General features: G+C 44.0%; 2 protein-coding genes and 1 long non-coding RNA gene across 5 annotated transcripts; all 3 read left to right on the forward strand.

The window, feature by feature from the left end:
- Positions 1-7,597: 7,597 nt before the first annotated feature.
- LOC140723203 (uncharacterized) lies at positions 7,598-15,936 on the forward strand. The gene is made up of 3 exons (XR_012097830.1): positions 7,598-7,695; positions 12,075-12,392; positions 15,776-15,936. It is a non-coding gene; the product is annotated as an uncharacterized lncRNA (long non-coding RNA).
- A 12,967-nt stretch (positions 15,937-28,903) lies between these two features.
- Positions 28,904-36,720, forward strand: LOC140723195 (NACHT, LRR and PYD domains-containing protein 3-like). Its single transcript, XM_073037803.1, has 6 exons — positions 28,904-28,982; positions 29,077-29,142; positions 30,781-32,518; positions 34,938-35,024; positions 35,155-35,322; positions 35,487-36,720. The coding sequence occupies exons 1-6, from the start codon at positions 28,904-28,906 to the stop codon at positions 35,572-35,574; spliced, it is 2,226 nt and encodes a 741-aa protein (XP_072893904.1). The 3' UTR covers positions 35,575-36,720.
- Positions 36,721-75,854: 39,134 nt separating this feature from the next.
- Positions 75,855-103,452, forward strand: LOC140723206 (uncharacterized). Of its 3 annotated transcripts, none has more exons than XM_073037814.1 (4): positions 75,855-75,899; positions 79,508-79,611; positions 87,698-87,779; positions 91,616-93,681. In XM_073037814.1, the coding sequence occupies exon 4, from the start codon at positions 92,022-92,024 to the stop codon at positions 93,327-93,329; it is 1,308 nt and encodes a 435-aa protein (XP_072893915.1). In that variant the 5' UTR covers positions 75,855-75,899; positions 79,508-79,611; positions 87,698-87,779; positions 91,616-92,021; the 3' UTR covers positions 93,330-93,681. The 3 variants fall into 3 exon arrangements, 2 of the variants coding, with proteins under 2 accessions (XP_072893915.1, XP_072893914.1); XM_073037813.1 differs by having other exon boundaries at positions 87,709-87,779; XR_012097832.1 differs by lacking the exons at positions 75,855-75,899; positions 87,698-87,779; positions 91,616-93,681 and adding an exon at positions 103,231-103,452 and having other exon boundaries at positions 79,537-79,611.
- The last annotated feature ends 33,657 nt before the right edge of the window (positions 103,453-137,109 follow it).

Genomic DNA, 137,109 nt, shown 5'->3' on the forward strand with positions numbered 1-137,109 from the left:
GCTCCACTTGTATGAGTTTTTGTCCTCTTGGCTCGTTCAGACACAGATCCGACACTGTCTCTCTTTATGTACAGCCTGTGATTCCTGATTCTTCCTCTTTTGACCATTACCGCCGCCCACTGCAATGGGAAGATAACAGGAGCCAGATCCCGCCTCCCAAGCTTACTGTAATTTAAAAAGTTCACCAGGGGCCCATCACTTAACCGTCCCTGAATATCCTGCAAACAAGCTACCCCAGACCTACCCTATAAGATAGAGGAGCAGAATTAGGCTGTTTGGCCCATTGAGACTGCTCCGCCATCACATCATAGCTGATCTAATTTTCCTTCCCCCCATATCTCTTCATGCCCAGACTGATCAAGAATCTATCAAACTCTGCCTTAAATACACATTCAGCCTTGGCCTCCACAGCTGCCTGTGGCAAAGCATTCCACTGATGCATCACTCTCTGGTTAAAGAAATTCAGCCTATCTCTGCACTGAAAGGACGCCCCTCTATTCTGAGGCTGTGTCCTCTGGTCCTAGACCCTCTCAAAAAACGGTATCGAGGACTAAATCAGTGCTCAATGTCACTGGCATATGTTGTGAAACTTGTTGTGTTGTGTTAAAATCGCTAACATTTTCTAAAGCCTGGTAACATCCAGGATTGCATAAAACTCCTGATGAAATATGGCAGCTGTCATGCTGTTTGTAGTTGTATCCATGTGTTAGGCAAACCGAAACTTGAAGCTGCTCGCACACCCATCCACTGCTCTTCCCTCTACTCCCCCTTCTTGAAATCCACAGTCAATTCCTTGGTCTTACCGATTTGAGTGCAAGCTTGTTGTTTTGGTACCGTTCAACCAGCTGACCTATCTCATGGCTGTACCCCACCTTATCACCATCTGACATTCTGCCGACAATAGCTGTGTCATTGGCAAACCTCTAGTTGTCCTTTGAGCTGTGCCTAGCCACACAGTCATGGGTGGAGAGAGAGTCGAGCAGTGGGCCAAGCACGAATCCTTGAGGTGCACGCTTGTTGACTGTCCGGAAGGAGCAGAAGCTATTTCTGATCCACACAGACCGTGGTCTACCGGTGAGGAAGTTAACAATCCAGTTTCAGAGAGAGGAACAGGGGCTCGGGTTTCCAGAGCTTGTCGATTAGTACTGAGTGTATGTTTGTGTTGGATGTGAAGTGCAATCATTAGAAAGCAGTCTGATGTAAGGTTGACTCTGGTAGTCCCTTCAGGCCAACATCTCCCTCAACTTGATCCAAGGATGTGAATCTAAGGATCATTATCCTCCACTCATTCTGTTGACTACACATGGACACCCAGCAGCTGTGCTATGATCACATTATATACAGATAGAGGTAAAATGTACTTCAGAGGACACTGTTTCCAGCCCTTGGAAGACTCGAGCCTGCTGTTCATATGTAATGTGACATATGGCAAGAAAGACTTGATTAAACACAGGCAGAATAGACAACAATTCTCATTGGTACGGAACCCACAAGTGTTTTCATGACACTTGACAACAATGTGAATCCTTTTCAAAGGGCAGGTTACATTATTCCCATTGCTGAATGTGGAATTCCGCAGCAACATGAAACCTCCTTTTACCATCACCATCTGTACCCATTGCACTGTTGGTTAGTGTAAGACTTGTAGTGTGACATAAGGGTACCTTGTCTTCAAGCCATTCTTTTATCTGCCCTCCTGATACCTAGTTTGGTGCTTGAAGTGGATCAAATTGTAATAAATTTGAGCCAATCATGGCTATTAACCAAGTAGACTATGTGGCACAATTCTCAGTCTTATGTGTTTCCTTCGTAGTTGAGTCTGGTTTGTTCTATCTTGAAGGGGCTTCACTGCATCCAGAGTTAGCTGGGATACATCACAAACAATCTGATTAGTCTGGTACTGATCGCGATAACCTTCTACAGTAATATCCTGTATTTTCTACCGAAGGGACTGTATCTAGCTTTCTAATTGTGTTATATTTAAGGTATTGACATTGAGAACCCCTGAGGCAGAACCTGCTCCCACTAATTCTAATAGTCCCCCTTTCCTTCTATCTTTGACAGGTTTAAACTCTCTCCTGCTTTGTTGCCTTCCAAGAAGGTGAATAAATAGCTGTCTCATTGTAGGCGAGCACCAACTTTTTAGGTTTGATTTAAAAACTAACTGCAGGTGCTGGTATCCTGATACCAAAGTGACAAATTTGCTCGCATCTTCGAACACTAATCCCAATCCCTTGGTGTTACCCTGGACTTTGGTATCATTTCAGTTCCCTCAGGGTGTGGAATGGCCAGTTTTCTGGTACTTTTGAAAAATCTGAATTGTCCTGGGCCCTGAAAGAATCATTTATCCATGCCCTTTAATGTCCTTTCCATCTACTAACTTGGTGTGCGATGTCCTCCTGTGAATATTTTATAACCACTGAAACAACATTCAAAAACTGCTTGGTGTGACTGATGTGCCTCTTGTGCAAGTCACTGTCCGGCTCAATGTTCACATGAGCCTGGTCCCACTATACTGTACCCTTACCATGACCATCGTTACCTGAAAGCTGTTCAATAATTTGGCCTAAAAGCTGATAATTATTATTCACTCTGTGATACTTCATCTCCAGAACTTTATTTCAGAACTGTACATTTGCAGCTTCTGGAAAATGGAAGGTTTTTGTCCACGCCCGTCACACCATTCTTCCCAGCATAGTGCAGATATGAATCATCTTTCTCCTTTGGCCGCTGGATAAGTGTGTATGTTAAGATGGTGAGAGAATTAATGTCAAACTGTTTTGTAAACCAGCCTAATACTTAAATTGGTAATTTGCATGACAAATACTACGATTGCATCATAACTATTTTTAGAGGAAATTCAAATGCAAAAATCATTATGTCTAAAGTCTTGAGCAACATATTTTATGTTCTGTAAAAAGAAGGCAGTCTTGTGATTAAAAACAACTTCCAGGATTGCTCCCCAAATATTCCAATCTTCCAAAATGTTAACTTAAAATTCCTAATTTAACTGTCTACCCATGAGCAATTTCCCTCTGATAGTATATATGGATCTTTAAGGACAGTGTAGCCCAGACCATCTCCGCACACTAGTGTTTCCAGTGGCAGGAGGTTGGTTCACCCCTCTGCACCGACAGTTTCCCGGTCACTGAGACCGGAGCCCAGGAGGGTGGCAGCAGCTGGGAATTCATTTCATTTACACGCTTGTGTGATATGGCATTACATGAAATACACAGCTGCCAGTGTATTATTTAATTACTTTTTATTTCATTATCACCAATATAGGGAGGGTACATTACAATGCAATTTATTGTTACCTGCACTGTGGTCAAGAGCAGATCTGGCAAACTCCATAGTTACTGTTCCATCATCATCCTCATACAGTGAGCATAATATATGTAAGCACAATGATGTGACCATTTCATGCTCCATTGGTGTATGGTGGGTCGACTTGACTGGCAAACTACAGTTTGTGCAGCTTGAGCACTCTGTGTTAGACATGGCTATGAGCAGCCCTGTTCCCCACAGGGGACTACATTGGATCCCTTTCTGTTTACCCTGTACCTAGCTCGGACTTTAGATACAACACTGAGCCATGTCATCTGCAGAAGTTCTCTGATACCTCAGCAATGGTGGATAAAGGGAGGATGGGAGGATGAGTACAGTGACTTTGTCAAATGTTGCAAGCTGAATCATCTGCAGCTCACATCAGTAAAACAAAGGAGATGGTGATGGACTTTAGGAAGACTAAGCCTGCACTGCTCCCTGTTACTGTTGATGGTGAGGATGTGGATGTGGTGAGGATCTACCAGTACTTGGGGGTGCACCTGGTGACTGGCTTGTGTGTGGCACCAACACAGAGGCTGTGTACGAGGAGGGCAAGAGACACCTCTGCTTCCTCTGGAGGCTGAGGTCCTTTGTGGTAGGCAGGTCCCTCCTTCTACCAGTCTGTTGTTGCCAGCACAGTTTTCTATGTGGTGATGTGCTGAGGCAATGGCATCAAACAGGCTCCATAAACGGATTAGAAAGTCTGGCTCTGTTATATGAGTCAGAGTGGACAAACTGGAGGCTGAGTTAGAATAAAGGGTGCTACGGAAAATCCTGACAATTCTGGACAATGTTTCTCATTCCCTCATGCTACCTTAGCTGAACAGAGGAGCAGTTTTAGTCATATACTAAGGAAGGCAACTGCACTGCTCTGAAGGGCGTGTTATGAAGTCATTCTACCCCTCAGCCATTACGTTCTCTATAGCTCGGGAAGTGATACCCCCTTCAGTTAGATAGTTTGAGGTGACATTTTTTGTTCTTTCTTACTTCTCTTCTAATATTTATATATTTGTGCATTTATAATGCTTCAGTGACACTGTAAATTTCCTTTGGGATCAATAAGTATTGATCTATCTGTCTTAGTGTCAGGTCCACATTTCTTGTTGTTTACAATAACAATGGACTTGCAAAAGAACTAAACCAGGAAAGTCAAATGTATTCCATCACACACCTGAAATGTTTGATTTGTGATTTGTAAGACCAGCAGGATTGGATGTCTGATGTAACAGGGTTTATTTGACTCAAAGTCAAGTCAAGTCAAGTCAACTTCTATTGTCATTTCGACCATAACTGCTGGTACAGTGCATAGTAAAAATGAGACAACATTTTTCAGGACCATGGTTTACATGACACAAAAAACTAGACTGAACTACATAATAATAAAAAAACACAGAGAAAGCTACACTAGACTACAGACCAACACTGGACTGCATAAAGTGCACAAAAACAGTGCAGGCATTACAATAAATAATAAACAGGACAGTAGGGCAAGGCTTCGGGTATTGTGGAGTCTGATAGCTTGGGGGAAGAAACTGTTATATTGTCCGGTCGTGAGAGCGCGACTTGACTGGCAAACTACAGGAGGGAGAAGAGATTGTATGAGGGGTGCATTGGGTTCTTCATAATGCTGTTTGCTTTGCGGATGCAGCGTGTAGTGTAAATGTCCGTGATGGCGGGAAGAGAGACCCCGATGATCTTCTCAGCTGACCTCACTATCCGCTGCAGGGTCTTGTGATCGGAGATGGTGCAATTTCCAAACCAGGCAGCGATGCATCTGCTCAGGATGCTCTCAATACAACCCCTGTAGAAAGTGATGAGGATGGGGGTGGGAGATGGACTTTCCTCAGCCTTCGCAAAAAGTAGAGACACTGCTGGGCTTTCTTTGATATGGATCTGGTGTTGAGGGACCAGGTGAGATTCTCCATCAGGTGAACACCAAGAAATTTGGTGCTCTTTATGATCTCTACCGAGGAGCTGTCGATTTTCAGCCGGGAGTGGTCACTCCGTGCCCTCCTGAAGTCAACGACCATTTCTTTTGTTTTGTTCACATTAAGAGACAGGTTGTTGGCTCTGCACCAGTCTGTTAGCCACTGCACCTCCTCTCTGTAAGCTGACTCGTCGTTCTTGCTGATGAGACCCACCACGGTTGTGTCATCGGCGAACTCGATGATATGGTTTGAACTGTGTGTTGCAGCACAGTCGTGGGTCAGCAGAGTTTCTGAGGGATGATTGTGTTGAATGCTGAACTAAAGACTATGAACAGCATCCGAACATATGTGTCTTTTTTGTCCAGGTGGGTTAGGGCTAGGTGGAGGGTGGTGGCAATGGCGTCATCTGTTGAGTGGTTGGGATGGTACGCAAACTGCAGGGGGTCCAGTGAGGGGGGCAGCAGGGTCTTGATATGCCTCATGATGAGCCTCTCGAAACACTTCATGATGATGGATGTAAGTGCAACGGGTTGGTAATCATTTAGGCAGGACACTGAAAACTTCTTCAGCACGGGGACGATGGTAGCGGCCTTGAGGCAGGTTGGAAGGGTGGCGCTGCTCAGGGAGATGTCAGTGAGAACATCTGCTAGCTGGTCTGCACATCCTCTGAGTACACTACCAGGGATGTTGTCTGGTCCAGCAGCCTTCCGTGGGTTGAACCTGCACAAGGTCAGCACCTGATCATTTGTAGGAGGGGTGGCCTTCCTCGCCGCCACATCATTTTCCACCTGAAACCGGGCGTAGAAGTTATTCAGCGCATTTGGGAGGGAGGTATCACCTGCACAGTCAGGTGATATTGTCTTGTAATTGGTGATGTCCTGGATGGCCTTCCATATGCGCCACGTGTCGCCCCTGTCCTGGAAGTAACTGTGGATTAGCTGGGCATGTGCACGCTTTGCCCCTCTGATGGCTCGGGACAGTTTGGCCCTTGCTGTTGTTATAGCTGCTTTGTCGCCTGTTCTGAAGCTGGAATCGCGGGACCTCAGCAGCACACGCACCTCTGCCGTCATCCATGGCTTCTGGTTGGCACGTATAGTGATGGTCTTGGACAGAATAACATCATCAATGCACTTGCTGATGTAGCTGGTCACAGATACCATGTACTCCTCTAAGTTGGTAGAGCCGCCATCGGTTGCAGCCTCCCTGAACATGTGCCAGTCAGTGTGCTCAAAGCAGTCTTGAAGAACAGAGATGGCTCCTGCTGGCCAGGTTTTCACCTGCTTCTGAACTGGTCTGGAGCGCCTGACCAGCGGTCTGTATGCTGGGATTAGCATAACAGAGATGTGGTCTGAGTATCTGAGGTGGGGGCGGGGCTCTGCCCGGTACGCGTCGGGGATGTTTGTGTAAACCAGGTCCAATGCGTTCTCCCCCCTCGTTGCAAAGTCCACATATTGATGGAATTTGGGGAGCACTGACATATAGAAGGAGGTGAAAGGAGAATTGGTAATCCACAGCTGCAGAAATAAAGGACATCGGGAGAGGCAGGTGGCACCTAGTGCGGGTGAAAATCAGAAAAGGAAAAGAGTAATCACTTGGTGTATTTTATAGTCCCAACTGCCTACTCACCACCAAAATAGCCCACTGGAACAATGAATTGCAGATAAGTTGACAGGTTTTGGAAAGATGCAAGTATCACAGAGTCGTTGTCATTGTCGACTTCAACTTCCCTAATATTGGTTCTCACCTCCTGATTCAAAAACGTTAAATGCTCGACATCCGGGAAGGATTCCTGACATACAATTTGGATGCGCCAACTAGACGATGTACCATACTGTATCTAATATAAGGTAATGAACCTGGTTTGGTGACAAACCTCTTCGCAGGTTTCCTTTTCGGAGATGCAGAACAAAACTAGGGAGTTAGATTTAGGGGAAGAGGGAAAGATTTAAAATGAATATGAACAGCAACGTTCTTCATGCAGAGGCTTCTGATTATGTGGAGTGAGAAGCCACAGGAAGTGGCAGAAACAGATTATACGAGTACATGGGGGGATGTGGGCCCATCACAAGAAATTGTGACCACCATGGTGGGCATCATCGTCAGCATGGTCTCATTGGGCCAAAGGGTTTGATTCTGTCTGGTATTGCCATGTGACTCTATCATTGGGATTCACTAGATATCACTGGACAGACACACAGACATGATGTGGGAATTGATAGTAACAGGGAACGCTTGGTCCGTAAGCCAACTGCTGCTCTGATACAGGGGATAGAGATACCATCATACTTTGCACAGTAATCATGCTCTCTCTGACTGACTGTCTGCTTGTTGTGTGTATTTCAGAGAATCACCAGCAGGTGGAGGTTCCCTGAACCGGGACAAAAGTGTCAGCCAGAAGACAACAGTCAATAATCATCAGTCAGAATCATAATGGACACAGGTATGTTCACTTGGATCAGCATAATTAAACATGTCCTGAAGGTGCAAACATAGCCAAAAAGACCAATGAAAGAGTCATACACAGGCACTAATGGGAACAGAGAGAAAGAGAGAAATGCCATGTAATGGGTTCATCAGTCCTGTAAAGCGGCCTTGAGTACTGGGACAATCAAACTTGTACAGCACAGGAACATAGGACAGAAAATGGTCAAATTACTCTTCTCCCCATTGAAAGCTTTATGAGGAGAGGGATCAGGAGGTCCTGTATCAGGTGGATATAGAGGAAACCAGCATTACAACAAGGGTTCTTGTGGGCGACGTAACTGTCCAGAAAATAGACAGGATCTGTTTCACCAATAGACTGTTTCTAAAGTGATAGATTCCTCCACTTTGAAATTATAAAGGCAACATTGGATGATTGCAGTTCACAAATGCGAGAGTCTAGTTTGCGCTCTGGATGGGCGTCAGTCAATTTCTCATCAATTTCCCCTGTTGTTGCCCAGAGGAGATGAGGGAATTCTCTGCATTGTGTTTTCCCTGCTCAGATGAAGGGGTTAGTGAGAAGTGGTGTCGGAACAGGAGACAGCTCATTGTAGATAAGTTGCATTTGTTGACTTTATGGGCTGTTCTGATGTGTTGCTGCACTAATGAATGAGGACCAAAGGTGAATTGGATTTGTCAAAAACATGTTTCATGTTCCTCAGTGAAATGGGACAGGACTCTGAAGGATATAAATAAAGGGTGACTTTCACAAGGAATTGGGGGGGGGGGGCTATCGGGGCAATAAAATGTACTTAACAAGTAGGATTAAATTGAAGCCCAGTGCATGCTATATATTTAAACGGGAAAAAGCACACATTGCACATAACAAGATATCAACCTTATGAAGATGGCAGTATGATACAGTCACGAGTGCCACAAAAAAAACATAGTCGAGCAGCAAATACGTAATTTCACAGGATCATTACCCTCCAGCTATGGAAATTGCTCCTCACCCCTGTTAAAAAACAGACACCCCTTTATTCCAAGTTGTGCCCACTGGTCCTGAAATCCCTCATTATAAAAAATATACTCTCCCCATCCAGTCAATTTCGGACTTTCAATATTCGATAGGTTTCAATGAATCCAAACTCAGGTTGGAGGAACAACACCTTATATACCGGCTGGGTAACCTCCAACCTGATGGCATGAACATTGACCTATAACTTCCCTTAATGCCGTTCTCCCCTTCTTACCCCACCCCTGACATATTTAGTTGTTTGCCTATTCTCCATCTTTCTCTGGTGCTCCCCCGCCCCTTTCTTTCTCCCGAGACCTCCCGTCCCATGATCCTTTCCCTTCTCCAACTCTGTATCACGTTCGCCAATCACCTTTCCAGCTCTTAGTTTCATCCCACCCCCTCCGGTCTTCTCCTATCATTTTGCATTTCCCCCTCCCCCCACTACTTTCAAATCTTTTACTATCTTTCCTTTTGGTTAGTCCTGATGAAGGGTCTCAGCCCGAAACATCGACAGCGCTTCTCCCTATAGATGCTGCCTGGCCTGCTGTGTTCCACCAGCATTTTGTGTGTGTTGTTGTTTGAATTTCCAGCATCTGCAGATTTCCTCGTGTCATGCAACAACAATCACAGTTTCCACAAATACACAAAGCAAAATCTACTTTGCAGAAATAATGGTGAAGAAGTGTTTGTTTTTGTTCATGCTGGTAGGAGGATTTAGGTGAGTAAAAATGGAGAATACCGTTAATTTGACATGAACCTATCACATGCTCTGAAGACATATATATGGTGATGTTAAAAAAATGATTTTGGAAAATCAAGGTCCAAAATATCAATTAAACTGCACAGGGCTTGGTGGAAATTACACATGAAATCCAGTGTGTAGTACATCAATGTTAGGCCAGACATATGTTGAGATATTGCGCCAACCGGATAGTCATTGATCATGTATAAGAATCTGATCAGAGAGATTGATATGGTAGATAGTGAAAATTCTGGCTTACACTCCCTTTACCTAAGATCAAAACCCAGACTCTGGAAAATGCCATTACTAAGATCTGTAAACATGAGAATGTGGAGCACAGTGTGTGGCTCCCCCGTTTCGCTCCTCCCACGAGACGCTGAAGGCTAATCTGACCCTAGTCTCATAATCATGTTCTGATACGTATAGCATCCAAGAAGTCCAAACACTCTTCAGACTCGGCTGGAAGCACTGAATCACGGCCCCTAGGCATACCCCCTCCCCAGCCCCAACCAGCACCATATTCAGAGTTCTCTAAGATGGAGAATGCCAAATGTTCACCACCCGCTTTGAGTAAAAATACGTCCATGATAACATTTCAATTTTATGACGACTCACTCAGAACCTTTCCTCAGGTTCTGAATATCCTCCCCCATCAAATAACACTGATACAAGATCTTACATGAAACTAATAAATCCTAAGCAATGACAAATGAGTAGCAGATTTCCCGACACATGCCATTGATAATAAACCTGATTCTGATCCTGAGATGGGAAGGTGCTCAAACACCAGAGGCGCAGATGAGTGGTATGATAATAGGGTAGGATGAATTGTATTCCATAATGTACTGGTCAGGCACAGGAGTACATTCAGCCAGAGACTCATTCCACCGAGATGTAACACTGAGCGTCATAGGAAGTCATTCCTGCCTGTGGACATCAAACTTTACAACTCCTCCCTTGGAGTGTCAGACACTCTGAGCCAATAGGCTGGTCCTGGACTTATTTCCACTTGGCATGATTAACATTATTATTTAATTATTTATGGTTTTATATTGCTATATTTCTATACTATTCTTCGTTGGTGAGGCTGTAACGAAGCCCAATTTCCCTTGGGATCAATAAAGTACGTCTGTCTGTAAGCAGACTCAGCTAACAACATCACCAGGAAAAACAGGGTCTTACATGATGTGTGTGTGTGTGTGTGTGTGTGTGTGTGTGTGTGTGTGTGTGTGTGTGTGTGTGTGTGTGTGTGTGTGTGTGTGTGTGTGTGTGTGTGTGTGTGTGTGTGTGTGTGTGTGTGAGCAAATTTGATTCTCTGGACGGGGCTCGGTCCAATGAGCACTGCGGCTTCTGATGACTGAATCAAAAGATGTAGCCCAGAAACCAGGAGGTGCAGTTCTGTCTCTGAGTGTAATAGAAGGTACATTCTGTTCTGTCGATATGGCGCTTCTGACGTACCCAGTGCTTGTTCTTTGTTTCTTCATAACTGCTGGTGAGGGTTCCCAGATTGCTAGTAATCAGAGAATCAACAGAGCTGTGGGTAGATGTAGGACAGAAGATTTGTTTACAAGAGACAAACTGCATTTTGTTCTTCGTAACTTCCGCCACCTCCAACGGGATCCCACTACCAAACACATTTTTCCCTCCCCCCCCACTTTCTGCTTTTCACAGGGATCGCTCCCTACGCGACTCCCTTGTCCACTCGTTCCCCCCCCCCCCCATCCCTTCCCACCGATCTCCCTCCTGGCACTTATCCTTGTAAATGGAAGAAGTGCTACACCTGCCCTTACACTTCCTCCCTCACCACCATTCAGGGCCCCAGACAGTCCTTCCAGGTGAGGCGACACTTCACCTGCGAGTCGGCTGGTGTGGTATACTGCGTCCGGTGCTCCCGGTGTGGCCTTTTATATATTGGTGAGACCCGACGCAGACTGGGAGACCGCTTCACGGAACACCTACGCTCGGTCCACCAGAAAAAGCAGGATCTCCCAGTCACCACACATTTTAATTCCACATCCCATTCCCATTCTGATATGTCTATCCATGGTCTCCTCTATTGTCAAAATGAATCCAAACTCAGCTTGGAGGAGCAACACCTTATATACCGTCTGGGTAGCCTCCAACCTGATGGCATGAACATAGACTTCTCTAACTTCCGTTAATGCCCCTCCTCCCCTTCTTACCCCATCCCTGACATATTTAGTTGTTTGCCTGTTCTCCATCTCCCTCTGGTGCTCCCCCCCTTTCTTTCTCCTGAGGCCTCCCATCCCATGATCCTTTCCCTTCTCCAGCTCTGTATCACTTTCGCTAATCACCTTTCCAGCTCTTAGCTTCATTCCACCCCATTCGGTCTTCTCCTATCATTTCGCATTTCCCCCTCCCCCACTACTTTCAAATCTCTTACTATCTTTTCTTTTGGTTAGTCCTGACGAAGGGTCTCGGCCCGAAACATCGACAACGCTTCTCCCTATAGGTGCTCTAGCCTGCTGTGTTCTACCAGCATTTTGTGTGTGTTGTTATCTGCATTTTGAGCTGTGTATAGATTTTAAATATCTGTAATTATTGAGCTGCAGTACATATATTTCTCCAGTCTCTGCACCTTTGTCACTTTACCGTCTTACGATTTCCTCTTCCTCAGGTGAGTCTCAGCATTTTACCATCAACGTAGAGCATAGTAAAGTATATACAACCATCGGTGGAGATGCATTCTTTTCAGTGTGGCCGTCAGGGAAGATCTCAAGTGGAAGCTGGTCTTTTAACGGGAAAACTGTCTGTCAGTGGATCGATCAACTCGTGTCTATTGATAATGCTTATACATCGCGAGCTGAACTATTCACCTCCAACGGATCGCTACTGCTGAAGTTGGTGAACAAGTCAGACAGTGGGGTGTACCGTGTGAGCATAGTTCCAATCCGTGGCCCAAAAACCTTAGCGACCGTCACTCTCGAAGTCACTGGTAAGTGAGACGTTGGTCTTGTTCACTCATTTATTGAAGGATTGCTATTTTTTATTTGTTTTATCTTTACTTTTGAACTTACTTTGTTACAGTGAAATTCACTAACGTCTTGAAAGTTTATCTTTTGTTAATCGGGAAATGTTAACCAATGCATAGGAGAACTCTGCCCTACTTTTGCTATGGGATCTTGCTGGTTAGATGTCGGCTGGATGGACAAAATAAGATCATGTTGGCCTGTGCGTGTGGAACCCAAGGCCGTGTGACCCTAGCTCAACCTAACTTTCACATCTGGCATGATTACGCTAGTTTACTTTAAAAAAGAACTACTCTTCGATACAGCTCTTATTACAATTTTTCACTCTTTACCGTTTACTATTCAAACTGGATTATCTCATTCCACGTTTTGAATCACATTAATTCTTTAGCGTGTGTTTGTGGTATTGTGTTGATATTGCCTTGTGGCCAGTTTAACCCCTGCACGTCAGCTGAAGTGTCCTGTGACGCCCCGGAACACACTGCCCACAATGTCACCACTCTGGAACACTGACAGGTTCTTTCAAACTAGATATATAATGCAGAAGTTCAGAATCAGAAGATAATCCCACATTGAAATATAAAACGATTAATAGGAAAACAGAGGTTGTGAAAGAATGCGTTCCTTGGAGGTGAAAAGAATGTGTTTTGGCCACCTGATGAAATGATAAACCTGATCAAATGTCACGTGTGTAATGGCTCAGTTGTTTCTGTTGTTGCTGGCAAGGATGGAGTTCAGGTGAAGGATGCCCATTAGCTTTTAGTACGAAGCAACTTCCAGAAAATCTATTCAACCACGCTATTTGTCCTGAAAATAAATCTCATGATGCAGCCAGTGCTGTGTAACCTGAGCATTCAGATTCTGCTCAGCCATCTCAAATAACCACAGAGCAAATTGCGATATATTTCTCTGGTGACGAAAAGACAAAATAATGTGGATGGCATAACTCTGAATTTAAAAAGACAAATTACCAGAAACATCAGCCAACTATGCAGAAACTATGGAGAGAAAAATGTAACACAATAGGCATTCAGATGGATGACGTTTCCTCAGATGCTTTTCTGCGAGATCAGTAATGTTTCAGCAAACCATGGGCTCCTGTTCTGCCCTGGATCAGTGCTCCCAGATTCTCTGGAATGGGAAAATGTACGCCCTGTCGCAACTTGATCACAGCCCTGCCTCATCAACAGGCAAGGTGTTTTTGGTCTAAAGTCTCCTATGTGAGCCTAGAAACTATTAGATTATCAGTGTATGTTAAGGATTGAATACAGACAACACTATACTTTGACAAATCTACAAGACAGCTTTTGGGTTGTTAATATAAATATTTGCATCCTGTTAATACCCATTTAGGGTCACAGTTTTTACAAATGTGGAAACACAACAATACCAGCATTAGTTACCAACATACACTCGTGTTCAAAAGCTGTACACGGATTTCATTGTTGCTTTGCATTGTTTCATTGAATTTTGTTATTGTGTGAGGAAATTTGCAAAGTTCAATATTATGGGTTATGCTTGTAGAAACGAAGTCAGACATTTACACCAGTTTCTCTCTTTATCAGCAGAGAAGTATACTATATATTGATAGAGTCATACAACACGGAAACTCGCAATATCTATTCCATCTAGGACTTTTGGACTTTTGATTTATGTGTGTTCAATGAGATGTCCTCTCAGTTTTCTAAACTGTTGTGACTACATACCCAGAGGCATCAGACATTCTCCACCCTCTTCAGTCCTGGAATATTTATTGTGAAGAACAATCCCTATGTTTTTTTTCAGCTGTGCAGCCCAACAATTACTCTGAGCTGAAAAAGGCTGAAAATATGTGCAGTGTTTTAAATTAACATTATTCAGTATGAAAAAAAATTCTAACTGTGTGGTAACAAAGGCTGTGTGTGCGGGAACATTTCAGCTACTGCCTGGATGCCCATCTGCACAGCTCAGAGGGAACCATACTTGTTAACCTCCTCTGGATCCTCTCCAAACACGAGACAAAATTTCTCACGTGGAGCACAAAACTGCTCACAGTACCTGTACTCCAAGTACTGTCTGACCAATACTAAAGCCTCTGCATTACTTAATGGGCTATTACAAGACTCTTTGTTATAATAAAGAGGCAGAATTAGGTGACTTTGCCCACAGAGTCTGCTCCGTCCTTTCATCATCTAATTTGATCCAGTTTGCCAAATTATCCAGTTTAGTATTATGAATAAAGCGGATGAGCTTAGAGCGTGAATCAGCACTTGGAGCTGTGATGTTGTGGTCATTACAGAGGCTTGGATGGTGCAGGGGCAGGAATGGCTACTTCAAGTGCCAGCTTTAGATGTTTCAGAAAGGACAGGGAGGGAGGCAACAAAGATGGTGGCGTGTCACTGTTGATCATAGATTGTGTCACTGCTGCAGAAAAGGAGGAAGTCTTGGAGGGGTTGTCTGTGGGTGGAAGTTAGGAATAGGAAGGGGTCAATAACTCTACTGGATTTTTTTAATAGACCACCCAATAGTAACAGGGTATCAAGGAGCAGATAGGGAGACAGATTCTGGAAAGGAATAATAATGACAGGGTTGGCATCTCCCTAGAGTGAGCAATTTAGATGGCACAGAGTTTGTTAGGTGTGTTCAGGAAGGTTTCTTGACACAATATGTAAATAAGCCTACAAAAGGAGAGACTGTACTTGACCTAGCATTGGGAAATGAACCTGATCAGGTGTCAGGTCTCTCAGTGGGAGAGCATTTTGGAGATAGTGATCACGATTCTATCTCCTTTACCATAGCATTGGAGAGGGATAGGAACAGACAAGTTAGGGAAACGCTTAACTGGAGTAAGGGGAAGTATGAGTCTATCAGACAGGAATATGGAAGCATAAATGGGAAACAGATGTTCTCAGGGAAAAGTATGGAAGAAATGTGGCAAATATTCAGGGGATATTTGCGTGGGGTTCTGCGTACGTTCCAATGAGACATCAAAAGGATGGTAAGGTACTGGAACCATGGTGTACAAAGGCTGTCGTAAATCCAGTCAAGAAGAATTCCAAATGAAGCCCAAATGAAGAGAGTATCTCGGAGAAGTGAGATTCATTGACAGACCCAGTATTTATTGGCCATAATTGAACTGGATGTGAGGGTGGTTTGGGAGTAGGACTCTGGGGATCTGCTCCTTCTGGTAAACTAATATCCAGAGCATTGTTCTGTCAGTTTTAAAAGATCGGGAGAAAATCCATGTTTTGCAGCTAAAGGTAGTTGAACACCAAGATTCGAGACAAGATTGGTTTGCTGCGTAAGGTGACAGCAGAGGAGATGAGAAATATTCAAGTTAGTATCTACATTATCCTTTTTATATTCACAGCTACAGAATCTGCAATCCCTGATTTCCTAGCACGGTGGGATGAACATCTACTGTACCAACTAACAAAGTTCTACAGGGACAGACTGAAGCAAGCAATTGAAGAAAGAGTTGAAAGACTGGGTTGGATGTTGACAAAGGAGGGATGTTTCAGTGCACGAGAAAATGAGGCGAATATTTAATGTATTGTGACATAACATATTAGAGGGAACAGTGATAATCACCTGCATGTTCTACAATTTCAACGTGACTCTGGAAATTATATCTCTGGCTTGTCTGCAGCAGACCTGTTTTCAGCTGTAAAAGCCTGTTAAGGTGGGGAGCCCTGGGAACTGGAGGTTCAGTGTACCCTTTCCCTCTCACACCTGCTGTATTTATCGGTGTGGTATAAGAGCAGGGACTCCGTATCTGGATTGTTGATCAGGTATTCAGTCTAAAATTAACTTCACATCTTATCAGGGTCATTGGTCAAATTCTACTGAGCTCATTAACCCAAGATAAAAATTCAACTGGGCCCGCTGGCTTCACTGCACATACTGAAGGTGGGAAAGCATCCAGCTACCATGTCCCTGTCTCCATTTGAATTTCAAACAACGGGTGGCTGTCCTTTCATTGAGTTATAGAAACTGCCTGCTCCCAACGACCATAAACTTCTGCACCCCTACCATTCACGTATCTATTCAAAATTCTCATAGCCATTGAAATTGAACATGCTTGCATCACGCGCCGGTAGTTCATTCCACTCTCTCGACCCTCTGATTGGTTTCCCTCAGGTTCCCCTTAAAGTTTTCACTTTACACCCTTAATCGATTACCGCTTGTTGTAGCAAAACCCAGTCTCAGCGGAAAAATCCTGCTTGCAGTTTCCCAAACTATACACCTCATAATTTTACATACCCCTATCAAATTTCCATGCAACGAATAAAGTCGTAACCAATTCAATCTTTTCTTATAACTCAGGTCCTCCAGTCCCATCAACAACTTTGTTAAATTTTCTCAGTACTTATTCAACCTAATATTCTTCTTTTCCCGAGGTTGGTGAGCATGACTGCGCACAAAATTCTCAATTCAGTCTCACCAATGTCTTATGCAGGTTCGACATAACATTTCTTCTCCTGCACTCAGTATTTTCATTTCTCAACGCTACTGTGACAAAACCAGTCTTTAGGATCCTATCATAATCTGCTGCCCCATTCACTGAATTATGAAAATGTGCTTCTGATTACCTTTGTTCTACTGCATTCTTTCATTTCCCAAACATTCACTATGCAAGATCTACCCTGTATGGTTCTACCTTGCTGCAACACTTGGCACGTGTCTGTATTGAATTCCATCTGCTATTTTTCAGCCCATTTTCCAGCTGGTCAAGCTGTAAGCCACGATAGCCTTCCTCTTTGTTTACTACACTTCGAGTTTTGGTGTCATCCGTAAATTTGCTGATCCAATTAACCTTCTTTTTATCCAGATTATTGATATAGATGATAAAGGTCCAGCACCGATCCCTGCAGCACTCCAGTAATTACAGGCCTACAGTCAGAGTCTCAATTAGCTACTACAGTTCTTTAGCTTTTTCTACGAAGGCAATACTGATTCCAATTGTCTACCTTATTCTGAATGCTGAGCAACTGAACTTATTGTGTCATAACCAAGGATTGGCATGCAGCGGATTTTGCCATTGCGTTCATGGGAATGCAAGTGTCAGGTCATTATTACTTCATTGTGACGGCATTTAACTCCATTATTTTCATCATAGTACTTGCTGAGACCTGAGCAAAGCACACCAACGTTTCGATGCCTGCTTGCATTCAGCCTTGCGTCAGCGGTTGGACTGTCTAGTAAACTGACCCTGCAGATTAGCGGTATTCGTTTTATTTTCAATTATTCATTTTATCCAGGTTGTTGGTTTCGTTTTCCATTTGAGAGATTTAGTTAACAGCCCTGTTTGGCCTAGCATTTATTGATTTCCTTTCCCTCTAACTCTGTTCACATTAAAGTCTGAGAACTATTGACCAGTTTTAGTGTCTCTCTCTCCGCTCCTGTGTCATATCCGAAGATACTGACAGCAAGTCTGAATACACAGAGATGGACCCAGCAGAGAGACACACCCGCTGACCTTGCCCCTGATATTGCTTGATCAGGTAGGGGACGAGCTAATGGCAATTGAATCTGTTCTGATTGAAGTTACAGAAGCAATGAGGGAGATATTCTCCTGCCGACAAGTAAGACTCATATGTAGGGACAGGTATCATCCCTCACCGCAACTGCACATGAGCTTACCACAGACAATCAGAGTCAGTTGCCTGCGATTTCCAGTTTCATGGACTACGTCCACAAACACACTGCGGACAGCCAGCATCATCTGCCAGCCATTAGCGTTCTCGGCAATTCAGCACCTCAGTCTGCGTCAGTCTCACTCTCAGCATCTCACAGGTCTTTTTTTTCTGCTGCCCCTATAATATCTGCTACTAATATTCCCGCCGTTGGACCTGAACCATGTCTGAACAGGAGCTGTATTCCTCCACCAGGAAGATCCTGATGGTTGTAGGTATTTTATTACCCAGTGTCAGCTGACATTCAAGCCCAGATTGCTAGTTTTGTTGATAAGCACGAAAACCTGCGTACATGGGTCAAACTCCCAGATGGACCTCAACTCACCCTGTAGTACACTTTACGGTAGCAAGGATACACCGCAGCCCAGTCGTTCCGACATTTCATTGCAGAGTGAAGGATGGTTTTGCAGCATGGGCTAAGGAGGCTGCCCACTGACTCTTGGACCTGCGTCAAGGTAAAGGGACGGTGAGAGCCTGTGCAGTCAAATTCTGCATTCTTACAGGTGAGACGGGTTAGAATGAGTGATCTCACATCACTGTTTTCCAGCGTGGACAGAACACAGGGGTTCCGAACGGACACGGAGGACGCTCTCTGATCACCGTCCTTCACCGCACACCCACTTCCGGAATTTCGGGTCTATCGTGGCTCACAAAAATGCACTCACCAGGCACATCACAGGGATTCATAGCCATTGTGGGCATTGGAGCTGTCCTCTTTCAGTGCTCTCTTGCGTATAGCCAGCTCCACCCTTGTGTATTTCTTTTTTGTCGCTTGACTCTGGCTCAGAGAAACTCCGATGTTGAAACCAGGAACCTCTTGGCTGTCAGGGAGTAATGGTGACACTGCCTGGAGGGGGCAGAACGTCCTTTCCTGGTCTGCACAGATCGCAAGGATCTCTCCTAAATTTAGGATGCAAAGTAACTCATCTATCTTCAAGGCCAGTGGACTCTCTTCTTCCCACAGTCAATTCCATCCTCACCTAGACTCCCGGTGTTGCGGAAAAGTCTCAGGAGCAGCACACAATAAATCAGGCCGACTCGGTGAATTGTTTCAGACGAAAGGACTTTCTTACATGATATCGTGGAGAGCCTCTGTACCTAAAAGCGGTGCTTTGGGGGTAACATAGACACAATGTACGTAAATAAAAGCACTTAACAATAACATTGCTTGACTGTGAACGTAGGACTAGATTTCGACAAACAATGTGACTTTGAACGTAGGACTAGATTTTCAACAAACAAGAATATTAAGTAAATGCAGCGCCACAACATTCTTCTTTAGACTTTAGCAAGGACTTTAGCTAAATTTTAAGAGCATTCTCAAGCAATTTGGTTAACCCCTACATATCTAAACGGTCTTAAATTCTTCCACACCCGGCAGTTCCACGGATCTGAGGACAATTCCGATACAGAGCCCATACTTTGTCGCTCATGTAATGCTCCAATGGTGATCTGAGGGATGGAAGTGGAGATGAGGGCCGCCCAACTGTCGGACCCAGACCGGGGTGACTGAACGTTCTCACGGCTTTTGTCCCTGATGCAGAGCGCCTACCGTGTTTAAAGCAGGGCACACAACTCATCCGGCTGGGGATCCAGCAATGCACCGGACCCAGGAGTTTATAAAGAGAGAATTGCAGTGGCCATCTATGTCCCAGGACAGGCAGTACTGTTGTCATCAAGGGAGCCACAAATTAGCAACAAGCTACATGGGACTGCTTGAATCAGAAAAGGCAGGCAGCAATGTTTCGTATAGGGTATGTCTACCAGCATCACCGAAGATTCATCGAGTATTCCATGGCTCCCAGCTTAAACCGTTTACTACGTCTTCCATGGGCACAGTCACCTCACTTCTCCCTTCTTGCTGGTTGGTAGATGGTTCTCTGATCTATGCTGTACCTCCTGGTATCTCGCCCGGTACGTGGTAAAATTCAGTACATTGTGGACTGGGAAGGGTATGGTCCAGAAGAACGCACTTGGATCCCAGCAAAGAACATCATGGACAAGTCACTCATCCACGACTTCCAGCGCACACAAGTCTGCTGTGCCTCAGGAGCCAAGTGAAGTGGTTCCTGTTACAATCGCAGATTCGGCAGCTGAGCAAACACAGCAATTGTGCTCGTGAATATGCATGTGTCAGCTAAGTATTATTTCATTGTGATGGTATTTAACTCTATTCTTTTCATGGAAGCACAACATCGGTTCACTGGTTTTGTGGTTTCCCTTCTGCCGTCATTAATGATGTCCTCACCCGCATCTCCTCCATTTCCCGCACTTCAGCCCTCACCATCCTCCCGTCACCACAAAAGGGACCCTGTTCTCCTTGTCCTCACCTATTACCCCACCAGCCTCCAGATCCAGCATATTATCCTCCACAACTTCCGCCACATTCAATAGGAACCCACCTTCCCTCTTTTGTTCCAAAAACATTTTTTGATAAAATAGATTCTTTGATTTTATCTTATGTTTGGAATAATAAAAGCTCTAGAGTGAATAGACATTTATTGCAAAAATCAAAAAAAGATGGAGATTTTATTATCGGGCAATTAATATTCGTTATATTACTTTTTGGATTTATGATATAGACGACCAAGATCGCCTTGTCATTAGCTTCTTTATTAGGAGCTCCTCTTCCGTTTTCGCTCTCCAGAATAGGTAGACAAGCTCTCAACCCTATTGTTAAACATATTTTAAAATTTGGTTTCAATTTCATAGATTTTTTGAATTAAATGATTTTTTACTTTCTAGTAATATTTATTCTAATTTCTTTTTTAAAGCATCAACTTTGGATAAGGCTTTTTTAACATGGAAAATTAAGGGAATAAAAACTTTTTTAGTTTTGTTTTTACAAGACTGTCTAATGTCTTTTTCACAGTTAATGGATAAATATGATATCTCTAATATACATTTTTTCAGGTATTTACAGGTTAGGAATTTCTTACATGATTTTTTACCGAATTGCCCCTTGGCCTGCTTTTCAAATTGGCTTATGTTATTTTTCAGGTTAAACCTTTTCAAACAGTTAATGAAAGCTCGCATGTTGCCTAATGATTGGATTCAATTGTACCTGGGAAGTAGAACTTCAACATTCACTTTCAGATAATTAATGGAGTAAAATGTATTATTTAGTCAGTAATTCATCTATCTGCGCATGCCATATCTTAATTCAGTTTAAGATAGTACACAAGGCCCAAACGTCCAAAGATAAATTGGCGCATATTTTTGCGAATATAAGCCTTATTTGTGACAGATGTAACACAGAAGTGGCTACTCTAACTCATATGTTTTGGTCATGTGTGAGTTTAAGTAATTTTTAGAGGGATCTGTTTGGAATATTATCTAAAGTTATAGATATGGATGTTCAACCTAATCCACTTACAGCAATTTTTGGGATTATCCCAGAGGAAGCAAGCAAAGTATCTGCTTCCGCCCAACATGCAATAGCTTCTTTTAACTTTACTGGCTGGGAGAACCATTCTGCTACACTGGAAAGAATCGAAACCGCCTACTGTTTTCTATTGGTTTTCCTCCATTATGTCATGTCTAAGCTTGGAAAAAATTACAAGCTGGACATTTAATATATCCTTTAATTTTGAACAAGTCTGGTGACTCTTTATTCAATATTTTCACATGATTTACCGTAGATTCCGGATTTTAAGCCGCTACTTTTTTCCCACATTTTGAACAGCTTTGAACTTTGCGGCCTTTAAAACGGAGCGGCTAATACATGATTTTTTTCATGCCGCCTCGTAAACATTTTGCCTCATAACAGTAGACCAATAAAATTGATGAGTAGTTCACAGAGGTCCAATGAAATTGTACGATAAATCAAGCGCACTTTCACAATTAAATTATTGTAAATCAGTCATTTGTACTCACCCTCATCAACATGGAAAACACTCGAAGAAAAGCATTGTGCTGCCTTTATGGCAGTTATTTAGTTTATAATATTTTCGCTTAGTAATTCATTTTCTAGTTAAAGTTAGAAGAGTTTTACTATATTTGTTTTCTGTACTACATCGCGGGATGCTATGACGTCACACCCGGTTTCGCCGCGTCTTGTGGGAAAAATGCCGTTTGCGATAAACGGAAAGGGGGGGAGCGCATTACGCGAGCGGCTTTGGATCTGAGCGAACGCTGCTTTTAAATGCCGTTTGTGATAAACGGAAAGGAGGGGGGGAGCACATTATGCGAGCGGCTTTGGATCTGAGCGAACGCTGCTTTTAAATGCCGTTTGCGATAAACGGAAAGGAGGGGGGGAGCACATTACGCGAGCGGCTTTGGATCTGAGCGAACGCTGCTTTTAAGTTAAAGGCGATCAATAACTTTTCCTGGTAGGCTGCAGTATAGATATTTTTTACCAGTCGTTAGGAGATATTGGAATGTTGTTCAGTAAAGAAGTATACGCAACCTATATTTAAAAGTAGCCGCGTTACGGGCACAGTTCGAAAAAAAGCATTTGCAATATGTATTTGTTTTTGTTACCATATGGATTTAATTAAAAGTTAAAAAATCCTCACGTGTAATATCGTTCTGTGTAAATATCTCATATTACAACGTGGGACACCTGCGGCCGAAAATCCGGTGCGGCCTAAAATCCGGTGCGGCCTTTACAGGTAAAAAATTGATTTTATTTCTAAAATTAGAGCCAGCGGCTTTCAATCAGGTGCGCTCTGTAGTCCGGAATCTACGGTAATTTATTTTTATTTATTTATTTTTATTTATTCTCTTTGGGGAAAATCCTTATCAATGAAGGTTTGGAGACGACTGGAAGGATGTGTTTTTTTTTCTCTCTTTTTTTCTAATTTTATCCTCAATTGGACTGCCCAATCTTTCTGTTTCTTTCCTTTTTTTCTCTTCTTTTTTTTTCTTTTTTGTTTCAGTTTAGTTAGTGTTTTTTTTCCTTATTAATAAAATTTCCAATCTTTTTTTATGATTGTTATGAATTGTTTTTTTTTACCATTGTATATATAACAACATAATATTTTACTTATTTGATTTTGATATTATATACTTGTTTTAACTGTTGCTGTTTATATGTGTTTTGTATTATCTACTTGTTAAACTCCTCTTCCAATTTGTATATTCTTTATTTGGAAATCAATAAAGTGATTGAAAACTGAAATGAATAGGACCCCACCACTAAGGACATCTTTCCCTCTCTACCCCTCTCTGCTTTTCGCAGGGATTGTTCCCTCTGTGACTGTCTGGTCCACACATCCCTCCCCACAGATCTCCCACCTGGCACTTATCTCTGCAAGCGTAAGTGTGACACCTGTCCCTACACCTCCTCTCTTACCACCATTCATAGCCCCAAACAGTGCTTCCAGGTGAGGCAACACTTCACTTGTGAGTCTGTTGGGGTAATTTATTGCATCCGGTGCTCCCGCTGCGGCCCCCTCTATATCAGCGAGACCCGACGCAGATTGGGGGATCACTTCATCTAGCACCTACGCTCCGTCCGCCACAACTGACAGGATATGCCGGTTGCCACTCACTTCAACTCCCCTTCACATTCCCATTTGGATATGTCCATACATGGCCTCCTCTACTGCCATGATGAGGCCAAACTTTGGTTGGAGGAACAACTCCTCATCTACCATCTGGGTAGTCTCCAACCCCTTCGTATAAACATCGAATTCTCTAACTTCCGGTAATTTCTTCCCCCATCCAACCTTCACTCTGTCTCCTCTTCTAGCTGCCTATCGCCTCTCTCATGATTCTGTCTTCTTCTACTACCCATAGTGCTTTCCCCTTAGATTCCTTATTCAGCTATCCTGCCTATCCCCTCCCCCACCCCTTAATCTTCCCTGATTGTTTTTTCACCTGGCACATTCCACCCTGCCCCCACCTTCTTTATAGGGCCTGACGAAGGGTCTCGGCCCGAAACCTTGACTGCTCCTTTCAACAGATGGTGCCCGACCTGCTGAGTTTATCCAGCTTGTTTGTGCGTCTTGATTTGACCACAGCATCTGCAGTGCACTTTGTGTTTACCATCACTTCACTGCCTGCTTGCATTTGGTCTTGCATGAGAAATTGGACAGTCGAGTCAACTGTCTCTGAAGACTACCAGTTTTCATTGTTTTTTTTTATATATATATTTAGTTATTCCTTTCAGCTGCAGTGTTGGCTTCTTTTCCCATTTGAAAATAATAATTAACGGCCTGTTTGCTGTAGCATTTATTGTTTTCCTTTAACTTTGTTAACATTAAAGCTTGGGAACTATTGACCCACTTCAATGTCTCTCTCTTCATACATGGGCGATATCCGAATGAAGTGACATCTTGTCCGAATGTGCGCTTAAGTCCACGTGGATCACATCCACTTCCGAACCATCATCAACATCTCCTGGTAACATCTTCGAAAAACTCTGTACAACACAAACTACCATGCAGGAATCTGACAACTCATAGACAGATAGATAGATAGATAGATAGATAGATAGATAGATAGATACTTTATTCATCCCCATGGGGAAATTCCACTTTTTTTTTCCAATGTCCCATACACTTGTTGTAGCAAAACTAATTACATACAATACTTAACTCAGTAAAAAATATGATATGCATCTAAATCACTATCTCAAAAAGCATTAATAATAGCTTTTAAAAAGTTCTTAAGTCCTGGCGGTTGAATTGTAAAGCCTAATGGCATTGGGGAGTATTGACCTCTACATCCTGTCTGAGGAGCATTGCATCGATAGTAACCTGTCGCTGAAACTGCTTCTCTGTCTCTGGATGGTGCTATGTAGAGGATGTTCAGAGTTTTCCATAATTGACCGTAGTCTACTCAGCGCCCTTCGCTCAGCTACCGATGTTAAACTCTCCAGCACTTTGCCCACAACAGAGCCCGCCTTCCTTACCAGCTTATTAAGACGTGAGGCATCCCTCTTCTTAATGCTTCCTCCCCAACACGCCACCACAAAGAAGAGGGCGCTCTCCACAACTGACCTATAGAACATCTTCAGCATCTCACTACAGACATTGAATGACGCCAACCTTCTAAGGAAGTACCTTAGACACAAGAAATCACTAGGTTGCCCTAAAAAGGGCAGATAAAAGACAAACCAATAAAAAAGAAAACTGTTGACTTGCTGAATATCTACCTAAAGATAGACATGAACATGGTATTTCAGGCCGCTCTCCATGGACCTCACAAACACTGACGGTCATATCCAAATTCTGACCTGTCCAGCCATGTGTGGTTTTAGAAAATTAAAATGATTTGCACCTGTGAGTGACTCTGTTCTCTTTGGTACTCAGTGCAGCTGCCTATAATAGATAGGTGTTATCCAAAGCACGCCGTTCAGTAAAGAGAGTTGTCTGTAAATATGTATGTTCATCTATAAATTCATCATCTTAGGTCTTCAAATTTAGTGGTATGGAAATTACATCTTTGAATCCCTTTCACAATGTAACTCCTCAGACCTAGTTGTAGTGAAACTGGGATTATTTTCCAATGCAGTGGAACCTCAGGAAATTTTGCTGATTGTCTGTTGTTCCTATTATGGAATATCTTTCCATTTCTCTTCTGATAACCTATCTTGGAGATCAATCATTCTAACTCCAGAATATCACAGCAGTGTTTTTGTTCTCAGAACAGTTTCTAAGATCCATCCATTTTAGTTGCATTATCGATGATCTTCAATCCATCGTAAGATAATATAGTTGAAGATATTTAATTTAGAATTCCTCAGCTGATGAGGAAGCCAATTCCTGCATTGCGGATGTGACACAATTCTAGAGGATTAGTGACAGGCAGTAAACATCTGAATCCCAAGACAGTTGCATGGACATTGTGTTGTTTTCACACATCAGTCATAAGACCAGAACGCATAGAAGCATACGTGGGTTGCTCGGCCTATCCTCCATTCCATCACTGCTGATTTATTATCTCTCTCAACCCCATTATCCTGCTTTCTCCCAGTAAATGTTGCCAACGTGCTAACATCTGCTTTAAATATACCCAATTACTCAATGCCCACAGCTGTCTGCACCAATTAATGCTACAGATTCGCTACCTCCGGCCAAGGAAGTCCCTCCTCATCTGTTCTAAATGGGCCTTGCTGGCTGTGTCTTCTGTTTCGAGACTCCCCTTTGCAGTAAACATCCTCATTATAATCAATGTCCTCTCCACATCTATCTACGTCTTTCAACATTCTGTTGGTTTCCGTGACAGTCGCCCTTGTCCTTCTAAACTCTACCGAGTACAGGCACAGAGTCACCTGCCGCTCCTCCTATATTAACCCTTTTATTCCAGGGATCATTCTCTTGATTCTCCATATCTTTTACCAACACTGATCACAATACGAAAGTGAGGTTCGGCCAATGCCAAAATATTATAACATTTATCTTATATTCTAATCCTCTCAAAATAATTGCTAACTCTGTATTTGCCATTCTCAACACCGACTCAATCAATAGCGACCCCTTAGGGACCCCTGCACTAATTCTCCCAAGACACTTTGCAACTCTGAATTCTGAATTTTCTTCCAGATTAGAAAATAGTCTACGTCATCATTACTACCAAATTACATGCCCATATACTTCTCTATACCGTCTTCTAACTGGCACTGCTATGTCCATTTTTTCACTCTGTCCTTTTGCTTTTATGAACTCCCAACTGTCTCAATGCTTCCTGATTTCCTATTTACCTTCACATTTTCCACAAACTGGGCCATAAAGCCATCGTTCTGTGGACAAAGTCATTGACGTACAATGCGAAAAGAAGAGGTCCCAGAACCTACCCCTGCAGAACACAACTAATCAATGGCATCCAAGAAAATAAGACCCTCTTTATTCCCACTCTTTGCTTCCTTTCAGTCAGCCAAATGTCTAACTCCAAATAAACAGGAACCCATTTTCCATGCTCGTATTTTTCCTGTTACGCAATTGGTTTTTAATCTTGTTAAGTAGCCTCATGTGCGGCACCTATACGAAGGTCCCATGAAAATCTAAGTAAACAATCTACACTGACTTTCCTGCATCGATCCTGCTGTCTATTCCCTCAAATATTTCCAATATATTTGTCAGTCAAGATTCCCCCGATAGATTTTGTCCTATTTTGTCACATGCCTCCAAATGCCCCAAATCCTTATCGTCAATAATTGACTCCTAGCATCTTCCTAATCATTGATTAGGTTAATTGCCTATTGTTTCCTTTCTTCTATCTCCGTCCTTTTTTAAGGTGTGAAGTGATATTTAAAATTTCCAGCCATCCAGAACGATTCCAAAAACTAGTGATTCTTGAACGATCATTACGAATACCTCAACAATGGTTCTTCATCTACCTCTTTCAGAGCCGATATGGTGTCATCCATCTGGACCACGTGACACATCATTCTGTAGTACCTTCTGCTTCCCAAAGACCTTCTCCTTAATAATTGAAATTACATTACTTGATGTACTAATATCTTCTGCCAATTCCTTATCCCCCATTACCATCTACATTTCCCAGCAGTTCGATACCTACAATAGTCTCGGTTTCACTCTTTACATTACTTAAGAGCATTTTGAAAAAACTCCTTTATATTATTTGCAAGCTTACCTTGGTATTTCATGTTTCCTCGCGTTGCAGCTTTTTTATTGTCTTCAGTTGATTTAAAAAAAGCTTCGAATGCTTTCCACTGCTTTTTCTATATTCAAAGCCCTTTCCTGTGTTTTTTGCTGGCTTACTCGCCAGCCATGGATGCTCATCCACCCATTCGACAAATCTTCATCTTTGGAATGATCTATCCTAAGACTCCAGAAGTGCTCCAAGAAACTCCAACCATTCCTGCCCTTCTGTCAGCCCTATCGTCTTCCAAATTATCTTTGACCAGCTCCTCTCCCATGCCTTTTAATTCCATTTATCCACGATACATCTAACCCTGAAACCGCAGGGTGTGCTCTATGATATTATGAGCACCTTAAGCTCCCGAATCAAATACAGTATAACTAACAACTCAGAATATAGATCCACCTTTCCCATAGTAGCCTCAATCACCAGCTACTCTAAGATGCATGTCGTAGGCATATTAAAAATACCTCTCTTGGAATTCCGCACCAATCTAATTTTCCAAAGCTACCTATTGATTGAAATCCACCATGACAATGACATTTTTGCATACATTTCCTACCTCCTGTTGTAATTTCTAACCCATGCCCTAGCTACAGCTCAGAGGCCTGTATATAATTTTTATCCTGGTCATTTTACCTTTGTACTTTCTTAACTCTACCCACCCACAAGGTTTCTAAATTGTCAGGTCTGATATCACCTCTTTCTAAATTTTTATTTCCCAGCAAAGGCAACCTAAACCCACCACCTATCTGCCTAACATTTCGATACAATATGTACCTTGGATGTAAGCACACAACTATCATCTCCTTTCAGCCACGATTCAGTGATGCCCGCCATCCATTCTTCACTCTTTCGCTCTCCCCTGCCTTGCGTTCTTCTTGTCACATGTTGTAGCTGTAATGTTGCACGTTGAAGGATCGAGGAAATTAATCACACTGCATCTACTGCAGAATGTCAGTAAAGCCCGAATCTTACACTGTATTGATTTAGACTTCCCTTCAGTCATTGACAGAATCCAGAGATTTACTGTATGAGACAGCTGCCCAGTGACTACTCCTGGTATGAAGCTTCCGGGACAATGAACATGTACTTTCCTCCACATGCTTCATCTTTTCTGCCTGCTCCATAATAAATTCATTGTTTGTCTTACATAGAAAGTCACTGAGCTGACAGAGAAGGGTAACCGGAGAGAGAGTTCTGCACTCTTCCTCAGTTTGGTGATGGGAAAAGGCTCGCAGACCCGGAGGATGATGTGGGAATCCTTTGTGCAAATGAGGACTGAATTGCCGAAGTTGGACAAAATACTGACGGAAATACAGGAGCTCGGTATGTCAAAGCCATATAATGAATACAAAGTCACATTGAAATAAGGTTTTAATTATATTAGGTCTGTTTTCATGAAAGCTTTTGATTTAAATAGGCCCTGATCCACAGGAATACATGAACATCGCCCAAGGATTAACTCAGTTACCCACTCGACTGAAAGGTGAGTGATGGAATGCGCAGTTCAAACCACATCTCAAAGGTTAGACTGTGGCTTAGCAGAACCTGCGAATCAAAATTAATCAGAATCAGGTTTAATATCAATAATTTCATCAGGGAATTTTGGATTCCGCACTTCATACAAACATATGAAATTCGGTATGAACACAACATATATAGCAGATAGAAATTAATCAATAAAAAAATATCAGAAATATGCTGAACGAAAAGAGAAAATCAAAATGCTCTAGAACAACAACTGGGTATACATTGTACCAATAGTAATATCAACCGTTGGCAGCATCCCCAAGTCACTGCATTACACCATCGAACAGTTAGGCCTACAAAGCAATATTTATGCACGCTAGAGAAAAAATAATCCACTAGTTCCAATCAATTGAGAATTGAGTGTTCTTGCTACCTGAGGGTGTAGCAGCTAGAGCTGAAAATAAATTATATTAATATTATCTTATTTCAAAAGCACTTTTCACACAGACAATGTTGTTCAAATTACATCTCAGGTGGATAGATTGCAAACTAGAATATAAAAGACAAAATGATGTTAGCTTTAAGCAAGGTTGAATTAAAAAGGTTTTGAGCTTTCGTTTTAGAGTGACAACTGAGTTTTTATCACTTACACAGCACTTAGAAACATCTAGGTCACCCTGTATATAACTATGCGTGTCATTGCATAAGACTTGTGTACTGCACTGCAGCTTTAGGTTTTGAATCTTACCGTTTCTGGACGTTCTTCAAAAAAAAAAAGCTGACCTGCTATTTATATTTTGGATTTCTACCTTATTTTGAATGCTGTTTCCCTGAACTATTCTGCTCTGTGTTTCCTTGTACAATCTCAGTGTACTGATGTGATGGACTGATAAATATGGATAGCAGGCAAAAATATTTTTTTTATTTTACCTCAGTACATGAGAAAATGATAAACCAATTTACCAAATTTATTGTCAATAAATCACAGCCCCACTCTCCCATTGCCAGACTAGCCAGTAGCAGTGGCCAACACTTCACCACTCTCCCCCAAAAACACAACTTACATACGCGTGTGGACTCTCCCATTTACAATGATACCTTTCCATCTTTCCATCCTTCTTCCATCCCTGCAATTAAATTCTACCAATTATCTGACTTGTCCTTCCTATAGTTATTGATCCGAAACCTTTGTGATGCTCTCCACAGATGCTGACTGACTTGAGTACTCAGACATATTCTGCTCCATTTTGCATGCACCGAGCGGTGGACATCTGAGAATCTCAAGTGTGCAGCTTTTGCCAAACTACACGGTGTCTTGCTCTGTTTCCACACAGGATCAAAAATAACAATCTGCAAACAATGCTTAAAAAATCGTGACATGTTGCAAATGAAAAAGTCCACAGTAGTGCAGGTGGGACTGCAATAGGCTATCAGGGGAATGTTTACCTTCACAAGTAATTAGTACAGGAATATGAGGATTCAATATTTTCTGGGTCATCCATCACTGTTAGTTGAACAGAATATTATTTTTTGACCTAATATACATGGAATTATTTCAAGCAATCTCAAATACTGAATGTTGAAATGCAGTTATAAAGTTATTTGTCAGTTGAGCTATTTAACATTTTAACAATATTCTCTGTTCCCATGGAAGATGTTCAACAGAAACACAGAGAGACTCTGCGGGCACAAACTGAAACACTGAGAGTGAACACGATCCTGACAAGGGAGACGGTGAAGATTTTCCAGCTGGTTGATCGACACGCTGAGCTCACGATCATTTCTACTGTTCGACATCGGAGACTGGTGGACATTGAGTTGTTGGCAAGAGGCAGAGACCATGAGGAGTGGAGAGGGAAACACCTCCGCAGAGATTTAGAGAAAATACGGGCTGATCACTTATTCCAGAGCAGCTTTTCCCAGAGTAAATCACAATCTGGGATTTCAACAGCAGTGGCCGGAGTCGCAGGAATCGGGAAAACAACAATGGTACAAAAGATTGTTTATGACTGGGCCACAGGGAAAATATACCAGCAATTCCAATTTGTCTTCAGTTTCAAATTCTGGGATTTAAACTCCATTAACTGTGGAATAAACCTGAGGGAACTGATTCTGGATCAGTATCCTTACTTCTGGAACATCCTGAGAAAGGTCTGGAAAAATCCAGAAGGACTGCTGTTTATATTCGATGGTTTGGATGAATTCAAGCACAGGACCCATTTTGCTGACAGTCAAAGATACACAGAACGTCAGCACCAGTGCCCAGATCCCGAGTGGAGGTGTGAAGTGTCTGACATTGTGTACAGTTTAATCCAGGGCAAGCTGCTCCCAGGGTGTTCAGTGCTGGTGACCACCCGCCCCACTGCGTTACATTTATTGGAAAAGGCAGAGATCAGTGTCTGGGCTGAAATCATGGGATTTGTTGGTAAGGAAAGGAACAGATATTTCATGCGGCATTTTGAAGATCAGGCGGTGGCATCAGCTGTTTTCAAACACGTGGAGGAGAATGAGAACCTGTACACCATGAGCTACAACCCCTCCTGCTACGGTATCCTAGCTCTGGCACTAGGACCCTTCTTCACACAAGTAGACATAGACAAGCATCGAATTCCCAAGACCTTGACCCAGCTGTATTCCTACTATATGTATAACATCCTGAAAAAGTATAGTGGTGAGATTGTGAACCCCCGTGATGTGTTACTCAGGGTTGGTCAGTTGGCCTTCACAGGAGTGTCCAAGAGGAAGACTGTGTTTACAGATGGAGATTTGATAACTAACAATCTGCTGCCTTCCCAGTTCCTCTCAGGATTCCTAATGGAGCTTCTTGAGAGAGAAGATTCTGCCGGGAGCGTGGTGTACAAATTCCCACATATCGGCATCCAAGAGTTTATGGCTGCACTCGCACAATTCCTGAATCCATATCCCGGAGATATTCTGAAATTCCTCACGAAAGCCCACAACACTACAGATAGGCGATTTGAGGTATTTCTCCATTTTGTGGCTGGTCTCTCCTCCTCAATGACAACTCGTGGCCTGGTGGAGTTTCTGGGTCGATTTACTCATCAAACAACTTGTCAGGTGATTGCCTGGGTGAAGGAGGAGGTTAAACGCCAGAGTGGAAGCACTGGGAGTGAAGCTGCTGAAAGGGGCCTGCTGAATGCATTGTACTACCTATATGAGTGTCAGCGCCCTGGACTGGCTCAGATTACACTGGGATCTGAGCAAAAGATTTCATTCAGTAGAATGCGGCTGACCCCAGTTGACTGTACGGTCTTGTCACATCTTATTGGTATGTGTGATACAATAAAACACCTCGACCTCACTCGCTGTCAAATTCAGTGTGAAGGAATCCATCGTCTGGGTCCCGGGCTGCACAAGTGCGAAATGTTGAGGTAACTTGATTTATGTCTGACTCTGAACAGTAAAGCTGTCCCATTGTTTTGTTTCCATGTGAAGGAATTTGGATAAAACTGTAGTAAGTCAGATCGTGCAGAATTGTGACAAATGACCAGGGTATCCGTCTGTAATTCCCCAAAAGATGGGAGGGTTCTGTGTTTCCTTGTGAAGAGTGTTGGAGAATTCATCTGATCAGTGAACAACGGTTATTGGTTTAATGGTAGTAAATCGCTGGAATGACCATGTTTCTCGCTGCCTGTGACATGGCCATTGACAATGTTCCTTCTCACTTTCCGACACTGACTGTAGCAGCTAATTCAGAACTTCTTGCCTTCATTGCGATGATGGGCAAGAGAGTGCCAACGGACTTCCGCAGTGAGAGGGAGAGATTACCTTTGTGAGATTGTCGTCCCCCTTCCCTTCTCCGTGATGAAGATATCCATCGCTCCATCTGTGTGAATTTGCTTGATACCCAGTCCCCATGTGCACATCCCCTCTCTGGAATGTACGCCTGAATTCAGGCTGTAGCAGACATCTGATCTAATTCCGTATCCCTTCCTCTGGTGCGGTCATATTTCCTCATCTCTATCCTCCTTGACAAAATCTATTCCTCCATCCTACTTTCTCCTGTGGGATCTGTCTTTCCCATCCCCAGCTGCCTGTAGGAAACACTATTCCTCATCCGCCTTCCCTCTGTGGGATCCTTATTCAGCATCCCGCCTTCTATCGGGTCCCTCTTCCCCATCCCCTTTCCTAGTGTGGGCTCTTTCTTGTCCATTCCACTTACACCTGTGAGATCCCTTCTCCCCATAGATCTCTTCCTGTTGGGCCGCTCTTCCATATCTCGTGTTGGATCTCCCTTCCCATCCCTATTCCTCCTGTAGTGATCACTATTCACCATCCACCTGCTACTGTGCGGATCTCTTCCCAGTCCTGCTTCCCCCTGTGAGCTGTCTCTTCCCCATATCCTTCCTCATGTGCGAAGTCTGTTCCAAAACCCCCTTCCTCTTGTTACTCTTTTCATAGTCCTGCTTCCTCCCCTTAGATCTCTCTTCCTCACCTGCCTCCTCCCGTTAGATCTCTCTTCCCCAGCCCCTTCCTTCCGTGGGGTATCTCTTCCCCATGCCTCTATGCATCGTCCTCCGCCACGCTGCCTTCATCTGGTGGGTCTGTCTTACCCATCAACATCCCCTTGTCGAATCTCACTTGCACATCGCCATTGATCATGTCGGATCCCTCTTTCCCATTCCCTGCTTTTTCTATGGGATCTCCCCACTAGACTTCATCTTGTAAGACCTCTTTTTCCCTTCTACATTTCTCCTTTGGGAAAGTTCATCCCCAGCCCCATTCCTCATTTAGGATCTCTCTTCCCCATCCACATTCCTCCTGTAGAAACTCTCACCCCCATCCCCCTTTGTCCTGTGGGAACACTCTTCCCTCTCACACTCCCTTGTATAACATTGTTCATCCCCAGGCCTCTATCCTCTTGTAGGGTCTCTCATCCCCATCCTCCTTCCAGCTGCGGGATATCTTTCCCCATACTATTTCTTTGTGTCTGATCTCTGCCCCAATTCCTCCTTCCTCCTGTATGGAACTTCCATTGCCATCCGCTCTATCCTGCGGTTTTTCTGTACCAAAAGCCTCTTTCTGCTGTCAGATTTCACTTACACATCGTCATTGCTCATCTGCGATCTCCCTTTTCCACTCCCCTTTTCCTGTGGAATATTCCCATCATATTCTCTCATGCAGAAGCTGTCTCCCCATCTTCAGTTTCCTCCTGCAGAATCATTCTTCCCCACCACTACCTTCCTTCCGTAATATGTCTCTTCTTAATTGGCTTTTCTACCGAATCCCGAATCCCTATCAGCCTTCCTTCTGTGGATCGCTCTTTCCCATTCCCCTTCCTTAAGTTGCATCTTCCTTCCCCGTCCACCTTTCTTTTGTTGGATGTCTCTTCCCCAGCATCTATCTTCCTGCGGAATGTCTCTTTCAGGCAGCCAACATCTAGTAGAAACTCTGTTCCCCATTTCCCTTCCAGCTGTAGGAACGTTTTCCCCATACTCATTCCTTGTGTGAGACTATTCCTTCCTCAGTCTTCTGTTGGGGTTCTCTTTCACCATTACCCATGGATATTGTCTCATCCTTCACCTCTGACCCTCTCAATTCAGAGGCATGGGGAAGAGAGACCCCACGGGGTGAAGGAGATGCGGTAGAGAGATCTGGTATTAGCAACTGGGGAATTTAAAGGTTTATACTCATTAATGCTCTAGAGCTGGTCAGTGAGGGACATTGACAGTAAGTGAACTGGTCAGTGATTTTCTGAGTGGTTTTGCTTTGGAAGTACCTGAATGATGAAATCCTCTGATGCCCACTGTTTCAATCACTTAGTTCATCAATTTCTCTGATTACGTTTAGACTTGGGGAGAATAGACTGGGAGATCCAGGAGTGAAACTGTTGTCTATGGCTCTGAAGAACCCAGAATGTAAAATTCAGAAATTATGGTAAGTACCAGACTGTGTTTCAGACACTGAACGCGACTGTAATCATTACTTATGTTGGGTATAAACACTGGGGGATTTTGCTGTGTACTTTCACTTTGTGTCCTTCACCCTCACTCTCTCTCATCTCCAGGCTGTTCAATATTGGTCTCAGAGATTCCAGTGCCGAAGAACTCGTCTCCGCTCTCAGTACAATCCGATCACTGAATGGGCTGAACTTGAGTTTCAACTGGCTCACGGACCGATCTGTCCCCGCTCTTCGTCATCTCATACTGACGCTCCCGAGTCTGCAGTGGATCGGGTGAGTGTTTATGTTAATGTTCAATGTGATCAAGTATCAGCGGATCCGCGGGGTTTCTGCTGAGATTTGACTGTGAGTGAATGCTGAAGCATTAACCCAGTTCCTCGTGAAAGACCCTGTTGTGTAATCTGTTTATTTCCTCTTGATTCTTCCATCTCTTTCAGGCTTTGGAGAAATCAGTTCAGTGAGACTGGGAAGAAGGAACTGATGTCTCTGCAGGATCCCAGACCCAGACTGAGCGTGACCACGTGAACAACTAAATGTGCCAAAGTCACCTCACGTGGAATTGAGGCCATTTTGGCCGAACTCATACTCCCCCAGACTTTTAAAGGCTATCTATTTGTTTAATGATGACTGTCCAGTTTTAATTTCCTTGATCACATCTGTTGGTTTTAACCGGAGGGGGGTGGGGATGTGCTGGACAATTACACAAACAGGAAGAGCCCGGGTCAATGCACCAGGGCCCCAGGCTGGATGTATCCTGGAGGGAATTACTTTGCCCACTTTGGTGAGGACAGTATATTCTTTACTCTTGTACAGCCATTTACAATAATGATAAATCAACAAATACCTCGGGTGCAACCCTGGATCTGCAGTGTCCTCGGAGACTGCACCTAAACCTAAGCTGAACATTCCTGTCATGATGTTGAACCTGAGGAGATACAGTGACCTAAAGTTACTGCTGATCCGTTGACCCTGCATCATGCAGCAGCGGTCTAGACATCTTTACATTGGCGTAGCAGCTTCTCTTCCAGACTGAGAGAGATTACTCGGATCTCATCCCCCTCAAAACCCATGTGCTCTCGTGCCGCTTTTCCGCTCGACCAACACATCTTCCCCGTTCTGTCCTTGCTCGAAACCCCACGTTCCACTCATTAGCATCCTCACCTCTACCTCCTTCCACAACTCACCCCCCTACCTCACTCATGCTCTCCTCATTCCAGCACCAATGCGCAATTCTCGCTCACCGCTCTGGGTCTGCCCAGTTCTAGCATACGAATGGACCTTTGCCCTCCTTGACTTCCCTGCAGCTCTCTCCTCGCACCCCCGAGTGCCATATTGACCCCGCTCCCCTCTCACTATCCTTGCACCTGTCACTGCCATCTAAACTCCACCAACATTCTCCGACTTCTCTCCTCCCCCACTACTCACTTCCAGCCCTGAACCTTTCCGATCTTTCATTACCCTGATCCACTAAACTCAGTGTGGTTTCCGATCTTTTCCCAGTCTCTCACCTCCACTACCCGACTCACTTCTCTTCTCCTTGTAACTATAGTCACTTCATCCCATGACACTATAATTTCTGCCATTGTGCTGTATTTGTCCGCAGTGGAAACTGACAGAAAATGCAATTAATATAATCCAATATTTCATTGACTCCCTACCGAACCCCCAACCACCGACAATCTGCACACCAGCGTCAGTGTGATAGTCGCTCCCACCTTCCTTTGGCCTTTATATGTCAGAAAATAGTTTTGGTAGCAGCTTTTATATTACTGGCTAGCTTATATTTCATCATTTCTCACCTAATAACGTTTTCTTAAATTGTCTTCCGTTGGGGTTTTAAAAAGATTAGATTTGTCGTGGCCCCCATGAAGTATTGCCCTTCCTTCTGTTTTTATACTGTCCGGGACCTCCCTTGTCATTCCTAGTTCCTAGTGCTCCCTTTTGAATAAGACTACATCTTTAAGATATATCGAAGCTGCACCCTCTGATCTTCTCCGGGGAACTCTAACTATTGCTGTTCCACCGTTATTACGACTTGCATCTCTTCCCAATTAATATCGGCAGTTCATCTATCATGCCTCTTTAATTACCCTTGTTCTGCAGCACCAAAACATTGGAATTTATTATGTCCCTCTCAAAATAAAGGCTGTATTTTTTCATAGTTTGATCACTTCCTGCTCTTCATTATCATTGTGCGTCATGTCGTATCACGTGGGCCATCATGTTCTTTCACCGTTATTATTCTTTTGGCACTTTTTTTCTGCCAAGGTGCTTTGCCATTGCATTCTTTTGTGCAGTATCTTTACAGAATTGGTGACCCTACCCATCATCAATACTCTTCAGAGAATATCAGCCTGTTGTCAATAGTTGCATATCCAGGACCAGCTGCTCACATGACAATCCACGTCCTGTTCCAATAGCTATAGGGCGATCTTCCTTTCCACTATCTCAAGCACAGATTATCACTCTCCAGCTTAAAACCATCCATGTGCCCATCTAAGAGTTCCTGAAATATTCCTAATGCATCTGTCTAAGCTAATACATTCGGCACTCATTACTCACTGTAATCATTAAACCTGCCTCTGATATTTCCACTAAACTTTCCTCCAATCACCGTACAAGTGTGCCTATCTTAACATCTCTAACAGTCCATAATTCATTTCCCTCTACCACCGTCCTAGGCAGAGCATTCCAGGCACCCACTACTCTGGAAAAGATGTCCCTCACATCTCACACACCTTAAGTGTATATGAAATTGTAGCGGTGTGCTACACCCAGCACTGGAATAACGACACGCTGACGTTGAGGTGCAGTTGCTTTAAAGCTTTATTCAAACTTTGCGGCCTCGCTTTTAAGCCCTCCCCGGGTGGGAATGCATATTCACAGTCCCTTCCTGCGCGTGGGCTTTTCTCCTTGCTGGTGAAGAAGGCCTGGCGCACCGTTTTGTGAGCCGGTTCGTGCGCGCTGGAAAGTGAGTTACCACACAATGCTAATTGATTTTTTTCTACCCTGTGTCTCTTATAATCGTATAAACATCTATCACGTCTCCCATCAGCCTTCACCGCAGCGGAGAAAGTAACACACGTTTCTCCAACCATTTGCTATAGCACATGCCCTCCGATATAGACAAATTTCTGGTAAACCTCATCTGCACTCTCTCCAAAGCATCGGCGTCCATTCTGTGATGAGGCAAACCCATCCTGCTTGTATACCAACTGCCCCATTCGCAGTCCTATCACTCATTTTCCCTCACCACTGCCAAAAGTGTATATACACTCCCTTACTGTTCTGGCAAACCTGCCCACAAGGATATTGGTCATATTCTCACATATGACTTTTTTTTTTTAAATTGTCTGCCATTGGTGTTTAAAACTTTCCATTCTTCTAACTTCCTGTTAAGTTTTACCCTGTCTTTCATTTTTATACAGTCCTGGATCTTCCTTGTCTTCCCTACTTGCCTAGTGCTCCCTTTTGAATAGGACTACATCTTTGGGATATATACCTAAGCTGCGCCCTCTGAATTGCTTCGGGGAACTCCAGCTATTGCTGTTCCACCGTTATTACAACTCATGTCTATTCCTACTTAAGTTTGGCAGTTCATCTTTTTTTGAGGATGTGACTAAACACATTGATGAAGGAAGAACAGTAGATGTAGTGTATATGGATTTCAGCAAGGCATTTGATAAGGTATCCCATGCCAGCCTGATTGAGAAAGTAAAGAGGCATGGGATCCAAGGGGCCATTGCTTTGTGGATGTGACTAAACACATTGATGAAGGAAGAACAGTAGATGTAGTGTATATGGATTTCAGCAAGGCATTTGATAAGGCATCCCATACCAGCCTGATTGAGAAAGTAAAGAGGCATGGGATCCAAGGGGCCATTGCTTTGTGGCTTGCACACAGAACTCAAAGAGTGGTTGTAGACGGGTCATATTCTGTGTGGTGGTCGGTCACCAGTGGGGTGTCTCAGGGATAAGTTCTTGGACCCTTACTCTTCCTGATTTTTATAAGTAACATGGATAAGGAAGATGAGGGATGGGTTAGTAAGTTTGCTAATGACACAAAGGTTGGAGGTGTTGTGGATAGTGTGGAGGGCAGTCAAAGGCTACAGAGAGACATTGATAGGATGCATAACTGAGCTGAGAAGTGGCAGATGGAGTTCAACCCAGATCAGTGTGAAATGGTTCATTTTGGTAGGTCAAATAAGATGGCAGAATATAGTATTAATGGCAAGACTCTTGGCAGTGTGAAGGATCAGGGGGATCGTAGGGTCTGAGTCCAGAGGACGCTCAAAGCAGCTATGCAGGTTGACTCTGTGGTTAAGAAGGCGTACGGTGTATTGGCCTGCATCAATCGTGGAATTGAATATAGGAGCCGAGAAGTAATGTTTCAGCTATATAGGACCCTGGTCAGACCCCACTTGGAGTACTGTGCTCAGTTCTGGTCGCCTCACTACAGGAAGGATGCGGAAGGCATAGAAAGGGTGCAGAGCAGATTTACAAGGATGTTGCCTGGATTGGGGAGCATGCTTTATGAGAATAGGTTGAGTGAATTTGGCCCTCTCTCCTTGGAGCGATGGAGGATGAGTTGACCTGATAGAGGTGTATAAGATGAGGAGACGTATTGATCGTGTGGACACTCAAAGGCTTTTCCCCAAGGCTGAAATGGTTGCCACAAGAGGACACAGGTTTAAGGTGCTGATGAGTAGGTACAGAGGAGATGTCAGGGGTAGGTTCTTTACCCAGAATGTGGTGAGTGCGTGGAATGGGCTATCGGCAACGGTGGTGGAGGCGGATACGGTAGGGTCTTTTAAGAGACTTTTAGATCGGTACATGGAACTTAGAAATATAGAGGGCTACATGTAAGCCTCGTTCTTTCTCAGGTAGGGACATGTTTGTCACAACTTTGTGGGCCGAAGAGACTGCATTGTTCAGTAGGTTTTCTATATTTCTGTTTCTATCTATCATGTCTCTGTTATTTCCTTTGTTCTACAGCATCGATACATTTGAGTTTATTATGTGCCTCTCAAAATAAAGGTTGTTTTCTCCCATAGTTTGATCTTTTCCTCCTTTTCATAGTCTTTCTGTGCCGTGTCGCACAACGTGGGCTATCATGGTCTATGACCATTATTCTTTGTTTTCTACAGAACTGCTTTGCCATTGCATTCTTCTGGGCAATATCTTTACAGGACTGGTGACCCTGCCCATCATCAATACTCTTCAGAGATTACTTTTACATATCCGGTATTTGCATATCCGGAACACCGGCTGCTCACAAGTCAATCCACGTCCTCTTCTAACGACTTCATGTAACACTGGATAGGGGCGGGGGGATGAACAGGCGCCACAACTTGCTCAACGATGATCTGCAGGTTAACGGAAGAAAGGTGGAATTTTAAGAGTTGTAAGGCGCTCCTTCTTTCCACTATCCCAAATTCGCTTATAACTCTCCATATTCCCTTTAAGAGTTCCTTAAATATCCCTAAAGCGTCTGTCTAATCTACCACCCTCAGCACCCATTATATAATCCTATATCCTGCCTCGGACAGTTCCCCTAAACCTTCCTCTAATGACCATAAAAGTATGCCTATCTTAGCATCTCTCAACAGTCCATAGTGCATTTTTCTCTTCCAGCAGCCTATGCACAGCATTCCAGGGAACCACTACTCTGGAAAAGAAAACTGCCCCTCGCTTCTCACTCACCTTAAATATATACGCAATGCTAATTTAAAATTTTTACCAGGAGAAAAAGATACTCTCAGTCTACTCTATGTCGCTTATTATCGTATAAACATCTATCATGTCTCCTATCAGCTTCCACCGCTGCGGAAAAAGTGACACAAATTTCTCCAACCATTCCGTATAGCACATGCCCTCGAATGCAGACAAATTTCTGGTAAACCTCATCTCTACCCTCTCCAAAGCCTCGGCGTCCATCCTGTGATGATACAACCAACATCCTGCTTGTATACCAACTGCCCCATTCGCAGTCCTATCACATTTTTCATTATACCTGACAAATGAGTTCTAAACGCTCCCCGACTGTTCTAGCAAACCTGTCCACAAGGGTATTGTTCCATCTCCAGTTCCGGTTGAGCTGATCCTATTGCACAGTTGAAAACGGGCGGAAGCTATCCCAATGAGCAAGAAAGATGAACCCTTACCCTTTGCACCAGTTTTGCTTGATCATCCTATCCTTGGCCTAATCAGCACCCGTCACTTGCAGGAATAAAAAAAATGACTAGCCTGGTCCTTTTTTGGTCTATCTACATGCCTCGCAAAACTCTCTCTTTAGGACCTCCTGTCCTGCAACTATGTCAGTGTTGCCAAGATGTATCAAGATCTTCCTCCTTTTGAGTGCAGTGTAACCGACCGTGATATCCCTGATCCTAGGAACTGGCAGGTAACACATCATCCTAGTATATTTATCGCGCACACATAACCTCGTGTCTACACCTCTAACTATGGAGTCCCAGTCCAATACTTCAGTCCTCTTCTCTCCATGCCTTCGCTACCTGCTGGTCCACAAGACCTGACACAGTTGTTGAGACTCGCTCGCTGTGCCTCCCCCCTTGTAGTTCTGCCCAAACATCAACAGAATATAAAGTGGCTTAGAGAGGAAAGACCAATGGGTACTATGAACTGGCTTTCATAGTATCCCAGAATTGCTTTCCAGTTCCTTGCATTCACTCAGCCACCTCACTCTTGCAACCTCGGGAATTCTACCAGACTTACCAGATATTGAACTCGCCCAAGCCAATTGTCGCTGACACACAAGGCGTGAAAATGTTCCCACACTCTCCACTCACGGAATGGCCGCTCCGCTTGTCCCCACTTCATTTTTATTTGACCTTTCTAATGAATCGCGATTCAATTGAGCCGGTGGACAATACCGAAAGTCCGAGAATGCTTCTTTTTGAATCTCACTTACGGACCGGTTAGCTGCTTGTCTGACACTGCAGGTTCGATTGTGTCAATGGAATCCAACAACTGCTTACAATATTCCATGCGTGGTTAGCATAAAGTCTTATAAATCCTCGGCATTATATCATTGCTTCAATATTCTGGTCCTCTTGAAATGAATGTTAATATTGCATTTGCATTCTTTGCAGTTAAACGTTAGGGAATCCTATACAAGGATTCCCTAGTCCTTTTTGACCTCTGATTAATGAATTTTCTCCCCGTTTAGAAATCAGCCTATGCCGTTATTCATTCTACCAAACTTCGTTGCCATATATTACAGGATGCAGTATTCCATCTGCTACAGTTTTTCCCATCTTTCCCGTCTACTAAGTCCTTCTGCAGTCGTCCTGCTCTGTCGACACCACCTGCTCCTCCAGATATCTTTGTATCTCATGGAAACTTCACCACAAAACAATCAATGCCGTCTGACAGATTACATGAAAAAAGAAGTGGTTACGATACCGACACCCTTGCGGAACACCACTAGTTCCCGGCGGCCAACCAGAAAGATCCAATTTCATCCGCAAGTTGCCCATCCTGATATTCAGCCATTCTTCTATTTATGTCTCCAACCTGGGCATGAACGACACCTCAGTTTCTCGCCTCCTGTACATCTGGGGTGAGGCCACACTCAGAGTGGAGAATCAACATGATATTCCATCGGCGTGACCTCCAACCTGATGGCATGAAATTCTGGTAATCGTACCCATCTCCTTTATCATTGCCCCTTCCTATTTCCTTCTTTCAGCTTATCTCCTTAACTGGCCAACAGCTGCCCTCGATTGTGCTTCGTCTTTCTCTTTCGCCTATGGATTTTTGTTCTCTTTGATCAAAGTTCCTCCTTATCGAACCCTGAACACTTTCATCAATCGACTTCCAGGCTCTTTACTTCACCTCTCCCGATCTCTTGGTATCACCTCTCACTCACTACCTTGAACATTTCCCCTCCCCCACCTGATTACGTTGAATTTCTACTTCTTTTGTTCCAGTCCCAGTGAAGGGCCTTGGCATAGGATGTGTACTTTTATTTCCAGCATCTGCGGAATTTGTCTTGTTTGCGACTCTATCCTTGCTCTCATTTTTCCAGTGATGCCATTACTTCTTATCAGACCGTCCATAGTCTATACTGCCTTCTATTTCCTCAAAGAATTGCAACAGATCTGCCAGACAAGATTTCCACTTAAGGGCACTATGTATCTGTATATTTCATCATGTGCCTCAAGTATCGTTAAACTCCATCCAGAAGAATGTACTCCAACATTTTCCGAACCTCTGAAGTCTGACTAACTGGCCTATAATATTTTGTTTTTTCTTTTCTCCCTGACTTCCTGAGGATTGAAGTGCCCTTTGCAATTTTCAAGTCCTCAGTAAACATTCCAGAATCTACTGATTAATAACGAATCACTACCAATGCTTCTGTCAGAAACTAGCCACGCTCCCGAATAATGGCTTCAAGACAAATTCAAGGAAACAACGTTTATTAACAGTTCTGCAGAGCTGGGCCCCTTCAGAGAAGGGAACCCTGAGCCTTACAGGGCAGCAGGTTTTATCCTTCTTCCTTACCACCCCCCCCCCCTCCCTGACTCGGGAGGTACACAGTGTTTTCCCATTTCATATTTGGAGTTGTTTTTTTACACGTTTCTGTAAAACAATAGTCCATATCTCAGGACTTCAATGATTCCACAAACAGTTAATCTTGTCAGGGCTTCTGCATTCATAATTAAATCACATTTGTTTACAGACTTTAACCCAGACATAATTAAATCACATTTGTCCCCAGACATAATTAAATCACATTTGTCCTTTGACTTTAACCCAGACCTCTTTCAGAAACGCACATCTTAATTTTGAATCTTACAATTCCACCCTTTTTCTTTTTAAGATGTGCGTTTCAGCTAGCATTTCTCTCACTCCCAGGGGGCCCACCACCCTTCCTCCGCCCCCCGTGGAGGGTTAACTTTCTTCTTTAATAGCGTAAGTTTTAGCTCGTTTGTCCCATGTTGGGATACCGCTACTGCCTGGAGCTGGAATATACTGCGCCTGATCAGTGTTCGTATACAAGGAATCAAACACGGCAAAAGTAAGAGAATCATTAGACCCCCGCCTGCTACTAGGAGAGCGGTGCGCCACCAACTACCTCCCAGTAGCCCGTCTAGCCAACTCATGTTCCCCAGGGATCTCCAGGTTTGTACTGGCACATTGGGCCAGTTTCCGAATTTTGTCGGATATTTTTAACACGGCCTTTCCACTGTCGTCTATCTTAAGGCAACAGTTTGTAAGATTGAACTTCCCACATACTCCGCCTTCAGAGGCTAATAGGTAATCCACAGCCAGCCTGTTCTGGTATATTGCTGTTCGCATCTGGCTCTGCTGTTTTGCCAACAGCTCCAATGCCAGTGCCGTGCTGAGGTATTGCTATTGCCTGAAGTTGTGACACACTTCGTCTTATTAGTGCTTGTACACAGAGAATGAGGCAGGGTAAAAGCATCAAACTCATTAATCCACCTCCCACCATCCAGAGTACTGTTCGCCACCAACCGCCTTTATTATAGACCTGATAGTACGGCTTACCATTTTCCCAACACTCTTCTGCTTTTACTTAGATTATAGCATTGATCATTCACATGCGAGTGGGACACAAATGATCCTGGGAACACCCTCTGCCCCACTCGTACCACGGTTCTGCACTTGTCACATTTCCCTTCAATTTCCCCGACATATAGAATCAAATATATTACAGTCAATAATGTTACAGTCCACATAGAGTTCATTTTTGCTGCCTTTTTAGCTTCACCACCAACGGTTCTTCACCGGGAACACAGGTCCACTCAGTGCGGCTTTCGGGCTTCACCGGTCCTTTTACCCTGGATGCATGTGTCCACCCTTTTTCTTTTGTCCGTACAGCCGCCTCTGTTGTTAGCAGGACCTGGAAAGGGCCTTCCCACTGTGGCTGTAACTTCTCCGGCTTCCAGGTCCTTACCAGAACCCAATCTCCAGGCACGATCTGATGTAAAGCAAAGTCGAGCAGCGGAGTCTGGGCCAAGAGACCCTTTTTCCGCAGTTCTGCAAAGGAACGGGACAAGGCCAGTAAATTGTTCTTTACAAATAAATCACCCCCCTGTAGTGTGGGATACCCCTCTATTTTATTCCAATATGGCAGTCCAAAGAGCATCTCATAAGGAGATATTCCTATATCCTTGCGGGGTGCAGTTCGTATTCTCAGGAGAACGATCGGCAAACACTTGGTCCATGGTAGCTTGGTTTCCAACATCAACTTGGTTAGCTGTGCCTTCAGGGTGCTGTTCATTCGTTCTACTCTTCCCGAACTCTGGGGATGCCACGGGGCATGGTACTTCCATTCGATATCAAGTGCATCACAAATTAACTGGTGCGTATCTCCTTCTTGGTACGTGGTAGTGACATTCCCGTTATTCCAGCTATCCTTTCTGGGGTAATGCATCGCTGTCCTTTACTGACCCGGTGTCCCAGATACCTTAATTCCTTTTCTACAAATTGTAACTTTTTCTTTGAGACCCGTAGCCCCTGCTTCCCCAGGAAGTTCAGTAGTCTGATGGTGTCTTCCTGCACCCCTTCCTGTGTTGGCCCGGATAGTAATAGATCGTCCACATACTGTAGCAGTTGGCTCTCTGGAGCACATTGGAATTCTGCTAGTACTTGCTCCAAGACCTGCCCAAATAGGTTAGGTGATTCGGTGAACTCCTGTGGCAGGACCGTCCACCGGAGTTGTCTTTTCCGCCCCGTCGTAGGATTTTCCCATTCGAACGCAAACATGTCACGACTGCTCTCTTCTAGCTGGCAACTCCAGAAGGCATCTTTTAGATCTATTACACTGAACCATTCATGGTCAGGGGAGATCTTACTCATCAGCGTGTAAGGGTTGGGCACGACCGGGTATCGGGTTTGGACTACTGCATTTAGGCCCCGCAGGTCTTGTACCATCCGATATGTCCCATCTGGCTTTCGCACCGGGAGTATTGGGGTATTATATGGTGACATACATTCCTCCAGTAGTCCGTCAGCGATCAATCCCTCAATCACCGGCTGCAGCCCTTTTCTTCCTTCCATTGAAATAGGGTACTGTTTTCTCCGTACTGGCGAACTGTTAGGTAATAGTGAGATTTGCAAGGGGGGACGTTCAAACCCCTCCGGTTCCCTTCCTGGTACCATACCTCCGGGCTTATTTTCCTATCGTCTTCTTCCCTGAGGGCAAACAGCTGTACCATTATCTTCCCATTCCTGGGCACAGTCCCGATGCCTAGCCTGACTTGCAGATCCCGCCCAAGCAGGTTGAATCTCGCAGAGGGTAACAAAAGTAGGTCCTGTCCCGTTACCCTATCCTCATGTTCAATTTTCACGTTTTCTGTAACAGGTACTTGTATTATTTTGCCTCCAATACCGGATACTCCCATTACCTTTGTTCCAGTTCGGGCGCTGGGAGTTATCTGGATTACGCTAGATCTTTCGGCACCCGATTCTACCATAAAGTTTGTATCTGACCCTTGGGGACCTACTTTTACATTTACCAGGGGTTCCTGCCGATAATTCATCCCCAAGGGATGGAACCCCCGACCTCCCTAGTCTTCATCTTCCATCATGGCATACGAGCGCACTTCCCGTCGGTATCTGGGGCACTCGCGCCTGAAGTGTCCCTCTTCGTTGCAGTGAAAACATCTTAAAGCCTTCCTTAGCCCTCCTCCTTGCTCCTGGCTACTACCTCGATCCAACCATGGTCCCTGTCTCTCTCTACTATCTGCGGTTACTTGTCGCACTGTCTGGACCATTATCCTTGCCGTCTTCTTTTGTTTCTCTTCGTCCCTTCTTACAAACACTTTCTGTGCCTCCCTAAGTAGTTCACTTAAGGGTTTAGTATTCCAATCTTCTAGTTTTTCCAGTTTTTTTTTCTTATATCTGGCCATGCCTTTGATACAAATTCAACACGAATCAGCTGTTGGCCAACCTCCGTCTCAGGGTCTTCGATTTGCGGAGCGGTAGGGGGCACATATGGGGGCGGCAGGTGCTCGAGCACCTCCCATGTATTCTTTTTCTGTCCCCCTTCATTTATCGTTTTCAATTTATAACTATTTGTCGTTGGTAACCAGCATAGGGCATAATCACTTTCTTCGGGTTTAACGTTAGGTTTTGAATTCACGTACAGATTAAGGGCTTGCTGTACCCAATCCTCGCTAGACCCGAACTTAACCATCACACAGCCGACCCTTGGATCGGCTGGCGGGACCAGAATTCACAGTACTGTATCATCTTTCTCTTTGACTTCCCTTTTCGCCTCCCGTAATCCCAATTTTCTAGCATCCGTCCCAACGGACTATCAGGGGGTACCCCGGGGTATTTTTCATCATTGGCGCCTGGATTTCCTTTACCCTTTTTTCCCTTAGACCCCTTATTTCCCATCTCGAGGACTTGCCCGGTTCCAATCCACCCGCAGGCTACCCCGTGGTTCCGCACTTCTTGCGCACCACGTCACTGCAGGAATTTAATTTGAATGTGACCCACCTAGCTCGATCACTCCTGTCCAATTCCGGAACCTGTATTACCGCGATCGCCCAGGAATCCACACGCAGGCTACCCCGTGGTTCCACAATTCTCGTGCACTACGTCTCTGCAGGATTCACCTGCAGGGTAACACCGTAGTTCCACAATTCTTGTGTACTACGTCTCTGCAGGATCCACCTGCAGGGTAACCCCGTAGTTCCACAATTCTCGTGTACCACGTCACTGCAGGATCTCTTACCTGGGTCCTGTGCACAGAAATTACTCGATCGCTCACTGTCTCGACTGCCTCGACAACCCCTCTTTGTTTCCTTGAGTCCGCCGGATATCACTCGCTCAAGCCGCGCGGGGCGACGAGCAAGGAATCAGGGACTGCCGAACTCGGCAGGGTGCCCCTTCTCCGATGTCCTTCCTTGCCCCCCTCACGGCTGGAGTGTGGATCTCGGACGAGCACCCCAAGTTGTCAGAAACGAGCCACGCTCCCGAATAATGGCTTCAAGACAAATTCAAGGAAACAAAGTTTATTAACAGTTCTGCAGAGCTGGGCCCCCTCAGAGAAGGGGACCCTGAGCCTTACAGGGCAGCAGGTTTTATCCTTCTTCCTTACCACACCCCCCCCCTCCCTGACTCGGGAGGTACACAGAGTTTTCCCATTCCATATTTGGAGTTGTTTTTTTACACGTTTCTGTAAAACAATAGTCCATATCTCAGGACTTCAATGATTCCACAAACAGTTAATCTTGTCAGGGCTTCTGCATTCATAATTAAATCACATTTGTTTACAGACATAATTAAATCACATTTGTCCTTTGACTTTAACCCAGACCTCTTTCAGAAACGCACATCTTAATTTTGAATTTTACACTTCCATAATCTCTACAGCTATTTCTTTCAGAGCCCTGGTGTGTAGTCCATCTGCTCCCTTCAGTCATTTCAGCTTCCGAAGTACATTCTAAAATGAACCACTGAACTATTATTAATAGCAATTAATTCAATTCTGCCCTCTGACAGTCTTTAATATCTCGCGCTCTGATGGTGTCTTCCACAGTTAAGAATCTCAGAATACGTACTTATTAAATTCATCCGCCATTTCTTACTTCGCCATGTTGCCTCTCAATCGTCATATCCACAATCGTCACCCCTTTGCTCTTTCTAAAGCTGAAAAACAATAGTTTGGTATCCTCAGACACTTGACAAAAGGAGAGGCGCTAAGTATAGAGCGGAGCGTTCAGTAAGCAGGGGAGGAGAAGGTGGCTTCCAGGAGGCAGATGTATGGATGAGAGAGAGTGGTAAGGAGGATTGGCCATGTAAGAGAGGACATTGGAGAGGAAGGGAGCTCCGGAAAGGCCAGAATATTTCCCATCTCCGTCAGGTCTGGGACACGGGGGCGGGGGGGGGGGGGCGCGGTGTAACAGAGAAATCAAGTCAGATCACGGAAATGAGGAGGAAGTGATAGGGACACAGAAACGTGCACAGGTGCACAGCTGGATCGCAGAATCATAGCGGTTAACAATCTCATTTGAATTTGAGCGTCGAGTATTATCAATGGATGGAATCAAAGATAATTGTTTTGATAGAACGGGGTCACATACATTCCCAGCCTCTCAGACCGCACTCCGAACGGGACGCCATCCATTTGCTTTCACTTGCACTTGACTTCTTCGCAGCGAACCCCGCGCCCCCCTTTACCATCCATTCCCACCATCCGCATTCACAGCGGCACCACACCCCTTCCACGCACTCTCCCTATCCGCACTCTCATTAACTCTCACCGGCCGCATACACAGCGGCACCACACCCCTTCCATGCACTCCCCCTATCCGCACTCTCATTAACTCTCACCGGCCGCATACACAGCGGCACCACACCCCTTCCACGCACTCCCCCTATCCGCACTCTCATTAACTCTCACCGGCCGCATACACAGCGGCACCACACCCCTTCCACGCACTCCCCCTATCCGCACTCTCATTAACTCTCACCGGCCGCATACACAGCGGCACCACACCCCTTCCACGCACTCTCCCTATCCGCACTCTCATTAACTCTCACCGGCCGCATACACAGCGGCACCACACCCCTTCCACGCACTCCCCCTATCCGCACTCTCACCGGCCGCATACACAAAGTGATCCCACACCATCCTATTTACTCCCACTGTCTAGATACGCAATTCGAATCCACTCCTTCCCATTCACTCTCACCATCTGCACTCACATGGGACACCAACCGCTTCCCATTCACTCCAACGGTTCAGATTCCCTATGGCCCCAACACCTTCCTATTCACTCCCACCCTTCGCAGTCCCAATGGGACCGGAAATCGGAAGAAATCGTTCACTCCAATCGCCTGCACTTTCAGTCTACTAAATATAACTCGATCTGCAGTCAATCGAAAACTACAGACCATAACCGAGCACTTGTCTATCTCAGACAGGCTCTCCCACCCACATCCCCAACCCCTCAACCACTACAAAACGTGAGCGGAACCAGACACTCGCTTTCGGATGTTACGGTCTCTCGCGTCGTTTCTCCAAGCCTCCCGTCTAGAGGACCGCCAGGCTGTCACTCTCGATCAGCTGAGACAGAGAAAGAGAGAGAGAGAGAGAGAGAGAGAGAGAGAGAGAGAGAGAGAGAGAGAGAGAGAGAGAGAGAGAGAGAGAGAGAGAGAGAGAGAGAGAGAGAGAGAGAGAGAGAGAGAGAGAGAGAATGATTGAGGGGATCGTTCCAGTGCACGAGCTTTCCTCTGACAGCAGCACGTCAAGGCCGTTCCTAGAGATAGAGAAACGCCAGACCGCAGGCTGACTTCGTCTGGAATCAAAATAACTCTCAGAGTAGCGAAAAGGCACAGACTGTCAGGCACAACTTCAATAAACGGTAGCACTTTTCTGATAATTGTATGTAGCTGGGCATCGGAAGCATTATTGTCGACCTGCGTCTCCTGCTGGCTCCACATCCCCTTTGTAAATTAGGGGCAATGCTGCACTGATCGGCTGAAAGTATATACATGGAGTTTCCTCCAATTAGGGTCCAACAAATGCTATAAGTCGTGAATGGGCTAGAAGAGGAAACTTCAGAACCCACGTTGTATTGTTGTCAACTGGATAGCAATCTGTATGCTTGGCAAGTTCAGAGTCTGGATGACGCATTGATAGGACGAGCCAACATCTACATGCGAATTCTCCAATACCTGATTAGTAGCAGCCGAGAAAGGAAGCAGCTGCATTTCACGGTCTATTACACTTTACCAACGGACAAGCCGTTCACCCTTATGTGAACGGTAAGGAAATACTGAATGCAACACCGTATGTGTAACTTGGTCCCGAGGGATTAGGGCTCTTGGTAGACTTAGCGGAAGATCAGGAAGAAAGTTTCCGTCTAGAGGGCTCCTTAAAGCTTCATTTGACAGTGGCTGTAAAACCGCCGGCAAAATCCAAAGACATCGGGACGATGACAGAACGGTTAGTGAAATAAATAAAGACGGTTTCTATTATAATCCTGCCAGCACTGCAAAAAGAAGCGCAAACAGAATTCTAATCGAAAAGGAGGAGAGGAATATGTTAAAGTCCGAGAGCTGATAAACAAACTTTGAAAAGCAACAGCCACCAGCAGAAGACAATCTACTTCTCCCTGGATCCTGACCGCAGGAACCAGGGAACCTATGAGACCAACATAACAATCATGTTGGAAAGGCCCAAACAGCTCCGGAGTATGATGTTACTCTAAAAAAAGAAAGTGCTACTGCCCTGCATTAAACAGTATCGATTAGCTTCTGAAACCGAAGAAGGTATCGCTCCGGTAATTGACTCATTATTGCAGCAAGGGGTTCTGGCTGTGTAAAGTCCGTGTAACACCCCTCTTTTACCTATCCCAAAAGCGGCCCGGAGAAATGTGTGGTGTTGTGTTCAGGACCTAAGAACTATTACTAATATAGTTACTCCCACCGCTCCGCTGGTGCCAGACACCAACATTGTACTTTACAGGCGATCTCCGGCTATTAATCCAGCTGCTGTTGTTCCATTACCATCTGCACAGCAGGATAAGGATGACCATATTGTCTGCTTACCGTGAAAGCCAGTACGACTCCCCGACCAGATTTAAGAAGCGAACGTGGGAGTCTCAAGATGGCGCTCATGGAGTAAACCGCTTCTAGGCTTTGCTCCAAACCTTTTACGTCTTTTGAACCTACAAACACCCCTTAAAGGATCTTTTTATACTTATTCTAAAGGGGTCTAAACATACAGAATTTTTCTTTTTAACTATTTGAATTATTCTCAACTTGCTGAAATGTCTAGAGCAAAAGAATCGAAACAGACGAAAGAACCGATAACTTTAGAAACAATTGTGAAGCTTATAGAAGACAAACTTGAAGAACTGGAGAGAAAAATAACCGTAAAGTTTTTTCGGTTTGATGAACGTTTGAAACTAGTTGAAGAAAAGCTCCAGACACTTTCACTGGAATCACAAAAACAACAAGCAAGTATTTTGGCTCTTGAAGAAGCCGCTCGCAAGAAAGATCGTATAATTGAAAAAATACAAGAAGAGCAAACTTCGACTTCTCAACAGATGGATCGCTATAAAGTTAAAATTACTGATTTGGAAAATCGCTCTCGAAGACAAAATCTTCGGTTAATTGGGATCCCGGAAAAATTTGAAAGCGGTGATCTTACCGTTTTCTTCTCTAAATTCCTAGTGGATGTCCTGGGCTCAGAGGTACTGGATATTCCCCCGGTAATCGATCGGGCACATCGGGTTTCCAGATTTCAGGCGGATTCAAGCTTGAAACCACGACACGTAATTCTCCGGATCCATTATCCCCATATCAAAGAACGTTTGATTCGGGCAGCTCGTAAAAAAGGCATGATAACCCATCAAAATTTCAATTTTCGTATATTGGAGGATTATAGCCCGGAGGTTTTACGGGCTAGGCTGGCTTTTAGATCGGTTATGTCGAATTTTCACCAGAAAGGCTACAAGCAAGCGCTGTTATTTCCAGCACACTTGAGAGTCACTCTTCAGGATGGAACTTTCCGGCTGTTTAAATCGCCAGCGGATGCTCAAGGTTTCCTGGAACAATGACATTCTATCAGGCTGACCAATGTAATTTAGCCTATAGATTTGGATCTGTTATAGATTGACGTTTGTTTGTTTTTTTTTATACGGTTTACATGTATTTCTTACATACGGTTAAAGCTTTTTTTTCGCTGGGTTTATTCTGACTTTATATTTTTTTCATATTATTAATCTATTAGCGTTGAAAATAACTTATTAGGGTTTTTTCTTCCTTTTTGCTTTTCTTTTTTTAAATCGATATACGCTCTCTTTTACACTTTTAACATTTGAATATTAAGATTGGGAAAAAAAATAAAATGGCGTTTCTCCTTCCCGACAGACTCCAGTGTTTGGAGCGTCATAACTGTTTTGATGTGTTTGAAAGTTTTAAACTTTCATTTAATTTTTTAATTCTTTTTTTAACCCTTTTGTTTATATACATTTATAACATTAATTTTATATTTTAACTTTTGTTATATCAACCCTTTTTTATAACGTGGGTTATTTGTATTTTTTTTAACTTTGTTACGTTCGAGTTGCCGTCTTGAGACAAGGGGGTAATTTTAGTATTAGATTGCTCGCTTGCCTCTTTTTGGCTTTTTTCTTGGGGTTTTGAGGGTGGTGGGAGGGGGATTTTTCTTTTTTCTCTTTTTTTCGCTTGCTTTTTGCTTAGTTTTATTTCATGGGCTTATATGAAACTACAAAAATGGCTGCAGTGCTGTGCCTTCTGGTTTCCCCTTGAACTTACTTCCTTCTTCCGGGTTCATGAGTTCACTTTTCTTTCAAACTTATGTGTTAACTGTAATATATATTGTCAATATGGATAAGACTATTAACTTTGTTTCTTGGAATACTAATGGTTTAAATCATCCGATCAAACGGAAAAAAATATTCAATGTATTCCATAGAATTAATGCTAATGTTATTTTTGTACAAGAGACTCATGTAAGGAAGGTGGATAGTCAGCGGTTGTTTAGGTTTTGGAAGGACCAACAGTATCACTCAAATTCGCAAGCCAAAGTGAGAGGTGTTTCTATTTTTATAGACTCATCAACTGCTTTTATACATCATGAAACAATTTAAGATCCGCAAGGTAGATTTTTGCTTATTACTGGTTTACATTTTAATCAAAAAGTTGTTTTAGTTAATGGTTATGCTCGAAATACTGACTGTCCTGAATTTATTAAATGCTTATTTACATCCTTTCCCAATCTGAATCAATATAGATTGATAATGGGCGGGGATTTTAATTGTTGTCTAAACCCTTTGATGGGTAGATCCAAGCCCACTCAAACTTTTCCGAATAAATCGGCTTCTCTTATTAATTCTTTTATGATTGATTCAGCTATTTGTGAAATTTGGCGTTTTTTACACCCTAATGACAAAGAGTTCTCATACTTTTCCCATGTGTATCATAATTACTCAAGAATTGATTACTTTTTCATTGATCAGCATTTACTTACAGATGTTATGGATTGTAAATATGGCTCTATTACTATATCTGATCATGCACCTTTGAAGTTATCTATTAAGGTGACGGATTCATATATTAGTACTAAAGGTTGGAGGTTTAATCCTGTTTTACTGCAGGACTCGGACTTTGTCAACTTTATTAAGCAGCAAATTCTTCTCAATAAATTCTACAGCAGAGATCTCTAGTGGAATTTTGTGGGATACTTTTAAGGCATATATTCGTGGACAGATTATTTCATATTCTGCTGGTGTTAGGAAACGAACTAATTCTAAAATATTAACATTAGTTGATAAAATTAAGGCAATTGATAAGATCTACGCATTGACCCCTAGTAAAGAACTTTATAAAGAAAGAGTGGAACTTCAAATGGAGCATAGTTTATTATTAACCTCCTCGATTGAAAGTCAGTTAATTAAATCGAAAGCTCAATTCTATACATATGGAGATAAGTCTGGTAAACTACTAGCTAACCAATTGAAAATTGCTTCGGATAAGCGACAGATTACTAGGATTCGCAAACAAAATGGTACTTAGACAATTGATCATAAAGAGATAAATAAAGCCTTTCAAGATTTTTATAATTCCTTATATCATTCAGAATGTACTAAGGACTCTTCTAAAATGAATGAATTCTTAAGGAAATTGAATATTCCAAAAGTAACTGTCGAGGATAGTGTATTTTTGGATACACCTATTACGGAGTCTGAAATAGAAAAGGCTATTTTTTCAATGAACTCGGGTAAAGCTTCGGGTCCAGATGGTTTTTCTGCAGAATTTTTTAAATCCTTTTCTTCCATACTTTCTCCTTGGCTTTGTAAAATTTTTAAAGATGCATTAAGTATAGGTAAACTACCACAATCTTTTTATGAAGCTTCTATTTCTTTAATTCTTAAAAAAGATAAAGACCCTACTGAATGTGCATCCTATCGGCCTATATCTTTGCTGAATACCGATTTTAAGATTTTTAGTAAAATTTTGGCTATTAGATTAGAAAATGTGTTGCCTCGGATTATTTCTGAGGATCAGACTGGATTTATTAAAAATCGCTATTCATCTTTTAACATTAGAAAATTAATTAATATTGTTTATACCTCTTCATCTAAAATCCCAGAATGTGTCATTTCTTTAGATGCTGAAAAAGCATTTGATAGAGTCGAATGGTCATATTTATTTAATACATTGCAACATTTTAATTTTAGTTCAAAATTTATATCATGGATTAAATTAATATATCATAAACCTTTAGCTTCGGTCTTTACCAATAATCAAAGATCCCCTTTTTTCAGTTATTTCGGGGTAGAAGGCAAGGTTGTCCTTTAAGCCCTTTATTATTTGACATTGCTTTAGAATCCTTGGCTATAGCCATTCGTGAATCACCCAATATTTTAGGTATTACCCGTGGGGAGACGATGTACAAGGTATCATTATATGCGGATGATTTGTTATTATATATATCTGACCCTGAAAGATCTATTCCTGCTATTTCTTCTTTGCTTGCTCAATTTAGTAATTTTTCTGGATATAAATTGAATTTTAATAACAGTGATCTTTTTCCATTAAATATGCATATTTCAATTTATAATCATGTACCATATAGAATTGTTACAGATTATTTTACTTATTTAGGTATTAAAATTACTAAAAAACATAAAGATTTATTTAAAACTAATTTTTTACCTTTAATAGATCAAATTAAGCAACTTGCTAATAGGTGGTCCCCACTATCTTTGTCTTTGGTAGGCAGAGTTAATGCCATTAAGATGATGATACTACCTAAATTTCTATATCTATTTCAAGCATTACCAATTTTTATTCCTAAATCTTTTTTTGATATGGTTGACTCTAAAATATCTTCGTATTTGTGGCAGAACAAAAATCCTAGGCTAGGTAAAAAATATTTACAGAAACCTAAGAAGGAGGGCGGCTTGGCTCTACCAAATTTAAGATTTTACTATTGGGCAGTTAATATACGGTATTTGATATTTTGGCCACAAGAATCGACTATAGTTGCTGGCCCACAATGGGCAAATTTGGAATGTAAATCTGTGCAAGATTTTTCATTGATCTCAATCTTAGGATCTTCACTTCCATTTTCGTTACTTAAAATGAATAAACAGATAACTAATCCCATAGTCAAGTATACATTACGAATCTGGTTTCAATTTCGTAAATTTTTTGGTTTGAATAAGTTTATGCTGTTAAGTCCTATAATATCTAACTACTTCTTCTGACCATCATCTATAGATCAAGCTTTTCTTTTATGGAAAACAAAAGGTATAACATGTTTTCGTGATCCGTTTTTGGATGATAACATTATGTCCTTTGAACAGTTATCTAATAAATATAATTTATCTAAAACACATTTTTTTTGGATATTTACAAGTTAGAAATTTTCTATATAATGAACTAAAGTCTTTTTCGAAAGAATGTCCATTGGACATTACAGAAAGAATTTTGACTCTCAATCCTTGTCAAAAGGGTTTAGTAGCTATCATTTAGAATATGATTATGAATGTACAGCCAGATATATCAGAAAAAATTAAGAAGGAATGGCAGGAAGAATTGCATTGCCCTATATCTACTGAGCAATGGGAAAATTTTTTATCATTGGTAAACTCATCCTCTATCTGTGCTAAACATGCTCTAATACAATTTAAGGTTGTACATAGAGCTCACATGTCTAAAGATAAACTTGCTCGATTTTATTCTTATGTAAACCCAACCTGTGATAGATGTCATTCTGATGTTGCTTCATTGACCCATATGTTTTGTTCTTGTCCTTGTTTACAAAACTATTGGAAAGATATTTTTAATATTATTTCAAGAGTTTTAAATATTAATCTTCAACCACATCCTTTTACCGCAATTTTTGGTCTACCAATGATAGATAATAAGCGTTTATCCGCTTCATCCCAACGAATGATTGCATTTGTTACACTAATGGCTAGAAGATCTATTTTACTGAATTGGAAAGAAATTAACCCTCCAACTGTATTTCAGTGGTTTTCTCAAACTATTTCCTGTTTGAGTTTAGAAAAAAATAGAAGTGTGGTTTTTGATTCTTCAGTTAAATTTGAGGAAACTTGGAGACCATTTATTCAACATTTTCATATGAATTAAATGGTCTGATCCTGAACCTTATTGTTACTATCCTGAATTGTGTGGATGGAGGTTCGGAGTCATCGGCACTACTGTATGTATTTAACATTATGCAATTGCCCATGTTGGTTAATTTTTTTTTATTAGTTGTTTTTTTTAATTCTTTTAGTTTTTTTGGGGGGTGGGTTTCTTTTTCTCCTTTTTTTTCTTAATTCCTTTACATTAATACTATGAGTTTGGGAGACTTTATATATTGATTAATACATATCTGATTGTTAATTAATCTATTAACAGTGTATTCTCAAATGTTTTGTACTTATATTTTACTTATGTTTTTCTTAAAAATTAATAAAAAGATTTGAAAAGGGAGGTTTGGGACAGTTTGTTTTCTGGCAAAGGAGTACTTGCTAAGTGGGAGGCATTCAAAAGTGAAATTTTGAGGGTGTTGAGTTTGTATGTGACTGCCAAAATAAAGGTTGAAAGGTAACTGGTGCAGGGAACCTGGGTTTTTAATAGATATTGAGGCCCTGGATATTTTGTTCTTCTAAATGCTCAGACTGTTGGGTGCTGCCAAGACTCGCTAATGACTGACTCATTAACCATCATTCTATGTCCTCAACTCATTTGACTTGTTTTTCGGTCTTCTATTGGTTTCTCAAAGCTTCCCAATAGCTTTTGCTCTTTTGTTTGCCCTCTCTTCGGCTTTTATGTTGGCTTTGGCTTCTCATTTCAGCCACGGTTGTGTCCTCCTGCCTTTCCAGTGCTTTCACTTCTTTGGGGTGTATCGATCACTCAGCTCCCGAATTGCTCCCAGAAACTCCAGCCATTGCTGCTCCGTTGTCACTCCTACCTTTTCCCTTCCAAACAAGTTCGGCCAACTTCTCTGTCATAGAAACATGGAGAAGTTCAGTTTGGAAACAGGCTATTTGGCCCATCCAGTCAATGCCGAAAATACATTCAAGCTGTCTAATGCAACTACCTGCACCGGGACCATCGCCCTCCATACCCCTACCATCCAGGCTCCCATCCAAACTTCTTTGAAATGGTGAATCCGAGCTAGCGTGCACCACTTGTGCTGGCATTTCACTCTGCACTCTCATAGCCAATTCATTGAAGAGATTTTCCAGATGTTCCCCATAAATTTTCACCTCCCCACTTACCCATAAGCTCTGGTTGTTGTCACACTTAACATCATTTGAAAAGCCTGCTTGAATTTACCCGTTCTATACCCTTATATTTTGTCTACACTGAAACATAGAAAACCTACAGCACGATACATGCCTTTTGGCCCTCAAAGCTGTGCCAAACATATCCTTACCTTAGAATTACCTAGGCTTGCCCGTAGCCCTCTAATTTTCGAAGCTCCATGTATCCATCCAGGACTCTCTTAAAGGACCCTTTCGTTTCCGCCTCCACCACCGCCGCTGGCAGTCAATTCCACACACTCACCACTCTCTGTGTAAATGAAAACACTAACTTCTATACTTCTAACAAATCCTCAAAGCAATGTATAATTTCCTTGTTTATGTTTGGAGCCTTTTTTAGGTGGATAAGATGATGAGGGGCATTGATCGTGTGGACAGCCAGAGGTTTTTTTTTTCCCCAGGGCTGAAATGGTTACACAAGGGGGCATAGTTTTAAGGTGCTTGGAAATAGGTTATCAGGGGTAAGTTTTTCACACCGAGAGTGGTGGATTCATGGAATGCACTGCTGGCAACGGTGGTAAAGACGGATAAAATAGGGTTTTTTTTTTAACAGCCTCTTAGTTAGGAACATGGAGCTTAGAGAAATAGAGGGCTATGCACTAGAGAAATTCTACGCAGTACATGGTTGGCACAACACTGTGGGCTGAATGGCCTGGAACATGCTGTAGATATCTATGTTCTATGTTGAACAGCGAAATAACTTTTCTTCTTTAATTGGTGCAGGGTCCATGATTTTAATGCCGCTTTTTCACACTCCCTTAGACCCTTTGTCCATCTCCTGAGTAAATAGAGATGAAAACATATTTAACATCTCCCCCATCTGCTTTGTTCCACACGTGGATTGCCATTCTGGTCTTCCAGAGGACCAACTTTGTGCCTTGCAATCCTTTTGCTCTTAATCTATCTCTAGAATCCCTGAGGATTATCCTTCATCTTTTCTGCGAGGGCAACCACATGCTTTTTTTTGCCATCTTGATTTATTTCTTATGTGTTCTCTTGAATTTCTTATCCTCCATAAGAACCTGCCTGCCTATCCCTGTTAGCAACTCCATTTTGTGCTTCACCAGGGTATCAATATCTCTTGCAAACCAAGGTTCCCTACAGTTTCTATCTTCACCTTTTATTCTGACAAGCATATACCCGCTTTGTACTTTCAAAATTTCACTTTAAAGGCCTCCCACTGACCAAACACACCTTTGCCCTAAAGCAGCCTGTCTCAATCCACAGTTCCCAGATCCTAGTGTCTTAATTCCAGGTGTTGATCCATTCCCTGAACACATCCACCTTTCCTACGCAGCTCCTTGTATTGAAATATACAGGGCTCAGCATATTCACTGCACCATGCTGACGTTGTCTGAGGGCTGAACAACATCTGTCTCCACAACCCCTCCACTATCTGTTCTGTTATTCAGGTTCCCATTCCCCTGCAACTTAGTTTCACAGACCCCACCAACCGTGCTACTAGCAAGCCTTACCACTGGGATAACCGACACATTCTTGTTTTGTTCCCCAAACTCATGAATCTTCTATCACCCCTTTGGCTTTCCTCTCCCAGGTCAATAATAAGGAGGTGCATACCAGGTACAGTCAAATAGGAACAAATGGGGTACTTGTGAAGTACAGGAAATTCAAGTGAACACTTATGAAAGAAATAAAAGAAGGCATGAGGTTGCCCCAGCAGACAAGGTGAAGGAGAATCTTCAGGGATTCTGCAGATATGTTAAGAACAAAAAGATTGCAAGGGAGAAAAATGAATACTGCTGAAGATCAGAATGGTAATCCATATGAGGAGACAAAATATAAGTATTTGTATAAGTATTTGGATAGATGTGGACTGATTAAGGAAAGGTAGCATGGCTTTGTGCATGGTAGGTCATGTCTAACCAATCTTATAGAGTCTCTCGAGGAAGTTATCAGGAAAGTGGATGAAGGCAAGACAGTGGATGTTGTCTACATGGACTTCGGCAAGGCACTTGACAAAGTCTCATATGGGAGGTTGGTCAAGAAGGTTCAGTCATTCAGCATTCAAGATGAGTTAGTAAACTGGACGAGACACTGTCTTTGGGAGAAGCCAGAGAGTGGTAGCAGATGGTTGCCTCTCTGACTAGAGGCCTGTGACTAGTTGTGTGCCATAGGGATCAGTGCTGGATCTGTTGTTGTTTGTCATCTATATCAGTAATCTGGATGATAGTGTGGTTAACTGGATCAGTAAATTTGTGGATGACACCAAGATTGGGGTGTAGTGGACAGTGAGCAAAACTATCATGGCTTACAGTGCGATCTGGACCAGCTGGAAAAATGGTTTGAGAAATGGGAAATGGAATTTAATGCAGACAAGTGTGAGCTGTTGCACTTTGGTAGGACCTGCCAGTGTAGGTCTTATACAGTGACTGGTTGGGCACTGAGGAGTCTTGTAGAGGAAAGGAATCTGGGAATACAGGTCTATATTTCACTGAAAGCGGTGTCACAGTTCGATAGGGACGGGAAGAAAGATTTTGTCACATTGGCCTTCATAAACCGAAGTACTGAGTACAGGAGATGGATGTTATGTTGACTTTGTACAAGACATTGTTGAGGCCTGATTTGGAGTATTGTGTGCAGTTTTACATCTGCATGAAAGATGTAAAAGAGGTTGGAACAGTTCAGAGAAAATTCAGAAGGATGGTGCCAGCTCTGGAGGACTTGGGTTGTATGGAGAGACTGAACAGGTCAGGACTTTATTTCTTGGAATGTAGAAGATTGAGTGGAGATTTGATTGTGATAGAGGGGCATAGATAGGGTAAATGCAAGTTTGCTTTTTTCCATTCAGATGGGGTGAGACTACAACCAACGACCATGGGTTAAGTGTGAAAGGTGAAACGTTAAGGGAAACATGAGGGGAAACATCTTGACACTGTTGGTCATCCGGGTGTGGAATGAACAGCCAGCACATGTGCATGCGTGCTCGATTTCAACATTTAAGAGGTTCGTATAGGTACCTGGATAGTAGGGGTACGGGAGTAGACAGTTTGAATGATTCAACATAAGCTAGATGGGCCAAAGGGCCTGTGTCTGTGTTGTACTTTTCCATGACTGTGACAAGTACCTTAAATAATACTAACATTCACTCGAATTCTGTGCAGACCAACAATACAGTACAGCTGAGTAGGAGATATTTACATGGCATTAAAACTGTGGCACTTTAAATTAACAGTACATAAAAGAAATTCCATCTGCGTGGCAAGAAAGATTATTTGTGTGGGAGTGTTCAGTTACTGTGGGGTCAGGCACCCATGCAGCTCAGTGGGAACGGGGAATAATACCAATGGAGAGAGTCAAACTGAGCCAGGTCACAGATTGGAGACGGCAGAAATGTCCCATTCTTATAGAGACAGGAAGAGCATCAGAGAACTTGATGGTCATTCCTGATACCAGCTCTGTGCTCAGTTAGAACCTCACTGTAACAGTGTGATGCCAGATTACACCTTGACAATTCGAGTGATCTCGTCTGAAATTTTGACCCACACCCATTGATAGATTTTGTAAATCTTTTTACAGGTTAAATACAACAAAGAATTTGTCTATGGGAATTCAAACACAACACACCAGTTTTGCTGTCTCTGTCCATATATTTAAGAAGTGGAGCAAGGGGTCCAATCGACCATCCTTCCTACTCAGACTGTGGAGAGGGTTTCACTCGATCATCTGACCGACTGGCATGCCCATCATTTTACACTGGGGAGAGGCCGTTCACCTGCTCGGACAGTGGGAACGGATTCACTTGGTCATCACAACTGAAGGTACATCAGCGAGTTCACACTGGGACAATGCCATTCACCTGTTCTGTGTGTGAGAAGGGATTCAGTGGGTCATCCCACCTGAGGACACACACTGGGCAGAGGCTGGTCATCTGCTGAATTTGTGGGGAAGGATTCATTCAGTCATCTGACCCAATGGCTCACCAGCAAGTTCAGACCAGGGAGCGGCTGTTCACCTGTTTGGACTGTGGGAAGGGATTCACTTCTTCATCTCAACTGAAGCTACATCAGCGAATTCACACTGGGGAGAAGCCGTTCACCTGCTCCGACTGTGGGATGAGATTCACTCAGTCATCCCACCTAAAGAGACACCACCGAGTTCACACCGGGGAGAAGCCTTTCACCTGCTCAGTCTGTGGGAAGGGATTCTCTCGATCATCCAACCTACAGAATCATCAGCGATTTCACACTGGAGAGAGGCCATTCAGCTGCCCACACTGTGGGAAGGGATTCTCTCTGGCATGTCACCTACTGAGACACCAGTCAGTTCACACTGGGGAGAGGCCGTTCACCTGCTCAGTCTGTGGGAAGGGATTCAGTCAGTCATCTGCCCTAATGGCTCACCAACGAATTCACACTGGGGAGAGGCCATTCACCTGCTCTGACTGTGGGAAGGGATTTACTTGCTCAGCCCAACTGAAGATACACCAGTCAATTCACACTGGGGAGAGGCCATTCACCTGCTCAGACTGTGGGAAAGGATTCACTTGCTCTTCTCACCGACTGAGACATCAGTCAGTTCACACTTGGGAGAGGCAGTTCACCTGCTCAGAATGTGGGAAGGGATTCACTCGGTCATCTTCCCTATTGGCACATCAGCGAGTTCACACTGGGGAGAGACCATTCACCTGCTGTAAATGTGGGATGGGATTCCGCCGATCATCTCATCTACAGAGACACCAGCGAGATCACATTGGGTAGAGGCCGATCACCTGCTCAGACATTGGGAAGAGTTTCTGTCAGACATCTCCACCAAATGTGCATCATTGAGTTTACACTGTGGAGAGGCCGTTCACCTGCTGTGAATGTGAGAAGGGATTCACTCAGTAATCTAACCTTGTGACACACTACCGGGTTAACACTGGGGAGAAAGTTTCAATGAGCTGCATGCTGGATATTTGTCCATCACCGTTGCTGAATGCAATTTTGAGAGTGACTGTCGGTGCTGAAATCTGCAATTATTGCTGCTGCTCACCACACCCAGTTCTGCACCCTGGTCACTGGGCATGGGAGGAGTTTCTTCTTTCACCTTTAATGGGACTGGAGTTTAATATTCTGGGTCTGAGACAAATAATCAGTTCTATTTTAAACTCTGTCTCCAGTACTTAGTGAATTTGTAACACACCTAGTGTACAGTAGAGTCAACTCAGGCTGGATGAACACTGCCAGTGATTCAGTTCCATGACAGACCTTTGAAATCCTCCCCTGTTGTTCCCCTCTCACTCTCCCTGTGGTGATGGATTCCAAACAGTCACCACTCTGTGGGTGAAGAGGTTTCCATTGAATTTCCTGCAGAATGAAGAAGTCAAGTTGACTGCAGTTCTGTCTGACATGTTCTTTGCCTCTCAAATTTCTGGGCTGAGGAAGAATGACTTTGGCAGTTAGCCTCCTTATTCATGGCTGATTTCCACATTATGGGTCATTTTCCCTGCTACTAAAGGGTTGTTAGAAAACACCACTGTCCTGTAAAGGCTGAAAGCAGAATGGGAAACTATTAGTTCAACCAAGTGGGGTTAGAAACCAGAGACGGGTCCGCACAGGGCAGACTTTGGGGCTCTGGACGATGGTCGAGGTAAGAACGTACGATGAGGAGAAGGGAATCAGCAGCGGGGCGGACAACGAATGACAGAGTAGCAACATTTGGAAGCTGATTGACAGAGATAATAATTCAGTTGTCTGACTGATGACACAAATAATGCCAGTGGTGAGGTGCTCCACTGGTCGAGGAATGTGTATGTTCAGAATAGTTTTATCTATTGAGGGGGTTGTTCCTGCTTGTTTATCCTGTAATATTATATCCAAATGGTTATTATGGATTGTCCTATCTGCATTAATGTATTGATTATCCTATAGTTTGTAAGATTTTGACTCTAAAACTGGATCAGGCCTAAATTCATGGTGCCTTAATGAAGTTATGGTGGTCATGAATGGGTTTGTATTTAAAAGCAAGATTTTGGTGAATGATATTTGCCACTTGATTGTACCTTTGTAAGTAATCAGATTGAGTTAAACTGCTGCAGGATCCTGGAATGTGTTGGATTGTGTCTGGTTTCTCTTGGCATTTTCTGCATTTATTGCCTTGTTTGTTTGTCTTTTATGTATTTCTGTTTATTTTAAAATGTTAACCACCTTGTCCTGTAATTCCCCAAGGCACCCCTATTTCTGGGAAGAGGTCTCCAACTCAGAGTCGGGCGCTCGACGCTTCCTTGTCACCATCTGGTCTGCTCAGATTGTTGAGATGTCTCCCATGGAGGGTCAGACTCATTCCACTGGTTAATGCTTTCTTCCATAGTGATGATTCATTTTTCTGAGTTGGCCTTTCATTTAAGTTTTCTGGTCTGTATTTCAAATCAGATTTGCATATACCTGTCTGGTGTGCTGAATCCTGTATATTTTGTATGAAAATATATACTTTAGAAATCTTATCAGACTGTTGGTTTATTTTTAATGACTATTATAGCTCTTCCTAGTTCTGTCCTCGGTAGTTTTCATCTAAGTGGTAAATAGGGTTTTCTGAATTTGTCATTTCAGTTCTTGTTTTTCTTTGTGAAGTTTCCAGATTGGAATGGGACTAAGGTATTTTGAAAAAAGAATACACTAATATGGATATAACAAAAGTGAGAATGGATATCAGACCACTGGAAAACGAGGCTGGAGGGGTAGTAATGTGGAGCATGAAGCTGGCAGATGAACTGAATAAGTATTTTACATCAGTCTTCACTCCAGAAGACACGAGCAGGATGGTGGATGTCCAGATGTCAGTGGTCAGAATTATGTAAAGTTACATTACTCATGAGAAGGTTCTTGGGAAGCAGAAAGGTCTGAAGGTAAATAGGTCACCTGGAGTAGATGGTGCACATCTGAGAGTTCTGAAAGAGGTGGCTGAAAAGATTCTGGAGGGATTAGTAACAATGCTTCAAGAATCAGTGGCCTCTGGTATGGTTCTGGAAGACTGGAAATTTGGAAATATCACTCAACTCTTCAAGAAGGTAGAGAGGTAGAAGATACAAGATTATGGACCAGTTAGTCTGACCTCACTGGGAAGATATTGGATTCGGATGTTGAGGATGTGTTTTCAGGTTATTTGGGGCACATAAAATCAGCCATTTTCAGCATGTTTCAGATTTGGAAATAATTATTACTCCGGGTCTGGTGCAGCAAAAAACAAACCTTAATAAAAATATATATCCACAGCTTATACACTGCACATATGTCCATAAAGTGTCGCAAGGCACAGGATGTCTGTCCATAAGGCGACTGACAGAAAATGATAAACGAGCGTTGTTTAGCAGTGTGGAAGTGTGCGTTTGTGGGTAGAGTTGTTGATCAGACTTATTGCTTGGGAAAATTAGCTGTTTTAGGTTTGGTAGACCTGGTGTGAAGGCTATGTAGTCTCCTACCTGATGGTTGTGGGACAAGCTGTCCGTGAGTTGGGAAGGTGGAGGGAGAGTGTGAAAATCAGGCTGGTGCTTGTTCTCAAGAGAGGGAAATTGGAGAATACCAATCAGATGGTTTTTTAGAACAGCTTGAGTTTGTGCCACTATGGAAAATGTAGTTCTGGATTGGGTGTTGTGCAATGAATCAAATTTGGTTTGGAAGCTCAAGGTAAGGAAATGCTGAGGAGTCAATAATCATAATATGATAGAATTCACCCTGCAGTTTGAGAGGTAAAGCTATAAAAAAGATTCATCATGATTAGTGGTGTGAGATGAACTGCAGATTCATGAGAGAATAGTTCACCAAAGTTGATTGGAAGGAGACACCAGCAGGGATGATGGTAGAATAGCAACGGCATCCTTATGCCAACACTTCCCTCTTCCCACCCCACCCTCGCCTTTCACCTTTAAGTTTATGTAAATGTGATGTTAGCATTCATTACGAGAGGACTAGAAGGCAGGATATAATACTAAGGCTTTAAACGGCATTGGTTAGACCACACTTGGCAATTATGAGTTTGGTGATATGGTCTCCTTATCTCTGAAAAGATGTGCTGGAATTGAAGACATTCCAGAGGACGTTCATGAAAATGATTCCGGCACTGATGGGGTTAAAGCACGAGGAGCATTTGATGTCTCTGGGCCTGTTCCCGCTGGAGTTTAGATTAATGAAGCGGTGTGGGCGTCATTCTCGAATGTTGAAAAGCCATGATAAACTGGATGTGGAGAGGATGGTTCCTATGTTTGGGGAGTCTAGAACCAGAGGACACAGGTAGAGTGAATGTGGAGAGGATGTCTCCTATAGTGGGGGAGTCGAGGACCAGAGGACATAGATAGAGTGGATGTGGTCTATCAATGCTGATCCAGGATCAGGGGGACCACCTTCAGAATAGAGGGACCTCAATTTAGAACAGAAATGAGGAGTAATTCTCCTGTGTGTCTTATGATTGTGGCTGATCTATTCTCCTGTGCCGATTCCCCTTGCTACATTAAATGATTACCTATGTACCCCTCAAATATACCCAACCAACCGGTCGGGGAGCAACAAACCCCAAAGATTGTGTACTCATCTAGATAGATAGACACATTATTGATCTCAAAGAAAATTATATGGAAGATGTAGAATTCCTGAGATTTTCATCCATCTCCAGTTAAAATGAGCGACCTATTTCAATTCCTGTCTTGCTTCTCTCACCAACAGGGATATCAGACCTCTTTCCCTCATTTATCTCCCCCTTCTCCCTCCCTACTTCTATCGCCATTTAGCTTCCCCATTTTTCTCCCTCCACTATTCCTTCCCCCTCTCTCTTCCGTCACTTCTTTCTCCGAAGCCTCTTTTTTCCCTTCTCTCACTCCATGTTCATTTCTCACTCACGTCCACCTCATTTCCCGCTGTTCTCTTCCCTCCCTGTCGCCCCGCCTCTTTCCTACCCCTGTTTCTCGCCTCCGCTTCTCCACTCCCATCTCTCCTCAGACTGTGCCGTTGGCCTTGTTGCTCTCTTCCTCCTTTTTTCTGTTTCCCCAAGTCTCTCCCTCCCTCCCAATCTATCTCTACCACCACTCATCCTGTCTCTCCGTAGTTCCACTATCATCTCTCTATACTCCTCTTTCCGTACCCCCTTCCCTGTCTCCCCCCTCTCCCACTCTCTTTTCCCCTCCCTAAGGATAAACTTTCATCAATGAAAACGGGAACAACACTCTGTATGGCCACGTGCTATCCTGTTAAGAAATACACACCACTGAACGGACATGAAAGTTCAGTCCAGAAATAGGGTGGGAAAATCACCATTAGGCAGTGATTCCCATCGTGGGAGGTTACATGTTCCAAGGGGGCTTTAGGGGCAAATAACAGTGGTCAGGGACGTTCAAGATTCTTGGTGTGGCGGTGTGGCAATATAAACTATATAGGACCTTGGTCAGACCCCACTTGGAATACTGTGTTCAGTTCTGGTCACCACATTACAAGAAGCATGTGGATACGTGCCTAATGAAAATAGTCTTAGTGTAATTGGCCTTTTCTCCTTGGAGTGACGGATGATGAGAGGTGACCTGATAGAGGTGTATCAGATGATGAGGAGCATTGATCGTGTGGATAGTCAGAGGCATTTTCTCGGGGCTGAAATGGCTAACATGAGGGCGCATAGTTTTAAGGCGCTGGAAATCGTTCCTGAGTTAATGTCAGGGGTAAGTTTGTCATGCATAGAGTGGTGGGTGCGTGGAATGCTCTGCCGGCGGTGGTGGTGGAAGCGGATACAACAGGGTCTTTTAAGAGCCTCTTAGATAGGTACATAGAGCTTGGAAAAATAGAGGGCTGTGCGCTAGGAAAATTCCAGGCAATTTCTAGAGTAAGCCAAATGGGCGGCACAACATTGTGGGCCGAAGGGCCTGTAATGTGCTGTAAATTTCTATGTACTATAACTAGGTACCAGGGCCTGGGACACAGAAGAAGCCATAGCTCCGCAGGCAGCGAGCGCTTGTCGTCACAACCGTCTGAAAATTGGCAACCTCTTCCCACCTTACCAGCCTAACAGACGTTATTGGGGAAACATAAATGAGCAACCAGAGTGCTCAACAGTTGCCCTTGACTCACGGCACGGAACAAGCTCATGCAATTTAACAGTCTAGCCCAAATAATGATGGATTAGTACGTACGGCAGGATTTCTATGAGTCTGAATTCTAATTCTGCTAAGAACCAGAAACTTCAAAAAATTCGTCTTTCGGAGTATGGTTTTATTCTATTTCCGTCAGATCTGCGAATCCCATGTATCTTATTCGTAATACTGTACTGTCTAATGAAACACTGAAGACATCGAGATTGCAGGAACACTTCCGTAAAAGACACCCTGAAAAAGCGACCTATGGTATTACTCAGTTCCAGAAGATGAAAGAAGCATTTGAATAGCGTTGCACACTCGAGTTATTTGTTAGGAAAGCTAAAAATGACATTGATCGTGGTCTCATTGCTTCTCAAAACATTTCCAAAATAACAGCAATGTGTGAAAAATCTCATACAATTAGTGAAAGATTATTAATGGCTGTAGTGTCGGAAGTGCTCACTACTGTTCTCAAAATGGATACCAGTATTTTAAAATCAATTCCCCTGAGTAATAACTCTGTATCTTATATTGATGACATGAGTAAGGAGATTAAATATCACTATGCGCAGAACTATAAAAAAAACAGAATTTGGGAGACAACTGTGTGAGAAAACGAGGCACTGCAAATGGCGTCTGTACGGTTTATCAAAGACAGAGAAGTAGATGAAGATTTTATCTATTGTAAAAAGTTGAAAACAGATATCAACGGGGAGTCTGTCTACGAGACCTCAAAATGTATATTGATGACAACATTATTCTGAACAGGAACATGATTTCTTGTGCAACGGGTGGAGCACCAGGTCGCCAGGCCTGGAATTAGTGGAATTTATGAAAATTAAATTGCAAGTCTGTGGTATCATTCATTGTCAACATCCCACAGCTGCTGTGCAGTGCACAGGTACTGTGAAAACTAGGTTTAAAGATAAATTAAAAGTTAAAGCAGAGTATTTTGTCTATGCTGGCATATGGTAGCCACGTTTTTACACTATGGGAACGCTGTACATTCGGTCAAAGAAGGGCGAACGCGGCAAGTATGAAGGGCTTCAGGAGGTAATTGTGGGCTTTAAAAAAAGGTTGGCAAACACTGCTCTGGAAGAGCATAACCGTCCATGGATGAGATCCCCATATCAACGGAAACACGTCCGACGACAGGCTCAAAGTTGGAGACTTCTTCCCAGAAACTGGATGTTTCTTTGTGGCAATACTGGTCCAGGTGGTTAAGACAAAAACATCAAAAATGCACAATAAAAGGCTAACAAATGCAAGACAATAAAAACAGAATATGCCATGCGAAACTAGAAAGTATCCCACACATTGTAGTATTCTGCAACAGTTTAATTCAATCTGATTACTTACACAGGCACCATCAAGTGACAAACATCTTTCACCAAATTCTTACTTTACGATACACAATAGTGAAACATGCCTACATTATTATAAATACAATCCTAATCCAGTTTTAGAGGCAGGACCCTACAACCGATCCATTATTAGAGATGGGATACCTGGTACCCGCCCAAAAATAATAATACAGGATACATATGCAATAACTATTTATTTAATAGGTACGGCCATTACGAACACACACTACGCACGGAAATCAGTAAGTATAAAACACAGGAAATATGCTGATGGAAGAGGAAAATTAACGACTATTGTACAGGAAGAGGGTATACATTGTCCTAGTTGTAATATATATGTCTGGTATCATCCGAAAATCACTACACAACAACACTAAACATTTCGACCCGCACAACAATATTTATAAAATCGCCAGAAAGGCACAGCACTATACAGCACTAAAATAGTCCAAACGTTGAGAAAAAAGTGGGCTTGTCTGTGTCCATAATGTAATTTTTACCAGTTTTAGCTGAGATAAAAAATAATAATAATAATAATAACGACGACGACGACGACGACGACGACGACGACGACGACGACGACGACAACAACAACAACAACAACAACAACAACAACAACAACAACCATACGATTCCAGGGAATGCATAGATTTAAAAAAAAATATTGATAAGCATGCAAGTCAATGCAGAGGCGAGTCAACATGGAATTTGATCGGAAGGACTTTTGTTAGAAATCAGGAACTGAGATGTCATTATTTTCCTTGAATCAGAGTAGGCACCAGAGGTTTCCGTAACAATTTGCGCGATTAGGAATGAGTGCTGTGGTGTTAAACATTTCTCTGTAACATCTTTGTCTAATGTGACGGACAAGTGCATGCTTTACTGTAAGTTGTGTTAATTTCCTTTTTTTTCCACTTCATTCTTATGCAAAAGTCTAAAGTAACAAATGAGTTGCATTTTTTGCTGATTTGGTCTTGAATGTCTCCAGAACCTATCCCGCTTTCTCATGACCGAAAGGCGTCTGGCGGTGACGAAAGCGGGAATATGGAAAATTGAAAATAAAAGGTAGGATGAGCTTAATGATTGATAGGAATGGAGGTCACGGAGTGCGAGTGACGAAGGGTCTCTTCCTGTGCTGTCTCTCTCTCTCGAGCTTGAAACCAGTTTTACTCTCGCCGTTGCCACGTTTTCCGATGACCGCAGGTTCTGGAGTGTCAAGATGGAAAACATTACGACCGCCTCCGAGAAGAGCTTAGATATGTTGTTTGTTAATTAGTTGAATAATTGACGTGAGAGGATATTTCGCTGCGTTGATAAACTGCTCTCTGAACTTGGACTGAGTTACCCCGTGAATAAACGTGTTTGTGCAGCAACTTAATATCAACAACATGTATCCCGACTGTTGAAATATTAATTCAGAATCGCTGTAATTATTTGGATCCAATCTGGCAATTGTGTAATAAAGGATTTCAGCAAAACTCAACGACCACAGGATGATGAAGCTTGCGGAGATGATGAGAAGTAAGATTACAGACCTCCTCCTGCTCTCCATCTCGGGGTCCCTGTGGTTCTCCGCCTTGCTCTGACCCCTCAGCGTGTCTGTCTGTCAGAGCGTTGAACAGTAGTATTAACATGAACTGGAGGAATGGTGTTTGAACGGTAGTAAGACACTTATATTCCACCCAGCCGGCACCGGTATAGTAGCTCTGCTTTGTAGGACAGTCCCAGGGTATATGGTCAATCACTATCAGAGGACAATATCTAAAGCATTCAGGCACAGTTTTAAAACAGAGCAGAACGCCGGTTGTTGTCAGAAACACAGCCGCAGTTTTCCCGGTGCAATACTTTGCTTTCAGCTTCTGGCAAGAGATGGCAACAAACCGATCAAACGTAAAAGTGACGGTGAAGCAGACAGAACAGTCTGTGGCTGCAAATCCCAGTGTGGAGATCGCACTGCATACGGGGGAGATGTCCAGGAAAGTCCCGGGGAAGTAATAATAACTGACCCGCCACATTATGACATCAAAGATGATGGTTAGAAGATCTGCTTTCTGCTGACCAGCCAATGCACCACCCAGGCTAGTAACTTCCCTGTAATTCCATGGCTTATTATCCTTGTCAAAGGCCTTCTGAAGATCCAAGTACACTATATCTACTGCATCTCCGTTGTGTACCCTGCTGATAATTTCCTCAAAGATTTGCAGTGTGTTTCTCAGGCAGGATTTTCCTTTCAGGAATCCATGCTGGCTTTGGCATATCTTGTCATGTATCTCAGGTACTCCGTAATCTCATCCCTAACAATCGATTCCAACAACTTCCCAAACCACTGATATCAGGCTAACACGTCTATAGTTTCCTTTCTGCTGCCACCTTAAATAGCGGGGTAACATTTCCAATTTTCCAGTCATCTGGTACAATGCCACAAATCTATCAATTCTTGAAAGATCATCGTTAATGCCTCTGCAATCTCTCCGGCTACTCCCTTCAGAACACAAGGATGCATTCCATAAGGTCCATGAGATTTATCCAACCTCAGATCATTGAGCTTCCTGAGCACCTTCTCAGTCATAATTTTCACTGCACAAACTTCACTTCCGTGACACTCTTGAATGTCTGATATACTGCAGACGCCTTCCACTCATTCAGTTCCACTGTCCTCTCTGCATCTCTCATTACAATATCTCCAGCATTATTTGGTATTGGTTCTATATCTACACTTGACTCTATTTTACCCTTTATATTCTTAAAAAAAGCTTTTAATATCTTCTTTGATATTAGTTGCCAGCTTCCTCCCATAATTCCTCTTTTCCTTTTCATCTGTGTCCGCGAGGATATTGGACCCCTTTGGGTTCAGGTGTAACCTGTCCTTTTCATACTGGTCGTATCTCCCCCGGAAGAGGCCCCAGTGATCCAGGAATCTGAAGCCCTGCCCCCTACACAAGTCTCCCAGCTACACATTAATACGCCTGATCATGATATTCTTTCATCGCTAACACGTGGCGCAGGCAGTAATCCTGAGATTACTACCCCAGAGGCCCACAGGGGTCTGAGTTGGCAACGTTTCTGTTTAAGTTCTATGTCAATGCATCAGATGAGAGTATTGATGGCCCTGTGATCAAATTTACGGATGAAGTCGAATATTGAAAGGACTAGATAGAGAGGTTGTGGAGGGCTATAGTATCTGGTTATCACAATGCCATAAATACAACTTAAGTGTACAAAGGGTAGGCTTGTTCCACGGCTGGAGATTCTAAATTGGAGAATGGCGCTTTATTCAGAAAATCCTCATAGCCCACTTTGACTGTGCACTGATCCCAGCAATGGAACCCACCACTGCAGCCCCACAGTGCACTATGTACTGATTGCAAAGCTACGAAATTGCATGTGAATAGCCTCCCCTACCCCAACTCCAGTCTTTCTGTGTCATCAGGAGACTGGGACATCTCACATCTCGCTGCCTCCGCCAGGCCGTTAAACTGTGAACAACTCTGGTCAGGGACTGATCTCTGGGGAACTGCAAACGCTGCCTCCTTCCAGTCTGAAAACGACCCACTCATCCAGCTGCACACTACCGGCAGTTTATCGATCTCCAACGAAAAAGCCTAATCACGTACTCCTGAGGGTCAATACCATTGCTGACTCTGAGTTTATCACCGACAGATGCCAGGAGGGACACAATAATCAGAAAGTCTCAAGTCGCAGCCGTGTATATAAAATGTGATCTCAGTCGGTGTGTGGCACATGCTCAGAATGCGAAGGAGATAGACAAACTGAGCCAAGTCACAGACTGATGAAGGGGATCCATTTTGATACAGAGAGGGAAGCAGAGAGTTTGATATTGACCCTGATGCCGGAACTGTAGGCAGTTAGAAGATGAAGTCTTGTTCCTCCAAATTGTTTTGAGCTGTGACAGTGCTTTTTTCTGAAGGCACCATGGAGACTAAAATTATCTGAGTTGAAATGTTGTCCTTCGCCCACTGACGTGGTCTGTCAACTTTTAACAGTGTAGAAATGTCAGAAGATCTGTGTATGGGAATCACAAACACAACAGAATGTTAGCTCCGCTGTATCTGTCAGTTCACCAGCGCTTGAATGCCACCGATCCTTGAATGTAGCGGCCGAGATGCTGGAGAAGACAGCGCCCCACTCGCTACGAGGAGAGACCGAACACGTGTCCATGTTTGTGATCTGATTGGATACAATGCCATGACGTTGACAGCAGTGTGACGTCATACCCTGGCTCTTATTTTGGAAGGGAATCAGTCGGCCATCGCAGTTACACCAGCAGCTTCGCACTGGGAAGCGGCCGTTCACCTGCTCCGTGTGTGCAAAGAGACTCATTCAGTTAACCCACCTTGTGATGCTCCGCTGAGTTTACAATAAGTGGAGGCCACATTTCTGTCCGGAGTGAGGAAAGAGTTTTACTCAATCATCCCAGCTGCTGCAACACCATCAACTTCACATCAGGGAGGAAGTTCAAATCAGCTCCGTGTTAAATGTTTAACCATCACGGTGACTGAAGGCAGCTGAAGGTTCATGAGGGACTGTTACTGTCAGAATCTGCAGTTCTTGCGGCTGCTCATCGCACCCAGGAGTGAACCCTGGTCACTGAGCATTGGAGGAGTCTGTTCTGCTGATGTTAGCCTTGAACTAGACTGATGTTTAATACTGCGCTCCGTGAAAGATAAATCAGTTCTGTATCTAATCCTGTGTCTCTACCACACTCACAATATACACTAGACAGGCCACTCGGCCCATCTGGTCCCTGCCCATGTTTCTGCTCCATATCAGTATTTTAAAATTTATCTCTGCCGTTTCCCTCTCACTCTCTTTGTTGCAATTTGTCACCACTTGGTGGGAGAAGAGTTTTCCTGTGAATTTCGTAGAATCATAGAAATCTGCAGCAAATTACCGTTCATTATTCATTGTTCCGACCATGTAACCTACTCTAGTAACTACCTAGAATTACCCTACCGCATAGTCCTCTATTTTCCTAAGCTCCATGTACCTACGATTCTCTTAAAAGACCCTATTGTACCCGTCTCTACCACCGTCGCTGGCAGTGCATTCCACACACCCACCACTCTCTGTGTATAAAAAATTACCTCTGACATCTCCTTTGAGCTACTTCCAAGCACCTTAAGCTATGCCCCCTTGTGTTAGCCATCTCAGCCCTGGGAAAAAGCCTCTGAATATTCATACGATCAATGCCTCTCATCGTCTTGTACACCTGCATGAATTTCCTACATGATTTTCCCCAGGCTAAGTAACACGATGAGCTCGCTGAGTATTTGACCTTCCCCAGTGCTCTGGACTAAGGTGGTTAAACTCTTCCCTACTTTTTTTTCAAATTTTGGGTCATTTTCACTAATTTCAAAGGACTGTGCCTCAGACAGCTGGGTTGTTGCAATGCGCCTCTAAAGCCTGACAGCAGACTAGCGAGTGAAACTTCGGTGGAGCAAAGTCAGAATCCAAAGAGTTGCCAGCACTAATCAGGGCTCTAGGTCTCCGGAAAGAGATGGGGTCTGGAGGTAAGGAGCAGGAGGAGGAAGAGGAACCAGACCAGCAGGGTGTGGCTATGAATGAAAGATGAGAAACATTTGGAAACTGGTCAATTGAAAAACAAAATGGTTAATGTCTACAAAACATTGCACGTAATCAGCAGATCAGGCTGCAAATGTGGAGAGGAATAAATGGACAACATTTTTAGTTGCTTCCTGAACTGCAGGGCTCCTTCAGCATTGTGTGTGTGTGTGCATCGCTGTTTTCCAGCAACTGCAGAATCTCTTGTGTTTCATATCTGCATCTGTAAGAGGATTGTACTTTAGCATTAAATAAACGAAATGCCTGTTGATATTGAGTGTATCGTTTATGGGAGCCGCTTTCCGGGTTAAAAAAGAACTGCTGATTTTTCTACACACAAAACAAACTGAGGTATGGGCATGAAACCAGTTCTTGCAGAAACGTTTAATGGCACCGTGATTACCCATAAAGCCCTGCGTTTAAAATTGCGCTGTCGCTTGAAGCACCGATCAAATGCGCAGGCGTCAAGCTTGCTGTTGTCCTGTATAACTCCGCATGCGCGTAGTACACAAAATGTCGGGAGGTCAGGCAGAGGTAAGAGTGGGTGCTGGGTGGGCTTTAATTGAGTGACAATTGCTGTGAACACTGAACACCGTGGCCCACAAACTCGGCACAGGCCAGGTCTTTTTCCTCTCTCTCAGCCCCACGATCCGTACACGGGCCCCGGGGAGCTTCCGGCTAATCAGGGAATGGGAGCAAATAGATCTCACAGACAGAGCTGAGCTCCAGAAAACTAAATGCAGGGATCAGGAACTCGTAGAAAGGGAACAATATCTTTCTATCAGCTGTTGAGACAATCACCTTCGTTCTACCTACAACCGCAGCAGGAGAAAATCTGCAGCTGCCGGCAATCCAAGCAACACACACAAAATGCCGGAGGAACTCAGCATTAGTACTCTTTTCTATCGATGCTGCCTGACCTGCTGAGTTCCTCCAGCATTTTGTGTGTGTGTTGCTTGTTCTGCCGTTTTCTAACGGTGAGGACATGCTTTGACCCATTCTGTCTGGGTACATACTGATATGAAACACCTTTGCCCTGGGCAACAAATAGCTTTCACATCACAAATGTGCCAGACTCCAGTGAGACAGACTACTGCCCTTCCCTTCATATTCATTGGCATTGCCATCACCGAGTTCATCACTGTCAGCCACCTGGAGTGGGGGTCAGGGGAAATATTTATGTACAATACAGAAACTGGTGTTACCTGTGTGTATTGTGGCGACGCAAAAGTTGCTGGATAATTTGCAAGTGGGGAGTGATATTTGGAAATCTGACTTTTTAAAGTATCATTTAGCAAGAAAATCACATACAATGACATGCAAAAGTTTGACACCCCTGGTCAAAATTTCTGTTGCTGTGAATAGCTAAGTCAGTAAAAGATGACCTGAGTTCCAAAAGGCATAACGTTAAAGATGACACATTTTTTAATATTTTAAGCTAGATTACTTTTTCTTTTCCATCTTATACAGTTTCAAAATAACAAAAAAGGAAAAGGGTCTGAAGCAAAGGTTTGGGCACCCTGCATGGTCAGTACTCAGTAACAACCCTTTGGCATGTATCACAACTTGTAAACGCTTTCTGTAGCCAGCTAAGAACCTTTCAATTCTTGTTTGGAGATTGTTGCCCATTCTTCCTTGCAAAAGGCTTCCAGTTCTGTGAGATTCTTGAGCCGTCTTGCATGCACTGCTCTTCTGAGGTCTATCCACAGATTTTCAATGATGTTTAGGTTGGGGGAATGTGAGAGCCTTGGTAAAACCTTCAGCTTGCACCTCGAGGTAGTCCATTGTGAATTTTGAGGTGTGTTTAGGATCATTATCCTGTTGTAGAAGCCATCCTGTTTTCACCTTTAGCTGTTCTTTACAGATGGTGTGATGTTTACTTCCAGAATTTGTGGTAGTTAATTAAATTCATTCTTCCCTGTACCAGTGAAATGTTCCCCATGCCACTGGCTGCAACACAATCTCAAAGCATGATCGATCCACCCTTGTGCTTAGCAGTTGGAGAGGTGTTCTTTTCATGAAATTCTGCACCCTTTTTTCTCCAAACTTACCTTTGCTCATTACCGCCAAAAAGTTCTATTTTAACTTCAGTCCATAGGACTTGTTTCCAAAATGCATCAGGCTTGTTTAGATGTTCCTTGGCAAACTTCTGATGCTGAATTTTTTGGTGAAGATGGAGGAAAGGTTTTCTTCTGATGACTCTTTCATGAAGGTCATATTTGTGCTGGTGTTGCTGCACATTAGAACAGTGCACCACCAATCTAGAGTCTGCTAAATCTTCATTAAGGTCTTTTGCAGTCAAATGGGGGTTCTAGCAATCCTACGAGCAGTTCTCTGGGAAAGATTTCTCGGACTTGACTTCCACCGTTCCTGTTAACTGCTATTTCTTAATTATGTTACGAACTGAGGAAGTGGCTACATGAAAATGCTTTGCTATCTTCTTATAGCCTCCTCCTGCTTTGTGGCCATCAATTATTTTAATTTTCAGAGTGCTAGGCAGCTCCTTAGAGGAGCCCATGGCTGCTGATTGTTGGGAGAAGGTTAGAGGAGTCAGGGTATTTATAAAGCTTTGAAATTTGCATCATCCTGGACTTTCCTAACAAAGATTATGAATAAGCCATAGCCCTAACAATCTCATAAAGGTCTGAGACCTTAGTAAAAGATATCTGAGAGCTCAAATCTCTTAGGGTCCCCAAACTTTTGCATGCTGTTCCTTTATTTTTTTCACTCTAAAATTACACAAAACAAAAATAATACACTAATCTTGCTTAAAATGTTGAATAGGGTGTTTCATTTTTAACTTTGACTTTTGAAGATCAGTTCATCTTCTACTCACTTAACTATTCACAGTTCTTGATCCAGGTAAAATGGACCCGGGGATCGAGCTGCTTGGGCTTATGAGGTGTTGAGCGAGTACCGTATTTCTGGTCTGGGATCAGATGTTTGTTTCTGGAGTTCCTTTGGAAGCAATGACTGCTAATCTGAGGAGAGGATGAATTCCCATTCCATCCCTCACTGGGAGAGTCTATGAGTAACTGGGCTGTACTCTGTTTACAACAGTAGAAATGGACCCGTGAATTTGGTGTTCAAACTCTGCTTGGAAATTCCCCCCCCTCACTTGGTCTGTCACTCGGTGGAAATCAAGCAGAATTTCAAGTTGCTGGAAATCTGCACTAAAAGCAGAAAATGTTTGAAGTCATTCTGATGAAATATATTAACCTGAATTGTAAAGTTTGTTCCTCTCCCCACAGCTGTTCCTTACCTGCTGAGTGTTTCTGGTAATTCCAGTTTCTTTTTATTACATTCACCCTGGAATGGTTTATATTTCCTGAAATGGACCTGTTTTAACCTGGAAATGGAAATGGCTCATTCTGTGATAGTAGAACAGTGAAGAAAGCACGACTTGCTCTGTAAATTATCCTGGTACCAGTTTGTGTTCAGTACAGTTGTTGCTAACAAGATTTACAAGAATAATTACAGGAATGATTGGCTTTATGTATGAAGAGCATTTGATGGTTCTGGACCTGTGCTCAATGGAGTTCAGAGAGACGGTGGGAGTTGTGGAGGAATGTATGGTTAAGCAAACCTACCGAATGCTGAAAAGCCTGGATATAGTGGACATGGAGAGGATGTTTCCATTAGATGGAGAGTCTGCGATCTGACAGCACAGTCTCAGAATAAAGATGCTTCCCTTTAAAACTGAGATGAGAAAAAAAATTTGGCCAAAAGATGTCTGATCTGTAGAATTTGTTGCCGCAGAGGTTGGTTGAGGCTAACATTTGGGTATATTAATGAGAGAGATTATTATATTCATGATTGCTAAGTAGCTTCAGGGTTACAGGAGGAAGGCAGGAATATGGTGATGGAATAAAAATCAGACATGGTTGAGTGGTGGGGCAGACCAGATAGCTTGAATCCCCTAATTCTGTTCCTGTGTCTGATGTCTTACCATGACTGAATGATGGTTCCTTCTTATCCCATATCGTTTTGTGACGTGTGAGGGACAATAAAAGATTGTTCACTGAGATCATTATTTTTGCCTTCAACGTTTAAGTTTCAGTGAGTTTTGTTCTTAGTAACATTAAGCAGAAATGTTTGGTTCCTTTTATTGTTAATGTGCTTCATTATCTTTCATGTTAAAGTTGGACCTGCGGTGAGAGATTTATTAGAAGAAAAACCCCAACTGGAAGCTGGAGAGGACCCATCTGATTCGGAGAATCCAGTGATTCAGTCAGGAGAAAGTTTGGTGAGTCTCATTTACTCAAACACTGGTGCTTTAGACATTACATACCTGTAAAAGTAAGGTAGGAAATAGTTGGAGTGAGACTGAATGTGCCCAGAGGAACCAGTGGTGCCTCTGTCAGAACCAGTTGCAATCACTCCAGGTCTGGTAATGTGCTTGCAGCAGCCCAGCCCTTTAAAACCACTCCCATTCTGTCAAAGTCGAATCCGGATAAAGTGACTCAGAGACCATATAACACAAACTCTTTATTCCAAGCACCCGGGGCTTACTCAGTTAGTCGCTCAAACAGGAAGAGTCTATGTCTGTTCCTGCCCAATCCACTAACTGACTAACAATTCCCCTTACACCACAGATATATCTGTCCAGATACCCCCCCCACACACAAGACAGGCTGGAGCCAAAGTTATTTACTACATGACAGCCCCTAAAGACAAATTACAAAATAGTCATAATGGCTTACACACAGAGAACTGACTGAAGCTGTCCTATCTCTACACGTGAGTGCACAAGGAGATGAGCATCCTGGAACCCGAGCTAGCTTCCCTCAAGAAGAAATAGGGCTCAGCATGGCTTAGCACATCTGGTGCTCATCAGCAGTTTCTTTCAGAAAAGCAGGCTGCTATTGTTTAACCAAGTGTTAACCCTTTTGCATACTTTATCATTCCCTCCTTTTGATCATTACATGATCAACAAAGCAGTAGTTTTTTTTACAGAGAAAGCAACTGAGTACACCATTGACTTATCAGTGAGTAAAAACAGCATTCAACAGTAATTATAACAATGATATGCACAACTATTAGGCTATAATGCAATATCATGTCCCACATATTAACAAACAGGCCCTCAAAGACCACCATTTCGAACCTTCGGTGAACCCGTGTAAATCCTGCCCTACTTTTTTGATGCTGTCAGTCTCCTTGGCAGTGTGCTCAGAGAGGGAGTAATGTTAGTAGGCTCATCAGGGATATAGGTGCAGCATTCTGTGTCAATAATAACACAGGTTCCCCCTTTCTCAGCTAGGATAAAATCTAAAGCCATATAATTCTGTAGGACTGTTTGCCAGATTGCAATCATTTCAGTGGATATTTCTGTTACTTGGGCCTGTGTTTCTGTCAGGGCCTCTGCAGTATTGTGGCCAGCTCCTCAAGTGCTATAGGCAAATTGATTATATCTCGTAAATTCCTGGCTACTCCATAGGAGAGAAAAGTGATCATCCAAAATCGCTCAGTTTCAGTTATTCCTCTCAGCTGCTGGGCACCTGCAAGTATGGCCAGGATGCATGTTTCCCAGTCTAGGAAGTTCCGTTTGGTGGGAGCCTGAGATACCATCCCTCAAAACACTGACAGGCACATTCATCGCTGATAATACCACAGTTCTTCACCTCACTTCCCCGGGTGTTGTTTGAGAAAGCCCAGGCTGAGAGTTCCTCACTCTGGTTGAGCGGGATTACTGACATTGGAATCCTAGTTTTACCATGCTGTGGAATTTCAGCACAAACCCAGCAGGCCCCTTGTTCTACCTGTTTGGCATCGGTGTGACAGACAAAGGTGTTAACATGAGGGCCCCCGGATGCTGGGGTGAGCCCTGTCAAAGACATAAGCATGAACACCACTATCAGACAATACATTTTCCTTTAGTCTGAGAGAGTCATTCTACTCAGTTCCTTCAGTAACACGTTTGTAGTCTGTTCAATGTAATCAAACAAGATTGCCCCTTCAGTTTCGCAGCCGTGGGAGTGGTCAGTAACACCTGATATGATCCTCTCCACCGAGGTCCGAGTTTCCCACAATCCCAGTTCTTGATCAGGACAATATTCCGCGGTTCTGTGGTGGGATAATCACTCCTCTGTGCGGAGATGTGAAAATTCTTTTCCTTGTAAGCCTGCCGTACTTGTGCATGTAATGCTTGGAGAATTTTCGTTATTTCCCATCTCTTCCCCAAGGGTATGAATTTTGAATTTTGCTGATAGAACTTCTGGGAGCAATGGACACAAGGTGGCCCCCAGGGTGTCCCCATGGACCGTCCATACATCATTTCAGCTGGTGATGACCCTGTTTTCCCCCGTGGGGTAACCCTCATGTGGAATAGGGCTAACGGTAGGTCCTTCAACCAAGTGATTTCAGTCTCCACCGTTACTTTGGCCAATTTAATCTTCAGAGTGCCATTGGCTGTTTTCCACTAAGCCAGCAGCCCGTGGGTGGTGTACGGTAGAATTATTGCCTGATAGCTAGTTTGTTACATACCTCTTTGTTCACTTTCACCACAATGTGTGGGCCATTGTCAGAGCTCAGCATCTCTGGCAGGCTGTACCTGGGAATTATTTCCTGTAATAATACCTTCACAACAGTCATAGCAGTATTAGTGGTAGTTGAAGTAGTTTCAAACCATCTACTAAACACATCTATAATATCTAAGCAGTATCTATAGCAATATACTCTAGGCAATTCAATAAAATCAATTTGTAGACAGGAAAAAGGTCCACCTGTCAAGGGAATCGTACCCAGTGTGCTGGTTACAGGTTACCAACCATTCCCTCCTTTCCCAGGTGTGTACAATTCTGTATATAATCGACCAATATAGGTGAAAACTGTGTAGGAACACAAACCTGTCCCGCTGGGGTGATCCAGAAACCTCGGTCGGGGTCTTTCTGGCACCCCACCTGGAACTACAGCTTGCACTCCTCCTCAGAGGCGTCCCCCTGAAAAGTACGTCCCTCCCACATGTCTGGCAAACCCGTTCTGCTTGAGTCATGGAGGATTGCTTGATGGGAACCCGAGGAGACTGCAACTACTGAGTACTGTGCCGTACTTTTCGCTGTCTCATCTGCTAAAGGATTGCCTTTAGTGACCCAGTCAGACATGCGGGTGTGGGCCGCACATTGATAATAGTCAAAACTCGACGTAGTTGTAGAGCGGTGAGTAAGTTGTTTATAAAGGAGGCATTACTAATGGGGTGGCCAGAGGACGTCAGGAATCCCCATGTTCCCGTAGTCATGTACAATTCTAAATGCATAACGGGAGTCTGTGTGAACGTTCGCACTTTTATCTGTTGCTAGGATACAGGCACAAGTCAGAGCAAACGGCTCAGCCTTCTGGACGAGACAGCTGCTTCAAAAGAGGCCTGCTCAATTACTTCACTGTCCGTCACTATCACATCACCAGAATATTGTTTCCCTGCTGGATCCACAAAAGGGCTTCCATTCTCATAAAACATTGCCTCAGGCTTGAGGGCGTATTGCAGAATGGATGGGAGAATCTAGCACGGTGATCCAGACAGGGGGGCAGTTGGTGCGGCCGACTTCGTGGCCTGAGGTTGCCCAGAGACGGGGTACAACATCTAGGGTTCAGTCAATATTAGTAGAGTGTCTTACCAGATGTCCCGTCTTCACCTCAGACTCCTTCCAGTATTGGAGTTGTCCCGCGACCAAGTTTTGCCAGTCTCCCTTGTTGCTGGAGGTTTGTTTCATCAGGGTGTAGGCAAGGAACCCTAGGGTCTTTGGTTTGAACCCGGGGCAAACCCTGAAGGTAGTATGGGGAACAACCAGTCCTGTCTGTCGCCAAAAGAAATCTGGAACTTCGGCCAGAAATGCACTGCCCATTTTTCCTTTAATCTCTCCAATCACCGTGACTGGGAACTTATGTCCCTCGAGGGATGCATAATACTGGCTTTCCTCAGTTGAGCACCCCGGAGGGTCACAGCACAGAGTCACATGAGGGTCGGCCGCTGGCAGAAGGGGTTCAAACACAGTGGAGTCCAGATTAAGTGCCCACCACTGGGTGTTCAGAAACTGGGGAAGTTGTTCGCTAGTCCCAGGGTGATTCTATGCTAGTCTGTGCATAGAATCTCAACTTCCAACGGACAGAGCAAGTCTCTCTCTGCTAGATTACACCCCTGACTGGTGGTGACAGTAAATGAAACCTCACACTAGTTCCCCTGGAATTCCACCTGCAGTGGCTGGATACGTGGATACGTACATTCCGTTCATTCAAACCCAAACAGAATGATTGTCGCGTCTGATAGCTGATATCCCTTTTCCAGTACTATTTCCTGATCAAGAGTGGTTGTGGTTGCCCCCATATCAATCATTAACAGAACAGGAATTCCAGCAACTTGCAATATTACATTGGGCTCTTCCTGAGGGGTGGTACTCATGGTTGGAAGCATCCTTGATTGTCAATTTCTAAATGGGTTGTTATCCCCACCTGTCCCTTGGTAGGTTTTTGTTCCCATTTCTTATCCCCAGATACAGCACACAATGTCAGGTCCCAATAATATGTCAAAGTTCATCGCATTCAATTTCGATCATTGTCAAGACAATCCATATTATTTGTTTTAATCATGTTGGCTATCTTAGTTGGTAAGCATTGGAGCAGTAAGGTGTTAAACTGGGGAACGGATTCCCATCATTAAAGACTCAGTCTCCTGCGAAAGTGCCGTAGCAGGCCACAAATCACTCCCAATAGTCTATTCCCGATTCCCCAGGCTTAGGTTTGCATTCAAAAACTTCAGTGATGTTTACAGGTTGCTGGAGAGCCCTTTCCAAGGCTTGGATAATCTGGTCTGTCTGTTCATTCTCATTATGGTTTCCCGCCTGTAACTCCTGATAGGTTTGGTATCTCAATTCTGCCTTCCATTTCCACCCCTCATCAGCTGAGAGAATCATGCAGCAGAGACCGAATAAATCTTGCGGGGTCGCATTAAACATTTGTATAGTACTGCGGACACACTGAGCAAACTGTGCTGGTTTTTCTTTTCTACCTGGGACCTGATTCATGATCATTATCATTTCTTGAGGCTTCCAGGGTGCATACACAGGAATCACTGAGGACTGTCCCTCCTCCTGCTTGTGGATTGGGCAGCATTCGGGTGGGCAATTGCCTTCAGAACCATAGAACATTACAGCACAGAAACAGGCCTTTAGGCCCTTCTTGGCTATGCCGAACCATTTTTCTGCCTAGAGTCCCACTGACCTGCACCTGGGCCATATCCCTCCAAACCCCTCTCATCCATATACCTGTCCAAGTTTTTCTTAAATTTCAAAAGTGAGCCCGCATTCACCACTTCCTCTGGCAGCTCATTCCACACTCCCACCACTCCCTGAATGAAGAAGCCCCCACTGATGTTCCCTTTAAACTTTTCCCCCTTCACCCTTAACCCATGACCTCTAGTTTTTTTTCCCCCTGGCCTCAGTGGAAAAAGCCTGCTTGCATTCACTCTATCTATACCCATCATAATTTTATACATCTCTATCAAATCACCCCTCATTCTCCTATGCTCCAGGGAATAAAGTCCTAACCTATTCAACCTTTCTCTGTAACTCGGTTTCTCAAGTAACGGCAACATCCTTATAAACCTTCTCTGCACTCTTTCAATCTTATTACCGTAGATTCCGGATTTTAAGCCGCTACTTTTTTCCCACATTTTGAACAGCTTTGAACTTTGCGGCCTTTAAAACGGAGCGGCTAATACATGATTTTTTTCATGCCGCCTCGTAAACATTTTGCCTCGTAACAGTAGACCAATAAAATTGATGAGTAGTTCACAGAGGTCCAATGAAATTGTACGATAAATCAAGCGCACTTTCACAATTAAATTATTGTAAATCAGTCATTTGTACCCAACCTCATCAACATGGAAAACACTCGAAGAAAAGCATTGTGCTGCCTTTATGGCAGTTATTTAGTTTATAATATTTTCGCTTAGTAATTCATTTTCTAGTTAAAGTTAGAAGAGTTTTAACTATATTTGTTTTCTGTACTACATCCCGGGATGCTACGACGTCACACCCGGTTTTGCCGCGTCTTGTGGGAAAAATGCCAGTTTGCGATAAACGGAAAGGAGGGGGGGAGCGCATTACGCGAGCGGCTTTGGATCTGAGCGAACGCTGCTTTTAAATGCCGTTTGCGATAAACGGAAAGGAGGGGGGGGGAGCACATTACGCGAGCGGCTTTGGATCTGAGCGAACGCTGCTTTTAAATGCCGTTTGCGATAAACGGAAAGGAGGGGGGGAGCGCATTACGCGAGCGGCTTTGGATCTGAGCGAACGCTGCTTTTAAATGCCGTTTGCGATAAACGGGACGGCGGAGCGAAAACGCTGCTTTTAAGTTAAAGGCGATCAATAACTTTTCCTGGTAGGCTGCAGTATATATATTTTTTTACCAGTCATTAGGAGATATTGGAATGTTGTTCAGTAAAGAAGTATACGCAACGTATATTTAAAAGTAGCCGTGTTACGGGCACGGTTCGAAAAAAAGCATTTGCAATATGTATTTGTTTTTGTTACCATATGGATTTAATTAAAAGTTAAAAAATCCTCACGTGTAATATCTTTCTGTGTAAATATCTCATATTACAACGTGGGACACCTGCGGCCGAAAATCTGGTGCGGCCTAAAATCCGGTGCGGCCTTTACAAGTAAAAAATTGATTTTATTTCTAAAATTAGAGCCAGCGGCTTTTAATCAGGTGCGCTCTGTAGTCCGGAATCTATGGTAATACCCCTCCTGTAATTAGGTGACCAAAACTGCACACAATACTCCAAATTCTGTCTCACCAATGTTTTATACAACCTCACCATTACATTCCAACTCTTATACTCAATACTTTGATTTATAAAGGCCAATGTACCTAAAGCTCTCTTTACAACTTGTGATGCCACTTTTAGGGAATTATTTATCTGTACTCCCGGATCCCTCTGTTCTACTGCACTCCTCAGTGTCCTACCATTTATCTTGTATGTTTTACCTTGATCTTCCGAAGTGCAATACATCACACTTATCCGCATTAAACTCCATCTGCCATTTTTCAGCCCATTCCTCCAACTAGTCCAAATCCCTCTGCAAGATTTGAAAACCTTCCTCACTGTCAACTACACCTCCAATTTTTGTATCATCGGCAAATTTGCTGATCCAATTTGCCACATTATCATCCAGATCATTGATATAGATAACAAATAACAATGGACCCAGCACTGATCCCTGTGGCACACCACTAGTCACAGGCCACCACTCAGAGTAGCAATCCTCCACTACCACTCTCTGGCTTCTTCCATTGAGCCAATGTCTTTGTGGAGCCATTAACTCTGGGGTTCTATTGGATTCTTCCCTCCCTGTCGTAGGTATTCCCTTTCTGAATCTCAGGGTATAGGGACCTCCCCCTTCCCTGCCGCCACTGTTTTACCCGAGTGGTCACCGTATCTGAGTACTGGGAGGATTGGGGTTCGGGAGCACTGGGTGCCCTTGGCTCCTGGTAAGGTGTTGGCGGGGGGGGGGGGGGGGGGGAGTACCGTGGATGCCCACACCTCATCACAGTCACTGTTCTGTAACAGGGTTGGTATGCCAGACATGGGTTTGGGATCTCTTGTTTCCCTATCAGTTCGAACTTCAGACTGACATTCTTGCCATTCTCTCCTATCTAGGCTGGACTAGGTTTGCTTACGTTGTTTTCCCTGCTCTTGCTTGCTGCGTCTATCCACCCATTCACGCTCCACTTTTAGCGTCTCCCAACCTTTGGCGTTCCTCCTGCAGTACGTACCTCTACCCTTTGTCACATGCATTATTCCTCCAACTTGCTAATAATGCACCCTTCCACTTTGCATCTGCCTTATCCTTCCCTTCCCTTTCCAACAATTTCCACTTCTTTCCACAGTTCTTTTTCCATATCAAATTTACTGCTTGTTCTCATGAGGTAATATCCCTGGTTCACCCCCAGTGGCCAGATTTTGTTCCCCAATTTCTTATTCAGCGCTGCAATCTTCTTCCTTGTCTGGAAAACTCTCACACATTGTGTAGGGCTGCTCCTGCCCCACTCGTAACAATCGACTGCAATTGACCCATGTTCTCTAAGTAATTTACCCGGCACAAAGCCTCCTGCTTAATTAACAAACAGATACATTTACTCAGCTGACACCTCCTGTCCACTTAATAAATTCACCTGGCTGGCCCTTCATGCTCATTTAATAAATTTATTCAGCTGGAACTTCATGCTCATTTAATTAATTTACCCGGCACGTCTGCCTCCTGTCCACTTAGTGAAATTTACCTGGAACCGCCTTCTACTCACTTAGTAAAATTTTGCCTACCTTATACGAGTCTCCCAACAGATTCTTTCCCGATCCTGTCAAGGTATGCGATCAGCCTTGGACGAGGGACCGTACATCGAAAAGAACTAACAGTGAGTGACAAAATGTAAAATATCTATCGGGCAACCGGTCGGTCTCCGCAGTCCCCAGAGTGGTCCAGCCGCTTAGTCAGCTCGTCTGCTTGGCACTCCCTGTATTGGGATCCTGTTTGTGATGCCAAATGTGAAAGTTGAATCTGAATAAAACCCGGGAGACCAGCTTCTTATCATCACCACGGTTTATTGCACATTCTCCTGTAGGAGTTTGAGACCCATTTGTCATTGGGAAGGCACGTAAGCACTGCCACCATCTGACAAGTGGACTGACTCAGTCAGGTTACAGCCGTGTATTTATACATGAACCCAGACATTTATACAAAGTAAGCCCCAGACATTACTATTGCAAGATGTTATTTGAGCTGGTATGCCCACCAAGTCTGTTGGTGCAAAACTTAATTGCATAGATAAGAGAATTCACTAAATGAAAGTTTTAATTACAGATGGATGTACTGTCCAGTCCTTATCAGCTATTCCCTTTGCAAGGCCCTGACTTAATTACAGACGTGTTCATTCCTGTCCTTATCAGCGAGTCCTGCTCCCTTCACTCAAACGAGGGTACAATGTATAATGTTATCAGCTAACGAGGGTACAATGTATAATGTTATCAGCTCTCAGTGTGTCTCTCTGCAAGCCACAGAGAACTGGTAATGAGCCTGTCTTAGCAAACCACTGAACACAGAGTCTACTTCAGTTCAAAAATTCCTATTCAGTCCTAAATATTCTTTTAGCCAGAGGTTACATAGGCTCAGGAGGGTTCACGGGAAATATTTATGTCCAATATAGAAACTGGTGTTACCTATGTGTATTGTGGTGATGCATAAGTTGCTGGAGAAATTACAAGTGGGAAGAAGTGGAGTGATATTTGGATCTCTGACTTTTTAAAGTGGAATTTAGCAAACAAACCACTTATGGACAATATGCAAGAGCTTTGGTGAGAAAATCCTTCATTACCCATTACAGGCCTGCTATATAGTTTGTGTGAGAGAGCAGATGAATTGGATCGAACCCAGAGGAGATCAAAGTTCTTATTGACAGTGATTTGCTAGCTGTTAAAATGAATACCTCACTATATAAATATCACTATGCACATATGCACTTTAAGGAGTTGGAACTTGAAATGGATGTATTCTGGATCAGCTGGGAGTCTGTCATTACATGAGAGATAGAAATCTTTACATTACGTCTCCGTCTAAATGTGCAATGTGTAAGTTATAGTAATTTCTAATAAATAGTTTGTACATAGGACAGTCAATATAGCAGAAATGCAATTCAATCAGCATGAATTAATCAGTCTGATGGCCTGGTAGAAGATGACATCCCGAAGCCTATTAGTCCTTTTGCTGTGGTACTGTTTCCTAGATGGTAGCAGCAGGAACAGTTTGTGGTTGTGATAAATTGGGTCCCCAATATCCTTTGGGCCCCTTTTAAACACCTGTCTCTGTAAATGCCCTGAATGATGGGAAGTTCACATCTACAGATGCACTGGGCTGTCTGCACCACTCTCTGCAGGTTCCTGATATTGAGGGAAGTACAGTTCACATACCAGGCAGTGATGCAGCCACTCAGGATGCTCTCAATTGTCTCCCTGTAGAAAGCTCTTAGGATTTGGGGCCCATAACAAACCTCTTCAACCATCTGAGGTGTAAAAGGGGCTCCTGTGCTCTTTTCACAATACAGCCGGTATGTACAGACCATGTGAGATCCTCGTTGATGTTTGTCCTGAGGATCTTAAAGCTTTTCACCCTCTCAACCCCAGATCCATTGATATCGATAGGGGCTAGCCTTTCTCCATTCCTCCTGTAATCCACAAACAGCTCCTTTGTTTTTGTGACAGTCAGGGAAAGGTTGTTTTCTTGACACCAGTCAGATGTTGTTCAGACCTCAGATAAGAGTCAGCAATCAAATGGTCAAGCATGGTGCGATAAATGTGCTGAGCTGCGTTTATCACGATGAAAGAAGCATCGTAGGAAAGCCAGATAAGCTGAGGACAGGGAATTATGATATTCTAGACATTATTGGGACTTGGTTGCACCCAACAGTCTGAGGGATTTAGAGGAACAAATTTTCAGAGAGATCGCAGACCATGACAAGAAACAAAGGTTGATTCAGTAAGTGCTTTTAACTTTCCAGATATTGTCTGTGACTCCCATACTATAAAAGGACTAGATGGGGTAGAGTTTGTCAAATGTGCCCTTAATCAGTACGTAGGATTCCCGACGTAGAAGTGTGCAATAAGCTGTTAGGAAATGATCCAGGGCTGGTGATAGCAATTAGGGATCATAATGCCATGAGATTCAAAGTAAATATAGAAAAAGAGAGATCTGGATCATGGGTTGAGATTCTAAATTGGAGAAAGGTCAATTTTGTGGTATCTGAAAGGATCTGGCAAGTGTGGTTTGGGACAGGGTGTTTTCTGGCAAAGGAGTACTTGGTGAGTGGGAGGCCTTCAGAAGTTAAATTTTGAGGGTGTAGAGTTTGTATGTGCCTGACAAAATAAAGGTTGAAAGGTAACTGGTGCAGGGAACCTGGGTTTTTAAGAGATATTGAGGCCCTGGATATTTTGTTCCTCTGAATGCCTCAGACTGTTGGGTGCTACCAAGACGCATTAATGACTACAATATCATGATTCCATGCACTGAGCTTATCTGACTTTTTTTTACTCATCTTCTGTTAGTTTCCAAAAGCTTCCCAATAGTTATTGCTCCTTGTTTGCCCTCTCTTGGGCTTTTATGTTGGCTTTGGCTTCTCATTTTAGCCACAGTTGTGTCCTCCTGCCTTTCCAATGCTTCCACTTCTTTGGGATGTATCGATAACTCAGCTCCCGAATTGCTCCCAGAAATTCCAGTCATTGCTGCTCCGTTGTCACTCCTACCTTTTCCCTTCCAAACAAGTTTGTCCAGCTTCTCTGACATAGAAACATGGAGAAGTTCAGTATGGAAACAGGCTACTTGGCCCAGCTAGTCAATGCTGAAAAAACATTTAAGCTGTCAAATGCAACTATCTGCACGGGGAACATCGCTCTCCATACCCCTGCCATCCAGGCTCCCATCCAAACTTCTTTTAAATGCTGAAACCGAGCTCATATTCACCATTTGTGCTGACACCTCATTCCACACTCACACAACCATTTCAGTGAAGACTTTTTCCACACGCTCCTGTTAAATTTTCACCTTCACCACTTACCCATGATCCTCTGGTTATCACCGCACCCAACCTCAGTGGAAAATGCTGCTTGCATTTACCCTATCTGTACCCAAATAACTTTGTATACCTCTAACAAAACCTCAAAGCAATGTATGGTTCCCTTGTTTATGTTTAGAGCATATTTTAGGTGAAAAGATGATGAGGGGCATTGATCGCGTGGATAGCCAGAGGCTTTTTCCCAGGTCTAAAATAGCTATCATGAGGGGCATAGTTTTAAGGTGCTTGGAAATAGATACATGGGGATGTCAGGTGTTAGTTTTTTTACACAGAGAGTGGTGGGTGTGTGGAATGCACTGCCAGCTATTTGTGTGAGAGTGTTTCAGTTACTGTGGGGCCAGGCACCCATGCAGCTCAGTGGGAACAGGGAATAATACCAATGGAGAGAGTCAAATTGAGCCAGGTCACAGATTGGAGATGGCAGATATGCCCCATTCTTGTAGAGACAGGAAAAGCATCAGAGAATTTGCTGATCATTCCAGATACCAGCAAGAAGATGCCTTCTCTCTCCAACTTGGGTTGAACTTCACTGTAACAGTGTGATGCCAGATCACACCTTGACAACTCAAGTGATCTCATCTGAAATGTTGTACTTCACCCATTGATGGATTTTGTAAATCTTTTTACAGGTTAAAAATGACAAGGAATTTGTCTACGGGAATCTCAAACAGATCACGTCAGTTTTGCTGTCTCTATCCAGATATTTAAGACGAGGAGCAAGGGATTCATTCAACCATCCTTCCTGCTGAGACTGTGGGGAGGGATTAATTTGCTCATCTGACTGATTGGCCCGCCCGTCATTTTACACAAGAGAGAGTCCGTTCATCTGCTCAGACTGTGGGAAGGGATTCACTCGGTCATCTCAACTGAAGGAACATCAGCGAGTTTACACTGGCCAAGGCCATTCATCTGTTTTGTGTGTGAGAAGGGATTCAGTCGGTCTTCCCACCTGTGGACACACCAGTCAGTTCACACTGGGCAGAGGCTGGTCATCTGCTGAATTTGTGGAGAAGGATTCACTCGATCATCTGACTAATGGCTCACCAGCGAGTTCACACTGGGGAGCGGCCGTTCACCTGCTCAGACTGTGGGAAGGGATTCATTTGTTCATCTAAACTGAAGGAACATCAGCGAGTTCACACTGGAGAGAAGCCGTTCACCTGCTCAGACTGTGGGAAGGGATTCACATATTCATCTAAACTGAAGGAACATCAGCGAGTACACACTGGAGAGAAGCCGTTCAGCTGCTCAGACTGCGGGAAGCGATTCACTCGGTCATCCACCCTAATGGCACACCGGCGAGTTCACACCGGGGAGCGGCCGTTCACCTGCTCAGAATGTGGGAAGGGATTCACTTGCTCATCTAAACTGAAGGAACATCAGCGAGTACACACTGGAGAGAAGCCATTCACCTGTTCAGACTGTGGGAAGGGATTCACTCGGTCATCTGACCTATTGGCACACAGGTCAGTTCACACTGGGGAGAGGCCGTTCACCTGCTCAGACTGTGGGAAGGGATTCACTTGGTCATCCGACCTACTGGTACACCAGCGAGTTCACACTGGGGAGAGGCCATTCACCTGCTCAGACTGTGGGAAGGGATTCACTTGCTCATCCCAACTGAAGGTACATCAGCGAGTTCACACTGGCGAGAGGCCATTCACCTGCTCAGACTGTGGGAAGAGATTCACTCGGTCATCTGAACTGCTAGTACATAAGTCAGTTCACACTGGGGAGAGGCTGTTCACCTGCTCGGACTGCGGGAAGGGATTCACTCGTTCATCCACCCTAATGGCACACCAGCGATTTCACACCGGGGAGCGGCCATTCACCTGCTCAGACTGTGGAAAGGGATTCCCTTGCTCATCAAACCTGAAGGAACATCAGCGAATTCACACTGGAGAGAGGCCATTCGCCTGCTCAGACTGTGGGAAGGCATTCATTTCGTCATCTAAACTGAAGGTACATCAGCGAATTCACACTGGGGAGAGGCCATTCACCTGCTCAGACTGCGGAAAGGGATTCACTCAGTCATCTGACCTACTGATACACCAGTCAGTTCACACTGGAGAGGGACCGTTCACCTGCTCAGACTGTGGGAAGGGATTCACTCGGTCATCCAAACTACTGGTACACCAGCGAATTCACACTGGGGAGAAGCCGTTCAACTGTTCAGTCTGTGGGATGAGATTCAGTCAGTCATCCACCCTACAGAGACATCAGCGTGTTCACACTGGGGAGAAGCCGTTCACCTGCTCAGTCTGTGGGATGAGATTCACTCGGTCATCCCACCTACTAAGTCATCAGCGAGTTCACAAGGGACAGGCCGTTCACCTGCTGTGAATGTGGGAAAGGATTCATGTGGTCATCTCGTCTACAGAGACACCAGCAAGTTCACACCAGCGGCAGAGTCTGTTTACCTTCTCTCAGCCTTCTCAATCAAATGTGTATGATTGAGTTCACGCTGGGTAGAGGCCATTCACCTGCTGTGAATGTGAGAAGGAATTCACTCAGTAACCTAACCTTGAGACACGCTATCGGGTTCACACTGGGGAGAAAGTTTCAATGAGCGGCATGCTGGATATTTGTCCATCACCGTTGCTGAATGCAATTTCGAGAATGACTGTCGGTGCTGAACTCTGCAATTATTGCTGCTGCTCACCACATCCAGTTCTGCACCCTGGTCACTGGGCATGGGAGGAGTTTCTTCTGCTGTACATTCACCTTTAATGTGACTGGAGTTTATATTCTGGATCTGGGAAAAATAAATCAGTTCAATTTTAAACTCTGTCTCCGGTACTTAGTGAATGTATAACACACCTAGTATACAGTAGAGAAGTTATAACAGTGTACAGTGTACAGTAGAGAGTCAACTCAGACCAGCTGGACCCTGCCAGTGATTCTGATCCATGACAGTTTGTTTCAATCCTCCCCTGGTGTTCATCTCTCACTCTCCCTGTGGTGATGGGTTCCAAACAGTCACCACTCGGTGGGTGAAGATGTTCCTCTTGAATTCTCTGTAGACTGAAGAAGTCGAGCTGACTGCAGTTCTATCTGACATGTTCTTCATCCCTCAAATCTCTGGGCTGAGGAAGAATGACATTGGTAGTTAACCTCCTTATTCATGGCTCATTTCCACATTATGGGTCATTTTCCCTGCTTCTAAAGGGTTAAGATAGAAACATAGAAAACTTACAGCACAATACAAGCCCTTTGACCCACAAAATTGTGCTGAACATGTTCCTACCCTAGAAATTACTGGGGTTACCCTCTATTTTACCAAGCTCCATTTACCTATCCAGGAGTCTCTGAAAAGACCCTATTATATCCGCCTCCACCACCGTTGCCAGCATGCACTCCCCACTCACTGTGTTTAAAAAAAAAAGTTACCCCTGACATCTCCTCTGTACCTACTCCCAAGCATCTTAAACCTGTGCTATCTTGTGGCAGCCATTTCAGCCCAGGGAAAATGCCTCTGATTATCTACATGATCAATGCCTCTCATCATCTTATACACCTCCATCAGTTTACCTCTCAACCTCCGTCTCTCCAATGAGAAAATGCCGAGTTCACTCAACCTGTTTTCATAAGGCATGCTCCCCAATCCAGGCAACATCCTTGTAAATCTCCTTGGCACTTGCTATGGTTTTCACATCCTCCCGGTAGTGAGGCAACCAGAACTGAGCACAGTACTCGTGGGGTCTGACCAGGGTCCTATATAGCTGCAACATTACCTCTCGGCTCCTAAATTCAACTTCACAATTGAAGAAGGCCAATACACCATATGCCTTCTTAACCACAGAGTCAACCTGCACAGCTGCTTTGAGCGTCCTATGGACTTGGACCCCAGGATCCCTCTGATCCTCCACACTGCCAAGAGTCTTACGATTAGTACTATATTCTGTCATCATATTTGTCCTACCAAAATGAACCACCACCCTTCACACTTCACCACTCCGTCTGCCACTTCTCAGCCCAGTTTTGCATCCTATCAATGTCCCGCAGCCCTCTGCGCTATGCACAACACCCCCAACCTTTGTCATCAGAAAACTTACTACCTATCCCTCCACTTCCCCATATAGATAATTTCTCTAAGAGTAAGGGTCTGAACAGATACCTGAGTCACTCCACTGGTCAACGACCTCCTGGTTGTGTCCAGCTGGGCATCAGCATTTCTGGATTGGTATTGTGCAATGAACCGAATTACAGCACTTAAGGTAAAAGAACCCTGAGGGACAAGTGATCTTAATATAATGGAATTCACCCTGAAATTTGAGAAGGAGAAGCTAAAGTGAGATTTATCAGTATAACCGTGGAATAAGGACAATTGCAGAGGCATGAGAGAGGAACTGGCCAAATTTGATGGGGGAAAAAAACACTGGCAGGGATGACGACAAAGCATCAAAAGCTGTAATTACGGGAAGCAATTCGGAAGACACAGGCTATATACATTCCAAAAAGGAAGAGCTATTCGAACGACAACATCATACAACCACAGCTAATGAGAAGGCCATGCCAACAATAGAGCCAAAGGGAGAGCAGATAACAGAGCAAAAATTGGTGGGAAGTTAGATTATTGAGAGGCTTTTCTAAACAATCAAGAGGCAACTAAAAAAACTAATTAAGAAAGAAAAGATGGAATATGCAGCTAGCTATTTACATTAAAGATGGCACCAAATGTTTCTTCAGATTCATAAAGTGTTAAAGAGAGGCAAGAGTGGACATCAGACGAGGAAAACGATGGTAGTGGATGGTGGGGTGGGTAGTAATAGCGAACAAGGAGATAGCAGGTGAACTGAATAAGTATTTCATATGCCTTCATTGTGGAAACAACCAGCGGGATGGTGCAAGTCCAGATGTCAGTGGTCAGAATGTGTGTGAAGTTGCCTTTGCTGGAGAGAAGGATCCTGGGAAACAGAATGGTGTGAAGGTAAATAGATCACGTGGACCAGATGGTGTACATCCCAGAGTTCTCGAAGATGTGGCTGAACAGATTGTGGAGGTATTAGTAATGATATTTTAAGAATCAGTGAAGTCTCGTATGGTTGCAGAAGACTGCACATTTGGAAATGCCACTCTGCTATTCAAGAAGGGAGAGAGAAGAATGGAAATTTTAGGACAGTTAGTCTGACCTCACTGGTTGTGTAGATATTGGATTCGGTTGTTGCGGATGTGTTTTTCAGGGCACTTGGAGGCACATGATTAAATCGGCCTTAAGAACGTTTGCCTCAAGGAAAATATTGCCTGAGAAAGTGTGTTGAAATTCCTTCAATTCATTGGAGTGGTAATAAGCAAGATAGACAAAGGAGAATCGGTTGATAATGTGCACCTGGGCTTTCAGAAGATCTTTGACAACGTGCCAGTCATGAGGCTGGTTAACAAGTTATGAGCCCATGATATTACAGGAAAGATTATTGCATGGATAAAACAGCGGCTGATTGGCAGGACGCAAATGACAGTAATAACGGGGGTGTTTTCTGGTTGGCTGCCGGTGACTAGTGATGTTCCACAGGACTTGGATGTCAGAATTGATAGCTCTATTGCAAAGTTTGCCGATGATCTCAAGTTAGCTGGAGGGCTAGGTAGTTTTGAGTAAACAGAGAGGCTATGAAAGGACTTCGGTGATTAGAGGATTGGGTGTAAATGAAGCAGATGGAATATCGTGTAGGGAAGTGTGTAGCCTTACATTTTGAGAAAAAAATACCGTGGATACACTATTTTCCAAATAGTCTAAACTTGGGAGCACTTGTGCAAGATACCTTAAAGGATAATTTGTAGGTTGGGTTGGCGGTGAGGAAAGCAAATGCAATTTCAGCATTCATTTCAAGAGGACGAGAATATAAAAGCAGGAATTTAATGTTGAGGCTTTATGAAGCATTGGTGAGGCCTCAGTCAGAATATTGTAAACAGTTCTTGGTCCCTTAGAAAGGATGGGCTGACAATGTGGTGAGTTTACGAAAATGAGTCCAGGATTGAATGTCTTGTCATTTGAGGAGCGTTCGATGATTGGTCCTGTGTCATTGGAATTCAAAAAAATGAAGGGTGATATAATTGAAACCTATTGAATGTTGAAACACCTCGATAGACTGATATGTCCCATGGTCCTTTTGGAACGAGGGTGAGAATAGACAGAGGGTGGTGAATCTGTGGAATTCCTTCCCACGGGCAGCTCTGAAGGCCAAGACTTTACGTCGAGTGATCATCCGTCTATAGAGTTTGTCAACCTATTATAACCATTGTTTCTCAGCTCCAGCTACTAAAGCTTGAAGTGCAGGCATCACAAGGCATAATCATATCTAATGAAAACAGGATTCAACACGGCGCGAGCATGTGCTATTCTGAACTGAAGTGAAAGATCAACCTAGAAATTATCACAATAGAACAGTTATTCCCTTTGGAACGGTTACGAGTCCTAAGATGGCTTTAGAAGCAAATAGCACTCGCCTAGGGGGGCGTTAATGATTCTTGGTGGGGGAGTAAACTGCCTCAAACTTGCGGCATCAAATCTGACCAACCGTCAGCAGAGCAGGCACTTCCAAAAAACGATGTGGCACTGGGACACAGGAAGAAGCACAGCACTGCAGGCCTTGAGCATTTGTCGTCACAACGCGTCTGACACTCGGCAATCTCGTCCGACCGAACCAACCTAACAGACATTATTGGGTTACATAGAGTAGCAACCAGGGTGCTCGATAGTTTGCCTTGACTCGCGACACTAAAAGAGCTAAAATAGTTTGTAAAACTCTGCTGTAGAAGAAAGAGTTAACCACCGGATGAGCATAATTGTCCATGGATGGGATCCACCATCTGAGCAGACGAGGTGTCAACTTGAAGCGTTTGACGCCACTAAAACTTGGAGATCTCTTCCCAGAAACTGTGTGGTTCCTTGTGACAATATATGACCAGGTGGTGGTCACAAAAATAACAGAAATGCACATTAAAAAAAACTAACAAATTCAAAACCAAGTATATTTTCCTGTGTTGTGTCTCTCTCGTGCTCTAAAGCCGAATATGCCATTTTGAAATTATCCAACGCATTACAGGATCCAACACCAATTTACTTCAATCCTGTTACATACACAGGCGCCATCTAGTGGCAAGCATCATTCACCAAAACCTTGAAAGATACTATAGGTTACTATAAATATACGCCTGATCCAGTTTTAGAGTCGGAGTCTGACAGTTTTATTCCGACGGATCCATTAGTAGAGCTCGGGTGATAACGTGATCCCCGTCCGGATATAATATCACAGGATAAACATGAAACACGGATGTACTTAGTAGATATAGCCATTCCGAGACATTCGAGGGGTGATTGATACGTTCGTGGCCTAAGGTAGAAGGAGTCAATTATGGAAAGCCGAGCACATTTATTTTTCAACATAGTCCCCTGCTACATTTACACTCTTAGTCCAGCGGTCGTGGAGCATACGGATCCCTTCTTGTAGAAGTCCGCGTCTTGGACCTCCAGAAGTGGTCGACAGCAGGGGTGATTGATAAGTTCGTGGCCTAAGGTAGAAGGAGATGAGGTACGAACTTCAAACTTTCTGCATGATCACTAAAAACTTGCACTGCAGATGCATGTAACGAGAGTTGTATATCTCTCCTGCTTTGCCATTACCGAAAGCGTTGTGGCGGTGACAGGAGCCGGAATATGGTGGGGAGATAAAAATAAAAGTTAGGGTGAGTTTAATAATTGGTAGGAGGCGGACTTCACGGGCTGAGGGTGGCGTTGTGTATTTTCCTCTCGGGATCTAAACTGGTTTAATTCTCCCTGCCGCCACGTTCTCTGATGACTGGCAGTTCTGTGATATCAAGCTGGAATTCACAACATCTGATGTCAGCGGATATTTTGCTGCGCTGCTGAACTGCTCTCTGAACTTGGACTGAGTTACGCCGTAAATAAATGTGTTTGTGCAGCAACTTAACATCACCAGCGTGTATCCGGTGTGTTGAAAAATGTATTCCGAATCGTTGTAGTTATTTTGATCCAATTGGGCAATTGTGTTATAAAGGAATTCAGAAACTTTCATGGACCACAGGATGATGAAGCTTCCGGAGATGGTGAGAAGTAAGATCACAGGCCTCCTCCTGTTCTCCATCTCCGGGTCACTGCGGTTCTCCGCCTTGCTCTGACCCCTCAGCTCCTTACGGACTCAGCTACTCACCGAAATGCGTCTGACCGTCAGAGCGTTGAACAGTAGTTTTAACACGAACGGGAGTAATGGCGTTAGAACAGTAGTAAGACAATCATATCCCACCCACCCGGGGTCCATAAAGTAGCTTGGCATTTGCAAACAGTCCCAGGGTATATTGCCAATCACTTTCACAGGTTACAATATAAAGAACTATGGCACAGTGTCCAAACAGAACAGAACGCCGGTTGTCGTCAGAAACACAGACGCAGTTTTCCCGGTGCAATACGTAGCTCTCTATTTCTGGCAACAAATGGTGACAAACCCGTCAAACGTAAAGCTGACAGTGAACCAGACAGAACAGTCAGTGGCTGCCTCTCCCAGGGCAGAGATCGCACTGCACACGGTGATGCCCAGGGAGGTAATAATAACCGACCCGCCATTGCCATGGCCACCAGGCTGCGAGTGGTGCAGGTGGAGAGGCCGCACTTTCCCTTGGACAGGATCAGGATCACTATGCCACTAAATTCACCGGGGGGGGGGGGGGAGAGACAACAGAAAGAAAGAGTGAATTACTGTCTCACCGCTCTATGGGTCTCTGTGCAGAGAGAGGCTGTAAAGAGAAACTTTACATGAAACTCTGCGGACAGCTCATTTCTGAAGGTTTAAAAGTGTAACTCGGGGTTCGCAGACGCCTCAAATGCGGGCAAGTAGGGAGAAAGGTTACGGCACTCGGTACCGAAAGAGGAGCGGGATTTGGGAAGGAGGCATTGTCAACTGATCGCCAAGGCCGCTTTTCGGCAGTTTTGTAGAAGCCGGATACCTCGGCAACTTTCACAGCGATCCTGTCACCTATGCTCTGGCACTCCTCGCATGTCACTACGCCCGCTGCCTCTGACTTCGTCCATTTACAATGTTCAAAGTTCGCTGCAGATTTACTTCCCTTGTTCCAAGCATTCATCTCCTTCTCCACTCCTGTTCGTCACCCACCCACGCTGCTTTTAAATTCTGCATCCACACTCGGCCGCGGTTCCTTCACACTATGTCAAGAGATCGGATCTGGAAGTTCCCATCTCCTTTTACTTTTTTTTTCGCGCATTCTTCCTGACCTGCTCCAAATTACAGAATTATTGTTCCAAATGATTCGATGTTTATTGCTCCAGATCAGAGTATCCCATGTCATTTACCTGGCCAGGCATCTAATGGACACATCTGGTTGACTAATCCCTTCTTCACCGATAATGTGGCGTGGAACCAAACACTTGTAAACTAGAACGCACACCAACACATTTCAATTTTCAAAATTCTCGATGGTTCGCGATTTAACACACAAGTGAATCTCACTGGGGTTTCGCTTACCACATTCCCTTGAAACTTGCAGCATTATATTTCCAAACACAGCTCAATTCCTTTAAATTTGAATTTAAAGCATGTTGAACTATTGATGCGGGGAAAAAGGCACCAAGTAACCCATAAACACCATGGACAGGAGGAGGAGTATAGGAAACTGATACAGGACTTTGTGATATGGTGCAACTCAAACTACCTGCGTCTCAATATCACCAAGACCAAGGAGATAGTGGTGGACTTTAGGAGATCTAGGCCTCATATGGAGCCAGTGATCATTAATGGAGAATGTGTGGAGCAGGTTAAGACCTACAAGTATCTGGGAGTACAGTTAGACGAGAAGCTAGACTGGACTGCCAACACAGATGCCTTGTGCAGGAAGGCACAGAGTCGACTGTACTTCCTAAGAAGGTTGGCGTCATTCAATGTCTGTAGTGAGATGCTGAAGATGTTCTATAGGTCAGTTGTGGAGAGCGCCCTCTTCTTTGTGGTGGCGTGTTGGGGAGGAAGCGTTAAGAAGAGGGACGCCTCACGTCTTAATAAGCTGGTAAGGAGGGCGGGCTCTGTCGTGGGCAAAGTACTGGAGAGTTTAACATAGGTAGCTGAGCGAAGGGCGCTGAGTAGGCTATGGTCAATTATGGATAACTCTGAACATCCTCTACATAGCACCATCCAGATACAGAGAAGCAGTTTCAGCGACAGGTTACTATCGATGCAATGCTCCTCAGACAGGATGAAGAGGTCAATACTCCCCAATGCCATTAGGCTTTACAATTCTACTGCCAGGACTTAAGAACTTTTTAAAAGCTATTATTAATGCTTTTTGAGATAGTGATTTAGATGCATATCATATTTTTTTTTTACTGAGTTAAGTATTGTATGTAAGTAGTTTTGCTACAACAAGTGTATGGGACATTGGAAAAAAAAAGTTGAATTTTCCCATGGGGATGAATAAAGTATCTATCTATCTATCTATCTATAAAGGTGCCGAGTGCGCTGGATTATCGGAGTTGACTTTGACAGCGGTTTTGCATTGATAAATCAAAGCTGCCTGCCATGAATCCACAAAATGTATCCAGCTCTCGATCTTTCACTCGACATCTGTTTCCTTTTTTTTCTTTTCAGCGTATTAAACTGCAAGGAACTTCTGAACGAACACAAAGTTTTGTCACAATGTCTGCACCGCACTCACTGATACACCGGCATCACAATGCTGTCGGTAACTGAATGAGTCCAAAGACCGTGCACACAGAACTGTAAACATTAGGTCGCCGATGTTCTTCCCGGGAGCACCAATAACGGCAATGATCATGTGATATATCTTTCTCACACTGTAGATAGTTTCAATCATTCTGAGTGAGATTCAGCCTCTGTTCTAGCTGTCCGCGATCTCGCTGAAGAACCTCTGAGCTGATGAATCTCCACGGTCATTGACTTATACCCGCTCCAGCACACTGAATACTCAATAATACACAAGACTGACCTGTCTTCCAAGAGTTGCAGGAAAAATAAGAATGATTTCTTTCAAGTAAAATCCCAATTGTGATGAGGTATGGATAGTTTGACACGAAATTGCAAAATCTCAAAGACGATGAAATGACGATTCGAGAAGTCAGTGAAGGTTGTTGTGAAACACTCCAAGGCTCGCCTCTGGGTTTCATGACTCTTATTGTTGACTTCAGCTATTCTTGGGCTACACAGACCTTGCCGTTTGTCATGATAGACCAATGTTTTACTGTCCTTCGGCTACTCTGTTTCAGTGTGGAAATTCTCTCGGTTTCCGCATTTCCGCATTTCAATTCCAAACCGTATTTCCAGTGCGAAATGTCAGCCCATTACTCGTTTCCTTTTCTGCAACATAAGCCCACTCTCCGGTCGAAGGTGTAACATGAAAAATTATTCTGTCTTTGGACCTTGCATGAACACAGATATCTTAGTATTCTGGTGTTTTCCCTCTCCCCTGTCCCTCTTCTTCATTTCACTACTCTGGCCTCCTACTCTTCTCCTCACCTGCTAATCACCCCTCTCTGCTCCCCTCCTACTTCCCTTTCTCCCATGATCCACTCTCTCCAATGAGATTCCATTTTCTCCAGCTATTTGTTTTTCCCATTATCACCCATAGCCACATTTCGCCCCCTATCCTACACATCTGGTTTCACCGATTACCTTCTAGTTTGTCCTTTTCACCCTCCTTCCAATTTTCTTATTGTGGCATCTTCACCCCTTTTGTTCCATCCCGAAACAGGGTCGCAGCCCGAAACGTCAACTGTTTATTTTTGTTGATATATGCTACCCGACCTGGTCAATTCCTTCACGGTTTTGCGTGAGCACAAAACCGATCCAGTGTGTCTCCCGGTAAACCAGGTACACTCAATGTTTGCATCGACATGAAGCAAATAATTCAATCGCACTACACGTGGCCCTCGAACGCGTGCAACTGCTTAAAACAATAGATCATCTGCATTCATTACTTTTGTATCAAGAGTGACAATTGTTTTGCAGATGGATTAAATTGGTAGCGTTGACAGCAAGGTAGATACTCGTACTTACTTGTGTAATGCCCTGTTTCATATTTTTACTGTTGTACTGTAGGAATTTCATTTTGTGCTCTTCTATGTGAACTACTTGTTTTCCTATTTGTTTGGGTTACTGTTGAAGTTAAGAGATAGGAGAAACGTATGTCATACAATTAGGATGGTCGGATTAAGAGGAGGTTTTCTCTGCTAAGGGGCATTAAAGTTGGGCTTGAGCTTTTTGGTTAGAGGGAAAATGAAGATTGAAGACGCTGCGGACAACCGGTCGGAGCATACGAACCAGTTCGAGATGGATGGTGAGCGACGTTCGGAAGGTGGGGTGAGCTTTCACGCTGCCTGAGGACCCAGCGCCTGGGTGACTGAGAAGTTCAAGATGAGCTCCAACTTGTTGAACATTTGACTAATTAGAACGGTCACTTTTCTTTTTTCTTGTTCATTACTAACCCTTTAGTTAAGATTCATAAATATAATTCCTTTAACGGTATGCAGTGGAAAGGCTGTACTTTCGTGGCATTAATTTGTAACGGGATAGCAATTGAGACAGCATCAACGCAATTCGGGATTTGAGGTAAGAACGAGCGTCCCTCAATCTCAGGAGTTTTGCATGGCCGGAGGTTGCCTTCGCTGTGCCAGGGTGCTTCATTCCTGGGGTTCATCCGGGATCGACTTCGCTGGATGCTCTGTGATTGCCCTGAGCGCTGATCCAGTGGGTTGTGTTTTTGTGTTAAAGTATTGATCGGTAAAGTTATTACGATACGTGTTTATGAATGTTGCACGGGTGGAGCAGAGCTTTGATAAAATGGCGGTCAGAGACTTTTTTCTACTAGAACCGAAGTAACTGTGGTAGAACTGCCTGGTATGATTGGGGACCCGGAACAGGAGTCATTGCAGGGCTGTCCATACTTTCCGGGAGAACGGAAGGGAAGACGAGAGTGCCGAATTGGAAGGTGAGCTGCCCGTAGTTGGGGTCAGAGACTTAAATAGACAATAGGTGCAGAAGTAGACCATTCGGCCCTTCGAGCCTGCACCACCATTTTGAGATCATGGCTGATCATCTACTATCAATACCCGGTTCCTGCCTTGTCCCCATATCCCTTGATTCCCCTATCCATAAGATAACAATCTAGCTCGTTCTTGAAAGCATCCAGAGAATTGGCCTCCACTGCCTTCCAAGGCAGTGTATTCCAGACCCCCACAACTCTCTGGGAGAAGAAGATTTTCCTTAACTCTGTCCTAAATGACCTACCCCTTATTCTCAAACCATACCCTCTGGTACTGGACTCTCCCAGCATCTGGAACATATTTCCTACCTCTATCTTGCCAATCCCTTAATAATCTTATATTTTGCAATCAGATCCCCTCTCAATCTCCTTAATTCCAGTGTGTACAAGCCCAGTCTCTCTACCCTCTCTGCGTAAGACAGTCGGGACATCCCAAGAATTAACCTCGTGAATTTATGCTGCACTTCCTCTACAGCCAGGATGTCCTTCCTTAACCCTGGAGACCAAAACTGTACACAATACTCCAGGTGTGGTCTCACCAGGGCACTGTACAAATGCAAGAGGATTTCCATGCTCTTGTACTCAATTCCCTTTGTAATAAAGGCCAACATTCCATTAGCCTTCTTGACTGCCTGCTGCACTTGCTCATTCACCTTCAGTGACTGATGAACAAGGACTCCGAGATCTCTTTGTATTTCTCCCTTACCTAACTTAACACCGTTGAGATCAGAATCTGCCTTCCTGTTCTTAATCCCAAAGTGGATAACCTCACACTTATTAACATTAAACGTCATCTGCCAAGTATCTGCCCACTCACGCGGCCTATCCAAGTCAGCCTGAATTCTCCTAACATGCTCATCACATCTCACACTGCCACCCGGCTTAGTATCATCAGCAAATTTGCTGGTTATTCTCAATGCCTTCATCTAAATCGTTCACGTAGATTGTAAACTGCTGTGGTCCCAACACCGAGCCCTGTGGCACCCCACTAGTCACCACCTGCCATTCCGAGAAACACCCATTCACCGCTACCCTTTGCTTTCTATCTGCCAACCAGTTTTCTATCCTTGTCAATGTCTTCCCCCCAATGCCATGAGCTTTGATTTTACCCACCAATCTCCTATGTGGGACCTTATCAAATGCCTTCTGAAAATCGAGGTACACTACATCCACTAGATCTCCCTTGTCTAACTTCCTGGTTACATCCTCAAAAAACTCCAATAGATTAGTCAAGCATGATTTACCCTTGGTAAATCCATGCTGGCTCGGCCCAATCCTATCACTGCTATCTAGATATGCCACTATTTCATCTTTAATAATGGACTCTAGCATCTTCCCCACTACTGATGTTAGGCTGATAGGTCTATAGTTCTCTGTTTTCTCCCTCCCTCCTTTCTTAAAAAGTGGGATAACATTAGCCATTCTCCAATCCTCAGGAACTGATCCTGAATTGAAGGAACATTGGAAAATGATTACCAATGCATCCGCAATTTCCAGGGCCACCTCCTTCAGTACACTAGGATGCAAACCATCTGGACCTGGGGATCTGCCAGCCTTCATTCCCATCAGTCTACTCATCACCTTTTCCTTCCTAATGTAAATCTGTTTCATTTCCTCGGTTACCCTATGTCCTTGGCCCATCCATACATCTGGGAGATTGCTTGTGTCTTCCTTAGTGAAGACAGATCTAAAGTATTTATTAAATTCTTCTGACATTTCCGTGTTTCCCATAACAATTTCACCCAATTCATTCTTCAAGGGCCCAACATTGTTTTTAACTATCTTCTTTCCCTTCACATACCTAAAAAAGCTTTTGCTATCCTCCTTTATATTCCTGGCTAGCTTGCGTTTATACCTCATTTTTTCTCCCCGTATTGCCTTTTTATTTAAGTTCTGTTCCTTACAAATTTCCCAATCACCTGTCCTCCCACTCACTTTAGCTCTGTCATACTTCCTTTTTTTTAATGCTATGCAATCTCTGACTTCCTTTGTCAACCACTGTGGCCCCTTTCCCCCCTTTGAATCCTTCCTTCTCCGGGGGATGAACTGATTTTGCATCTTGTGCATTATTCCCAAGAATACCTGCCATTGCTGTTCCACTGTCTTTTCTGCTAGGTAATCCTTCCAGTTAACTTTGGCCAGCTCCTCCCTCATGGCTCCATAGTCTCCTTTGTTCAACTACAACACTGACACCTCCGAGCTGCCCGTATCCTTCTCAAATTGCAGATAAAAACATCATATTATGATCACTTCCTCCTAATGGCTCCTTTACTTCAAGATCGCTTATCAAATCCTGTTCATTACATAACACTAAATCCAGAATAGTCTTGTCCCTGGTCGGCTCTCGTACAAGCTGTTCCAAGAATGCATCCCGTAGGCACTCTACAAACTCCCTATCCTGGGGTCCAGCACCAACCTGATTCTCCCAGTTCACCTGCATGTTGAAATCCCCCATAACTACTGCGGCATTACCTTTGCCACATGCCAATGTTAACTCCCTATTCAACTTGCACCCAATATCCATGCTACTGTTTGGTGGCCCGTAGACAACACCCATTTGGGTCCTTTTGCCCTTACTGTTCCTCAGTTCTATCCACACAGACTCTACTTCTCGTGATCCTATGTCCCCCCTTGCAAAGGACTGAATCACATTCCTCACGAACAGGGCCACCCCACCCCCTCTGCCCACATTTCTGTCCCTACGATAGCACGTATACCCTTGTATATTCATTTCCCAGGTCTGATCTCCCTGCAGCCATGTTTCCGTTATGCCAACAACATCATAGTTACCCATTCGCACCTGGGCTTCAAGCTTATCCACCTTAATTCTGACACTTCGTGCATTCAGATATAGAATTTTTAGCCCATTTTCGCTCTCTCTGTTTGAATCGCGGTCTATTGTGCTTAACCCTGCTCCCCAAACTCCCATCGGGCTATACGCCCCTAGGGATTTTGTTGTCCTTCCTAAATTTACTTATTCTTTCTGCACATTTAACTCCATGTTCCGTCAGACCATCCCTCTGTACATGTGTCCTCCTTATCACTTGTTCCGTCTCACCTTTCTCTATTACACACTTAATATTCCGGAACCGTGTAGTCCCCACCTGTCCTTTATTCTCCATTTCGCTATCCTCTCTCACATTCTGGATCCCTGCCCCCTGCAAATTTAGTGTAACCCCCTCCAAGAAGCACTAGCAAACTTCCCTGCAAGAATGTTAGTACCGCTCCAGTTCAGGTGTCCCTTCGGAACAGATCCCACCTTCCCTGGAACAAAGCCCAATTATCTACAAACCTGAAGTACTCCCTCCTGCACCATCCTCTCAGCCATGTATTAATCTGTATAATCTTTCTCTTCCTTGCCTCACTCGCGCGTGGCACAGGTAGCAATCCTGAGATTGTTACCCTGGAGTTCCTGCTCTTCAGCTTCGCACCTAACTCCCTGAACTCCCTACGCAGGTCCTCCTCACTCATCCTACCCACGACGTTGGTCCCTAGAGACAAACGACAAACTAGAGACAAACGTCCCTTAAAGGCAAGTTGCTATCGTTTCTGCGGAGCGACGGGAAGGAATGGTCTGAGTAGAGCGTCCAATGAGTTCTCTAGCGAGGGCTGAACATTCCGAGTTGGTAGCCCTTACCTCCCTGATGAGTAAATGGCAAAATAGCCAGTTTGAAAGTCTCAACTACCGTAGGCTCGGCCTGTTCTCAGGAATGAAGCCCACCCCTAAAGGGAAGAGGAGTATGAGACTTGGGCAGGGAATACCACTCAGCTGCTGGATAAGGGGCGGAGCTCTAATGACGGAAACAACAGCGATTGGTTGGAAGTCTGAATGGACCGGTTGTTGACGTACTAAGATCCGTAACGACACAGAACAAATTTGCTGCCTCTGCGGGCTACGTGCAAACGCTATAATAGGTGTTTGGCTCGACGGAAAGCCCACTGGAGCTTATGACGGGGTTTCAGAACATGTTTCAGGAGCGTGGGGGTGGGGAGTTTCTGCCTACATTATTTGGCGAGAGAGGCAGCTAAATTGCTTGCGGCGTGGAGGGGCCTTTCAAACAGCTGAATGGAACCAGTTAAGAATAGACCGAGTGGAGAAAGGCACACATTCGCCAGACCTGATCGCTTGGGTTTTCTAATGCCTCGTAGGACGTACCCTCTTCCCTAGTTCATCCAGCTGATCAGAGATCTGAGCGAGGAAGAGAATGCGATGGGGGCGCGGGAGGCCTCGGTCCACAGGGTACTGCATACAGCAAAGGACCCAACACCTGTCTCTACGGCACATCACCAGTCACAGACATATAAACCAACCCCTGACTTCTCCTTTGGTTCGCCTTGGTCTCCGTTCTCCGGGTCGTCAGCAAAATCGCTCTTCACCCAATCATTTTGTGCTTGCAGCGTTGGAGGAGATCTTCGTCCGCAGGGAAATTAACATTGGATACTTATTCCAAAAAGAGAGGCACTGGCTAACCAAATTGGCACTTAAACAATGAATTCCCCTGCGCCGAATGTTGTAAGGTTTTGAGGGCGAACTCCATCCAATTCAACTAGTCACATCATTCACACACTAGTCAAAGCATTCACCATTCATCACTTTCCAAAGCCACGTATCTTAGGGTAAGTTCTACATCTTGGATGGTTCATTCCGTCTGGCCGTCGGAGTGTGGGCGATACCCAGAGAAAAGAATTGTTGTTGCCCTCACCAGTTAACAGAACGCTCTCCATAAGTATAATGGTAATTGTGGACCACGATCCGAGACAATGTCCTGAAGACCTGTTCCAGTCTCGTCTTCCTCAACATCACCGCCACAACGTCTGCCCCAACTTTATTCACAGTGTGGTCACCGGGGTCTCCCCGCACACGGGTCAGTCACAGTGTGGAGCTCCCAGTATACCACACCCCGCAGTATGTACCCCACTTTATCGGCAGTGTGGGCACCGACCGCACCCTGGGACACTGTTCAGATCCAGTGTGAAGCTTTATTTATCACCCCGAAAGTGTGTCTCCACACGGTAAAGGTTAGGGAGTTGGGGTTACAGTGTCCGATATGCTCAGCAACGGAGAGTTTTGTCACCTGATCCGACTCATTGTGTGATACTGCATCCCACATGGTCACTCCGGTGTGGGAGGGTGGGGGAGCAGTGCGGTATCCATGGAATACTCCCAAACGTGTGATTGTTCCTTACCTGTTACAGCGGCTTATGGGTCTGCTAATTAAAACTGAACTGGAGGCATTCACCACTGTTCACTTCAAATTACAATATTACCTTTGGATACATTTCTGAAATGAGATTTTTTTTCCAAATGCATCATGGGATTTCACCATCGATTGCGAAGGATAACAGATTGGTTATTTCCCTCCTTCCAGTGTATCAATTACTGTACTGAACGTAACTGTCGCCGCTCCAATTGTACATCGCTGACCATACTGGTAAAATCACTGCTTACCAGCCACACAGATAATGTCTCTGCTTGTCCAGTTCCCTGCTGGTCTCTGTTTGTCAGTAACGCAATGTTATTATCCCAGCCCATTGGGTCTCATTGCTGATCACAGAGAGAATATCACCACTTATTCAGAATCACGTCTGGCTATATTGATAATTTCAATGCTCCTCCAGTTTGTTGATGGACACAGCCAAAATATCCCACATTATGATCATGTTCCTCAGCGCAATCACATCATCAGAGATGTTGCCCAGTCAACTGATCACACTGACACTCGATATCAGTACACATTGGTCATGAATTTATGGTCAGTCCAGCTCCTTTGCCAACAAAAAAAAAATGCTGATTATGCCAGAATTTACAAACTGTAAAATCAATACCTCAAAACTACAACCATTGATAGAATTCGAGATAGGCTGCATAGTAGGAGCTGACTGGCAGAATTTCCATTCCATGGAACGTATCATTTCTGATTGGAGTTTACCGTTTATACAGTTCAAAGAGAGAGGTGTAAGGACAATGTACCAACGAGCGACAAAAGTAACAGCAGAACATAAAGACGTTGAACTTGTATTTTGCTAATATTTTCAAGAATGACCAGGCGGTTAACGAAAAATACTCATTCATATTTTGTTGTATCATCAGTTTGGGCTGTGTTTATATTTTGAGGTAACCAGAGAAAGCGAGTGATTTTGCGGCATTGTAACATAGAAAAGCTACAGAACAATACAGGCCCTTGGGCCTACATGGTTGTGCCGAACATGTCCCTACCCTAGAAATTACTAGGCTTACCTATAGCCATCTGTTTTTCAAAACCTATGCAAAGTTCTCTTAAAAGACTCTATCGTATCCGCCTCCACCACATTTGCCGGCAGCCCATTTCACGCACTCACCACTCTCTGAGTAATAAACTTACCCCTGACATCCCCTCTGTACCTACTCCCCAGCTCCATATACCTGTGCCTACTTGTTGGCAACCATTTCAGCCCCGGGGAAAAAGCCTCTGACTATCAACACGATCAACGCCTCTCAACATCTTATACACCTGTATCAGATCACCTCTCCATGGAGAAAAGGCCGAGATCACTCAACCTATCCCCATAAGACATGCTTCCCAATCCAGGCAACATCTAAGTAAATCTCCTCTGCACCCTTTGTATGGCTTCCACATCCTTCCTATAGTGTGGTGACCAGAACTGAGCACAGTACTCCAGGTGGGGTCTGACCAGGGTTCTATATAGCTGCAACATTACCTGTCGGCTCCGAAATTCATTTCCAAGTTTGACGAAAGCCAATACACCGTACGCCTTCTTAACCATTGCTCTGAGTGTCCTATGGACTCGGACCGCAAGATCCCTCTGATCCTCCACACTGCCAAGAACCTTACCATTAATATTATATTCTTCCATCATATTGGAGCTACTAAAATGAACCACTTCACACTTAACTGGGGCATATTTTTATTTTTTGTATATCTAAATGAAATTCGCTGTTATTCACTTATTTTCAAGACGTCGTACGCTCTTATATTTGCGTGCTCCAAACTCGAATGCAAATCCGGACATTATTCAGTGGATAAAGGACACAAGTTGTGAAAACAAGTGCGCATTGTATCAATTGTTCTTGCCCGCTGCAGTTCAGTTTCCATTCCAAGATGTGAGGCAGCTTGTTAGGATGCTCTGTAATGCACATCTGTAGAACGACAACATGCGCATTGTTCTGCAGCTTCGAATGAATATACAAATTTTTGTGGTTTCAAACAGAATGTGTAATGACAAGAACAAGGGAGAATTATTGCACAATCCTAATCAGATTAATTAGAGTCAAGAAGCGACGTAGTTAACTCGTTATATTACGGAGATGGAAAAGAAAAAGAAGATTTTCTTTAGAAACATAGAAAACCTACAGCACAATACAAGCCCTCGGCCCACAAAGTTGTGCCGAACATGTCCCGGCGTTAGAAATTAATAGGCTTACACATAACACTCTATTTTTCCAAACTCTATATACCGATCCAAAAATCTCTTAAAAGACCCTATCGTATCCGCCTCCACCACCGTTGCCGGCAGCCCATTCCACCCACTCATCACTATCTGTTTAAAACAAACTTACCCCGACAGCTCCTCTGTACTTACTCCCCAGCACCTTAAACCTGTCCCCTCTTGTGGCAGCCATTTCAGCCCTGGGAAAAAGCCTCTGACTAGCCGCACGATCAATGCTTCTCATCACCTTCTACACCTCTATCAGGTCACCTCTTATTCTCCGTCACTCCAAAGAAAAAAGGCCGAGTTCACACGACCTATTCTCATAAGGCGTGCTCCCCAATCCACGCAACATCCTTGTACATCTCCTCTGCACCCTTTCCACATCCTTCCTGTAGTGAGGTGACCAGAACAGAGCACAGTACTCCAGGTGGGTTCGGACTAGGGCCCTATATTGCTGCAATATCACCTCTCGGCTCCTAAATTCAATTCCACGATGGCTGAAGGCCAATACACCGTAAGCCTTCTTAACCACAGAGTCAACCTGCGCAGTAGCTTTGAGCGTCGTATAGACTTATAGTGTGCCGTCATAATTGACCTACCAAAATGAAGCACTTCACACGTTTCCGGGTTGAACTCCATCTGTCACTTCTCAGCACAGTTTTGCATCCTATCAATGTCGCACTGTAACCTCTGACAGCCCTCCACACTATCCGGAACACTCCCAACCTCTGTTCCATCAGCTACTTTACTAACCCATCCCTACACTTCCCCATCCATGTCATTTATAAAAATCACGAAGAGTAGGGGGTCCCAGAAGAGATGCCTGAAGCACACCACTGGTCACCGACCTCCATGCATTTTCTGAAAGATTTTGAAATAATTTGTAAATATTGCTGTATTAAGAGAAATGACAGAATAAAGTGGTCTCTGCAGATGGGGATTGAAGTGAAACACAGCCTGATGAAGGTGCTTAAACTTTCCAGCAAGCGCACTCACCCTCATCTGTCTAATCTTCTGGAGTGTCACTAGCTGAACTGCGATTCACTCACCCTAATCTGTCTGATCTTCTGGAGTGTCACTACCTGGACCGGGTTGCACGACAGCTGACATAAAGCGGACACTTTGACTGTAATATTGAACTGTTTGAATGATTAAGGGCCTGGTTTATTGCTCAATTAGATACTTCCGTTGAGTAAGTAGAGTTGTCTGAACCGCGCTTTCATTAACATGTCACTTGTCACTCTGATGTTATCACTGTTTCTCAGCCATCATGGAGCTGAGATGATGATATCATTTCTGCCAACGCTGATGGCGTCATTACTAATCCACGCCCTTTGTTGAGCATTATAATAATGTTGTTTCCTCTGCACAGTTGCTGACCAAAGTGTAGATGTCACAGCGTACGCTGGTCATGTACTGAAATGCACTTCTGAGAATCTATATTTTAAATTTATCTTCTCTGTAGAACATTCAGCTGGTGATTTAAACAAATTCTTGAACGATCGCTGCAGTTAGTCAGCTGATCGCCAACGAGCTAGATCGAAGGGATCAATTAAGTGCAGTCCAGTATTTTATGCATTTCTGTTTTTAGTTGTTGTCTTCGTGGACCGCACTGGCATTACTGCTCAAGCGATAGCGCAAATAACAGCTCGAGTAAGAGGAAGACCAGATGCTCCTGTCCTACAGCTGCACCGCCAGCCACTAATGGAGGATCATTATCAGCCCCACACATCTGCTTCAACAGTCGGTATCCTAGTGCAAGCAGATTCCAAATTGTCAGTACTTAACTGGTCTCATTTCGAAACGGATAAGCCATGCTAATAATAGTCCGCAAAATAATAAAAAAAAAAGCTACGTGAAGCCACGAAACAAGAAGAAATTGAACTAAACACAAAGGGCAACAAGGTATACTTTATGTAGGCAGAGTGAAAGCTAGGAACGACAGGTTGATGACGGCTGTTTTGATGATCGAACAGGGACGGTGGTTGAGAACTGGGGTTAAATACACTGCGGATGACGAGTATTCAGCGAGTGGCAGGGCAATCCTACTAGCTTTGTAGATATAGGGTAAGGCTTGAATGTGCAGGCTCGGAGGTGTCGGCGGGAGCAGACCTGATGGGATCGGCCAGTCCCAAATGTCCAGGATGTTCCGGATCGATTCGATGGAAACCATCGTTGAGCGATGGATCCAAGTTGCAACAACGTCACCCAATAAACAGCATCCCTTCTATTCGATCATGCAAGACAAGATGCATTCAACAGCCTGTGAGTCGTGTACACTGGACCACATTTCGCCATCCGAGGTTCCGGAGGTGCAGACTCAGGTAGGTTGAGTGATCAACAGACACCCGGCTTGGGGTAGAACTTGTGATTGGTGGGTGTGATCTTGAGGGACGGTGCCAGCTGGAGACGATAAATGACTGGGATGATGCGTTGCATTATCTTCAATCCAGAGAGAGAATGTAGTTGTTCAGGGGAGGATATCCAGTGTCCAGCCAGCCAATTCCCCAAGCCTGTTAGGTCTGGTTGGGTGGCAGGTCAATTGGTATGCCGGCAGTAGGCATAGTTGGCAGTCAGGATGGTCCTCCATGTCCTGCTTGAAGTAATGAGGCAGCGGCGTACCAGGGCTGTGGCCTAAAGAACCTCCACCGCGGGCTCCGCCACAGGGAACAGGGGAAATTGGTAACCATGAAGACATCAAAGGGTGACATGCCCGTTGCGTATAGCTTGTGGGACTGCTCGGTGAAGAGAAAGTACTTCTTCCATGTGGAAAGGGTAGGGACGGCAAATCATTGAAAAACGTATACAAGTGCTGATTTGTATATTCTGACTGACCATTTGTCCGCGGATAATCACCAGAGCGGAACTCTACTGATGTCGGAGGAGGAAATAGAAGACTCTCTAGATCGGAGATGAATTCGGAGCGCCGGCACAGCTCAATGTCCTGACGGAAACAGTGGAGGTGACCTAAATGTAGAACTAAGATCGCCGTCTCATCGGCTGGCGGATGCCTGGGTAAGGTAATGAAATGGCCGCTTTGGACAACTGATCTACCACTCTCATGATCACGTGGTCCCATCGGAAGGTGGTAAACCCATTATGAAATCCATGGCGATGTGTGGATTTGTGCGACGTGGTACCGCAGGGGGTACGAAAGCCACTTTGTGGACACACCGAAGGCAGGAATCGACGTACAGACGTACATCTGCGATCAGCGAAGGTTACGAGAGCTGTGTCGCAGAAAATCTAGATTATGTCGTTCTCTAGAGTAAATCTGAGTACGTCGGGAAGTTAAGATGGCTCTAAACGGAGAATCATTTGCTTCCATCTTCGAAACAATTCTACTTCCATCTTTTACATCTTTATTCTTTTCCGTTCAGGATTCTTTTGAAGACCCTATCCTGGCTGACACGCTGACTTCGGTTCTTTGAGGAATAGGACCCATTCTCGGGTTTCAGGACTGACCATTCGCACGCCAATGGTTCTGCCTCAGAGTCCGGCTCGGGGCTCTGGACAATGGCGGATGGAGGGTCGGTGCCACGGCAGGTGACCCATGTGTTGTCGGGGGAAAGTGAAAATCTACTGCTGTGTGCCCCAAGACCCGGGGTCTTCAGGCTCAGAGCTCGAAAAAAGCGACGTAACGATCTATTATCATCGTAAACAGCGAGTTCTTTGTTATGTCTCCCCGCTCGCTGTGAAAATGGAGACATCTCCTTCTCCCTCATTAGGGAGACAGAGAACCGGTGGTATGTGAAACGCCGGGTGAAACGCCAAGTCTTTGGGCGGACCTGCACGGCTATGTCTTTGCTATTGCTTTGCTCACGCTCGAGTGCTCGGTGGTGGTGCCGATGCTCGCTTTTTGTGCCTGTGTGGGGGGGGGGGGGGGGGTGGGGGGCGGGAGTCTCCGAGTATAGAATAATGAACTAAGTGTCGAACACCGTTTCAGCCGTGTCCAGCTGCCGTGACAAGGCGTTTCACTTTCGGTAGTTGGAGGCAAGTCGGATGCAGTTTGGAAAGTTGGATTGCCCGACGCGGCGGCTTCAGCGATCACGAACTGGGACAGATTGGCGTGTGTGTTTAATCGAAATACATCTGGCGGCTAGGCCAGATCAGGAAGGGCTCGTTGCTTCAGACATCCCTTCATTCATCCCAGGCCCATTTAGTGACAGACACAACCCCGTCTCTTACTCGATAACGGCCCCAGAGAGTTGAAATCGTGTGAGAAGACGGCACAAAAAGTGATTCTTCTAGTATGGTACTCCCTGGGAGAACATATCAGATGCCTCCATCTCTACTACAAAATTTCCAGAGGTATTTGGATAACGGAAAACGGGAATTAGTTCTGATTATTTCTTCTCCAAGCTTCGTTCAGCCAATCTTCTATCCACCATGCCATCATTCATTAATACCTAGGGCGTTCTATCCTCTTTAGCAATCCCGTGAGTAGCATCTTGTAAAAGGCTTTTTAAAAAATTTAATAAAGCAATATTCATTTATTTTCCTTTATCTAATCTGCCTTTTCTTTTTGACAAAGAATTCCAAAAGTTTTCAAGCCCTATCTTCCCTTGTGGAAACCATTCGGCCAATTTTGACATGTGTCTCCATGTAATCGAGAGTTCATCCTTCATAACGGTTCATCTTTACAATCACTGAGGTCAAGCTACCTGCCGTATAATGTTCTGTCTATTGACTACCTCTCTCCTTAGCGAGTTGTGTGAACTGACATTGCCTGCATTCTGGTCATGTGAACTATTCCAAAATCCAGTTGTATGGAACGTTCGCCGCCAATGCTTCCACAACCTGTCAGATCCCTGTTTCAGAACACTGAACTCTCGTCCAACCGGTCCAGATAGCGAACTTAATTTCAAATCTTTCGGCATCCCAAACACCTTCTCCTCGGTAATAACAACTCCTGTGCCTTGACAGCCTCTAACGACTGGCATACTGCTGGCGTCTCTCCCGGATGGAAATAACAGGAATTATTGAATTCGTCTGTCATTTCTTTGTTCCCCGATTCAGAGCAAAGATAGATTATATTGGTTATTGAATTAACAGGAAATTACAAACGCCATGTTTCTATTGTTGTCACCTGTAGCCGAGACAACTACTAGAGTGAAACCGAGCAGCCGAATGACGTCATACCATTGATGACAAATTCGATTGACGGCAAAGCTTTGAAATGCACAAGACGAAGAACAACAATAATGAAACCGAGAGGTGAGCCGAAGAGAGTTTCCCAACAACATTCACTGACTTCTCGAAGCGTCTTTGAGATTTTGCAATTTAGTGTTACTCTATCAATACCACATCACATTTGGGATTTTACTTGAATGACATCATGTTTATTTTTACCCCAGCTGTTGGAAAGCACGTCAGCCTTTTGTTGTATTGAATATTCAGTGCTGGGTCGAGTATAAATAAATGAGCGTGGAGATTCACCAGCTCAGAGTTTCTTCAGCGAGATCGCGGACAGGTGGCAGACCTCTGAATCCCACACAGTATGCTTGAAACATTTTACCGTGTGAGAGAGAGATATTACTCGATCGTTTCCGTTATTGGTGTTCCTGGTAAGAACAGAGGCGAACTAACATTTGCGGATTTGTGTGCACGGTATTTGTGTGCACCGACAGCTTGGTGATGCCGGTGTGTCAGTGAGTGTGGTGCAGACATTGTTCGTTCAAAAGTTCCCTTGCAGTTTAATCCGTGGGCGAGGCTGAAAATAAACCGGCAGCTTAACCAGATGTAGGGTGGAAGATCTGGGAAGTGGATTCATGCAAGGCAGTTTTGATTTATCAATTCAAATTCTTTGGCTAAGTAAACTCCGATAATCCATCGTGACCGGTATCTTTACGGCCTACTCGGTGTTATTTCGTTTTGATGGTGCAATATGCTTCAGATTCAAATTTAAATGTATTGCGGCGTGTTTTAAGGAATTGCTGTAAAATTGAATGGAACGGGTAAAGCAAATACCCGGCAGGATTCAGGGGAGAGAGGCAAACATCGCTTGTGATTCAAACTCCGAACCAACAACCATCGGGAATAGAAAATTCAATTAAGGCCTGTGGGTGCTTTAATGTACCAGGGTTAGTTTCCATATTCTATTTTTGGTGAAGTGATGTGGGATTTAAGAGGCAAACTATCGGTGGCTCTTAAAGGTCAGATGGGGTGAGGTGCATGTGATACTCGGCTCAGAAATGAAAATTATTCAGAATATTGCAGTGCTTTGGAGCAAACTCTAAAGAAGAAGCTGTTGCGATGCATCAAATTTGGCTGTTCTTCAGAAATTAGATGTTTTAAGCACTAAATGAAAGATGCCTGAAAATTTCAGTGGGTCACACAGAATATATATAAAAAAAATAAATTGGGAGTTTTCTGATCCAATACTTTGATATAATGAGAAGGAACCGCGGATAGGAGCAGTTGAAGAATTTATAAGAAGCGAGACAAGCGTAGTCCCTGTCGGTGGGTGACAAATGAGAGTCTGCCCTGAGACCCACGGAGTGGCGATACTGTAATTCACTTATTGTTTTTACTGTCCCTCCAATTTCCCTGATATCCACCATCGATCCAATAATGGGTCTCAGGATTTACTCAAAGAATTCATAATTCTCACAGATAAAATCTCACTACTATTCAAAGGTACTTCTTCCAAGGGCAATCCTGGTTCCGCATGTGGGGATAACCTGGCACATTCCCAAAAGGCCGACTGCCTTCTTCGTTCTGCATATGTGTGGCATAGAGAATGGAAGTTATTTGTTTGGAGACTTGGGGCACATAGTACAAAAAGTGACATTAGTACAGCCATCATTATATTATTCCCCCTTCGTTTCTCCTACTTCCTTAACGGCGGGTTTACAGTCGGTTCGATGAATCCACCTTGGTTGCCCCTCCACCCTCACTGCCGTGGATGTGGTCAGCAGCACCTGATAGGGTCCTTTCCACCGAGTGTCCAATGTCTTTCTATCCCAATTCTTTATCAAGACGAAGTCTCCAGAATTAATAGCGGGATAGTCCCCTTTAGCTTGATCCTCGTCCCCTTGGTGGACCTGGCGAAACTGCGAATGTGAACTTTGGAATTTCTTTTGGTTAGCTTACACATTTTTTCCATTTCCTCTCCTATAGTGTGCATTTCTATTTTATCAGGGAGGGAATGATTTAACCCCGGTGTCCATCGGGCTTTCCATAGATGATTTCTAATGAGGATAATCCAGTTTTAGTCGAGAGCGTGACTCTCATATGGAACAATGCCAGAGGTAAAACCTTAAGCCAGGTTAGTCCAGTTTCTTGCATAAGTTTAGTTAGCTTATTCTTTAAGGTTCCATTTGCTTGTTCGACTATGCCAGCTGCTCTTGGATGGTGAGCACAGTGAAATTGTTGTTTTACTGCCAGTTCTTTACAGATGTTTTTCATTTATCTTACCAATAAAACGAGGGCCATTATCTGAGCTTATTGATTCAGGTAAGCCCAAACAGGGAATCACTTCTGTTAGTAATATTGTTACAACAGTATATCACTGATGGGTATAGCGTCTATCTATCTGCTAAATACATCTACTATTACTAAGCAATATTTACAACAATATACTTTGGGTAGTTCTATAAAATCAAGTTGTAAAGAAGGAAAAGGTCCCCCCGTTCCGGAAACACAAGGGATTCCCTTTCCAGCATTCGTGTTTTTGCTACATGCTGTGACTCGCTTTTCAGCTGCTTCCTGGAAATCAGGGATCCACCAAGGGATTAACCATTCCCTCCCTTCCCAAGTGTGTACAATTATTTACTCAATCTATCAAGATAGATAAGAACACACAGGGATCACAAACCTGTTCTGCAGGGGTCACCCAGAAATTTGTCTGAGGTTGAAGGTGGTAACCCATTTGGTATCGTAGTTTGCGTTCTCCTTCAGGGGCGTCCCCCTGGAACTTATATATTCCCCCTCTGTTAGTTACGTTTTCCCCCATGTCCGCCATACCTGTCCTTAGGTTTTGTCTAATAAGAGTTTGTTGGGCTCCGGAGGGGACTAAAAATTGGGGTACGGGAGTCGATGAAAATGTTCGCACTTTAATCTCTTTGAGATTTCTTTTCCACAGGCTTTTCATTTTAAAATTCGGAACGTTAATCACAGAGGATTCCAGCTTCGGCTTGCACTTTTGCCTCCTCTACTGAAGCCCTCATTCAGGCCCTGTTTATTTTCTTCCAAATAGTTGTGGACTCCCTCTTCAATGTAATCTTCATTTATGACTTTGCGTTGTTTGTTTAAGGTCTTCTACAAAGAATTGGTTCTGTGGTAGATTCCTCAAAGTCAGAACTGAGTACGCGGTTAGACTGCACTTTAGACTGTTGCTAGGATACAGGCACGAGTCAGAGCAAGTAGCTCAGCGTTCTGGGCGGAGACAGCTGCTGCAAAGGAGACTTGCTCAATTACTTCACTGCCGTCACTTATCGCATAGCCAGAACATCGTTTTCCTGCTGGATCCACGAAAGAGCTTACAGCCTCATAAAACGTTGCCTCGGGCTGGAAGGGATTGTATTGCGGAAGGGATAGGAGAGTCTGTCCTTCTCTCACGGTGATCCGGACGGGGTTGGGGGGGGGGGGGGCTGATGGTGCTGTCGACTTCATGACCTGAAATTTCTCAGAGATGTGGTACAACGTCTTGGGTACGTTCAATATTAAAATAGTGTCTTGCCAGATGTCCCGTCTTCAACTTTGACTCCTTTGAGTATCGGAGTTGGCCCTCGGTCAGGTCTTGCCAGTCTCCCTGGGTGCCGGAGGCTTGTTTCGTCAGGGTGTAGGCAAGGAACCCTAGGCTCTTTGGCTTGAACCCAGGGCAGAGCCTACCGGTGGTATGGGGAACCACCAGTGCTGTCTATCGCCAAAGGAAATCCGAAACTTCGGCCAGTAATGCACTGCCCTCTCTTCCTTAACCTCTCCAATCACTGTGACTGGGAACCTCTGTCCCTCGAGAGGTGCATAATACTGGCTTTCCTCAGTTGAGCACTCTGTTGGATCATAGCACAGAGGGTCTGCCTCTGGCAGAGGGGGTTCAAACGAAGTTGAATCCAATTTGAGTGCCCACCACTCGCGGGGGGGGGGGGGGGGGGGTTGTCGGTAACTGGGGACGCTGTCGGTTGTTCGCTAGTCCCAGGATGACATCCCTGACCGTGCATGGAATCTCGACTTCCAACGGACAGAGCAAGTCTCATTCTGCCAGATTACACCGCAGTGGCTGAGGACGAGAATACGTGCATTCCTTGCCTTGTTTCCCGTTTCTAATCCCCCAGATGTAACACCCTCACATCCTTCTTTCCGCTGAACATTTTCATCTTTAATTTTAGTTCCCACCATGGTTGATCGGGATTCGAAAACCGGATCTCAAAAATATGTGAAAGCTCGTCGTATTCGATTTTGATCATTGTCAGGACAATCCATATTATTTATTCTAAACGTGTTGGCTGGCTTAACTGGTAAGCATTGGAGCAGTAAGACATTAAACTTGGGGGGGGGTGGGGAGTGGGGGAGGTGGACGGATTCCCAATATTAGAGGCTTGGTCTCCGGCGAAATTGCCGTTGCACGCCTCAAATCGCTACCGATAGACTGTAATCTGGTCTGTCTGTTCATTTTCATTCTGGTTTCCCGCCTGTAACTCCTGATAGGTTTGGTATCTCAATTCTGCCTTCCATTTCCGCCCCTCATCAGCTGAGAGAATCATGCAGCAGAGACAGAATAAATCTTGCGGGGTCGCATTAAACATTTGTATAGTACTGCGGACACACTGAGCAAACTGTGCTGGTTTTACTTTTCTATCTGGGGTCAGGTTCATGATCATTATCATTTCCTGAGGCTTCCAGGGTGCATACACAGGAATTACTGGGGGCTGCTCGTGGATTGGGCAGCTTTCGGGAGGGCAATTGTCTCTGTTGAGCCATTAACTCTGGGGTCTTATTGGATTCTTCCCTCCCTGTCTCGAAATAATCCTCGGTATTCCCTTTCCTGATCTCAGGGGATAGAGAGGCTTCCCTTCCCTGCCGCTGCTGTTTTACCCGAACGGCCACGGTATCTGAGTACTGGGAAGATTGGTGTTCGGGAGAACCGGGCGCACTCGGCCCCTGATAAGCTAGAGATACTGTGCGTTTCCAACCCTCATTGCGGTCATTATGCTCAAACAGGGTCGATATGCCAGACATGGTTCGGGATCCCGTATTTGGCCTAGATCTCGCGCGTGGCACTGCCAATCTAAACCTTCCTGTCCATATCTGCCTTTGCCTGTTTTCTTTGTTACTCTGTCTGGCCAGAGAAGTGGTGTTTCATTTGGTGTCAGCTTTATCTTTCCATTCATTAATTAGGAATTTCCATTTCTTTCCACAGTTCTTTTCCGTTCACATGACTCTGTATCCCAAGTTCCTCCCAAAGGCCAAATATCGTAACCCAATTTCTTATTTAAGCCTGCCGATAATCTACAATAGTCGTTTTATTGTTTCCTGGATCATCTTTACTTAATTAAAATGATGGTGTGTTATTTCCCGATTTATCTAAGATCTGATCCATCGTTTCATATGATTTTATATATTCGGCTCTACCACCGGAGGAGGCTAACCCTTTTAGTTCCTTGAGGACTCAAATCTCCAAATTCCAGGGGGACACGAACCTCCCATAATATGCTTTCAAACACTAATCGGCCGCTGTTTTCTCTCACCCAGTTCAGGTTCCTGACCTTCGTGTGGGGAATTTCCCCTCTTAACAACCGGTCTAAGGCAAAGTGTAGATACTCAAGATGTGGCCTCAAACTGGGACTCGAACCCGACTCTTTGTTTTTGGACAGAGTACTCGAACCCCGCTATCGGCGGACTCTAACCTCCTTCTCCTTATTCAGAGACTCGAATCCCTCCTGGGCTCTCTCCTTTCTCTCGCAGAGAGAAAAAAAAATCAGCAACAAAAGAGATCGGAAGCTCATATACTGATAGCGCCAGACCAGGCTTAACCCTTCCATACTGTTCGGGTTAACTTTGACCCTTTTGACCTTTGACCGCAGTGAAAACTCCAAAAACGCCGTTTTTTTTCCAGCCGAAATTTTATGACTTTTTCCTAAAGTGACCCAATATGCGCAAAAATCAAAAAAAAGAGATCAAAAGAAAACTAAACTTTTGTACTGGCGCTACAATTTTTGCAACTCGGGAGCTGTTCCGGATCAAATTTTACCCGTACCGATTGCAACGGCTACTGGTGGTCTAATGTTGCGCGGAACTCCTGACAAACTGATAGCAATCAGGGATGTCTGGGACAAGTGGGGAACATTTCCCTCTAATGTACAACCCTGTCCTGAGGTCACAGTGGATGCAAGACTGGTTCCATTCAGAGGTAATAAATGCCTGTCCTTTTTATTGTCAGACTGGTCAATCACTGCTTCAATGAAAAGATGCTCTTGGTTAATTTAGCTAATTTTTCTTCCCCTTTCTGTGTTTTTGCAGATTGCCGTCCTTTCCGCCAGTACATGCATAGCAAGCCGGGGAAATATGGGATAGAGATATGGGCAGCCTGTGATGTGCGTTCCAGCTACGCTTGGAATATGCAAGTGTGTACTGGGAAGGCAGCTGTGGGAGGCCGGAGAGAGAGCAAGGCATGCGCGTCGTGTTGGACATGACAGAAGGGCTGAACGGGCACAACGTAACCTGTGACAACTTCTTCACGTCTCATTACCTTGGTCAGGCGCTTCTGAAGAAGAAATGGTGAGCACTGTGAGGCCGAAAGGCCGGAGCTGGCACCTGCTCTGACTGATACGGGGGGAAAGACGTCTTGTCTTTTAAGTTAGCGTTCACCCATGACTCCACAGTTGTGTCGTATATGACAAAGCAGAACAAGTATGTGATCCTCATGAGGACTTTACGTAAGGCTGCAGAGGTAAGCGATAAGTGGGACAGAAAACCAGCCATCTTTCTGGACTACAATGCCAACAAATTGTGGCGGGGGGTGTAGAAAACCTTGACAAAGTCACGTGGACCTAGGAGAACATCCCGCATAGCATCATTGACATTTCCGCATAGAATGCCTTTGTCATCTAGAGTGACCCGAGCATTATCTGGAGGGCAAGCAAGAGGAACTGGAGGAGGTTCTTTTTGGAGGAGCTTGGAAAGGCTCTTGTGACTCCTTCTATGCAAAGGCGAAAACACCTTCCCCACACAGCATTCTCAGCAGCAGTGGTAAGGGCAGTACAGCAATCTGAACCTGGCTGTGCTCTACAAGTCCCACAAGAGGCCAAAACAGGAGGACAGAAGAGAGGGAGATGCAAATTCTGCCCTGCAGAAATGGACTGCAAACCATCGTCTACTTGCTGCAAATGTGGTAGGCTCATATGCAAGGGCCACACACGCAAGGTTTCCCACGACTGATTTGAATGTTTAGTATGTTGTTTAAAAGTTATTTACTGCTGAATTCATAGTTATAATTCGATAGTAGTTGGTAGGATTTTTTTAATGATATAGCAGTGTGGACAGTGTTTGCTGATCGTAATGGTTACAAATGGTTATATAATACTGGTTATAAAATAAACCCCAAAGTTCAAGAATGCTCTTCCCATTTTTATTTTCAATAAAATATATTTAATCCTTAATGGTTGTTATGTTTTTATGTCTTAAATAGAATAGGGCATTATAACGTGTGACAGTATTGGTGTTTTCTCCAATGATGAGTGGTGTTAAACCTAAAAAATAACTGTCCCTCATCTCTGATACATTAATTAAGGATTAGTCACACTTTTATTAATGTCAGATAGGCTACACCGACATCGTAAATAGATGAGTGGCTCACAATTTGGTATAGACACCTGTTATAGAGGGAATCTTGGGCCAGGGTCAGAATTGACCCTTACCGTACTGGGAAGGTATAAAATCTGAACAGAATGTAAAGATTGATTTGTTTTTATTTTTATATACTGATCAAAATAATATGTAAAGTCACTTTCGAGTTAAAGTGAAAACAGATCTCTACAAGGAGATCTAAGTTAATTACAAATGTAAAATACAAGATAACTAGTTACATAAGTATTCACCTCCCCCACTTTAATGTAACACACAAAATCATCACTGGTGCAGTCAGTCGGTTTCATAAGTCACATAATTAGTTAAATGGAAATCACCGTGTTCAGTCAGGGTTTTTTCGCTTGAATGCAGTAAAAACACAACCGTATTTGTAAGGTCCAGCTGCTGGTGAGTCAGTATCTTGACACACAAAAAAGTTACAGCATGAAGACAAAAAAAACACTTCATGCAGCTCGGCGAAAATTTTTATTGAAAAGCAACAGTCAGGAGATGGATCCAGGCTAATTTCCAAATCACCCAATATCCCTTTGAGTACAGTTGAGTAAGTCATCAAGAAATGGAAAGCATATGACACAGTTGTAAATCTGGCTACAGCAGACTGTCCTCAATATCTGACTGAGTGCACAAGTTGAGAGCTAGTGAGGGGGACCACCAAGAGGTCTTTGACAACACTGGAGGAGTTGCAAGCTTCAGTGGCTGAGATGGTAGCGACTGTGCATACAACAGCTGTTGCCCGAGTGTTTCAGCAGCCGCATCAGTGGCAAAGAGAAAACCACTTCTGAGCAAAAAACTAACATGAAATCTCCGCTGGAGTGTGCAAAAGGCACGTGGGAGACTCTGACGTTAGCGGGAAGAAAGTTCTATGGTCTGATAAAAACAAAAATGAGATTATTTTGCCCACAGACTAAACGTTATATTTGGCTGCATCGTGCCATGGGGAGGCTTCACTGCACTGGGCCCTGAAAAGCGAGTGAATGTAAAGGGTACAATGATTGTTAACAAACACAGGGAAATCCTACAGGAAAATCTGACCAGGTCTGCAAGAGAAATGCAACTTTGGAGAAGATATGTCTTCCAGCTAGACAATGACATATAACAATTAACAATTACAGCACGGAAACAAGCCATCTCGGCCCTTCTATTCTGTGCCGAGCGATTAATTTCACCTAGACCCACCCACCTACACTCAGCCCATAACCATCCATTCCTTTCCTATCCATATACCTATCTAATATTTTATTTAAATGACACTATCGACCCAGCCTCTACCACTTCTAATGAAAGCTCGTTTCACACAGCCAACAGTCTCTGAGTAAGGAAGTTCCCCCTCGTGTTACCCCTAAACTTTCAACTCATGTCCTCTTGTTTGAATCTCCCCTATTCTGAATGTAAAAAGCCTATCCTTGTCAACTCTATCTACCCCCTCATAATTTTAAATACCTCTATCGTCCCCCCTCAACCTTCTACGCTCCAAAGAATAAAGGCCTAACTTGTTCAACCTTTCTCTGTAAATTTCTCTGTAACTGCTTTAACCCAGGTAACATTCTAGTAAATCTCCTCTGTACTCTTTTTATTTTGTTGACATCTTTCCTATAATTTGGTGACCAGAACATTACACAATAGTCCAGATTGACCTAACCAATGCCTTGTACAATTTGAACATTACATCCCAACTCCTATATCAATGCTCTGATTTATAAATGTCAGCATACCAAAGGCTTTCTTCACCACCCTATCCACATGAGATTCCACCTTCAGAGAACTATGACCATTATTCCTAGATCACTCTGTTCTCCTGCATTCTTCAATGCCCTACTATTTATCATGTATGTCCTATTTTATTTAGTCCTACTAAAATGTAGCACCTCACACTTATCAGCATTAAACTCCATCTGCCAACTTTCAGCCCACTCTTCTAACTGGCCGAAATCTCTCGGCAGGCTTTGAAAACCTACTTCATTATCCATAACGGTACCTATCTTAGTATCATCTGCATACTTACTAATCCAATTCACCTCCTCATCATCAAGCATAAAGCCAAAGCTATACAGGAATAGCTTAAAATAACATAATTAATGTGCTACAGAGGCCAAGTCTGATTCCACACCTCAATCCAATTGAAAATGTCTGGATGGTCTTGCAAAAGGATGTGCGCTCATGCGCCCCATGCAGTATTACAGAGCCTCCGAGTTTCTCCAAAAGAAGTATGGTGACAATTGCAGTGTCCATAAGTACAAAGCCGTTAGAGAACTATCCACAGAGAATTGAGGCTGCAATTGCTGCCAAAGCTGCATCTACTAAATACGGACTTTAATGTGATGAATACTTAATCAATCAAGTTCTAAGGTTTCCTGGGCTGTCTCTACTCCCTTTCTTGAAAAAGGGAACAACATTCGCCACTCTTCAACCCTCCATCTCGTCCGGTCCCGTTGACCTATCCTACTTGAGGCTTTCCAAAAGTTCCAGCATATCCTGTTTCGTAATATCCTTAATATCCATATGCTCGGGCTTTTCAGTCCGCTTTACGTCATCCCTACAATCGCCAAGATCCTTTTCTGTAGTGAGGTGGGTTTCAGCAACAGTATATTTGTTTCAGAATTCTCACGAGTGCATTTAAGTTTCCCTTCAATAATTATATGATTACGTGAATTAACATTGCCTAGTTGCATCAATAGAACAATGTTCCAGGCTTTTGGACACTGTCCGTATAATTTAACTCTTGAAATAATACGACTGCAAATGACTTACGTTCCAAGATTCGTACCATTTCAGAATTGAATTGTCGATAATTGTTATGTAGCTCCTAGGCCAGCTCAGTAAATTCACCTCAATAACTATTCAGAAACTCAAACTAAACCTTCACACAGCGATGTCTTGGATAAAGAATCTGGAACAAAAATTAGGCCCATAAAAATTGAGTCAGAAGCTAATTACAAAATAAATATAGAAACCGCATATCAGTGTTTCAGAGGAGAAGTATCTGAGATATGTACAACAGCAGGTGTTTCCTGTGAGCTCAACAGAAAAAAACAGTTTTTAGAGACATTGCTGCAGAATGTGACAAGACAGATTATATATACAGAGAATGAATGAATATTAGACACTATATTCAATTAATACAGTGCAAATATTCTTTCTGGACATTCCTCGGGACAAGAGGATGCAAGACACATTTTGAAAAGCTATTTTAAAGTTGGAGTGACTACGTTACCTTAAAGTCGTGGCAAGATGCCACGAAAACTAAAAGAAAAAAAAAACAGATGTTCTAGTTCTGAAGCAGTTCTTAGTGTCAACAGTGCTAGGGGGAGGGAGAGGAGAAATTGATTACATTGGCAAATTTTGGAATCAATGAAATCTCTGCTAACATCCAGAACATAAAATAACTCGAGTGCAGGATCTGACAATAAACAACTAGCTCAACCTGAATGGACAAATACAGCAGAATTTTTTTTCAATTGCTATTGTAAATTAACAGAACAATCAGTTTAACCTTAAAGATATGATTGAAGACATAAACACCTGCTGCATTATTTGAATTTCTGTACTGCTTAGTGCAGTCCCAAACCTGTGCTCAGGAATGACTGGTGCGAGAAATACAAAGAGTATTGATAAGAATATAACACCAATACTGTTTTGAAATTGTGGAAAATGCTTTTGGTGATCTGGGTTTGGAGTAGCAAAACAATATTCATTGGAATCAGTGGTAACCCGTTACAAATAGATAATACATGTTGTGGTAACTTAGTTTTGAAATGATTCGAAGACGAGACCATTGTCATATGTTGTGTGTCCTTATTTCTCAGGGTTATTTTATGATACAGTACTATCGTGTATCTCGATATGTCAACAGGCTTCATTGTATTACTGCTGTTCTGTATATCGATGCATTGCATACAGTCGAGAAGTAAATATGATCAAATCATTATCAAAGGAACTTTGGCATAGGGAAAGCACAGCTTGAGGCAGCGTCTAATCGAGCTGGACATTCATCTTCCATTCTGCACAAAATACTTCCAATTTTCTCGGACTTCCTTGCTTTTTTAGTTTCTAAAAACAGAATGCTGAATTTCGGAATAAAAAACAATCTATTCTGTTTTCATCTCCCCTCTTCACTGTCATTCTTTAGTATTCTGTTCTGCTCCGTCTTTTTACTTGGTGCATTGGATGTTTATCTAACTCAGCATTGAGTTCACTGTGCTTCGTCACAGCCCAATTTTTCACATAAAAGCTGATGACATTCATTCTGCGATTTCAGATATGTCTTTCTTTTCCAAATTCCTCAACTTCCATTCGCATTTTCATCAAGAGTATACTGACTTAGAAATTTTCACGTTGAACGCAATTTATTCCTAAATACAGAAATTCGATAGATAAATGTATGATTGGTTCATAGACTACAAGTTTCGCTGGGCCCATTGAATGTTCCCAGCTGTTCGCACGTGGTTTGTTCTCCTTTTGCCTTGTAATAGCGTTTAGTTGCTCATCTCAGCTTTGAATTTGTTTTTATTAATTTTTGCTGTGTTGAGATTGCTGCTACCAATATGATTCCAGGACATGGGGAGGATCAGCCATCTGCCAGAAAATGGTTTCCCACTCTACTCTGGAGATCACTTTAAATTTCGAAACGGGGAGTCATACGAAAAGAAAAAAAGAATCTTGAGATACATGTATGTCATTATGTCCCATAAAAAGCAAAATCTGATGAGGGCATAGAAAACAGCAAAAACTTTAAAAACGAGTATAGTAAGTGCCTTAGCCGGAGGAAATAGAAAGTAAACAGCTAGACAACAGGAGCAGATATTTGAGCCAATGATATCTGTAGTGAAATCCACACAAAATTGCAGACACCATATCTACCAGCATATTTACTGTCAAACCAGCCGCATCATGTTCCTGTTCCCATCTGAAAGTCTTTTGAACGCAACTGTCGTATCTGCCTCTACTGGTAGCTTCAACAACATGTTAGACGTATCTCTCTTTGCTGATTAAACAGCTTGCCCTGCACATTGACTTCAAACGTGTTTTCCTTTTAGCCTAAAGCTTAGCTGCTCTGGTTTTGATCTTTCTAATATGGGGAAGAGTTTCTGTCCTGGGATACGATTGTCCTCAAAAAGGTACAGCACCTCAAACTTGTCCCGGTTGAACCAAATTTGAAATCCCTTCAGCCATAAATTTTAATGATATTCTGTTGCACGTTTTGAGGATCTCCTTCACACCCCAGTCCTTTACCATTTTGTATCTGCCACAAATTGAACTACAAACTTTCTCCTTGCCCCTGCAGAACACCACTGGGCACAGTCTTCATATCAGAATATCTCTCTTCAATCCATAGCCTGTCGAATTCTAAACCCAAACCTCCATGTCACATGGCATCCTATGTATCTCCATCGTCTTTCTCAACCCACCTGACCACACTGTCAGATGCAACACCTTACATCATGCAGACGTCATCCAACCACAATCCCTAAAATCACAGAACTCGCTTTCTACAATTAACAATTTAGTTATTTTTTAATGAGATGTCCTTTTCCACAAATAAACTATAACGGTTCCCACTCCTATCCTAAGTGTATTACAGACTGTAATTAATCCTAGCCCTTACAATGCACCCACTAATTTCAGATCACTGATCAGAGTCTAATTTGTTTCTTTGCATACTTAGTCAAGGGACAAACATTTAGCCCCAGTTCACTGGCAGCTTAGCGGTCTGGACAGTAAATACAGCAATCTCCGTCTATTCCCCAGCAATCTGCCCACGTTGATCCCCTAAAGGTAGGATGAATCATGGGAATTCAGCCATCTCACCACCATCTCTCCTTTCAGCCTAAAGTTAAACTTGAAATAAGGGGGTCGTTGAGAGTGGACCCAAATACAAGACACAGACACTGAAGTACTGGGAACTGGACTGTACTAGAGTTAGAAACTTGACTGGGCACAGACTAGGAGCTGGGACACAGACTTGGGCTAGGAATTTTGCTAGGAAAGCGGGACCAGCACCAGGAACTGGGAAACAGGAGCCTGGGCTTGGACTCCGAGACAAAGACTGGACAAGGACCTGGAAACCTAGGTCTTGACTCGGACTCGGACCCCGGAACTAGGCGAGGACATGACGTGGCTGTATGACTGGACATGGCTTTTGTTCTTCGAGGCTTGGCTGCAAGGCTAGATGAGGCTTGGGCATGTACTCCGAGCCAGAGTCTGGGCATGGACCCGCAGCTGGGTCTTGTCTCGGTCTCGGACTCCGGAACGAGGCGAAGACATGGCGTGGTTTTGGGAGACAGGAAATTCGGAGTCTTGGACGAGAACTAGTCGCTCGGAACCTTAGTCTAGAGCATGGGAACACGAAGCCTTAGATTTGAGAGACAGGAACAAGGTACACAGAGCCGGGACCCCTCCTTGGGAACAGGACGTAGGGCCGGGACTGAAACACATAACACGGAGCCGGGACACCCCCTAGGGAACAGGACGTAGGGCCGGGAGGCATGCTCAGAAAGCTGAACACGACGAAATTGTTCCCAACACAACGTAGCGACAAACGGCCGGACCTACCTAGCGAAGGCGAAGACACAAAGAGACAGTTCCAAACAACGATAGACAGTTTCTTACCTTGACACAGCAAGACTCTGGTCCCGCGACAGCGGCAGAACTTAACGGCGAAACAGGCAAAGCGTGAGACAAGACTTCAGAAGGAAAAGGAGGAGGACGGAAGAGTCAGGCCTCAGGGTAACGGCAAAGACAGCCTGGCTTACGCAATGGAGGCAAGGACAGGAAGTGAAACATCCAACCGCCGGGTAACTGCAAAGACGGCCTGACTTACCCCACGGAAGTGAGGACGCGATACTGACAATAAGAACCAGCACCCACACTCAAACCCTGGCCACTTATATTCCCAGCCTCAAGACGAGCATCAGGTGCCTATGATTATGCCCAAACTAAGCAAGGGACAGCCGGTAGAGCCGGAGTCTGGTGTCCACGGACTGGACCGTGAACCGAAACGCGCACTTCACGGATCGGATCATGACAGTACCCCCACCTCCCTCCCCCCACCTCTATGGGAGCCTCCCGGCGACCAAACAGGCTCTCCAGGACGAAGAACGACCTGAGCGGGTGGGGGAGTTACTCAACCAGGAGGGAACCCAGGATGACGAGAGTTAGACGACAGTGTCTACGTTGCTGGGTCCATGTATGACTGGTTTGTTCTGTCATGGGGTGGGGGCAGGAACGGACCTAAATGCAAGACACAGAGACTAACGTACTGGGAACTAGACTGGACGAGAGTTACGGACTTGACTGGACACAGACTTGGAGCTGGGACAGGAACACAGACTTAGGCTAGGACTTCAGCTAGAAAAGCGGAACCAGGGCAAGTAACTGGGAACTTGGAACCGGGCTTGGACTGCGATCCAGAGGCTAGATAATGACCCAGAAACTGGGGTTTGACTCGGGCTCGGATTCCGGAACTAGGCGAGCACATGACGTGACTGCAGGACTGGACATGGCTTGGTTTCTTCGAGACGTGGCTACAGGACTAAGCGAGGCTTGTATTTGGACTCCCAGCTAGAGACTGGGCAAGGACCCAGAATCTGGGTCTTGACTCGGACGCGGACTCCGGACCGAGGCGAAGACATGACAGGTCTTGGGATACACGAACCTCGGAGCATTGGAAGTGGACTGGGGGCTCGAAGCCTTAGCCTAGAGCACGGGAGCACGGAGCCTTGGATTTCAGAGACAGGACCCGAGCCGGGTCCCTCCTTGGGAACAGGGCGTAGGGCCGGGACTCAAACACAGAATGCTAAACACGGCGAAACGGTTCCCAACACAAGGTCGCGGCAAACGGCTGGACCTACCTAGCGAAGGCGAGGACACAAAGAGACAGTTCCAAACAACGATAGATAGTTTATCATCTTGACACAGCTTCAGCGGTAGAACTTGATGGCGAAACAGGCAAGGTTTTAAAAGAAAGGGGAAGCGAAGGGAACAGTCCGTCCTCAGGGTAACAGTAAAGACGGCCTGGCTTACCCAATGGAGGCAAGGACAAGAAGGGGCAGATCTGACCGCAGGGTAACGGCAAAGACAGCCTGACTTATCCCACGGAGGCGAGAACGGGATACTGACGAGACGAACCAGCAGCCACAATCGAACCCAGGTCCAGTTTAATTCCCAGCACCAAGACAAGTATCAGGTGCATATGATTAAGCCCTACTGAAACAAAGGATAGCCGGAAGACCCGGAGTCCGGTGTCCACGGACTGGACCGTAAATGGGAAAGCGGACTACACGGACCGGACCATGACAAAGCTGCCATATCTCTAATCTCTCTAACGTGCAACAAATTTCTGTTTCTGGATACTAGTGTCCTCGCTAGGTACAAAACCTCTATTTGATTTTTTTTTGCTGGTTGAACTATTTTTAAAATCCCTTCAGCCATAACTTTAAATAATGTTCTATTGAATGTTTTGACGATCTTCCTCATTTTTCAGACCTTCGCCATTTTGTATCGTCCACAAATTTAACCGCAAACTTTATGTTATTCCAAAGGAACAAACAGTCTTAAAACAGCCTTTTGCAGAACACCACTAGGCACAGTCTTCAAGCTGGAATCTCTCGCTGCAACCTCCATAGTCTGTCGAATTCTAAAGCCAAACTTCCAAGTGGCTCGGCATCCTGTGTATCTTAATCTTCATGTTCAACCCACCATAGAAAGCATTAACAGATGCAACCCTAATCAGCATGCAGAAATCACGCAAGACGGATCCCATAAATCACTGAACTCGCTTTCTACAATTCTATATTCACTTTTTCTGCGATGTCCTCTTCCACACTAAACAAACACGCTGGTTGCCACTCCTATTATATGTTGTTTATTTTCTGTAATTAATCTTACCCTTGGCAGTCTACCCCACTAATTTCAAAACACTCATTGGAGATTCAGTTGCCTGTTCGCATTTGTAGACATGGGAGCAACATTGAGCTCCATTTCACTGCCAGCTCGGCTGAATGGAAAATAATTACAGAAATCTTCATAAATTCCACAACATTCTTCCTACGTGCATCTTCATAAGGTAGGATGTCCTATCAGGCCAGGGGAATATGTCCATATTAATTTCTTTCAAATCACTTAATAGCATCTACCTCTTTGTTTCACGATTCAGTAGCTTATTCTAATAGCACACTCTGATCTCACTTTCCCTGTATCATTCCCCTTCGTGAATATAAATGCAGAAAACTGATTTACTACTTTGCCGACATCCTCCGACTGCTAACACTGTCATATGCTTAAAAAACACTCCTGGATGCAGCTGAAAAACTCTGCCTTAAAAAAAGTTTGATTCTTGATTTGTTTGTTTGTTTGGTTTTGAAGCAATGCTGTACCCACCAATATTGGTAAGTTAAAGTTAAACACGACAACATATTTTACTCACTTAAATCAGTCATACTCTGCATTCCTGCTCCTATGCTTCTACAGGATATTGGGAATTAATAAAGTAATCAGACCAGTGTGAATAATTTCAGATTTACCCACTTTGCCTCAGGGGATGAATGTCTTCTCTGAGTAGAGCAGTAACATTTTATCTGATTACCCGCAGAATTTTTCTAATATTTTTACTTCCCATCGTATCACTTCCAGCATATTGACATTAGGGGACGTTGAGTGGGCAGACTTGTCCCAATATCAACCATGGCTCTATCATGGAGTGAACGCTATATTTTAAAGCATTAATCTAGGTTCTGAATCATCAGCCTAATCTGTGATACTCGTTGATTAGAGATAAACTTACTTCAATCTATAATGCCCACTATATTCATTAAGCACTCCCTGCCTGCCTTTCATTTCAGATTTATTTGTCAGGCCGATTGTACTCATGAATACAAACAAAGAACCTTAGAACCCTACCAGTTTAGCTGCAGCCCATTTTTCCTACACAATTACCTGCTTCTTCATCAAACGCCTATTAGCCTATATCTCTAAAGCCCCCGTTCCGCACTCTATTTTAATTATTTACATTGTCAGAACAAGGTACAGAAAGTAATACTCCGAATACAACTCTGGATTTTCTGCCATTAAACTCCAGTCTAACTCCCGAAATTACGTTAGCAGATCTACAGCTTCCTTCATGGCCATTACTTTGGTTTCAAAATGAAAGACGTATAACACAGCACACTACCTCCTTCAGAATATCCTATGCCCGCTCAGAGATATCGTTTATTCTGGAGCAAGTGAGGCAACATACCATTCTGAATTTTGGTTTGCGATCACAGAAATCTCTTCCTGTCACTCTGAATTTAGAATTTCCTCTCGCCTTTGCAATTCAGCAATGACCTACCTGGTTCCTCTGCGAGACTGTTGCCCTTGTTCAATCTCTTCCCACCTATGTTTGTGATACTTCTCATGCTTTGAATTTTTTCAAGGATTTTAAGTTCCCTTGCCCCCACCTTCTTATGTTCACCATAGACGTCCAGTCCCTATATACATCCATCCCCCACCGAGATGGTCTCGAAGTTCTTCGCTTTTTTTTTTTTTGGATTCCAGACCTAACCAATTCCCCTCTACTACCACTCTCCTCCGTCTAGCGGAATTAGTTCTTACTCTCAATAATTTCTCCTTTGGCTCCTCCCACTTCCTCAAAACCAAGGGTGTAGCCATGAGTACCCGTAAGGGTCCCAGTTATGCCTGTATTTTTGTTGGCTTTGTGGAACAGTCCATGTTCCAAGGCTATACCGGTATCTATCCCCCTCTTTTCCTTCGCTACATCGACGACTGCATTGGCGCTGTCTCTTGCTCGCATGCTGAGCTCATTGACCTCATTAACTTTGCCTCCAACTTTCACCCTGCCCTCAAATTTACCTGGTCCATTTCCGACAACTCCCCCCCCCCCCCTTTCTTGATCTTTTTGTCTCCATCTCTGGAGACAGCCTATCTATTGATATCTACTATAAGCCTACAAACTCTCAGAGCTACCTGGATTATTCCTCTTCCCACCCTGTCTCTTGCAAAAATGCTATCCCCTTCTCACAATTCCTCTGTCTCCGCCGCATCTGCTCTCAGGATGAGGCTTTTCATTCCAGAACGAAGGAGATGTCTTACTTTTTTAAACAAAGGGGCTTCTCTTTGTCCACCATCAACTCTGCTTTCAAACGCATCTCTCACTTTTCCCGCACATCTGCCCTCACCCCATCCGCCCACCACCGCACTCGGGATAGGGTTCCCCTTGTCTTTACGTACCACCCCACTAGCCTCCAGGTCCAACGTAAAATTCTCCGTATCTTCTGCCACCTCCAACGGGATCCCACTACCAAACACATTTTCCCTCCACCCTTCCTCGTCCGCTTTCCGCAGGGATTGCGCCCTACACGACTCCTTTGTCCACACGCCCCCGCCCCCTCCATCCCTTCCCACCGATCTCCCTCCTGGTACTTATCCTTGTAAACGGAACAAGTGCTATACCTGCCCTTATTTCCTCCCTCACCACCATTCAGGGCCCCAGACAGTCCTTCCAGGTGAGGCGACACTTCACCTGTGAGTCGGCTGGTGTGGTATACTGCGTCCGATGCTCCCGGTGTGACCTTTTATGTATTGGTAAGACACGACGCAGACTGGGAGACCGTTTCGCTGAACTCCAACGCTCGGTCCGCCAGAAAAAGCAGGATCTCCCAGTGGCCACACATTTTAATTCCACGTCCCATTCCCATTCTGATATGTCTGTCCATGGAAACAAGCTCTATCGATGTCGAGGGGACAATGGATTGTCATATTTGAATGTAAATTTCAGTTCAGTTCATACGTGCTGATGCAGTTGTTGGTTCTTGTGTTGCAATCGTTGGAGAGAGAGAGAGAGAGAGAGAGAGAGAGAGAGAGAGAGAGAGAGAGAGAGAGAGAGAGAGAGAGAGAGAGAGAGAGAGAGAGAGAGAGAGAGGAGAGAGAGAGAGAGAGAGCAAACAGTGACAGCTACAGTCAGCCAAACCTTCCTTTACGTTCTTGATCCGTCTATGTGCTGTGGCCATTCAGGTATGACCCCTCTGTCCTTCAGCTAGGCCGTTCTTCTGTGTGGTCTCGTCACCCGGGCAAGGGCGGACACGCACACACAAGCCCACACCGGCCCTGCTATAAACACTGTGAGTTAAACTGATCGATCATTTGTTCGGTCTCCGATGCCCCACACCTTCACGTGGGTTCCAACACTCAAGCAGTGCTCACTAGTGTGTCTCCTGGTGTGTCTGAGGGGTGTCTCCCCAGACCTCACTTTTATCCCCACTCACGGGCTCTCAGGTGTCTATCAGTTTTAAATGGCTTAGTCCATCAAACCAGCCCACTCCGGCTGTCCACTGAGGAATTTTAATGAACAGAATGGTACCAAGTAAACAGCCTTCTCCGGAGCCATAAGACTTTCAGGAGTCATAATATAGTGGGTCAACAATTATCTCTCTCCCAGTGTTATCTCTCCCTTATCTGAAGCAGATGTTCCACTCCCAGTATGTTTTCCCTTTGTCTCTCTTTCTCTCTCATTAGCAGCGTGGTAACAGTAACAGTTTGTGATTCTCCCGGGGGGGGGGGGGGGGACATGGGCAACTCTGTACCCTTCTGCCCATCAGAGTTGTTCATCCTCCATAACGCCCCCATCCTTCTAGGAATTTTCACCAAAGGGGAAAATTTACTAATACAGCGTCTTACAGAATTACGGAATCTAGCATATTACAGAAGTGTTTTTAACTACAAAGCAATACAGATATACCTTCAACTTAGCATCTAGATATACAGTCAGTGATTACATTGTCACTCCCTTTAATATGTTGTATCTGAATATCAAACTCATGTAGCATCAGACTCCAATTTAATAACCTCCTATTTGTTTTCCTTTTCGTCAGCA

The sequence above is a fragment of the Hemitrygon akajei genome, unplaced genomic scaffold (assembly GCF_048418815.1).
Source record: "Hemitrygon akajei unplaced genomic scaffold, sHemAka1.3 Scf000104, whole genome shotgun sequence".
In the NCBI taxonomy this organism is placed as follows: Eukaryota; Metazoa; Chordata; class Chondrichthyes; order Myliobatiformes; family Dasyatidae; genus Hemitrygon; species Hemitrygon akajei.

Excerpts from the sequence above, each read along its gene's own strand:
- LOC140723195 (XM_073037803.1), top strand. The coding sequence starts at position 28,904 with ATGATGTGGGAATCCTTTGTGCAAATGAGGACTGAATTGCCGAAGTTG. Across the intron at positions 28,983-29,076 it reads GACGGAAATACAGGAGCTCG|GCCCTGATCCACAGGAATAC; the intron begins GTATGTCAAAGC and ends TGATTTAAATAG. Across the intron at positions 35,323-35,486 it reads CCGAGTCTGCAGTGGATCGG|GCTTTGGAGAAATCAGTTCA; the intron begins GTGAGTGTTTAT and ends CATCTCTTTCAG.
- LOC140723206 (XM_073037814.1), top strand. The coding sequence starts at position 92,022 with ATGGCTCACCAGCGAGTTCACACTGGGGAGCGGCCGTTCACCTGCTCA.